At 58.6% G+C, this 131469-nt stretch overlaps 12 protein-coding genes and 1 long non-coding RNA gene across 18 annotated transcripts in view; 5 read left to right on the top strand and 8 right to left on the bottom strand.

The window, feature by feature from the left end:
- LOC116963058 (LIM homeobox transcription factor 1-alpha-like) overlaps positions 1-24715 on the bottom strand; it is a 27670-nt gene extending 2955 nt beyond the window's left edge. Inside the window, exons 1-7 of the mRNA XM_042802867.1 lie at positions 24641-24715; positions 24110-24187; positions 20360-20546; positions 1650-1882; positions 1028-1185; positions 865-942; positions 54-186 (exon numbers count right to left, since the gene is read on the bottom strand). Coding sequence (XP_042658801.1) covers positions 54-186; positions 865-942; positions 1028-1185; positions 1650-1882; positions 20360-20546; positions 24110-24167 — 847 coding nt within the window. The 5' untranslated portion in view covers positions 24168-24187; positions 24641-24715. The remainder of the gene's footprint in view (positions 1-53; positions 187-864; positions 943-1027; positions 1186-1649; positions 1883-20359; positions 20547-24109; positions 24188-24640) is intronic.
- A 1348-nt stretch (positions 24716-26063) lies between these two features.
- LOC104364152 (hepatic lectin-like) lies at positions 26064-28630 on the bottom strand. The gene is made up of 5 exons (XM_032998492.2): positions 28174-28630; positions 27767-27841; positions 27243-27394; positions 26753-26865; positions 26064-26425 (listed from the first exon to the last, which is right to left on the bottom strand). Exons 1-5 carry the CDS (start codon positions 28241-28243, stop codon positions 26290-26292), a joined length of 546 nt encoding a protein of 181 aa, XP_032854383.1. The 5' UTR covers positions 28244-28630; the 3' UTR covers positions 26064-26289.
- A 2735-nt stretch (positions 28631-31365) lies between these two features.
- Positions 31366-34667, bottom strand: FBXL12 (F-box and leucine rich repeat protein 12). The gene is made up of 3 exons (XM_042802843.1): positions 34487-34667; positions 34329-34401; positions 31366-33078 (listed from the first exon to the last, which is right to left on the bottom strand). The coding sequence occupies exons 1-3, from the start codon at positions 34588-34590 to the stop codon at positions 32305-32307; spliced, it is 951 nt and encodes a 316-aa protein (XP_042658777.1). The 5' UTR covers positions 34591-34667; the 3' UTR covers positions 31366-32304.
- Positions 34604-35563, top strand: UBL5 (ubiquitin like 5). Its single transcript, XM_032998805.2, has 5 exons — positions 34604-34682; positions 34858-34920; positions 35020-35103; positions 35200-35237; positions 35325-35563. Exons 2-5 carry the CDS (start codon positions 34865-34867, stop codon positions 35366-35368), a joined length of 222 nt encoding a protein of 73 aa, XP_032854696.1. The 5' UTR covers positions 34604-34682; positions 34858-34864; the 3' UTR covers positions 35369-35563.
- Positions 35564-35818: 255 nt separating this feature from the next.
- PIN1 (peptidylprolyl cis/trans isomerase, NIMA-interacting 1) lies at positions 35819-49183 on the top strand. Its single transcript, XM_042802844.1, has 4 exons — positions 35819-35925; positions 37565-37765; positions 44362-44472; positions 47793-49183. The coding sequence occupies exons 1-4, from the start codon at positions 35868-35870 to the stop codon at positions 47900-47902; spliced, it is 480 nt and encodes a 159-aa protein (XP_042658778.1). The 5' UTR covers positions 35819-35867; the 3' UTR covers positions 47903-49183.
- A 4282-nt stretch (positions 49184-53465) lies between these two features.
- LOC116963061 lies at positions 53466-58113 on the top strand. The gene is made up of 2 exons (XR_004407925.2): positions 53466-54902; positions 56809-58113. It is a non-coding gene; the product is annotated as an uncharacterized LOC116963061 (long non-coding RNA).
- A 10172-nt stretch (positions 58114-68285) lies between these two features.
- LOC116963068 (microtubule-associated proteins 1A/1B light chain 3C-like) lies at positions 68286-74718 on the bottom strand. Its single transcript, XM_042802856.1, has 5 exons — positions 74631-74718; positions 73243-73413; positions 69649-69704; positions 69376-69482; positions 68286-68651 (listed from the first exon to the last, which is right to left on the bottom strand). Exons 1-5 carry the CDS (start codon positions 74716-74718, stop codon positions 68462-68464), a joined length of 612 nt encoding a protein of 203 aa, XP_042658790.1. The 3' UTR covers positions 68286-68461.
- Positions 74719-77402: 2684 nt separating this feature from the next.
- OLFM2 (olfactomedin 2) lies at positions 77403-92774 on the bottom strand. 3 transcript variants are annotated; one of them, XM_042802866.1, is made up of 6 exons: positions 92580-92774; positions 83924-84073; positions 82856-83011; positions 80497-80716; positions 79808-79914; positions 77403-78372 (listed from the first exon to the last, which is right to left on the bottom strand). In XM_042802866.1, exons 1-6 carry the CDS (start codon positions 92634-92636, stop codon positions 77695-77697), a joined length of 1368 nt encoding a protein of 455 aa, XP_042658800.1. In that variant the 5' UTR covers positions 92637-92774; the 3' UTR covers positions 77403-77694. The 3 variants fall into 3 exon arrangements, with proteins under 3 accessions (XP_042658800.1, XP_042658799.1, XP_042658798.1); XM_042802865.1 differs by lacking the exon at positions 92580-92774 and adding an exon at positions 88863-89047; XM_042802864.1 differs by lacking the exon at positions 92580-92774 and adding an exon at positions 85930-87737.
- Positions 92775-93975: 1201 nt separating this feature from the next.
- On the bottom strand, positions 93976-112990 carry COL5A3 (collagen type V alpha 3 chain). Its single transcript, XM_042802800.1, is given in 68 exon segments — positions 93976-94817; positions 94909-95145; positions 95290-95358; positions 95537-95649; positions 95778-96021; positions 96146-96199; positions 96325-96360; positions 96565-96618; positions 96722-96829; positions 96933-96986; positions 97074-97127; positions 97314-97421; positions 97561-97614; positions 97758-97811; positions 97975-98028; positions 98290-98343; positions 98502-98609; positions 98743-98796; positions 98917-98970; positions 99065-99118; positions 99221-99274; positions 99398-99505; positions 99655-99708; positions 99854-99907; positions 100363-100470; positions 100589-100696; positions 100890-100943; positions 101026-101115; positions 101271-101332; positions 101335-101377; positions 101466-101519; positions 101607-101660; positions 101853-101906; positions 102082-102126; positions 102282-102335; positions 102843-102887; positions 103109-103162; positions 103255-103308; positions 103383-103490; positions 103672-103725; positions 103976-104020; positions 104142-104195; positions 104285-104329; positions 104437-104490; positions 104621-104665; positions 104773-104826; positions 105082-105126; positions 105278-105331; positions 105544-105588; positions 105674-105727; positions 105800-105853; positions 105970-106023; positions 106127-106180; positions 106270-106323; positions 106435-106491; positions 106571-106654; positions 106792-106866; positions 107074-107136; positions 107211-107252; positions 107374-107421; positions 107605-107766; positions 107865-107978; positions 109076-109222; positions 109393-109515; positions 110048-110210; positions 110297-110510; positions 110642-110809; positions 112576-112990. Coding segments are annotated over 68 exon segments (5325 nt in total). The 5' UTR covers positions 112655-112990; the 3' UTR covers positions 93976-94670.
- A 1016-nt stretch (positions 112991-114006) lies between these two features.
- Positions 114007-117799, top strand: RDH8 (retinol dehydrogenase 8). Of its 4 annotated transcripts, XM_042802803.1 has the most exons (7): positions 114022-114265; positions 114929-115090; positions 115188-115367; positions 115453-115546; positions 115630-115813; positions 115899-116129; positions 117690-117799. In XM_042802803.1, exons 1-6 carry the CDS (start codon positions 114160-114162, stop codon positions 116121-116123), a joined length of 951 nt encoding a protein of 316 aa, XP_042658737.1. In that variant the 5' UTR covers positions 114022-114159; the 3' UTR covers positions 116124-116129; positions 117690-117799. The 4 variants fall into 4 exon arrangements, with proteins under 4 accessions (XP_032851628.2, XP_042658737.1, XP_032851626.2 ...); XM_032995735.2 differs by lacking the exon at positions 117690-117799 and having other exon boundaries at positions 114023-114265; positions 115899-116379; XM_032995736.2 differs by lacking the exon at positions 117690-117799 and having other exon boundaries at positions 114152-114265; positions 114884-115090; positions 115899-116379.
- Positions 116758-121369, top strand: LOC116962338 (suppressor of SWI4 1 homolog). Its single transcript, XM_042802801.1, has 12 exons — positions 116758-117157; positions 117690-117860; positions 117955-118056; positions 118371-118421; positions 118536-118706; positions 119620-119696; positions 119790-119897; positions 119991-120114; positions 120217-120295; positions 120392-120521; positions 120614-120771; positions 120979-121369. The coding sequence occupies exons 1-12, from the start codon at positions 116909-116911 to the stop codon at positions 121317-121319; spliced, it is 1761 nt and encodes a 586-aa protein (XP_042658735.1). The 5' UTR covers positions 116758-116908; the 3' UTR covers positions 121320-121369.
- Positions 121370-122393: 1024 nt separating this feature from the next.
- EIF3G (eukaryotic translation initiation factor 3 subunit G) lies at positions 122394-126307 on the bottom strand. The gene is made up of 11 exons (XM_042802802.1): positions 126218-126307; positions 124803-124852; positions 124266-124358; positions 124091-124179; positions 123787-123846; positions 123493-123597; positions 123205-123394; positions 122995-123102; positions 122763-122899; positions 122576-122682; positions 122394-122480 (listed from the first exon to the last, which is right to left on the bottom strand). Exons 1-11 carry the CDS (start codon positions 126235-126237, stop codon positions 122465-122467), a joined length of 975 nt encoding a protein of 324 aa, XP_042658736.1. The 5' UTR covers positions 126238-126307; the 3' UTR covers positions 122394-122464.
- A 579-nt stretch (positions 126308-126886) lies between these two features.
- Positions 126887-131421, bottom strand: DNMT1 (DNA methyltransferase 1). The gene is made up of 12 exons (XM_042802870.1): positions 131077-131421; positions 130688-130778; positions 129960-130094; positions 129499-129781; positions 129259-129400; positions 128879-129045; positions 128627-128804; positions 128160-128355; positions 127923-128086; positions 127714-127830; positions 127206-127296; positions 126887-127045 (listed from the first exon to the last, which is right to left on the bottom strand). The coding sequence occupies exons 1-12, from the start codon at positions 131404-131406 to the stop codon at positions 126999-127001; spliced, it is 1941 nt and encodes a 646-aa protein (XP_042658804.1). The 5' UTR covers positions 131407-131421; the 3' UTR covers positions 126887-126998.
- Positions 131422-131469: the final 48 nt, after the last annotated feature.

The following is a 131469-nucleotide window of genomic DNA, read 5'->3' as shown; positions in this document are numbered from 1 at the left end:
AAACGCACCCGAGCCGATCGCCCGCGCTGCCACCGCCCGCCGCGGCTCCTCACCTTCGCTGTCGTCGTTGCTCTGCCGGCTGCTGCGACCGGTCCCTCGCCCAGCCCCTAAGCGGGGGTTGCCCAGCTGGTCTTGCTCCTGTTGTTGCTGCTGCTGCTGCTGTTGCCTGCGGGCGATCTTCTTCATCTGCAAGGAGACGGAGACCCCGGGGTTTGAGGTTCTGACTGAGAGGAGGGGAATTTGTGTTTAACACAGCAGCGGCCACGGCCGCCTGCCTTTCTCAGAGACCGGGCACTGCCCTGCTACAACCCTGCTCAGACTCCTCTGGGTGACTCCTCTGCAGTCAGCCCTGCGGGGGAAATAGGGCTGGCAGAAAAGGCTGTGTTATCTCTGCGGGAGGTGCCACTTGCAGTTTAAAATCCAAAGGGTTTGTTTTACCACAAAGTGAGGTTTTTTCCAAAGCCACGCATTTTCTCTTTGCACCCTTGAAATTCTGCAAAATTAGAAACGTTTCAACTTCTAGAAGAGAGAAGCGGGAAATCATTCCAGTCTTTCTAAAGTGAGGGGGAAAAAGCAAGGAGAAAGAGAGTAATAAAAAAAAAAAAACAACAAACCCAAGGTGAAAACTGTTAAGCCCTGCGAACGTCTATGAGGAATCAATTGTTGGATTTCTCTTTAAGCTTTTGCTACTGCTAGATAGCAGCCTGTAGGACTAGGTGGGCTTGTGGTTTGGTCCTGCAGAGCTGTTCTTCTAACCGTTTTTAATTTTCCTAAACTATTCTACGTTTCCTTTTAGCTGAACGAGCGTGTGTGATGTCCCACGGGTACGCAGAACCCAGCTGCGGCGCGGGAACCAACACTCACCTTGGCTCTTTGGTTCTGGAACCAGACCTGTACCACCCGCACAGTCAAGCCCGTCTCAGCTGCCAGGGTCTCTCTCACCTGTCCACAAAACCCGGAGAGCTGAATCAGAATTTCAGTTGCGCTTAAGAGGATCCGAGCCAAGGCGTGGTGGCCTCCCTTATACCTTTCTGCAAGGTTTTGAGGAAACCTCGAAGGAGGCCTTGAATGCCCGCCGCTGCTGGGTGGTCAGGATGGTGCGCGGGCGCTTGGAGCGCTTGTGGTCTTTGCTCTCCTCGCTGCCTTTGCCGTGCGGGTGGCTGCCGTCTTCATCCTCGCTTTTCACTGCAACGGGAGACGGGTAGCGGTGATTCAGCGGAGCGCAGCCTCGCTGGGCCACCTCCCAGGGCGAGGGTTCAGCGGGACTCCTCGGAGCTCGGCGCCTTCCGAGGCGCCGTTTGGAGCAGGGGAGCAGCGCGAAGCCGGGAGAGCTCAGGGGAGCGCTGCCAATTCAGAGGGCCAGCCTGGCCCCGCCTCGCGCCGTCGGTGATGCCTCGACCCATCCCAACCTCTCCAGATCGGCCGAGTAGATCTCAGCAGCCTGGTACCCCCTCGGCTGCCTATCGCCGGGGGGAAAAGATGCCAAAACCTCCACCTCCCTACCTCTCCTCCCTCTGCAGCCCGCCCCATCGTTAATTAGGGATGAAGCAGCACCCGCCCTCTTCCCCATCGCTAATTAGGGCACGTGCCCTCCACAAGGTTCACCCTGGCTCCCCACCCTCCGCGCGGCTCCAGCCCCGGCCCCTCACCGGACTCGGTGGGCGCAGGGCTGATGGCGCTCAGCATCTCCTTCTCCTTCTCGTAGTCGCTGCGGCACAGCAGCTGCCCCTCTTTGAGCACAAACTCGTCCCCCCGCTGCAGGCGCCGCTCGCACTCGCAGCAGTAGAAGCAGTGGACGTGGTAGACGTTCTCCAGCACCCTCATGATGAGCTCGGACGGGGCGATCGCCTTCAGGCAACTGCTGCACTTGGTCTGGAACAGCCTGCAAAGAGGGTGCCGGTGGTTAGACCCTCGGGCGGGGTTAGACACGGGGCTGGGGCTCAGACGCTCGGACGGGGAAGATCAGCCCCGGGTTGGGGCTCAGGAAGCCAAGGGAAGAAGGAAGGGGGTGGATGTTTGGAGCTGTGCCGGCACATCCCGGCAAGAAGTGTACATCCCGGTTGTATTTTGGGGCTTTTCTGACCCTCCGTGGTACCAGGGGGGAACACCAACTTGCCTGGCCCATCAGGACGGAGATCCGTGCCTCCTCTTCCTCTCTGGGGCTGTTCACTAGTGAGAGGACTTTTACTCCAGGACCGTCCCCAGGGCCCGGAGGAGCCTTACACCAGGATTCCCATGGGGGAGGCTGTTTGTGCCCCACGCCGTGTCCAGAGAGAGAAATAAACAACTGCTGAGCGCCCCGCGTACAGAGCAGATGGTTCTGATGAAGTAATTTGGGATCTAAACAAATGTGAGCGGTGGTGGCTGCCGGCTGACAGCTTCTATTTAGCCACTTGACAAGAGAAAGTAATAAAATAGGGATTAATTAGGCTGTTGTTTAAACACACAGGATCTTCCCCACCAGCAGGGAACTCATAAACTGGGATTGAGAACAAGACTGGGTTAATCCTCCTGGCAAACTCTGTGGAGCAGGATGAAGAGGCTTACAGGGGTGGGCTCATCCCTTCCAAATACCACCATGGATTTGTGCTGTGCGGTGGCTTTCGGCTGAAGTGTCTGGGACATTCCAACTGGAATGGTGTGGGATTTCTCTCTCCTTTGTGTGAGTGTGTTTGCATGCATGTTCCCCTCTCCCTCCCCGTCTCTCTCTCTCCCCTCTTCCTCTTTGTCTTTCTGTAATTCACACTTGAAAAATAATAGTTGAATTTGAGCTGAAAAAGCTGGGAGTGAAGAGCAGCCTTTTAACCACAACCTCTCACTGTCTTAACGAAGGAGCAAACTAGGAGCGTGTTCCAGGCGCAATCCCAGTCCAAATCTGGGCCGAGTCCAAATCTGTCCCTTTCCTAACGCCAACATCCTTCTGTTACAGCAGAAATTAAATAGTAAAAAGAATAAAAAAGACCCAACAGTAGAGCCAGTCCATGATCATGGCTATCTGGGATCAGTCAAGACCATATGACAGGCTACTAAGCATTAAGTTACTAATGTTCTTGGATTTTAAGCCCAGATGGAAGATCAGGGTGATCTAGTCCGACCCTGTGTTCACTGCAACCCAGAGACTCGCCCAGGGAGTCCCAGCTCTGGGGGGGTTCACTGGTGGTGGGCGTGCGGCGAAGGGCAGCCAGGGTCTGTCCACATCCCTTGGGAAGAGGCTCCAGAGGCTGGCTACCTCCTCATTCCTTATTTCCACTCTGAATCTTACTTTATTCCATGCCCAGCAACTGGACTTTGCTATCTCTTTATCTTCTGGGGAACAGCTTATAATTAGATATGCCAGTTGCGGGTAATCAGACTATTCCTCTTTCCAGGTTTCTGTCCCTTATCCTTCAAACAAGTGGTTTAAGAGGGAGTACTGACTTTCCTTTGCATCTCAGCTGGGAGAATTACTGTCCCCAAAGACAGATCCGCCTGGCTTCGCTATATGCTGTCATGTAGCTCAATCTAGTGACACAAATATCATTTGACTTTGAGATCAGTTAGACTTTGAGCTAGCCCCAAGCTCCCATCTGGTTTTACCGTATCTTTTAGAGACAGATTTCCTCCTGCAACACACCCAGGCCAAGCTGGTTCTGCCCCAAAGCCCCAAATCCAGGGACAGACACGTTAAGAACATAGACCTGACAAACAAAAGCTTTACTTCAATATCCCTACCTGACTCCAAGTAAGGAACTGGGTAGTTTAGGAAAACCCTGATGGAAAACTCCCCGTCTTGCTTCACACTTGTGGTTTCTTAATTATTTTTATCCGTATAGATACTGGACATTCCCTGGGTCCTTTTATATTTCTAGCCTCTGTGATATCACTGGCTGCTTGTGGAAAATGCCTAGATGATTTTTTTTTTTTTTTTTTTTTTTTTTTTTTGCTTAGCCAAGGCAGGTAGAGGGAAGCTTTGAGCGTGATGTGCCTCGAAGTGCGGGCGGGCTGATGGCGAGAGGGACAGAGCAGAACAAGGAAATGTGGAAAGAGATGTCCGAGGTGGGAAAGGAGCCCTATTGACCCGCAAGGCACCAAGCCGGTTCCTCCCGCTGCTGTTGGGACGAGGCAGTTAGCAAGCCTTATTTAAAGATGCTGTCGTGTGCCAGATTTCCATGAAAAGGGCTTTTTTTTTTGCAGCTCTCAGGTGAGGGAAGCGCCGTTACTGCAGCGTAACTCAATCACGCTTTTGGCATCGCAAGGCCCGCACCCTCCCATCTCCCAGCTAAGCCCTGAAAACAAATCCGCTCTGCTTTGTACTAATTGAAGAAAACATTCAGCAAGCAGCTCATAAACACGGTGTCAGCTCGCATTACACAAAATTAAAATTCTCAGCCCCTCCAACACCAGGAATTCCTAAAGAGGCTGGTTTTAATATTGCCTGAATCCGTTTAAGTCAAGGTAATATTGTTTGGGTTGCCATAGGAACAAAACACATCTCCGTTGCTGGCAGTGGGTTGCGAGGAGGCTCGGGAGGCTGCGCTGCGGCCGTGGCTACACGACGTCTGGAAGCGGCTGCCCGCAGAAACGATGCGGAGGGACAGTCCGAAAAAGAAGCAGGTTCCCAGGTTCGTCATGAAAAGTGCATTTGGGAGCAAGCGCGACGCGAGCGAGATCTCTGCGTGCTCCCGGAGAAGAGAAGAGCCTCGGCGGCGGCAGGACCGCTTCCGAGCGCCTGTAACTCGCGATAACTGTTTCCCACATCTTTTGGAAAGGCCCCGATGCTGCCTGAGCCTCACAGTCCCCGTGCCTCCACCTGTATTTTGACCAAGTCTCCCCATGTCCTTCCTTAACACCCTTGTTTCCTCAAAATTCCAACTGAGTTTGATTTCTGATCAAGATTTCCTTAGGGGAGATGCGCGAAGGCTATCAACTTTTATTCCTGGGAATATCCAGAAACCATCCAGCAAGCAGAGGCAGGTGCATGTCCCACGTCCTTCTTACCAGCTTGCCTCAAGTTAATTACCTTTGCAAATGATAGAATTTGATTTTCCTGCCGGGGAGGGCTCACCTTGATGGGAGAAGTGTCGGCAGCAGGAGGGCAGATGGGCTTATGAGCGGGAGCATCGCTGGGAATTGCAGAGGCTCTGGGGCAAGCGGGATGGTTACTCACGAGTCGCCTCACGAGAGAGGTTTGGGGCTACGGGGCCGGGTTTTGGCAGCCGGTTCTTCACCCTGATGGTCCCTCGAGGCGGGAGGACCGGCGCTGCGGGCGGACAAACAGCCTGGCAGCCGCCTGACAGCGGGCAAGCACCTCGGTACCGTTTGCCAACTCGGAGACAGCGCGTGTCACCCACGCAAGGAGGAAGATAACGCGGCCTCTTTGGAGAGCTTTGATGCTGGGCTGGAGGCCAGACCCGCTGCGTGCCCACACTCCTCCTGCCAGGAGGTGTTTGGGGCCGGCTCCGGGGCCACATGGCTGGCACATCTGCTGGAAAAGACCTGCAGGACACAGGCAGCAACGCCCCGAAAGTCCCAATGCTATTTCTCTTTTATGCCTGGCCGCTACGGCAAGTTCTTGAGGCGTGCTGAAATCTCGGTCCCAACCAAGATTTGGAACAAGGAGTTCCATACTCTTTGAAAACCAATTCCATTATGTGATACCCTCACCCTACCTACAGCTCCACTGTCTCTTTTTTACCATTAACAATTTACTTTAATAACAAAAGAGTTGGGGAGCGCCCAGCATGTAATTAATCCCTCCTCCGCCCCCCGGGAGAAGTTCAATAAAGTTTCAAAGCGTGGAGCAGCGGGAAGAGGAATCGCAGCAAAGCGACCACGTGCATCCGGCCGGCCGGCTTCTGCACGCGGCTGCGGAGCTCGGCGGTCTCCCTACATCTTTTCAGACATTTCATGGACTTCATTTATCACGCTTTAGTCCCGGCCAAACACCCCAGAGCCTAACTCTCCGTTAACCCTTGCAGATCACCCCTGGCACCGCTCGCTCTGCCGATGGCTCTGGAGGAGAAGAGGCAGCTCAGCTCCCAGCTCTGCAGATGGGGATGAGCTGAGCAGCAAGTTATTTGAGAACCTCTCTGACCTGCCATGGCACGGAGAAGATGCTGACCCAGGCCTGGGAAGGGTAATTCGGGGGCCATATGATTGTCTCGACGGGATTAAAAGGTGTTAATGAAGCAAGGAATAAGCTGGGAGGCCCGCGCTTCATGAAACTAGCTTATTTAGTTAGGGTTTAGTCAAAATGAAGCAGTCCTGGCTTAAGCAAGGTCTGTTTACTTAACATTGAGCTGCAAAATCCATTGTAGCCGTCTGAAATATTGAAGTGGAACTTGCAAAGCCTCTTTCCAGATTTCGGGCTGGGGGCTAGGGGCGTGATGGGGAAGGGGACACACAAGGGAAATGAGGAGGCGGCAGCAGCACAATATGCTCTTTCATTCCCTACCGCAACAGCCATTTCCCCCAATTCAGCGATACAGAGTGGCACCAGGGGATTAAGGGGAAAAAATTTCCTTCTGCTTAATTTCTGACTTCTTCCAGCAACGTTTGGGTCAAAGAGAGAAGGAGTAATTTGAGGGCAACATCTACCTTTGCTCTCCGTTCCTTCCAAAGCTCTTTGTGGGTTACATGAACAGCTTTACCCCCAGAAAGGCACTTTGCAATTGTGTAATTATGTGATTGTGCCTCTTGCCAGAAACGGCCAAGACTCAAACAGACTCGGACCTCCTCTAATGTGAGCGTGTACACCAGAAAAGAAGTCTTCAGAAGTCAAAGCTTACCAAAACCAAACTGCCTGCTGCGTGCAAAGCTCACCCCTGAGGAGCGGGAAAACAAATTTAAAACAACAGGTGTTAGTCATCTCGCTTAAATGTTTCACTAAAAGGCAGAAGGATGGGGTGGGAGTCCAAGAGCCACCGTGGCACGACTGCTGTTGCATCTTCGCAGTCGCACAGAGGGAGTGACCCGACCTGCTCTACCCATCCCTGGAAATACAAGAGGGCAGCACCACGGTCGGGGAGAATGGAAGGATTTTGGGACGGAGCGTGCAGCAAAGAGATCTCCCCAGAGTTTGGCATCTAGCACCGCGAGCAGCGTTTAATGTAATTGCACTTGATTAGAAAAAGTAGCCGAAAGAACTGCATCTCCCAAGTGTGGTCCTGCTTGACTGGACCCTGTAAATGCCCCTGGCATCCACCCAGAAGGTAAGAGGTGTTACACGCTCTGCTCCCTGGGCTTCATTCTGTGCATGTCAGCGATGAAAACGGAGGCTGAAAAAGAAAAAAAAAAAAAAAACAAAACCCCAACCACTACCGCTGCCGAAAACCTAAACCACAAGCAAAACAGAAAAGCAAAACAACACCAAAGAGGTTCCCAAAGCCAGAGAGATTCATAAATATTAAAGTGACACGAGTGAAATGCTACTGAAAGATTTAATACTGTGCTGCTGCTCTGTCCCTCAAGGGGTTAAACCCCCCACTGCGAGGATATTACTGCCAGCACGGTGGCACTGAGCCATCACCATATAATCTGATGAACTCTTTTATTAAATTTCACAGGCCTGTCTTCTTTATTAAAATCTCCCAGAATTCATAGGGCGCCTGTCATATCACTGCTGAACGCTAACAAAAAATGTGGGTTGGGTGGGTTTTTTCCCCCCCCCCCTTTTTCCCTGAGTAATGCCAGGGAGGGATTGTGTCGCGGCGAGTGTCTCTGTCAGGTGAAGGAGAGGTGGGAGGGCCGGTGCTGCTGGCTAAAAGACAGTGGGAAAAGGGGGGGCTGCGTGCTTTTGCAAGCACGTACCCCTCCCCAACCTGTCCCCCTCCGCACCCTGCAGCCGTTCCCTGCAGACAGAGCTCAGTGGTGGGGAAAACGGGTCCCAAAAATGAGTTTTACCTATTTCTGTGCCTGCAGGTGCTTTCTTTCCTTGGAGGGGCAGCTCGCAGCGTGCAAACCGTCCCAAAAATGAGTTTTACCTATTTCTGTGCCTGCAGGTGCTTTCTTTCCTTGGAGGGGCAGCTCGCAGCGTGCAAGCCTTCCCAAACCCCGCCGGCCCCCGGGGCTGGGGGCTTCTGTGGTGGGGGGGGAAGAGGGTGGCAGGACCACACTTGCCAGGTATCATGGCTTAACGGCTGCTTCGGAGGAGGAAGAGGAGCAGACTCCTTCCAAAACGCAGCCCGAACAGTGTGTGTACCTTGAGCGGTTCCCTCCCGCCCGTCGCTTCGAGCTGCTAACACCCCGTTTAACATCCCAGCTGCCGCCCCGCTCGCAGCCCTGCAAGAGCTCTCCTAAACTGGAAATGCTCTCTGTCCCTGGGGCAGTGCCGGGGCGGGGAAGTCAGGTCCTGCAAATCGCCCCGGCCTCTGCAAAAGCAGAGGGAAAAATGGTCCAGCACTGCTCGAATCCCACGCGAGGGCTGGCTCGGAGCTGTAGGAAGGTGGGATTGAGCTGTTGGATCTCTACGGACCTGCAATGGGCTGGAACTAGGCTGCACCTTTGGTTTTGTGCTCTTTAGAGTATACTCTAAATGCATTTTTTAATTTTTTTTAATATTTCCAACAGCAGACTGTGGGAGTCCTACCCTGAGCGGAGCGGGGCCGGGCACAGCAGACTGCGGGAGGCCCAGAGCTGCAGTGAGCAAGCGCAGCATTTATTTCTCTGTAGCCCATGCAAAGTTCTCGCCATAATTCAGAAGCCCTTGTGGGCTCCTGCACTTGGTGGTTTTTCAAGAATATTCTGCAAGCTGACAGGAACAAGAGAGCAAAGCCTCTTGCTAGTGCAGGGTAGAGGAGGTGGGTCCTGCCCCAAGCCAGCCACCCCTGGAACGGCATTGCCCTCTTCTTTTTGAAATTATTTTCTCTTCCAAGTGCAGAGAGTAGTGCCTTGGCGAGCTGCCCCACTTCCAGGCTGGCTCTTGCTCCACACCGAGCTCTTAGGAAGCTCCAAGCCCTGGTTCCAAAAAATGGGAATGGCTTCTCCATGGGGATTCCTCTTTGGGAAGAGACAAAGTTTCTGGTCCTCTACCACCGAGACAGCACCTTTCTGCCGTCCCCTGAGAAGGCAACCAGCAGCTCCTTTCTCTCTCCTCTTTTTTTTCCCTCTCCTCGCTCAACAAGACAGCAAAAACTCGCTGCAGGTCGGCGGGTTTAAAGTCGGGAGTTATCAATTCATATTGATTTTGTCCTGCCTTATTGCATGGCTCTGGGAAGCCTCCGCATCTCCATTAGTATGCCTGGCAGGAGAAGGGTTCCTTCGCTTAGTAGCTAGGGGTGATATTACCGATCCAGATAGTATCCAAACTCAATATCCTGTTTCTCCTTTTCTCATTTCCTGTTTGCAGGTCTGAATGCTGGCGTTGTCACAGCGAGACGGGGGAAGGCAGGGAAAAAGAGAGACAGCAGGACAGTGTGTGCACGGGAGAGGGAGGGCTGGCGGTGGGGGTATTAATGGGGGAAGCGAGGGGGAGGGAGGTAGAAGGGCTGCAGACACTTTTATTGCAGATTTAATAATGACAAAAGAACATCATTAAACATTCATTAGAATTATTTAATTAAATTTTACTTTGGAGGGGGAAAAAAAAAAAAAGAGATTAGATATGATGTAAAAAGCAATATTGATTGAGAAAAGAACAAGCTTGGGAGATGTGATTTAAATTAAACTCTGCGCTCTCTCCCTCTTCTGTTTTACCCGAGGAAGGGGGCGTGCGGGGGCACGGGGGACGGTTCGGCAGCAGGGACGGGGCACCACGGCCGGGCAGGGGCTGCTGCCCACCGCCAGGAATGGCACTGAGCTCCATCCCATCCCAGCGTGGCAACCGGAGCCAACTGCCCTGGCGAGATGCCTCCGGTACCTTCCGAAGGGTTTCAGAGCTCTGCACCCCGGGGCTGAGTGGGGCAGGTCGGCACTTGGCAACTAAAACCCTATTCCCTGTCCCTGCCCTGCTAGACTTTTCGGATAGCTCTGGGCACATCCTCTCGGTGCCGTGGTTCCCACTGGGGATTAGGAATAACGGAGCATCCTCACTGCAAGGGCTGAGAGTAAGTCCTTTAAAGTCCTTCAAAGCAGGACTCATTTTAGAAAGAATTAAAATGCTCATGCAAAACAGCCGTGGCCCAAGAGATGGCCAGGACAATATTTCAGCAAAAAAAATAAGCCTGCGTTAAGGATTGAGGAGAGAAAAGGTACACTTCTGTGACCTTAGGAAAAAAAAAATTAATGGAAAGTTGCCTTAATGACTGATCTACTCCAGAGAGCATGCCAAGCTAACGCAGTCAGCTTCTGAATCCCTCGGTGTAGATGCTCTTAAAGCAGATACCAGTTAAACATAATCCAGATTTTAAAAATCTGAAGAGATTTTTTTTAAACTGTGAAAGCTGTTAAACTGTCACTTAACAGGAACCCACTTGTTTAACTCAAGAAACTGGGTGATTTAGCAGTGAGGGAGATCTCCATGTACAGACCAGCCTGATTTGTGGTCAAGGGTGTAGGAATAAAGAGAAGGGAAATTAAAAGTTGTGGGAAGAGAAAGAAAAGAGAAATAAAAAAAAAAAAAAAGCAAGGCAAAACCTTAGGGACCAGGGCACAAACTGCAGCGTAGACTCTCCCAGTCCCCAAAGCCACAAGCAAGTTGTACGCAAGCGGACTGTGATCCAAAAGTACCGCGGTAGCTTTGCTGCGCTTCCAAAACTAACTGGGATTATTGGTTTAAACCCAAGTCTAGATTAATGAGGCAGCTTCCATTTGGGCAGCAGCCTAGCAAAGGCTGCTTGGTTGAGCACAAGCTCATTAAAGGGGTGCAGTGCTGGGTGGCTGCTCACTTCTCTGCTTAAACGGTGGCTCTAAATTTACCGAAAGCCCTAATTTCAAGAGCACTGAAAGTGAATCACACTGCTTTTGGGGATTAATGTAAGCAGTTTGAAAGCATATTGTTAATTAACTTGTACATCTTTATGTTTTAACAGCCCAAGCTTCTTTCTAGCTGCACCTTTCTCCTAGAACCAGCAAAACCACATCCAGGAATCAGGAAAGGGATTTGGGACACTGCTTCTCCACGCAAGGCTGACCGGCTCCAAAATTGCTGCAGCTGTATTGGTAACACCCCAATAATGGAAAAAACCTGGGTGAGCAGTCAAAGATGTGTGGAGCTGCCACCTAGATAGTTAGGATAAACTGTAATTAACCAAATTTAAGTTTAATTGCATTAAGGGGGAGGGGGAAACGAAAGCTGGAAGCAGATTATGGATCTGGCTTATAATTCAATTTGTGCAACAGCTGGGAAGGAAGGGGCCACATTCTCCAGCAGCGTGTTGGCAACGCGGGAGGTGTGGAGCTCCGGGGACTCTAGAGATGGTCGGTGAGCAGAAAGAGCAGAGGGAAAGAGAGGGGGATTGGGAAGCAGGGGGTAGGAAAATACCTCGGGAAAATCAAGGGAGAAGGGGCAATTTAACCCCTCGGGGGGGGGGGGGGGGGGAACAGGCTGGAGGGTCTCGTTTTTGGGGCACTGTCTGATGCCAGCAGTGCTCGTTCAATGTTGCTCTCACCCCGGGCTCTTCAGCATCTGGTTTCACAGAGACTTCTCGAAGAAGGAAACGGAGGATGAAGGAACCGGGTGACAGATGGTCCGTGCTGCACTTGCAGTGTTAGACAAGTTTAGAGATAAATGTGATAATACAGGGACGGCGGCACCTCTGTGTTTCATAAATCACCTTCCCTTAAATCCTTGCAATCAGTCCCACCCGCCATGGGCTCTCCACATTAGTGCAAACTCTTTGCTGAGAGCGAGTGCCCCTAAATACCTTCTAGTGGATCCTCTCTAAAGGATAGAGAAGGGAGAAAAACCAGGGCTGGGCTCCAGGAATCTCCCTAGTCTGGGAGAAAACCGGTTTCTTAAAGCATTAGCAGTTCAGGGCTCCCCTTTGCTGCCGGGATGCTTGTGCTGCACGGGAGCAGCTCCTGCCTGCCTGCTGCTTCCAGCGCTGCAGCCCCTGGCACTGCTGGAACCCGGCTCTCAGGAGTTTATTTCTGGCACCTTTGCCTTCGCGGCTGCCCTCTGGTGGTCCCTGGTCCTGGACTGGGAGAGATGCTGCGGCCAGAAGCAGGAGAGTGGGTACAGCCTCCCACCCTCCAGCGCCTTCCAAACCCATCAATCCGCGTCCCGGAGCCCTTCGCGGTCTGGCGCCGGGGGAATTCGCGGGAGCCGCGCGTCGGCTATCCTGCCAACGAGCCGCAGAACGCTCAGCGCCTGCGGGTAACGTCCCGGCTGCGAGGGGCGAGCGGTGCTCCCGGCGCTGGGAGGGGAACGGGGGTGCTGGGATGAGAAGAGCCTCGGCACCCGGGGGGCTCCAGCCCTGCTCCTCGCCTGCTAGCCCAGCCCGGCAGCGATCGCCGCTCCTCGCCCAGACACGAGGGCTCTCAGCGTAGGAGCCCACGAGCCCAGCTGGAGTTGTGCTGGGTCTAAACCGAATCGATCTGGGGGAATCAGCCACGCTGTCAGAGCCCAGCCAGGTCCTGTGGCCAGTGCAAACCCTCCCCCTCGCAGCCCCCCCGCCTGACCCGAGCAAAACTTCCCGCCGCCTTCCCCAGCCCAGCAAACGGCGGCCCGAGCCCGGAGCTGGCCTGCGGAGCTCCGCCGGCGTGGGGAGGTCGAGCTGCAGCCCGTCTCTCAGCGCCACGTTAATCAGCTCAGCCCTGACGAGCTGGCTGCCGAACCCTGGGCTGCTCTCAGGCGGCTGGACCGCGTCCACCGCCCCGGCCCCCGATGCCGGGTGGCGGCAGCATCCTTGATATCTGCTTCCTGCCCATAAAGTCACCTGCAGCCGGGAGGGGATAAGAAACGTCTTTCACTGGAAGTGCCAAGGATCCAAAACCTTTACAACCGCTCGATTGTTAAGGTACATCTGTGTCCTCTGGTTGGGGGGAGACCATACCTCGATTTACGGTTGTTTACTTTCATAGCTAAGTCTTTTTCGGTTCATATTTTCCTTTTTCTCATCAGAAGAGAAAGAAAATTATTTTTTCCAGGCAGGCATAGCTGATATTAAACTATGGTCACAGGGCTCCAGGAGCTGGGTGGTTAAGAAAACTCTGCCCAGTAATAGCATGGAAGTTGGTGCCGTGGGCGCCAGGAGAGGCTCAAAGCCATGGCACGCAAAACATGGAAGGAACAAAACCAGCCCAAAAGAGAAGGAGTATCTATCAAAGTAAATTACATTTAATTAAACTGGAAAAATAATGTGCCACACACACAAAAAGTTCTTCCTCCCCCATGTATTCCCCCCCATTAGAAAAACAATCCAACAGCGATGGGGAACAGACAGCACGTGGTGGCTGGTTTCTTAATCGCGCTCAAGGCGCATCTGCATATTTCTTTCATTTCGCAGTGATTATAGAGTTAGTGTTTAATTTCCTGGGCCCTGTGAACAAACCAATGCAAGGGAACAGTGAGAACTGGGGTAGGAATAGCTTTGTGTAATTAACGTCATTAATCATCAGACGGGCTTCGCTCTCAGTGGGAGATGGGGCTCAACCACCCACCCGACGAGGCAGGAGGAAATATTTGGGATGGGGAAAAAGACACGAGCTTTTGCGATTGGGTTGTTCGCCGAAGCTTGGGGGAAGTGGGCCTGCTCCAGGGCAGCGCTCGCGCCGTGTCCCAACAGACGCACGGCTGCAAACCCGCCGGGGCTGCCCCTAAAAACAGGACCCCAAGCTCCTCCCCAGGTTCAAGCTGCCCAATTTCTGCACTACCAAGGTCCTACTGGTCCTCACCGGTGGAGCAGGGATGGCTGCAGTGACCTCCCCGGTTTGGAAGAGCGAAGCATCTCAAGATATGGGCTGGGGATGAGGCTCGGAGGACCAGCGATGAGCACAACTCGTCCTTGCTGACGGGAGCTATCAAAGGGCGGCGGGACTCGGTCCCATCACCCAGCCCAGAGGAGCTGGAAGGACTCACAGGCTCTTTCCTCCCCACCTCCTTCGTCCCCTCGTCTCCCGTTGTGCTACTCGTGGAGGTACCCGCAGGGTCTGTTAGCCGGGCGCGCGGGCTCCATTCATCACCGCCTTGTCAAGGGTGCTCATTATCTCATTTATTTGCTCACTTCCCAGAGCACTGTCACTTTTCATTACCTCCCTCCAGCCCGACGGAGAGGGAGGGCCGGGAGAAGACATGACTTGGGGGGGACCCCGTTGCTCAGCAGATGGAGAAGCTGCTCGTGGCCGAGCAGGGACGGATCCTGCAATGGGCTTGGGATGCCCAGCACCCTCAGCAGCAGCAGCGCTTGGGAAAGCAAGGCCGGACGGGCAACCAGAAGCCCCTTTTTAAGAGTAGTAGCCATCATCAGCTCTTGCAATCTGTCACGTTTTGGCACTGTTTTGTCCTCAAGTCCCTGGTTTTTGGGTTATAAATACATCTCAAGCACCATTTTTAAACGTCCTCATGCCCAGGAAGCGCTCTGATGATTTCTGAGCTGACTATAACCAAATGTCCCAAATGCAGCAAAGGGGAAGGAGGATCTTTTATACTTAAAAGCCAAACAAATCCCACCACAAGAAGAAAGAAAACCACAACAAGTCCTTCTGGTTTCAACACCAATTTCATCATTTTTAGGGCCTGACTCCTGTTCCTGGAATGCAACGGGGTTTGCACAAAGCGCCTGGGCTCACTCTTGTCCAACTCCTGTCCCGGTTTCTCCAACCCGGGAGATCTTTGCTCGCAGGGGAGCCCTCCCACATGGTTTTAAACATTAACCAGCTTGCTCAGAAGAGTTGCCAAGGTGCTCGGTCTGGGTCAGTCCCCGATATTCGGGCAGGGAGGAGCAGGGCTGTTGCCTACTCCTTGGCTGCACCACGTTGCTTCCCTGGATGCACAAGAGCCTTTTGGTGCCCTCTCTCCTCCCTCCACACCCCAGCCGTCGCCCGAGCCCACATCTTTAACCTGCTTACTCCACCCGATGAAAAAAGTCATCTCCTGTTTCTTGTTTTTCAAGCAATTCCCCTTGTATCACAGCGCTTGGGATTTCCCTAACCTGAACATCACAGAAAAATTGGCCAAAGTGGTTAAAAGTCCCAAAAGGATGACGCTGGATGCCACTCCAGGGTACCAAAATACCAATTTGGCAGCCGTGCACCGAACACTCTGGTCCAGGAGCCCAAGTTTTCCCTCCCTGCTCTCTGAACATCCCTGCTCGCCAACGCAGGGGTTGCTGAGGTTATCTGTGGTGGGTTTCAAAAGGCAAATGAGCTGCTCTCGGTGCAGAAGGATCTCCCTAAACCTTGGCCACCCTTCTGCGGGCTTTCGAAACCCTCGTGGCTAGGAATATTATCTCCGCTTCAAATGCAGCGTTAAGTTCTGCACATCTCACCCGGCAAGGATGAGAATAGCCCCGGGAGGACCCCAAAATGGACGGAGGCAGAGCCGATGGCTGGGATGTGCTGGTCAACCCCTCCTCAACCCTCTCGCCTCTCCAACCAGATGGAGAAACCGCGGTGATTCAGGCAAAGACCGGGAAGGGCACTCGCGAGGACTCGGGCTGTGCTCAGCTGTGCCGGTCACGTGCCGGCAGCCGCTCGGCAATGGAGAAGCTGCAAGTCAGGTTCGAGCCGAGTTCACCCCGTATCTCTACAGAGGACGAGCAAATCATCTCCACATGGGCAAAAGGAGAGTGTGGAGGAGAGGGGGAAGGCTGCCAGCGCAAGGCTGCGGTTCAGATCCCTCTTGACAGCTCCCCGGCAGCCCCCACATCGCCTGTCATTCCACAAAACAAACTTCAAAGTAAACAAGGCGCCCAGGACCCGGCCGTTGCAGCCACTCTATCATCGTTCAGGAGTATTTTTCCTTCCTCCCCCCTCCTCCTCCTGAGCCATTGCATTTACACGAGCTGCCCGGAGCTGGATTTACAGGGCAGGTGCCTGAGCAAAGCGCAGGAGAGCTGGCTGGGCCCCAGGCAAAAGGGGAAGAGGAGAGTTTCACAAAAGCCTTCAGATTGTGGTTTTATATGATAGGGACTGCAGAACAACATCCATCTTCAGGCTTAACATTTCATCTCTAGATCAACAGTCCGTTCCTTCCCCCACGTTCAGCTGCAGCTGCTGGCTTATCTCTCCATTAAAGCATTTTCCTCTTATTGCGCAGTTTCACATGAGAAGGAATAAATGCCAGATGGGTCTCCCCTCCAGGTCACCGCGCTGCAAGCCCCGGTCTACGCCGCAGCCCAGGGCGACACTGGATTCTGCAGTCTGGGATTCATCACTGGCCAAAAACACGAACTTTGGAAAGTCAAGGCCAAGAATGAATACTCTGGGGGACAAGATTTCCAAACAGGAGGACTGAGAGTTTGCCTCCCTGGAAATTCCCATGCTGGAAGCACAAAGGTGCTGAGTGGAGACGCCTTCAAAAGTGCCTGAAGCACCAACTTTCAAAAGCATCGAAGGAGCTGGAGACCCTTCGGGGCGTTTTTGAAACTGGCCAAGAGACTTTGGAGCGCAGAAGCGGGATGGAACAGACCGTGCCAGGGGTTTGCAGCCCTGCAGCTGCAGCTGAATGCAGCACGGTGCTAGTTAAAAAACCAGCATGGCCACGCTATCCTGCCCCAAAATCAACAGCAAAAAAGCAATGTTGGAGGCTGAGGTCTCTCCACGTGGAACTGCCGTCACTGGCCTCGGGTCAGGCACCCAACTGCCTGGAGGAGGAGACGGTGCTCCTTGCAGACCCGTCTGGGGTCTGTTTTTATCTGGTTACTCTTAACCACAGTGGTCAAACCCGCTCCAGTGCCTGGCTCCTGTCTACCTGCACAGCAGCCAAAGCCAAGACCTCACAGGGTTCCACCCCCCTTGCTTTAAAGCATCCCGGGACCCTCACCCTTCGCCAGGCCGCTGTGGGTGCTGCTGTGCTCAGGCAGCCTGTCCTTCCTCTCCACGTCAAGCTGTGGCTGTGCCTGCCCAGCTCCTCATCCCTGCCTCTCCCAGCCACCCCGGGGAAGTGGGCAAGCTCCGATATTTTTATTACCATCCCCATCGCTGCCAAGCGCTTGCGTCAGTGGCTGGGAGGAGGCTGTGCTCTCCGTTATGAAGTGCAGGGAAGATAAGGTCGGACCGTTAAGTCTTTAGAGGATGCTGCCAAACTTCAGGGAATTGGTGGAGCATCTTCCCGGCAGCATCACTGGATGCCTGTGTGTCCCGTCACCAGCTCTTCCCAGCGGCACCAGCCACAGGAGGTCACAGCCAGACGTGAGCTTGGGGGGTCACAGACACAGGCTTTCCAGGCAGCACCACTCTCCCCCACTAATATTTCCGTGGAAGTCTCGACACGGGAGAGATGAACCGGGAGGGAGCGTGGGGGAGCAGTTTGTGTTGTGCCCACAGGAGATGCTCATCCGGCCTCCGAGGAAGCATCACCATCCACATGAGCCACCAACTGAGCCCGGGCCATCTTCTCGGTGCCCAGTGCCGTGGCACTAATGGCACTGCCAGCGGCTGCGGTGACAGGCAGCGACGTCAGGGAGCTGCTGAGCTCCGAGGAGCTCCCTAGACCAGGGAGGGAGACGCTCACAGCGTTTCCCGATGTAGCTGAAGTTTACTGGAGTGTCACTGGGGTTATTTAGCTCTCTTGCCAGAGGCAAAAGGAAAGGCAGCAGCCTTTGAGCCATCCTCTGCCTTCGAGCCATCCCCTGCCCTGCTGCAAGGTGCCTGGAGCCAGCAGCTGGTGTGAAAGCAGCTCCGTTTATTTACAGCCATGCCCAGGGTGCTCTGTGCCAAGAGAAAACCTCCGGCAGGATCGACCCTGCCCCGGCGGAGCGATGCCACTCGGTTGGTGCATCCAGGCAGGAGGCTGTGGCGCTGGCTCATCATTCAAAGTCCTGCTCGGGGCGGGGGGTGGGGGGGCAGATCCTGCACTCCCTTCAGTTCCTGAGATGCTGGAGGAAAAGGGGGTGGCCGGCGGACGGGCTCTCACTGCTCAGAGCTCAGGGATCAGCCTCAGGGGAAATGAGTGGCTTGTTGTGACACATCACCACCCCCACACCCCCCCCCCAAAAAAAATGCCATCAGGGGACTCGCGGTGACCGCCGGGGGAAGGCCAATTTGGGGACGTGAGGCTGTCCTTAGAAGGCAGCCCCTTTCCCTGTCCTCCCACACTCATTTCCAGCGGCTGCTCTGCTGCAAAATGCTTCCAGGCTGCAAAAAATGGGGGTGCACAAAGAGGCTCCCCAGGTTTCCCGATGCCCCTCGGAAAAGGACGTCACCAGCGTTTGAAGGAAAGCGAAGGGTGAAGGCTCCGGTTTCCAATCAAAGTGGGTCAGAGTGAAGGGGAAAGGATTTCCCTGTGGCCACAGAGCCAGACAGTGGCAGAGGGGGAAGATTTTTCCACCCCCCGTTCACCTCCCAGCAGTGTGAGAAAAGCAGCTTCGTTAATCAAAGTGCATTTATGATCACTAAAGGCAAAAAAACTTCCACAGCTTTAGTGCTGGGGCAGGGTGCAGCCGCGCCGCCAGCGCAGGTGCCGCCGGAATTCAGCGTCTCCAGCGCTGCGGGAGATGCTGCTCTTTGAGTTTTGCAGACAAGGCTGGGTGTGGGATAAATCTAAAAGCCTACTTTTTTTTTTTTTTTTTTTTTTCCCCGAGGATTTCACACACAGCAATGGTTCTCTTTTCCCAAACCACGCAGTGCAGAGCAGATCCCAGCGACACGCAGGGCGGCTGCTTCCCCAGCTGCCCCGCGGCCCCTCCAGGTACCTGCCACCCCTTCATTTTCGGGCTGCCTCCTTCCACATGCACCACCACAAACCAACATTCCACTTACAAAATGCCTTCAGCCCCTCCGGCTCCGCTTCCCTCCGTTCAGCTCTCTCTGGACTCACGAGCACTCAAACACCTCACTTGATATGCAATTAAAATTATACAACAAGCAGAGGAGCGCGACAGCCCTGTCTTCTCCTGGATGGTCATTGTAGGTCCCTTCCAACTGAAATTTCTATTCTATTCTATTCTATTCTATTCTATTCTATTCTATTCTATTCTATTCTATTCTATTCTATTCTATTCTATTCTATTCTATTCTATTCTATTCTATTCTATTCTATTCTATTCTATTCTATTCTATTCTATTCTATTCTATTCTATTCTATTCTATTCTATTCTATTCTATTCTTTTTCTGCTTCTTTTCCATTCTATTCTTTCTCTTCTCTTCTCTTCTCTTCTCTTCTCTTCTCTTCTCTTCTCTTCTCTTCTCTTCTCTTCTCTTCTCTTCTCTTCTCTTCTCTTCTCTTCTCTTCTCTTCTCTTCTCTTCTCTTCTCTTCTCTTCTCTTCTCTTCTCTTCTCTTCTCTTCTCTTCTCTTCTCTTCTCTTCTCTTCTCTTCTCTTCTCTTCTCTTCTCTTCTCTCTCTTCTCTTCTCTTTTCTCCTTTTCCTTTTCCTTTCCTTTCCTTTCCTTTCCTTTCCTTTCCTTTCCTTTCCTTTCCTTTCCTTTCCTTTCCTTTCCTTTCCTTTCCTTTCCTTTCCTTTCCTTTCCTTTCCTTTCCTTTCCTTTCCTTTCCTTTCCTTTCCTTTCCTTTCCTTTCCTTTCCTTTCCTTTCCTTTCCTTTCCTTTCCTTTCCTTTCCTTTCCTTTCCTTTCCTTTCCTTTCCTTTCCTTTCCTTTCCTTTCCTTTCCTTTCCTTTCCTTTCCTTTCCTTTCCTTTCCTTTCCTTTCCTTTCCTTTCCACTGACAGTGCTGACCCCCCTGAAGGGACAGGATTTCCCACCACAAGCCGAGCCAAGCCCAGCACCTGCCCACGGCCACGACGGGCAGAGCCACGCGGCATCACCACGGACGTGGGCTCCCTTGTGCCGAGGAGCGGGTGCCCTGCGGCAGGAAGGGGCCGGAATGGTGCAGGGACATCCCGCTCCTGTCCTCGTCCGAGCTGCTCTCACCCCACGAGCAGAACCGTCGCTGCAAAGAGAAGCTCCTCGGGTTAAACGTCCCGGCCCCTGTGTCCCAGAAGGACAAGGAGTGCCGTCATCTCCTGCGCAGCCTTGGACATCCTCATTTCTTGAAAAAGCATCCCACCAGCCAACAGCTCATCCTTTTTGCCTTTTCAGCCAACAGCTCGCTCCTTCCTCTTCCTCCCTGCCATGTCACCATGTTATATCAAAGCTAAACACATCTGTCTCTCTTTTTGGACAGCATCCCTTTGCAGGACACCTCTGTGGTCCTTGTCATCTCACCTGCTCCTCACCCGCCTACGTGACACCGACACCACGATGCCCTTTCCCAACCCACCCCTCCAGAACCCCACCTCCTCCTTGAACCCACCCTGCCTCCAACACAGCCAAAACAGAGCCGAGAGGGAAGATCAAAAAAAAAAATTAAAAAAAAAAATCAGAGAAAACCAGAGGGTACTTACTTCTCGTAGTCGTGTTTGCAGTAGAGCTGCCGGTTGCGACAGTAGCAGGTCCCGGAGAGGGGCTGCAGGCAGACGGCGCATTTCACGCACCCTTCGTGCCACGAGCGCTCGTTGACTCGCAGGAGGAACCGGTCGGAGATGGGGGTGTCGCAGCCAGCACACACCTCCCGCATCTTGGAGTCCGAACCTGGGCAGCAGGGAAAAGACGGCGTGAGAAGGAATTTTCCGTTGCTGGGGTGGGGGGGGATCATGTCCTGCAGTAATAGTCTCTGCCTCTTGGGAGGGGGTGATGCTGAGCCTCACATAACTCCTTGCAACCACCTACTGTTGTTTTTTTGCTTTGTTTTTTTTAAAGCCACGTGGCGTTACTGTAGGAGAGGGAGAAGGGAGGCTCAGCATGGAGGGGTTTGTGACAACCTTGGAAATAAAGGTCAAAGTTGGCTCTGCGAAAGCAGCAGGTTTGGGGTTTCTCTGCAGGTGGTAAATTCCTGGTGAACCCCAAGCCCACGGCTCTGGCGCTGTATAAATCACAGAGGACGTGGAGAACACACATTTGGGGATGGGAGAACAAATATATATGCGTCTCAGCAGGAGAGGGTGGGTGCTGAGCTTGTTGGAAACCTTGGTCCAGGTCAGAGGACAAACCCGCGTCTGAATTTTGTCCAGTTTCACCTCAGATTTGGTGCTAAGAGCTGCTCAAAAAGCCTCCAGAGCTTGGGCATTTTTTTTTTTTTTTTTTTTTCTCTCCTCAGCATTATCAACATGTAAATCTATGGCTGCTCTTCAAAGGCTTCGTCGGGATAACTTCAAGGTAAAGGAGTGAGCAATAAATGCGCTATCTGGCGCGCTGGATCTGGGTCGCAGGCTGAGCCAGGCAGCAGCACCCTCTCCAGTGTCCACAACCTCCACCCTGCCAAGCTCCTTGGCCTTTATGAGCACTTATCTCTGTCCTCTCCAGCTTCTCGACGCTTTTATCCTCCTTTTTATCAGCTTCCTGGGGTAGCACCCGCCCGAGCCCCCCTCGGAGGGTTGGGGGGATGCTGGCACCCCGTGGATGATGCTTACGGCTGTTTTAAAAGGCAGTGAGCTGCCAAGGGCAACCAAGGTCTCCTGCTGCACCTTGGAGGGACGTGGGGTTGAGGGGCAACACGAAGCCCGGCTCTCATTTGGGCACCGTCCCATGGCAAGGACGCAAAGCCGACAAGCAGCGGTGGCAAATGGCAGGAGACGCGTTCCAGGGGAGAGCTGGGCGCCTCTGCGCAAGGCTGGGAGACCCGGAGGAGCATCTCCAGCAAAAGGGGATTTTCTGCTTCTCCAGGAACACGCAGAGAACTTCCCAGCCCTGCAGATCTCTCCCAGGATCTGGGAAGCTGCCCTTGCACCTGACCACACTCCTCCTTTGACGAAGGACCCTGAATCAGCCCATCAGCGACTTGTTTTTTGGCTCTTTGGACTCAGCAGGTTCAAAGTGGTGATAGGAAAATGGATGAGCCACAGTCAAGGCACAGTCGGAAAGTTATCCACAAGCAGGAAGCTTCCTGAACACTTTTTCTGTCCAATTTTTGCTTTCCCAAAGCCCTGAAATCATTTGAAACCGCAGCGAATGCTCCCTGCCTCGAAGGGTGCTGCTGTCGTTACACCAGCGCCGGAGGGATTGCTTGCGGGGAGCAAATTTGGCTCATTTTGGGCTTTCTAGGCGCCCCAAAAATGGGGATGTCTTGTGGGGGAAGGCAGCTTCTGCCCCACTTCACTGCGGTGCCTGGCTTTGGGTCCTGCCTCTCCTGCATCCCAGCCGGCATTGCAAGCCAAGTCCTTTGCCGCTCCCAGGCTCGGCACAGCTCGTTAATTAAGTGCTGGGACCTGGAAATGGGGTGACAGCACCAGCTGGAGGGGACCAGATCCCGAGAGCCCTTCTCGAGGATCAGGATCCAGCAGACTGGGAGCGGAAAGGAGGATTTTAGCCCATGAAGAGGAAAAAATAATGTCTGCCATGCTGCTGGTGGTGCCAGAGCAGCAGCATGAGAATTATAATGGTGCTGGGAGGGCAGCGTGGGCGGGCAAGGCAACAAGCAGCCACGTCCCAGGGGCTGTGGGCACGTGCAGGGATTCTCCGTGGATATTTATGCCACATTGAGACTCTGCTTCTCACTTTTTCCTCCATTATTAACATCTGGAGTCAATACATTTTCACCCTTCTTGACTTTGACCCCATGGGCTGCGTGTCACCGTGGGATCAGCCAAACCTCCAGTGGGTTAGAGGCATCTGGGACTAAAAATCCCCAACTCCTCTTTAATTTAGGGGGAAAAAGCAGAGAATAATCTAATAGGAAATTATTCTGAGAGCAGATAGTTAAATTGCCAGGGTGCTGGGGGAATGTGGGATCAGGCTAAAAGGGAGAGACACAAAACTTCAGCCTGGGGATGTTTGTCCCTCCCTCTGGCCCCGTGAGCAGGCAGGAGGGTGGTGGGGATTCGGGGTGGTGGGAGGCAGCAAAATCCTGCCCGTGCCGTGGCTCGGGACACGCGGGCAGGGCCCGGAGCGGAGGTTTTGGCCCTGCAATAAGTCACAGCTGATTCTTGCTCGGCACAAGGCCACGAGAACGGTGATGCCGTAACACAATGGGGGATGAGCGAGCGGCCCCGAGCTCCGGAGGGGAGAGGGGGGCTGTGAAAAATTCTGGGAAAACTATCAGTTTGCCTGAACCACCCTCCACCACCACCCCCCCCCAGCCCGGGAGAAAGAGGCAAAACTGAAAGTAAAGGAGATTGTGCCTTACGCTGCCCTAAAGTCGTCAGGCTTAGGAAAAAATGCAACAGTTGGGATTCGCAAAGACGTTAACGAAGAGCAATCCCACCCCACCATGTTGTGGCTCTCGGAGAAAGGGAAAAGGGACAACAAGGGGGACACGACCTGGCACCCAGGCGAAGGGAGGCAGCTCCCGGGTGCCTCATCCCAGAATTATCCAGAATTAACCCCCCGCGTCCAGGCCCTCCCACGGCGCGTGAACTCCCCCACCGGGTCTCAGGGGGCGATTATCTTCGCTGTAATTTATAATTGGGGTCAGCAAAGCCAAGTGATCACCCCGGGGCTGGGCTGGTCCAGGGCCACGCCACTGCAGCCTGGCCCTGCATGGGATGCTCCCGAAAATCAGCGAAGGACCGGGATCAGCCGAGCCTCTGGGGGGGGGGTATCCGGGAGGTTGGGGTGGACAAGGGATGGGTGTTTGAGGTGTCCCCGTCCTTCCTGGGCTCTGCGCCTCGTGCCGATGCCGGCTGCAGTTCAGGGACAACCTCAGCCCACGGAGCCGCAGCTGCTTTGGGGTTGCAAGATGGCATTTTGCAGCGTGCCAACCTCTCGCCGTGGCTTCTGCTGCCTCCAAATTGGCAACCCACAAAGGCAGGCTGAGGGAGGGGAGGGGGGGGGTGCTCCCTCTCCCCCGGTCACCCCGACAATCCGGGGAGGGGAGGAAGGAATCTCCTTCCCGAGCGGGGAATAAACGCCGCAGAGGAGCGGGAAATGCCGTTGACGGCCGATGGGATCGTACGGTTGGGAAGAAAACGGGCAACGCGGGCAGGGCCGGCGGGTCCCGCTTCAACTTACGGCCACGCCGAGACCCCTGGAGCGACCCAGGGAGGATGAGGAGGGGGCAAGCAGTCACGGATGCTGCCTGAGCAGCCCGGGCTGGGGGGGCTGAGGGTGTCCCCGCTCCCCGGTGCGTGGCCCCCGTTCCCGGTCTCCCCGGCACTCACCGAAGCCCAGGACCGGCGTTGCCTGCTGCAGGCAGGACGGAGCCTCTTCCGTCTTCATGCCGGCGGCCAGCGCGGGGGCTGCGGGCGGAGAGGGGCGTTAAGGACCGGGACCGGTCACCCCCCCCGCGGTGCCTCTCGGTCGTTTGCCGCGTCCCGGAGCTCCGGTTAACGAACGGTAACGAAATCCCGGCGGCGGCGGCGGCCACCCGCCCCGCTCCTCCCGTTCCCGTTGGGGTTAAGACCGACCTTGCCCCCGGGAGTCCCGGAGCCCCCAGCGGGGGCTGCGGCGGGGGCTGCTGCCGCGGTGCTTCCCCCCGACCCGGTCCCGTCCTGTCGGGACACGGCGGCCCGACGGGTCCCTGCGCTGCCGGTGCCGCTGCCGGTGCCGGTACCGGTCGCGGACACTCCGCTCACGGACAGGGCTCACACCCGTGTCACCCCCCACCCCCCCGCCCCGTACGGGGCATCCCCGCCGGTCGGTTACCGGCGCATCACATCCCCCGCCCGCCCCGTCTACGCGCCGGCACTTACCGGGATAACGATCCCGGCAGCGGTACCGGCAGCGGTACCGGCAGGGAGAGGAGCGGAGCGGGGCGCGACCGTGCGCGGGGCAGAGCGCGCAGCCCCCGCCCGTGTCCGCGCCCGCGCCCGTGAGCGCCGCCGCCCCCCGCCTCCCCCGGGAGCGCGCCTGAGCCGGGAGCGCGTCGGGGGCCCCATCAAGGCGGGGACCCCCCCGTTCCGGACCCCCTCCCGCCCCCCCCTTCCCTGCTCCCCCCCGGGGGGTTGATGCCGGTAGAGCCCGGTGCGCCCAAGAGGCGATACCGACGGCGTCGCCGGTGTCGTGACAGAGACCACGCTCCCCACGACAGGGATTGTCACAGGCAACGGGGGAGGCTCCGTGGGGTTCGGAGGACCGTCGAGGCGGGGCGGTGGGGGGGGGGAGTGGGGGGGGTGTCCGCGCCGCCGAGTCTCGTTAATCCGCCGCCGCTCACCGCGGGGCTGGTGGGCTTTGTCGTGACAGCTCTGTCGCCGACAGGGCGGGGGGAGGCGCGTCTTCCTGCCGTCGGGGCTGGCGTGGAGAGGGGCGGGGGGCGGCGGGGGGGGGGTCGTGGCTCCGCCGGGTCGGTGTCCGTGACCCTCCCGCGGTTCCTCGAATGAATCCGCCGCCGGCATCCTCCGGGGAACCGGGCGGGGGGACGACAGGGACCGGGACCGGGCGGCGGGACCGGAGCTCCGGGATGGCCCCGGGGGGCTGCAGCCGCGTGGGTGTCCCGGGGGGCGGGGGCGCTGGGTGCTGCCCCCACCTCGGGAACCGGTCCCGAGCTGCCCTCGGGTGGGGGGGCTCGGCCGGGCACCCCCGGTACCGGGTGGCTGAGAGCGGCTCCCACCCGCTCCCTGAATTTTCCGGCCCCCCCCGCAGCGTGCACACACACGCGTGGGCACACCCCCACGCATCATACGCACACCTCGCAGCGCACAAGCGTGTGCAAGAACCGGGTGCTGTCAGTGGCTCTTCGCGGGGGGAGGGGGGAGAGGTGGGAGCAGCCTCCTGCCTGAAACCAGCGTGGGAGCTCAAGGTTTCCCAATCTGGCCCCAAATGAGCTATTTTGGGGGGGAAAAGGTGGGAGGGAGCCCAATCCCTGCGGGGTCCTGGAGCCCAAGACCCCGTCAGTGACCAAAGTGACGCAGAGCTGAACCACGATTGAATTTCACATTATAACAAACAAGTACCGGCCAATTTTGTCATGTAGAATCCAAATTGAAACAACAGAAAAGGAAAAGTTATGAAAATTATGTGGGTTTTTTCTTCCCTCGGGAGGAAAACCTGGGCAGCAAATCCCATATTCTGTCCCGTTTATCCCCAGCCTGATCCCGGCGTTGCTGCTGACCTGCACATTTGAAGCCCCAGCTCACCCCCACCCCTCCACACACTTGCCTAGAAACAGAAGCTTCGTTAACCAGAGCAATAATCGTCCTTTATTAAGCTGAGCTCACCACGGAGAACCTGGATTCCTGCGTATATTGCTTAGGACCGTCAAAAATCCATCCCTGCTCTTCCTCAGGACAGCGCGGTGGGGAGGAAGAGCAGGGAGCGGGCGTTTGGATAGTATAAATTAAGAAGAAAAAAGGAACATTTAGGGTGCCAGAGCATCGGACGTCGCCTCCGCGCGGGGCTTTGCTCAGTTGGGCAGAGCCTTTTCGCAGATGTAGTAGCACTCGTAGGTGCAGTAGACGTCGTTCCACTTCCCGGAGATCCAGACGTGGGCACAATCTTCGTTGCTGCCGCTGTTGTTGGGCTCTCCCTCCTTCCAAAATCTGGGCAGAGAAGGATCAACCTGAGAGAGGTCCAAAATCTGGGCAGAGAAGGATCAACCTGAGCGAGGGCAGCAGGGGCAGGCAGCTGAGCGGAGCAGCTTTCCCTGGGGCTGGGAGAAGGGCAGGGACTAGCTAAGCCTGCCTGATTTTAGATGGTTTTAGGTGCTAATTCTTGCCTCTGGTGCTGTGTCAGCCCTTGTGTGAGTGCCCGTCCCAGGGCAGGGTGAAGAAACTGGTCTGCTGGCTGAAAGAGGGGCATGTGGGCAGGGAAGCTGCCTGTTGTCTGGGGGTGATGGGCACAAAAAGGCAGGGCAGGCTGGCACTCACGTGAACGTGGTTCTATAGTCAGTCCCGTCGATCCATTCCCATTCCCCTTCCGAATTCTCGTCCGTGAGCCCGATCCAGAAACGCTCATTCCTTGTCCTGAACATGACAAAATTCTGCAGCGGGGAGAGGGATCAGGAGGGAAAAGCACCAGGAAACGGGCAACCTCAGCTCCGCGTTTGCACCGTGGAGGAGCTGGAGAGGTTCAGCTCTGCGTTTGGCTATTTATTTACAAAGTGGAGGTGCAGGATACGTGCCGGTGCTGGGCCTAAGCATCCCGCACACATCCAAAAGAAGCCCTGGCTGCGGGCAGAGCAGGTTCTGCCTGCTCTCTGCTGGCTGATGCAAAGGATAACAGCACCGGCTCTCGGCTGCCCGGTGAGATTGGGGTGCAGGGAGCCCGGGGGGTGCTGGGGGGGGTCTGCAGGAGCCCGGGGCTGCGGGCAGGATTTGGGCAAGCCCGGGTTTTCCTGCCTGGAGCTGGGGTCTGTACCTGCTTGGCATAGCTGTTAATGACAGCCAGCTGCGAGTGCATCTCCTCACACTGAGCCTTCGCCTTGTACCAGCTCACTCTGGTTAGGGAGAAGTAGTAACATTTTCCATCAAAGTATTCCCATTCCCTGGATCTGGGTCCGCAGGGAAACACTGGCGAGAGAAGGATGAGGAGGGGGAAGTCAAACTGGTCCTCGCCAGGCTCGTCCCAGCAAGCAGGTTTTCCCAGCAACACTCCCGTGCCAAGCTGGTACAGACACAACAGCACGGTCCTAAAGCTCAGGATTGGATTGTCACAAAGGCAGCAACTGATCCCCGAAACAGCCTCTCCCACAAGGAAAAATTGTGGGGTTTTTCTAAAATATAAAAGCGTTTGCTGCTGGCAAGAGCAGCAAACCTGGAAGGGGAAGGATGCCCTGCACCGCCTTAGCGATGCAATCCGGAGCAGGAATGCTTCGGGGACAATTTAGGGAAACTTCAGAGGGGAAGAAAAGCTTGTGGGTTTGGGCAGCAGCCAGAACTTACAGGGAAAATCCCTGCCAGAAACGTTCTGCTTCCGTTCCAGGTGCATCTCGTTGAGTTTGGAAGAAATGTCTGAAACTATTGGAAGAGAGGGAGAGATGTTGGGTTATCGGTTATGATGCTACCCCGTGCGCTGACTGTCTGCAAGCACCTCGCCCCATCAAGGCTAAAGACATTTGCTTTACTTTTCCAGCAGTCTATGGGGCAAAGAAATCCCAGAAAATTTAAAATACTGCCTTATAGCTTGGATTAGCCAGAGATGGTGGCATGGGTGGCAGCTGTCACTACACGGGACACTCTGTCCTGTGCAATTAGGATCTATAGAGTCCTCTCACACATGAGTGGGCACTCACCTCATCTATCTCTTGGTCCTACCTGCCTAATTAATTAGTTCAAAGATGTCCCAGTACCTCTGGAGAACGACACAGCAAACAGGCTGATGATCAGCAAGAAGGAGAGGGCCAGGAGCAAGTAGACCATGAAAAAGGATCTCAGCCTCTGTTGTAAGAAGTTTCCGTCTTTAAAACAAAACAAGAGATGTGAAAATATTCCCCTGGGATCACCGGGATTTTTTTCATAGCTCTTCTGGCTCCATTTATAGAAGGGTTAATAAATAACCCAGAAGAGTTAACTATTTGCTACAGAAGCCAAAATTTGGATGATAATTCCTGTTCAGACCCACCTGGGGGGCTGAAAGCACCCCAAACCAGACAGTTTCCAGGCAGCGCATTGTGGTAGCACTGGAGTGGCCTTGCCAAAGATGATTTCAGGTACCAGATAAGCAAAATAAAAAGAAATTATAAGCTTACATCATGTATTTTGAGCGGTGACATGTTTTTAAACCTTTCTGGCCATTTAGTAACCCTTTTCCAAAAGGGAATGGTTCCCCCAGCAACAGTCCGCGGTCTGGAGGGCTCTTTGCTGGCATCAGGTGCCCTTCCTGGAGGGGCTGAGCCTTGGAAGCACCCTTGGGTTCCCAGGTTCAGCCTTAGGGAGGTTTGCAAGGGCGCTGCGCCCCTCGGTTTGGGGAGCTGGACTTGGGAAAGCCCCACAAAGAGCCTAATTCTGCTCTGGGCCGGGACAGTCCCAAGGCTGAACGCTCTCAGGTGTTGCTGGTTGGGCACCACCGGATCTTCATCACAGCCCACACCTGCAGCAAAGTCCCTTTTCCCTCCCGTCTTCCATCCGAGCCTCCACCCCGGGGGAAAAGCTCGTCAGGGTGAGGTTCCCCCTCCCAACCAAACCCCGTTAGAGCTCATTAGCCAAGCTGCCTAAGCAGAGGAGGAAGGAGAGCACCGACCTTCCTCTCCCTCACAAACCAAGCGCTGTTTGGGGAGAAAGGCTGCGCTACAAGATACGTTCTCGTCACCCTCTCTGCTCCTGCCCGTCTCCTCGAGGTGGGGGGCGTTGAAGGGCTGGTGTGGCCAAAGTTTACCTCCAAAAACGTGCAGATCATTGTGAAGATGTTCCTCCTCCATCCTGGTAAACTGGGTGAAGCTTAGGGCTGAGTAAGCAGAAGCTTTTTTCACCAGGATTTCTGGGATAGAGCCCTCGCACTACCTCTAGGGATGTTCAGTCCAAAGGTTATAATTTAACCAGCAGTTTTTCAGGCTGTGTCCTATTGGTTTGCCCTCTCAAAATAGCAGCTTGGATTGTGTCCAGTTCCAATAATTGAGCTGTCTGGAGGTTCTTCCTCCAGCCAAGCTGGGTGCCCTTTTTCTTCATAATTCTCTCCAACCCTTTGGAGTTAAAAAAAAAAAAAGGGGGGGGCAAATTCTCAAGTTTCTGGAGGTGTTTCCTCTAAGGGTGGAAACGAGCGGGTCTGGAAAATAACAAACGGTCTTTGGTTTGGAAACCAAAGCTGAAGGCACAAGCAGCGCCCCAGCAGATGCGCTCACCCAAGAAAATAAAACTGGGTCTGAGAAAGCACCTGTAGGGATGTGCCGGATAAATCTATGTGTGATGGAGGCTTAGGAGCAGCTTGCTGATTACTAAGGGTTGCTCCCTGCAGTAACCGGTGACCCAGAAAGTTTTAGGCCCTCTCTGAGCTTTCTTTTTGCTTTTGCAGCCCTGGATTTCTGCTCCTCTCAGCTCTGATAGGACTCTGAGAGCTGCTTCGTGCCCTGGCTTTGCTGAGGGTTTAAGCTGGCTCGCTGTAAATCTTTTATTCTGTCTTTTTAAAAAAGCTGGGCTTAGATGGTGTGATGTGCATATAGACAGCTGTAAGGTGGGGTTGGGGAAAAAATGTTCAAGTTAAAGGGTGGTAAAAGCTGAAATGGAGATTAACAGAGTAGAAACGCCCCAAATTTGGAAATGAGAAGCAGTAAGGGTCTAGAAAGAGCCCTCCAAGAGCTTCAGTAGATGTGTGAGGAGGGTGAGCTGCTGTTCTACCGAGGCAGGAACAGAACTGAAGATTCAAGAAGACCCTTTCAGTCCTTTACTCCCGTAACTTGCCCGTGGTCAGCCCGTATTTGCAGCTCCCCTCCTGCTTCCGAACCTGAAAACCCCACTTTGCACCACATAACCCGGTAATTGCTGTTCCATGCTGTTCCATGTTTAGCAATTATGCGCTCTGTGGAGATGATGGAAAACTGGCAAGTTGGGACTCTCGGATATTAAATTACGTTGTTGGGAGCGCCGTGCCGTCAGGCTCGCAAACATCCCACTGCAAACATTGAGAGAACATTTAAGTTCTCGCCGCATCAAGCTGTGCCTTGACTGACTGACAGATTTTTACTGGTTTTAATTTTCCCTTTTGCTGTTTTACCTCCGCTCTCCGAGCCCAGAGAGTGCTGGGACAGGGAGTGCTTGAAGTTTTAATAACGCTAATTACTCTGGCGTAAATCTCTAGGCTTGTGATAAACACGTAGTGGTAGTTATTAAGCCAGCAGCCTTGGGGTGCTTTCCAAAACAGAGCTGGGGCATTTTACTGTTGTTTATTTGCCCCAAAGCTGCACTGAGATTGTGTATAGGAACAGAAAGGAGGCCAGGGCACAAAGACCGGCTGTTAACGAGATGTACAGCAACGAGGATTTCGTCACAGGGGGGGTCACTGCCATCCAGGTCTGAAACCGAATCCCTTATTGCACAAGCTGCAGCCGAACGGAGGGCAGGGGGGGTGTGGGCTGAAACCAGTGGGATCTCGAGGCAGAGCCCAGAAAAGGCTCCGCTGAGGCATTAATCCTCCTGCCGGGTTTCCTAAGGGAGGTTAAAAAAAAAAAGAACCCAAACCACGAGCGACTGTGGGAAACGTCAGTTCCCATCCCTGTCAGCCTGCATCGGGGAGGACCCTCTCGGGGAGGGGATCGGGGTGTTTAGAGGCTCCAGAACTTGGGTGTTTCGAGTTTGTTGTAATTCCACGCGTTTCCTTGCTGCAATGGAGAAGCTTTGCTAGGACTGAAGGGTTGGCTGAATCAGGAGACAAACCGATGGGTCTCCCCGAGGGACTGATGTGCCGAGCTCCGGCCCCACTCGTACCTTCATCCCAGGGCAGCAGCTCCGCAGCTGGCAACACCCGAGGACACTGCTCGGCCTCAAAAGCTGCCCAACTTCTTTATTTTAACAAATTTAGTTCGGTTAAAACCTTGCAGCACGAGAAAACATGAATCAAAGGTATTTTTTATTTACTAAATACAATATTTGATTAAAAAACATCTTTGGCTGACCCAACAACAGCGATGTCACAAGGCTCAGGGTCTGTTATCGGGCGTTACGACATGGTGGGGCGGAGGGGAATGAGGACAATAAAAGGTGACGAGGAAACGTGGCTGCTCCCAGCCAAACCCAGAGGTAACAGCAGCCCCCGGCGATGCCCAGGAGCACGTGCCAGCCCGGCGGCCGCGCAAACGGGCCCTGTGGCTCTTGGGACCGGGCGTTCAGGAAGCCCCGTGACCAAAACCTTTCTGAGAAGTAAACTTGACGAACTGAATTTGAAGGAAAGTAGAAGTAAAACGACATCCTGGGCTTGAAAACGCCCGCTGTCTGGGGGGTCACCTGAGGTCTTCCAAAAATCCAGCAGCTCCGGCACGTGTCGCTTGAGGTATTTTGTCCCTGGCGGAGTTTGGAGAGTACGTGCAGGGCGGTTAAGCAATCGGAGTTGGATATTAACTGGGAGTCTGGGAGTTTGGGCTGCCAGATTTTTTTTTTTTTTTTTTTTTTTGGGTGGCAGGAGGGTGCCTCACTTCGCTCCTCAAATTCTGCACTCGTTGAGCTGCTGCTGGATGTTTAGTGGAGGGGAAGAGGAGCGGACAGAGGTTAAACTCGTAACCTCAGCCAGTCTTTGGTCAGCTCAGCAGCAGGGGACTCAAAAGCTGCGTGCTCCCTGGCTTTCCTGTACCCCCAATCCACAGAAAAGGGGGGGATCCTACCAAACCCAAGCTCCTGACAAACCATTTTACATGCCACACTTGCCATTTTAGCCCCCGTGGAAATTCTGTCTCTAAAATACACACAGCAGCTCGCAGAAAAACAGGCTTTACCCAAAAAGGAGCACTTCAAGTGTAAAAATGAACAGCAAAAGCCACGCTGCTTCAGGCAGGGTGTCAAGGAGCAGGTGAACAGCTACAGCGAGGCAAACTCGCCTGAATTTCACCCATTACTTCATCTTCCAAGTGAGCCCCGCCTAATCTGAGGTTCCTCAGCTGGGGCAGCGCTCGGCACAAAGCGATAACAGCACCAGGGGAAATCTGATAGCCGAGATCAAGGCACAGCGACTCCAGGAGCTGCAGGGTTGCTAAAGAAGCCAGGCCGGCGTCCGTCAGGGAACAAGCGTCGCCGATCTCCAGGATCCGGAGCCGCTTCGCGTGGCGCCCGAGGAAATCTGCGGCGGAGTCACCGATGACGCAGTGGCGCAGCACGAGGTGCTCCAGGGCTTCCAGGTGGGGAGATGCTCTCTGGATCCCCGTATCTGTGACGCGGTAGGTGCCACAAAGGCTCAGCGTCTTCAGGGGGTTCAGGGAGGAGACGTTGAGCAAATGGCGATCGGAAAAGGCGGGGACGTTGCGGATAACGAGGTGCTGCAGCCGGGGCGGGGCCCTCGCGGAGGAGGCACGGAACCAAGCGGCAGGGATTTCGCAGCGAGTCAGCTCCAGGGCGGTGAGGGAAGCAGGGATGGTGTCGTAGGGGAGGGGGCGGAGGTCGGCGTCTGCCAGGGCCAGGCGGCCGAGGTGGGGACAGCGTTCCCCGAGAGCGGCCAGCAGCGGCGGGGAGAGGAGCCGTCGCTTGCCGCCGGAGCCCAGCGCGCCCCGCAGCCGCAGCGTCCGCAGGCTGTCGCGCAGCCGCCGCCGCACCAGGTGCCACAGGGTCTGGGAGGTGAGCTGGGGGGGTGGGGGGGGAAGGAAAGGGCATGGAGGGGGGGGGAGTGCAAAAAGGGGGGGACCCCCGTGCCTGTAGTGGGGTGATTCCCCCCTCAGCTTCTGCCCACAGTGGGGTGATCTTCCCTGCCCATAGTGGGGTGATCATCCCCCCCCCTCCAACACCCCCCCATCTCAGCACCCTGCTGACAGTAGGGTGACAGCCCCCCCCAGCCCACAGTGGGGTGATCATCCCCCCCCCAACACCCCATATCTCAGCCCCCCCCCCAGTAGGGTGATGTCTCCCCCCAGAAAGGTGACACTCCCGCCCTCAGCCCACAGTGGGGTGATCTTCCCCCATCTCAGCCCCCTGCCCGCAGTAGGGTGACACACCCCCACCCCCCTCCCACAGTGGGGTGATGTCTTCCCCCAGCCCCCCACCTGCCGTGGGGTGATCCCTAACCCCCTCCCCCTCCCCCACGTGGGGTGATCTTTCCCCATCTCAGCCCCCTGCCCATAGTGGGGTGATCAGCTCCCCCCCCCCAGCACCCCCCATCTCAGCCCCCTGCCCACAGTGGGGTGATTGTCTTCCCACCTCCGCCCCCCTCCCCCCATCTTAGCCCCCTGCCCGCAGTAGGGTCACACCCCCCCCCGACCCTGCCTACAGTGGGGTGATGTTCCCTCTGGACCCCCACCCACACTGGGGTAATCTCCCCCCCCTCAGTTCCCTGCTTGCAGTGGGGTGACACCCCACTGGCCCCCAGTGGGGTAATCATGCCCCCCCCCCCCCGCAACGTCCATCATATCGGCCCCCTGCCCATAGTGGGGTGATCCCCCCCCCCCCATCAGCCCCCTGCCTGTAGTGGGGTGAGGCCTCCCCCCCACCCCAGCCCATAGTGGGGTGATCCCCCCCCCCCATCAGCCCCCTGCCTGTAGTGGGGTGAGGCCTCCCCCCCCCCCCAGCCCATAGTGGGGTGATTTCCCCCCCCCAGCCCCCCATCTGCAGCGGGGTGATTGTGTCCCCCCCACCCCCGTCCATCTCAGCCCCCTGCTCATAGTGTACCCCCCCTCCAGCCCCCCCCCCCTTCCCCCATCTCACCCCCGTGCCCATAGTGGGGTGATCGCGTGTGTGTCCCCCCCCCACTAAATCAGCTCCTTGCTCGCTGTAGGGTGACACCCCCACCCGCACTGGGGTGATGTGTGTAGTGTGTGTGTGTCCCCTCTCCCCGCGCCGTGGGGCGATCGCCTTCCCGGTGCGCGGAGGGGGCCCGTACCCGGTGCGGACTCAGATCCACATCTCTCCAAACCGCCCGGTCCAGCGCCAGCCGCTGCCACCGCCGGCAGACCCTGGGGGGGGGGGGGGGGAAACAACGACCGATCGGTGCCGGGGCCCGGGCGGGAGGCGGCAGGGAAGTGTGTGGGGGGGTCTCACCTCGCCGCCCGCAGCCGATCCCGCAGCGGCAGCAGCTCCAAAACCCTCAGCAACACGGAATCGGGCAACACCGGCAGCTCTGTCACCTCCTCCACCGTCGCCATCTTGGCCGCTTCACGGAAACCGAGCGTCACTTCCGCTTCCGGCGCGGCTTCCGGTTCCGCGGGGCGGCAGTGGCGGAGTGACGCAGAGCTCGGTGAGACCGGGGAGGGGGGGCTCCGGTGGGACCGCGACCCCCTAATTAACCCTTTTCCTTACATAATTAACCCTTTTCCTTACCGATAACCCCTCCCGGATCCTTCCCCCCCCCCCCCGCCCCTCCCGGTGTCTCCTCGCTCCTCCGCGTTAATCACCGGCGCCTCGTCCCTCAGGTCAACGATGATCGAAGTCGTTTGCAACGACCGTCTGGGTAAAAAAGTGCGAGTAAAATGCAAGTATCCTCGCCAACGGGGGGCGTGGGGCGGGGGTGTGGGGTGATCCCGGGTCGGCGGGGTCTCCTCCCGGTTTCTCTTTTTCCTTAACGGCCCCGCCAGCACCGAGGACTCCATCCGCGACCTGAAGAAGCTGATCGCGGCGCAGACCGGGACCCGTTGGGATAAAATCGTGCTTAAAAAGTGGTGAGTGGAGCTGGGGGGGCGGGGTTGAAGGTGCCGTTGTCCCGGGCTGCGCCGTCGCCCCTGGACACCGGGTAGCTGTGTTTTCCGTCCCCGCAGGTACACCATCTTCAAGGATCACGTCACGCTGGGCGACTGTATCCTTCTCGGGCGGGTGTTTTAGGGTGCTGTGTGTGTGGGGGGGGAAGCTGCGAATCCATCTCCTCCTTAACTCCGTCCTCCAGATGAAATCCATGATGGCATGAACCTGGAGCTCTACTACCAGTAGCGGCTGCCCTCCCTTCCCGGTTCCTCCCGGTGCTTTCTCCGTGGGACCCACCGCCAATCCCCCCCCGTTCCACCCCCCTCCTTTCCTTTCCCCTCCCCTCTGCCGTATGGCCGAACCGGAGCCATGTTGAGGCTCTAAACCTGCTGTAAGCTGCCCTGGATTGTTTAAGTGGTTTCTAATAAATGTGTTTCTCGACTTTCTGGCTGCCGTCTGGTTCGGGAGCCGCGGGGGGGGTTGGGGGGCGTTACGCGTTGCCGTTTCCCTCCGCGTTCTTACTCCTTTTGCCCGCCCGCAGCCACCGTCCGCTCCTGCGTCACGTGCCCCGGGACCGCTCCCGGGCTCACTGCGGGCTGCCGCCAGAAAGGCGGGCGCCACCACCAATGGCAACGCGGGGTGGGGTGGGCGCCGTCTTCCCTCGGGCCAATGGGAGCAGGGGAGGGGCGGGTCCTCCCCGCGCCAATGGGGCCGGGCCGGGCGCGGGCGGTGCGGCCGAGGGAAGATGGCGGAGGAGGAGAAGCTGCCCGCGGGTTGGGAGAAGCGCATGAGCCGCAGCTCCGGTACGGGCAGCGACGCCGGGAGCGGAGGGGTTTAGGGGTGCCCGCTCCCGGGGCGGCGGGTTGGGCTTTGCGGGCTTTCGGGGATCCGGTTTGGGGGGATCCCCCCGGTGTGGGCGCGGCCCGGTGGGCCCGACCCTGGCCTCGGTGGGGTCTGAGGGGCCGTGAGCGGTGCTGGGGGCCGGGAGGTGCTGCGGTGGGGCGAGTTAGGGGGATCTGCGGGGTGCGGTGCCCCTGAGGAGGGGTTTGGCTTGCGGGGGGGGGGGGGGGGGCGGCGAAGCGGCTCCTGGGACCGTGGTTGGGGGGGGAGGGGGGATGCCCGAGGCCGCGTGGGGGGGGTTGCTCTGTCTGGGGTAATGGTGTGGAGGGGAGCGGGGCAGGGTGGCAGAGCAAGGAGAAGCCGCTTTATAAAAGGCCGGGCTAGAGCGTGGCAGGACGCTTTGCCCTCGGTGGGGCTGGGGGGGGGGAGTTGTGGGTCAGGACGGCGCTTTCAGCCTTTGCGGTAGGAGCTTTGCACACTTGGTGGCTCAAGAGCAGCTCCTAGGAGGTCGTGTTCTTCAACTCGGCTGCTCAGCTCGTTTGCCTGAGGCGTAGGGGAAAAGGGGCCCGCGTGAACCCTTCTTTGCCAAGAGCTACTGCGGTTGAAGTGTCCTGGAGAGAAGGAGTTTTGTGTTCACGGGTCTGCGCTGTCGGTTGTGATCGCAACCGGGAATCTGGGCCCTTTGCTACTCTGTAGCTTCCCGCCGTGCAGCTCTGCCCTTGCAGTCCCTCACCTTGGTTTGCTTGGCATTTTTCTTGAGGCTAGTCTGCTCCTAGCTTCAGCGGAGAGCTTTGGGATGAATGATTCGCTAGAAGAAAGCAGAAATCATCTTGATTGATGCTGCGAGTTATCGCAGGTAAACTCACGCCTGGCTCTGAGCGCTGGAAGGCCTTTGGGCAGCAGAACGACCTGGCTCTAATGCTGAATGTGTTGAGAGGTGACTTCACCAGAACTTCATTTTCTGCTGCCTGGGGAAACTCTGGATGTCATGTGTAGGAAAGTCTTCTTTTCTGGTAGGAAAAAAAAAAAAAGTTGATTTTCAGGAGGAAAGGTCTGTGCCAGTGCAGAGATGTGATCTTTGCTAACAAGTCGCTCACTGCATTTGCTGCAGGATGTGCTTAACAGAGAGATTTTACACCGATTGACTCTTTAAACAGGGCTAGCGTGGGACACAGTCTTATCCTCAGGCCAGAAATGTGGCACCGTCCGCCTTCCCGGCAGTGGCAGGGTGTTGCCTGGGGGTGTTTGTGGTTCTGACTGTGTCAGTGGGAGTTTTGCCGCTGATCTGGGCGAGCGTCGTGATTTGGAAAGGCAGCCGGAGCCCGTTTCTGCGCGGGGCTGTTGCTTTGACTAAAGGCGCTTCCCGATGGAAAGTCCTGCATGGGAAGTTACGTGGAGTTGTAAAGTCTTGCCTCCTACCTCATGTGTTTGAGCTGATGGCGTGGACGTGGCCGAGCACTTGCGGAAATCCAGTCTTCTGTGCCCAGGGGGCCAAGCAGATCATTCTTGGGGCCAGATGCCGATTCTTGGGGTCAAGAAGCTGATTCTCAGGGTCTGCCAGCAGCTTGTTTTTTAACCCCGGCCCCTTCTCTCTGTCCGCAGGCCGTGTTTATTACTTCAACCATATCACAAATGCCAGCCAGTGGGAACGGCCCAGCGGCAGCGGGAAGAACGGCCAAGGGGAGCCTAGCAAAGTGCGATGTTCACATCTCTTGGTGAAACACAACCAGTCCAGAAGACCCTCGTCGTGGAGGCAGGAAAAGATCACGCGGACCAAAGATGAGGCACTGGAGCTTATAAATGGCAAGTAAATGCAGGAGAGAGAGAGAGAGAATATGGTACTGTTGAAGGGGAAAAGTCATTTTAAGGCTAGAATTGGACCCCGAGATGAGTGGTTCAGTGTGAACTTACTAAAGCAGAGTTTTTTGAGCCAAGTGGTTTGAACATGGACTTTCGTGTGGCCCAGGCACTTGGAGAAACAATTTTGCTGTATGATGAAATGACTTAAAGATAGGCCCCAGCCCATGTGTCTTCCCCTTGGTGTTTTTTTTGTAATGTTATTTCAGAGGTTTGTTTGTATTTTCTTTGTAAATGTGTATTTTTATATTAAAAATAAAATTTATTTAAAGCTAAAACAAATGTTCTTTAAACATTTCTTTTTATTTAATGTCACTTGACTCCTTGCCCTAATAGCAACTTAGAGTAAGTTCTAATTAACCTCTGCTTGAAATCGAGTTGCTTATAGGAGGCCATCAGCCTTGCACGAGGTGTGCGGGTGGCCTGATCAGCTCGGGCTGTTCCCGGAGTGTTCTAGCTTGTGATCTGGTCTAGGAGTGAGGGCGCTGCGTGTCTTCTGCGCTTGGTGGTGTTAATCTTTGCAGCCTAGATTTTCCCTTGCAGCTCTGGCAGTAGAATTGAATTGATGTCGTGTTTCTTCAGCGTCGAGGTTTTTTTGATCTTAGGGAAGCAAGCTCAAAGTCCAGCTGTTACTACTGGCTTTTACTTCGTAGGATAAGGGATTTGTGGGCTTAAGGTGAGGTTTAAATCAGTCCCACTGATTAATTGATGGAACTGAGACTGTGCTCTTTATCTTTTCTGGCAGTGAGGGTGCAAGGCTAGCTGATGCGCTGCAGGCTGAGAGCACACAGATATGTACCACAGTACCAGGCTTGTCTTATCTTTTATGGCTTCAGCAATGAAGGAGGGAAGATAGGGAGGGTGTTTTGTCTATTGCCTTGGTCCTAACCAACAACAAATTTAAGGACTTTCTTCCCTGAAAGCCCTAGGAGGGGAAATTTCTTTGCGAAGTCATTTGAAGCAGCAAGGCAGTGACCAGCAGGTGGTATCTGCTCTCCGCCTTTTGGAAGGGAAAGTTAAATTAACTGGCACAGCTGGGAATTTTTTTAGGGAATTGTCCCCTTTGGGTTAGGGTGGCTGAGAAAGTGTGCCCGGAGGTGATAAAGCGAGATGCATGCCAAGTGTGGAGATCTGTGCCAAGGCAGTTGAGACTGTTGCAAAGATAACTAGGTTGAAATATTTCAGCTGAGCTGCAAATTCTCTCTGTCTCTCTTTTCTTTTTTTTTTTTTTTTTTTTTTTTTTAAGAATAAAACTACTCTAGAGCCATTTCTTGGAGTGATGTTTGTTAACAGGCCAGTGCAGAGCTCTCTACAGACCAGAGGTTGAATGATGTATGATGCTGGCGTGTTTTAAACAGGCATAGGTGAACTGGGATCTTTGTAAGAGGGAATGACTTATATTTTAGAAGGGAAATGTCTCGTTATTTCTAAAGAGGTATTTCAGGAGCTTCTGACCAGCTAGATGTTTTGATATGTAGATGTTCTATAAACTGGTTATCCTTAGAAGCCGTGGTAAGGTTACTTGGACTCAACAATTGTCATTATTCTTTGTTTGGGTGCTTTTCTTTGAGATGCCACAATTCTTTGCTATCTGGTAAAGTGATGGAAAGGAACAGCTTAAACTTTCCTTGGCTCGAAAGAATGAGATTAAGCTCGACAGCTTCAGAGCCTTCTCACTATCAAATGTCTTGTTTCATAATCTCTCTGTGGTGTCTGAAGAGGACAGAGTTGCGATTAAAACTTACTTCATGTACATACCCTGCTTGTCTCTTGGTAAAGGCCATTAGGGAATTAATTCCTATGATGGGAATACTACTGTCAAACCCCACCCCCAAAAAAACCCCTCAACCACCTTTCTGTCCACATTTATCCCCAATAAACACTATTCCTGGGAAGGTCATAGGCAGCATCAGCTTATTGTTGATTATTTTGCGGTGGCTTCTTGAAAATTACTGTAGGTCAAGTTTCTAGAACAGCTGAAACTTATTGGGAGGATGCACGGCTCGGCTCCGCAACAGCTCCTGACAGTCAGGCATCAAGGAACTTCTCTGAACAGATGTACTGTACCTGGTGAATGTAATTATAGCGTGGAATTGTCGAAGTAGGTCTCTGGGGAGGAATTTGTTTGACAGGCACGATACCACACATTTTCATGTTTTGTTTGGGGATCGGTTGTGTCTGAGAGATCTCTGTCTGAATCCAGCTCCGGTGTTAATGCTTTATGCAATAAAAATCTGAGAAAGAAATTTGATTAGGGAGCTCTTTGTCCCCACAGGAGAGGGGATGATGCTAAAGATAAATGTTTTTGATAGGTGAACTTGATTGATGTCAAATATTCCATTTGATGGCTTTTCTCTGGTAATAAGGGAGGAGAGCTGAGAGAGCCGGAGGAGCGCGTTGTCCGTGAATGATTTTTAATCCATTAAGAAAGTTGCAGCAGAGGCTCAAATGTAGGTTAGCTCTCCTGTTGGGCTACAGCAGGAGTTGGAGGACTTGGCTCACCGGGTGCTTTTCTGGTAGGTGATAACATCGCAGGGAATGTGGGACTAGAAAGAAATTTCAGATTTGAGCCGACCCTGATATTAAAGGTTGTGAAACCTCTTAGTTCCCTCTGCAAGCTTTATCAAGCACCGTTTAAGAGGCAGTTGGGGTTCTGGCTGGATTTGCCATGAAGGTATTTCAGACCATCCCTGCTCCGATGTGCAGAAACCCGGTTTCCAGCTAAATACTAGTTACGATCCGTTTCTCTCCGGTGTTTCTTGCATTAGTGTTGTTTAATTACTTAATTAAATTTAATTTCTTCCTGATGTTGACCTCTCAGTGGATTTAGAGCGCCCTGCTCTTTACCAGCCTGTTTTTGCACGCTGAGCCAACCAGGCTTTTAGTTTCTGGTAATGTAGGTCATCCCTTCTGCTGTTTCTACTCTTAGCCCTCCTTTGCACTTCAGTTTCGATTAATCTTTCTTGAGCGTGGGTTTGTCGCGGTATGCAATATTCCAGATAAGCTCTTGGCTGTGCCTTCTACTGTGGCATTTACTTACTTGCCCTTCTCTCTGCTGAGGGTACCATGACTTCAGCGCTGTGCTTCTCGCTTTTAAAGTCCTGCTACCTGCTTTGGAGTTATGTGTAATTCCGCATTTCCGTCCTCCTCCTGATCGAGCTCTCTGCGTAGAGCAGATCTTTTTTGTTGTTGTTGTGTCTATAAATGCGTGTGCGAGTTCACTTGGTGTCATTGGTTTTTGCTTGGTCATTCGGGTCATGTTTAATATTCTGATCCTTCTTTCTGCTGCAGTGATTCCCCACCCTCCAGCTCATTATTTGCATATTTTGTTAGATTACCCCTGTTTCTTGTTGCAGAAGCAGCTAGGATTCATCCCAAAGTTCAGTCCCCGAAAGCTTTTCTTCCCCAATACGCCCCCTTTCAGCACAATCCATTGTCGTTCTTCATCTTACTCTTTTTGCACTAATCTCCCATTATTCAATTTCACTGACGCCTGGAGATTTTTAGGCGTGGTTTATTAAAACCTAGACGGCACCTAAGCTGCAGAATTTGTTCTAAACGGCTGAGATCATTTGGGGAAAAACTCATTAATCCCACTTCACAGAGCCGAAGTTCAGACGCGAGGTGCAGGTGTTTGTTCTGGTAGAGGTGGCTTGAAACAACTACTTCAGCCAGAGGCTTTATCCAGGACAACCCTCAGCTCGCTGACAGGCAGATTTTGCCCTCAGGCTTGTCACTGCCATAAAATTCGGAGGTTTTAATAACTAAATTCTCTTTCAACATGTAGTTGACTGGTTTGCTCCACAGACTTAGGAAACTCCTTCCCACCAGGAACCTGCTGATGTGACCCGGGCAGACGGTTTAGGATATAAATGTAAACACTCTGATCCTTAATTTGGATGCTTTATTACTTTAACATCAGCGAGTATCTGGAAGCTGTAATTCCTGACACTTCTGGGTGTGATGTGTGACGGGTCCTTGCTGGGGATTGGCAGCTATATGCAATTAGATACGTATTTATGGTGGTGCAAATATGTCTTTTTAGGATAAACTCTTTTTCTGTCAGCAAGTAGACTGCTTATGCACAAGCAGCTTAGTTGAACGGTATGAACCAGTGTCAGTTTCTTTCCTAAAACTTGAATGTTGTGATCTGTCTTCCACCCAGATAAATAATCCTTTTTCTCTTTTTAATGCAGGAGAAAAAGCTGTTGTCTTAAGTTTTGTAGAGTTTCAGACTTTCGTGTTAGACTTTCTCCACCTGTACGTGTGCCCTCTAAGCAGCAGGTAGGATTAATGTGTACAATCTCATTTAGGTAACGAGCGCTGGTATTTCCTGTTAAAGCAGGTTATGCACTTTAGGAATTAAGATAACTTTTGATGGCTTTTGAATTATATTCAGGACACCTGTTTAATAAAAATCAAACTCTAGATCCAGAAGTCATCAATCTCCTATTCCCATTTTTTTTGGGGGGGGGGTGGTAGCTTTTCCTGTCCAGCTGGAAAAACAAACCTAGCTGTCCTGAACGCCTTGCTGAATTCCAGAGATTTTGGCTAGTGGCAGGTGATTTAACGAGATGACCAATGTGGGGAGGAAAAATGGGCTGTAGGGTGGAAGAGTAATGTGAAGACTTAAAATCCCTTAGTTTTGGTCTTGCTAGCATAAAACTGCAATAAAGGAGTTAATTCAAAAATTGATAGCGTGCTTTTTCTGTTCCCGCTGGATATGTCAACTCCTAAGAGACAATCTCTAGTCTCTCATTAAGGAATATTTTCTTACCTGCCCCCAGCCCTCACAGATACTTCCTCGGGTGTATAAAAGTATATAACATTAAAACAAGCTGGAAAATACTTATTTCCTCATCCTTTTGCATCATAAACTGCCCTCTTCCTTTCATGAGAGCATTCCTCAAAATAATAAAGCCTAGCTCTTGAAGTACGCGCGTGACCCTTTTTCAGGTAGGGTTCTTCTACTGCTTCTGGCTGGAAAAAACTGTGCTCAGCCCAATTTGGGGGTTTTTTAGTTTGTTTTTTTCTTTTTTTTAGAGGTTTATCTAGCAAAGCGCAGACTCTTTGTACATGTAGGCTACAGGGCTTACACGAGAGCAACCTAAACCAGGAAGTTTGGTTATCAAAACCAGGAGACTTAATTGCTTCGAGAGAGGGAAGCAACATTTCTTTTCTCTTGATTTTTCTGTTACAGAAGATCAGTTGCTTCTCAGTATTTCTTTTTGAAGGTGGAAGACCGCGTAGGTCTAAAATGGAAGACAGTCAGGCTTTGGCGATTCTTTCAAAAGCTTGACAGGAGGCTTCTGGAAAGAGGGATTTAAAAATTAAACACATTTCTAGTGAGAAGTAAGTTTATCTGGATTTCATCAGGTACGGAGAGTCACTTTGGGTTGGAAGCTGCAGCAGCGGTTTGGGGCTGTTCTCTGTGCGCTGGGGCGTGCGTAGCTGAATTCCTCTGGGAGATGCTCCTTTGCTTGAAATACATGGATGGATGATTTTTTGCAATGTAATTTAGTCTTAATGTATCCCTCCTGGCGCAAAATGCGGAAGGCAAGCCCCTCTGGCAGGAGCAGGCTGCTTTGGGAAGGTGGAGGGTTAACCAGCAGCCAGATCCAGCTGCGGTTCCCCGACTCGGGAGTCCAGCTTACGCCACTGTCCTCTTACAGAAGCAATTCTTGCAACTGGTACTAACTGGTGTTTTGGTGGCGGATGGCTGCAAGTGGGACCAGGGATACCTTGGGATTTTGATTAGTGGTTACGCTCCTTTTAATGAAGGTGGCTGGCTGCGTTGCATGAAACTGCGCAGGGTTTTCTTGTTGTCTGGAGAATCCATGAAAAGCTGCCTCACGCTGCGTTAAGGGATGTGTCCGTGGCACTTGTGCTTTGCTCGTCGCCGAGAGCAGTCAGTATCTATAATTAGTGGCTCCACAACCATGTTATCAAGCTATTGACTGGAAAATATGATTTATCTCTTAGGCTTTCTTGTTATGAGTTAGCAGGGGAGTTTTCCGCTGGGCCGGAAAGATTCAGAACAGTGAGGCAGAGCTCTCGGTTAAGACCACGAATATTTCTTGACTGACCTTTTAAAAAGCTGTCTTGACAAATAATTCACTCCTCGGGGATTCTATGTGCTCGGTCTTCTACCGAGGTGAGCCCTTCTGAAATCAAAAGCTCATCTATTTTCGAGCCTAATAATAAATTCCTGTGCTTCAGGGGTAGTAGTAGGCGGAACCAACTTTTTTATTTAATAGAAGCTTAAGTAGAAGTGAACCACGGTGCAAAGAAGGAAATGTGCTTGGGGGTAAAAAAAAAAAAAAAAAGAGACAAGTGCTTTTGGGGTGTTAGGAAAGTTTAGCTCTGGCTGTGTCTTCGTTGAGGGGGCTTGAAAGCCTCGCTTTGTGTGCGTGGTGCGCGTACGTGGGTGTTTGTGCTCTTCCTGCTGTGGGGTGTAAAGCTTAAGGTGAGGTTTGGGGTTTGGGTTTTTTCCCCCTTCCCATTTTTCCTTCCCCTGACTGAATTATGCCCTGTATTTACAGGCTACATCCAGAAGATAAAATCGGGAGAAGAGGATTTTGAATCTCTCGCTTCCCAGTTTAGCGACTGCAGCTCGGCAAAAGCGGGCGGTGATCTGGGCGCGTTTGGAAGAGGTGAGTGGAGCTCAGCCTGGCAGCGTGAGTGCCAGATCAAGATTACAGACTTGATGCTGATCTTGGCAGGGAGGTGGGGTTTAATAATGTGCCCCGCTGCTGGGGGAATGAACATGAAAATGGATTTATATCCTAGGTGGCCTGCTGTGCAGGAAATGTAGCTTGATGCCTAGAAGTTAAACCAATTAGGAATGCAACCATAATATTATTCTAGGCAGAGAGGAGATGTGCAAACGCCCTTCCTGAAAATGGCTTTTCCCTCTGGAGAAGGGTTTTCCGGCTACACTGAATGGAAATCCAGTTGCACAGCATAATGGGCCATGAATAAGGAAGAAGCAGATAAGTCTTGCTAATGGCACGCCAGATAAATGATTTGGCATTCTAATCTTCAATGAGAAAGCTATTAACAAATTGTGGAAATAAGAACAATTCACAGCCCACCGAAATAATGTCGCTGGTGAGAGATTTTGTTACAGGATTATTGATCAGTGCAGTGAGGGAGCGACAACAAAAAGCTCGTGGATGCTTCCTCGTTAATGAGATTTGCTGGTGTGGGAGGCAGAATCTTTGGGATGGGAAAGTGTAACGTTGAAACCTCTTTTGCTTTAATTTACGAATGCTTTTTGCAGTAATTTCCACTAGGAGGAAAATAAAAAGCAACGATGTCACGAGTACAGCTCCAATATTCAAAGAACAAACCTTTTTATAGCGAGGGTGTCCGTGCATATTTTATTTGAAGAGGATCAAGAAGGGTTCTTGCCAGGGAGAGAGAATGCTGTCTTTATTGTTAGAATCTGTGCCCCAAAGTCACAGGGACTCGCAGCGATCCCAGAGGAAGGTCTGTAGTAAGAGCTGCCCACGTCTGAAATGGCGAACAGCCGTCCAGTGTGGCATTTTAATGGAAGTGTTTTTCCTAAGCTCCTGCTCGGGGTTCGTGGACTGAAGCATTCAGAAGCTCGTCTCGGGCTCGTACCCTGCAGCAAGTACCCAGATTTTGCAGGTTTCGCACAGCTGCCTCGCCGTGCTGCGCTCTTACCCCACTTAGGGTGTCTTGGGAATATTTAAAACACTAGTGGGCTCGCTGCTGCTGCAGACGTAACCGTGGAGAGGGCTCCCGGGTCACTCTTTCAGCCCCTGTTAGCTGAAGCCCACCCGCCTTTCACAGGTGAAACTGGTCAGGAATGTAGTTTGGTTTGGTTTATTGTTTTGTTTTTTTTTTTTTTTTTCCGGCCAAAATACCCTTGGTAATCACAGTTCCTCATTAGGATGCAGCATTGCTACAGTTTAGCAACAGTTGCTTCCTCAAAGAGATTCATTCAGACAGAGCTAAAAAGTGTTATTTTATGGCTTCATATATAATGAAACATTAATCCTAGGCTGCCGTGTCTGCTATTTTGCTTTCAATAGAAACTCAGCTCGTTGTGCTCTTTCGAGACATACAGAAAGAGATTTTTTTTTTTTTTTTTTTTTTTTCTTCTGGCTGCACCAAAATGTAAAGAAATGTTGCAAGAGCCAGTTTCCACTAGATGGCATTGGAACCATGCGTGGTTGTGGTGGCCAAGCCCCTGAGCTGTCACTCCATCCACATTTGGTTTTTGTTTTGTTTTGGTTTTTTTTCCTGAGCTGAAAATCTAATTTGTTAGAACTTGGAGCACTGGTTACTTCGGAGGTGAAGTTATTAAAACATTTCAATTTGTCTTCTTGAAACCTTTCAAATAAGCCATGTTTCTGCTCGAAGAAGACCACTGAGGTGTAGCAGGGGAGGCTGTTACCTCATCTGAAGTAAAGATTTCGTGTCCTAGTGGAAAATAACCAAAAAATTCAGGTGATGAGGCAGGCCTGCCTGACAGTGAATGACACTGGCGTCGTAACTGGAGCTTGTGAGCCAGGCAAGCTGCTTGCCTCTCCTAGCAATTAATCTAAATGCTGAAATGAGAGAAGCCAAACTCTGGAAAGCTGCATGCATCAGGTCACTTCAGTAATAAACCACTTTTTTTTGGAAGTGGAAAGTGCCAAGCTGAAGCTATTGCTAGTCCTGAAAAGGGGGGAATTGAGCATCTTTTGTGGCATCTAACTGCCTCGCTAGAGAAAGGGCTACAGATGGATGGAGGCCCGAAAGTAAAACATAAATTCTGGAGCTGCTGCTGGGCTAGATGCGCTGCATCTGGGATGTGTGCTCTTGGAAGGGGTTGGGAAGCTTTAGTTTTTCAAAGAGATGAGTATATCGCTGGGATGTCTGCTGATGCTTTCTGCAGCCCTCTCCTAATGTGCTGCAGAGTCCAGAGCTACGGCACCGCCTCAAAGCTTGGAGACAAGGGTCATAAACTTGCAGGAGATTGATGTTGCGTCTTTGGCAAGACGCTGGTCTGTACATGTCCTCGGGCATCTCGAGGCAAGCTCTGCAAGCGTGGTCAGTGCTAAGAGCAGAGAGTAAAGGTTCCCTCTGCGCCCCGGGGGACTGTCACCTCCTGGCCTTCCCTCGCAGACATCTTGTCCTTCTGCTGAAGCTTTTGCTGAGAGCCCCCCCACTGAGACTTCGACCTGTTGGTAACAGTAAAACCTCATTATTTTGGCTGGGGCGGGCAGTTTCCCTGCTCTAACTTCTGTCACAGGAAATTGGGCAAAAATACTGTTCCCCCCTTTCCCCCCCCTGCCTTGAAGCAGGCTGGTGTGTCTCCTCTCGGCTTGAATTGTTCTGGCTGAGCCCTTGTGCTTCTCATTCCTCCTCTCCCTGCAGAGCTGCGGTAGTTGTGCTCATGAACCCCCGTGCAGGGTCCCTCCTCTGAGCACCTCTGGCTTTCCTGAGCCTGGATTACTGAACCTCCTGAAACTCAGTGACTCGGAGCCCGGAGCCTTAAGAGCAGTTATTTTCTAGGTCATGACATTATCCACGTGTGCCTTGTAAATTATTTAGCACAGCTTGTAATGCACACCGCATCTATTCCCCCTGTGTACCTGGAGGGCACATGAGACTGGAAGACGAACGAACATCCGCTTGTGCCAGTGAGTCTGCAGAACAGATTTCCTCTGCCTTTCAGGTCCGCAGCTCTCTGAATATCTTTCCTTGCTGCAGTGATATCTGTAGGATCTGAACAAACCCCCTGTTTTTAAAAAAGGAAAAGTCTGTGTACGTGCATGTGTGAATGAGTTGTTTTGCATCATCTTCTGGGAGCAGATGAAAACAAACACCCCCTGCAAGTTATTAATTGGTGACTTTGTTGTTTGCCTGGAAGCTGTCTTCATTTGAGGCTTGCTTGCTCAGAAAGATCTTCCATTCGTTGCTGAGCTTAATTGAACTTTCTGGTGTCTGCTCTCTGCAGGTCAGATGCAGAAACCTTTTGAAGATGCCTCATTTGCGCTGAGGGCTGGCGAGATGAGCGGACCAGTTTTCACAGAATCAGGGATCCACATCATCCTACGCACAGAGTGAAGTGCCTTGGTGACATGTAGAAAGGAAAGGGCGAGGGGAAGAAAGGAAAAAAACAAAACAAAACAAAACACAAAAAAAACACACACACAAAAAAAAAAAAAAAAAAACAACAAAAAAATAACAACCAAAACCTACTCCAACCCTGCACTCTCCCAAATGAACTTCATATCCAGTTTAAAAAAAAAAAAAAGCTCATTTCATATCTCAATATCTTCTGTGGCACCTGACACAATGTTTTTCACCTGCAGAGATGCATGGTTAGCCAAGGGTGAGAACACAATCAAAATAAGACAGTAGCATCTTTCATAAGCAAAGAGAATGTTATAAACAACATTTCTGGCATGCCACAGCTGCTTGAGTTATATTGACATGTCTCCTAAGCTGAGGAATTGTCAATGCTAAAGGTCACACTTCAGTGCTTCCCACATCCACCCTGCTCGAGACGCAGAGTATTTATTGCAGCGCAGCACCGATGATGGCGACGCTGACTTGTGAACCCTGGTGCTATGACAGAACGAACTCCCCCACCCTCTGCATGTTTGTTTAAACGCATTTTAACCGGAATGAACGGCGTTGGCTCTGCAGTCCAGCCTGTTGGCTTGTAGAACTGATTCACTAAAGCCATTCATAAATTTGACCGTAAGATAGCAGACGAGGAGCCAGCTTAGCCCAGGGCTCCCGGCCCGCGGTGCCCGGCCGTAGCTTCCCTTAACGCAGCTGTCTGTCTCGGCGAGGATCGTCCCTCTGTCCTGTCACGCAGTGGCACCGGGAGCTCTCTCCGCTCCTGCCACTGCTTTGACTCTAAAACTTGAAGATGCCTTTTGGTCCTGAATGCAAACACGAGAGGCTAACGGCCAGTAGTTGCCACTGCAGGAAGATCAGTAGCCAGCCTGAGCTGTGTAGCGGTACGTAGGATGCTGTGTGCTTCCCATTCCAGCCTGAGGTCACTCCATTATTTAGAGACGGCAGTGCCATTCTGTAGGGCGGACTGTGTTGTGGATTTTCAGTTTTAGCTAGAAGGCTGGTTTGGTTTTTTTTGTTTGTTTGGGGTTTTTTTGGGTTTTTTTGTTTTTTTTTTTTTTTTTCTCTCAAGCTCCTCTCGATCCACTTGTGGTTTGAACACTGTAAGTCATTGTTTTCCAGTTACACTGCATTGCTTATGTTTAGTGAAATAAAAACGGAAAAAGAAAAAAAAAAATCCCAGCTTTGGTCCAATGCAAACCAGCTGTATAGTTCCAGTTCTCTTAAGCAGAAAATAAAGCCCTCTCCAATTAAACAGTTCAAGAGCTCTGGTATTGATTATTTCTGCTCCTTTGCCTGTAGAGATCTTGTTGCTTCTATTGGAACAAAGAGAAACCTCTGCAAGCTGTGCTGAGTTGGCTCTCGTTGTTTTGGTCCTGTTAAAATTAGCCCACAGTGGAAGTGTGGCTTGCATGGTATTAAGAAAAACTTCTCCAACTTTGTCTTAAGCTATAAGCTAATATTCTATTTTCTCTTTTGTGGTTGAGTTGTTCTGCTTTGCGTCGAATCGATGTCTTATTTCGTAAGAACTGTTTCGATCCTGGTACAAGGTGTTACTTCAGATAAGGTAAACCCAGTACTTCTAGTGCAATTTAATAACTACTCCCCACCTCTCCTCAGTTCTGAGAATTTGGGTGTTCCATTCGTGGTATGAAATCAGCCATTATGGAGAGTGGCTCCTCGGTGTGTTGGTTGTTTTTGTTTTTTTTTTTTTTCTAAAAACTCCCATCTTAGAGCTGGGGGAAGAGGCACCATCTCCTACGTGCTCTCTCCGATTACCGTGGTCGCCAAAACCAAACATCTGAATATTGCTTGCCACCATTCTGCTTTTTTGCTGGGGAGATGGAAGGCTCTGGCGCATCAGATGGAAGTTGGTTTCCATAGCTACACATCGATTTTCTTTTTTTTAAAAGAAGAAAAAAAAAAAAAAAAGAAAAAAGGAAAAATATCCAGCTCAGGGTGACAAGCAGGTGAGAACTTCCAAAAGAAAAATTACCTCAAATAACTGTGGTATCATGAAAGCAAGATCAAAGGTAAATACAAGCAAGCAGAGATGTCATCTCTGTCTGGAGATGTGGTAATACAGTAAAAGCAGCGGCAGCCAAGCGTCTTTCTGTGGCTGCAGTGGTTTTGCTTCCCAGCTGCGATTCCTGCCGCGGCGGGGGGGATCCCGGTTCCGGGTTCAGATCCCTGTCAGAAGGGGGGAGGCAGGGCGGGGATCGCCTCCGCCCCCAAGTAAAAGGTTGCTGAGATGGCTGTGGTCCTGGGGAAAACAAAAAGAGAAGGTGGAGAATTTTGGGGTGGGGATTAAGATGCTACCGGCAGCTTTCTGCTCTTGTCAGAGGCAGGGGGGTTTGTAAGGGGTGAGAACCTCACGGCAGCGAGCTGGGGGGCTGCGTGAGAAGGTGCTGGCTTCTGGAAAGTGCTTGCTGATGGCCGGGGACGGTGTTTAGGATGTTTACTACGGCTGAAAGTGCCCTAAAGCACAAATAACCCTGCTGGGGCTCTGTGCTGTACGTTGGGGTCCAAGCAACCCCTCACGTTGGTTGACACCACAGGTTTTGGTGTCGGTCGCCCCAGGATTTGGGTTCAGCTCCGCTCAGGAACCGGTCCTGGCTCCGGTTTATCTCATTGCAGAGGTCCTAAACCATGAGCTGCTTTGGTCTCTCGCCCTTTCCCCGGGGAACAAGGCGCTTGTTGCCGCGCTCAGCGAGCATCTGCGGTGCGGTAAGCTGATTTGGCGTGCCGTCGTGGCCTGGATTCGCGTCCCTTCGCGGTCCCGTTCCGGGGTGAGTCACGGAGCAGCACGGCTCCGTCTAGCCCCGTTCCTGGCTCGGTACTCCAAGCAGCAGCCCTTGGATTCCGTCGCTGGAGCGGTGACACTAACAGTAACCGCTTCTGACTGGATCGCGTTTGAAGCCTTCGCTTCTCCAGAAGGATCATTTAAGGGATTTCTTCTGGTTTCTCCCCAGGGCCTGAGGAAGAGGCTGTGGCATCCCAGGAGATCAGGAGCGGCGCTGGAGGCAGGTCTGAGGCTGTCAGAGGCCGATGCTTTTCTCCAGCTCGCTCGGCCCCGAGTCGTGCGGTATCGAGGAGGCCGAAGGCAAGAGGCAGGCAGGGAAGGGATAGCCCCCCCCGCCCTTTTTGCCCGTGCTCCTACCCCAAACCCCAGGCTCAAGACCGATTTTCCCGCCTGCCAAATCTGCGGTGCGTTACGCCCGCCCGCGGAGAGGGCAGCCTGTGCTGGCTGGCGAGGGCCGTGCTGCAGGAGGTCGCATCCATCTCTGTCAAGTGCCGTTATTAAAGCGGGGGCTGCGAGACTCCCGACGCCTGTCCTCGGGCTGGTGACGCAGCAGCTCCCCGCTTCTCAGCCCTGGAAAGGAGCTGGGGGAGGGAATTGAGGTTAAAATTGCACCTCTTTCACCTACGGAGAGGTATGTGCTGGTGCGCGTGGATGGAGGGAAGCCCCTATGCACAACCTGCTCTTTAGGGGCTGCGGTGAAGCGGCTGGGGCCCCACGTGGAAAGATGAGCAGCTCTTGTGCTCACGAGGACACAGAGGATGCTCGTATTTGGCATTTCTGCCCCAGAAAAAATAATAAAGATTATTTGGGGGGGGGGGGGAAGCTTCTTGGGTGCAGTGTGGAGCTGTGAGCAATGTTCTGGTTAACAGACCAAAGTCTTGACGGGATTAAACGGCATGGTCACGCTGGGGCGAGGTTCTGGTGGTGGTTGTGTGAAGGGAGAGGAGGTTGAAGTGGGGTTTGTTGGGTGTGTTACCGAGCGGCTCGATCCCGACGTGTTAGTTTTTACAGAGGCCCTGCAGAAATTGTGTTTTCTGGAAGATGCAAGTGAAATGACCCACGGTCTGCTCAAGGAAGTCTCTTTATGAGGCGCAGAGCCGGGGCCGGTGGAGAAGCAGCAGTTGCCTGGCTGAGGGTCCGTCCCTTCTCCTGGAAAGAGTGGGGTCCCCACGGACCGAAGCACCAGCACCCAAAGCCCAAAGCAGCACCCAAGTCAGGACCCCGGGTCCCATCCATGCCTCAGGAGCTTTGTGCTGAGCCCTCTCCCTTCGCTCCGGATGAATCGCAGCCGACCCATGGATGCTCTCTGGGGCTTGCTCCGGTGTCTCCATGCCAGCCAGCACCATCCTGGGAGCATCCCTGAGTTTTCCCTTCCACAGCCAGGCCGCGCTGCCGTTTGCTTGCAGTGACAGTTCCCCAGGAATTAGGAATTGCCATCCAGAAGGGCACATGGACGCACCGGAGCGGGTTTATTTAATGCTGCCATTTAAACCTGTCAGGAAGCAAGGGAGCGCTCAGTGGAATGCAATTATTTTGGGGGGCTCCATCTAATCCCTGTTACTGAATTTCTTGATCCCTCAGATCCCTCTTGCCAGGGAAGTGACAACTGCAGCAAAATCCCATTTGCGCAGCCCGATCTTTGCCTCCGCCCCGCCCCTCCATCACGCCACCCCGATGGCACTTTGCGTTCAATTAACATTCATGCAAAGTTTCCGAACTAATCCCTTGTTTTAAGGTTCCTGCTTACTCTCTGCTGGCATCAAGCGCTTTTGTCGCTTACCCTGAGCGGGGTGAGGGCACAGAGGATTTTGGGGGGGAGGCAAAGGTCGGCTCGAGAGCCCAGCTGAGGCTGGAGCCCGCACCGCCGGGACCTGCTCGTAGCCGAGACGATCGCTGGTGGGACAGACGCCGGCATCAAAAGGCATTATCTCTGCTTTTCCGTGAGCCGTAGCTGTCACGGGTGAAGGAACCCGTTGCTCAGATTGCAAATATTCCAGGAAGGAGAGATATCATCCCTCGTTCCATTGTCGGCTCGGAGGGTGCCTGCACCTCTAGATGTAGCTCTTGAGCTGTTGCACGAAGATGAAACTCGACGCAACTCCCCAACCCGCCCCCCCTACGCGTTCCCTGCAGGGCCATTTTGTGCGAGCTGCCTCTCAGCGTGGCATCTGCCCAGGGACTGGCTTTTGCGTCCAATAGTTCTGCAAACATAACCTTAATTGGATCATCAACTGGATCTAATTTGCTGAGTTTCCCCCCCCCCCCCACCTTTGCGTTTCATTACGGGTCTGGGCAAGCGAGCAGCGTGCACGCCCCTGCCAGCTGCGGGAGAGCTGCTGGCAGCTTCCAAGGACGACGTTGGAGCCTTTAGCTCTGCTGTAATGAACTTTCCTGCTAATTATTTTTAGGCGCTCCCAGCTTAAATAAGAGCCATCCTTCCCTGCCGTGGCCTGGTGGGAAGGGGCTGGGCTGCTGCGTCTCTGCGGTGCAGGACTGAGCTCGCCTGGGTGCAGCCTGGAGGGTTTGGGGAGGGAAGCGATGGTTTGTGCGAGGTTCCCCCTCGGGGAGGGGAGGGAGAGAATGAGGCTGGATTATTTTTTATTTTTTATATATATATATATTTTTTTTTTCCCCTTCTATTTTAGCACAAAGCGCTTTTACTGGGCTTGGAGGGTGCTGGTGTGTTCGCAAACTCCTGCTGCAGGGTCAGGAGCCGTGCTTGCAAGGCAAGGGTGCTGCTGGAAAGCCCCGCTCCCAGCAAGAGGCACTGGGGTGCTGGAGAACCCGACGTTTGTGAGCCGCTGGGTTTGCTGTGAACCCACCCAGGCTCTTTGTGGGTGCTGCACCCACGGGGGCACGAGCCCAGCAGCACCTTGGAGCTGCAGCACCCAGCAGCGTGGCAACCCCAGGGGGCTTTCCATCCACAGGGCAAGCTCAGGAGGAATTGGACCGGTTCATTTTCCTGCCATGGCTCTGAAATGCAGATTGACCTCGTGGTCGGGGGGGGGCCCAGGCCACCAGGGGTCCCTTCCCAGCTGGGCTTGTGATTTTTGCTTCTCTTTTTTTTCCCCCAAATCTCCGCTGCTTTCAGTGAGATACCTTAGCAAGCTGCCCCGTGTCTCCCGGACGTTTATCTCTATGCTGCAGCTTTACCCCCAGAACAAAACGTCCTTGGTGAGGCCGGGCTGTGCTGGGTGCTTTCTGTTCTTTGACGGTGAATTAGTAGAGAGCAAGTTGTAGGAGCTCCCATGTGCTTGGAGACCAAGGAAAAGAGATTTGGGCTTGGCAATAGAGCTGAGGCTGAATTCCTCCGGGCAGCTGCCACCTCTGATCTTTGCCCACCTGAGCAGGGACCCTGGGGTGCTGTGTGCCTCCCGGCTGCTCTATAATAGATGGGGGAGCATGATTTATTCATGTTCACCAGCACCAGCTAGTATTTAGGTCGTTATTTCCATTAAAGGTCTCAAAGAACATTTCAATGTGACAAAGACTCTGATGGCCTTTGCCTCAGCTGTGCGAGGTCTCCTTGTCCCCCCCATCGCTGCTCCTGCCTTTCCCTCCTCATCTGGAAACTCAGGCATGTCCAGCTCGTGGGTTGACAGTCCTTGTCCTGACAGCAGCCCCCACGGGTGATTATAAAGTGCCTTTTGTTCTTGCTAGGTCACAAAACTTGCCAGCTTTGCTTTTAAATTTTTCTTTTTTTTTTTTTTTTTTTTTATGACAATTATTATTTTAAAGCAGCCGTTTTTCTATCCCGAATGCATCACAGCCACTTTCCTGTATGTAGTTCTGCTTCCAACGGGACGTGAGTGAGGAAATGCTGCTGGGTGATCGTTAGCCTAATTCTTCTCCTCCAGCCTCCTACCTCCACCCCCGGTTGCTTTAATGCTGGAAAAAGGAAGAGCAGCGGCCAGATGCCTGCCCCGGGCTCTGTGCTGCTCCCAGCCCAGCGTGAACCTCCCCGGAGGGGGATGGCTCCCTCCTCCAGCCCCTCTCCTGCCATCACGCCCCAACCCCGCGCTGGTGCGGGCTGTTTCTGAAGTGGAGAGGTGCTGGGACAGGCCTGGCCAGCAGCAGGGTTGGTAAATCCCATGGCCATGCTGAGGTGCCACCGGGAAGCTCTGGCTGCAAATCGCGGGGAGTTTCCTTTCCTGGTGTTGGAAACTAGGCTGCCAGGTATGGCAGGGCCTGGTGCCTGTGCTGGGGTGGAGTGGGGAGGCACTGGGATGGAGTGGGGTGGCACTGGGGTGGAGTGGGGTGGCACTGGGGTGGAGTGGGGAGGCACTGGGGTGGAGTGGGGAGGCACTGGGATGGAGTGGGGAGGCACTGGGGTGGAGTGGGGAGGCACTGGGGTGGAGGGGAGGCACTGGGGTGGAGCGGGGAGGCACTGGGATGGAGCGGGGAGGCACTGGGATGGAGCGGGGAGGCACTGGGATGGAGGGGAGGCACTGGGGTGGAGTGGGGAGGCACTGGGGTGGAGTGGGGAGGCACTGGGGTGGAGTGGGGAGGCACTGGGGTGGAGCGGGGAGGCACTGGGATGGAGCGGGGAGGCACTGGGATGGAGGGGAGGCACTGGGGTGGAGTGGGGAGGCACTGGGGTGGAGTGGGGAGGCACTGGGGTGGAGGGGAGGCACTGGGATGGAGTGGAGAGGCACTGGGGTGGAGTGGGGAGGCACTGGGATGGAGGGGGGAGGCACTGGAGTGGAGTGGGGAGGCACTGGGGTGGAGGGGAGGCACTGGGGTGGAGTGGGGAGGCACTGGGATGGAGGGGAGGCACTGGGGTGCAGTGGAGAGGCACTGGGGTGCAGTGGGGAGGCACTGGGGTGGAGTGGGGAGGCACTGGGGTGGAGTGGGGAGGCACTGGGGTGGAGTGGGGAGGCACTGGGATGGAGGGGAGGCACTGGGGTGGAGTGGGGAGGCACTGGGATGGAGTGGGGAGGCACTGGGATGGAGTGGGGTGGCACTGGGATGGAGTGGGGAGGCACTGGGGTGGAGTGGGGTGGCACTGGGGTGGAGTGGGGAGGCACTGGGATGGAGTGGGGAGGCACTGGGGTGGAGTGGGGAGGCACTGGGATGGAGTGGGGTGGCACTGGGGTGGAGTGGGGAGGCACTGGGGTGGAGGGGAGGCACTGGGATGGAGTGGGGAGGCACTGGGTTGGAGGGGAGGCACTGGGGTGGAGGGGAGGCACTGGGGTGGAGTGGGCAGGCACTGGGATGGAGTGAGGAGGCACTGGGGTGGAGTGGGGTGGCACTGGGATGGAGTGGGGAGGCACTGAGGTGGAGTGGGGTGGCACTGGGATGGAGTGGGGAGGCACTGGGGTGGAGTGGGGAGGCACTGGGGTGGAGCGGGGAGGCACTGGGGTGGAGTGGGGAGGCACTGGGATGGAGTGAGGAGGCACTGGGGTGGAGTGGGGAGGCACTGGGATGGAGTGGGGAGGCACTGGGGTGGAGTGGGGAGGCACTGGGGTGGAGGGGAGGCACTGGGATGGAGTGGGGAGGCACTGGGGTGGAGGGGAGGCACTGGGGTGGAGTGGGGAGGCACTGGGATGGAGTGAGGAGGCACTGGGTTGGAGGGGAGGCACTGGGATGGAGGGGAGGCACTGGGATGGAGTGGGGAGGCACTGGGATGGAGTGAGGAGGCACTGGGATGGAGGGGAGGCACTGGGATGGAGGGGAGGCACTGAGGTGGAGCGGGGAGGCACTGGGGTGGAGGGGAGGCACTGGGGTGGAGTGGGGAGGCACTGGGGTGGAGGGGAGGCACTGGGGTGGAGTGGGGAGGCACTGGGGTGGAGGGGAGGCACTGGGGTGGAGTGGGGAGGCACTGGGGTGGAGGGGAGGCACTGGGGTGGAGTGGGGAGGCACTGGGGTGGAGGGGAGGCACTGGGGTGGAGGGGAGGCACTGGGGTGGAGTGGGAAGGCAATGGGATGGAGTGGGGGGGCACTGGGACGTCGGTTCAGTGTGGAAGGGCGAGAGCTGCCCAGCTCCTGCGCTCGGAGCCGGCGGATCAGCCCCCGCCGCCCGGCTGCCCGTGCCCCGGCGGGGGAAGTGCCCGGATACCTGAGCTCAACCTCCTTGCCGAAGGGTGTTTGGACTCTCAGGCCCAGCACCCGCTGGGCTCTGCTGGTCCCTGGCCCCGTGTCCTGTCCCTGCTTCGAGTTCCCTCCTGGAAGCGTCAGCGGGACCAGCTCGGAGGTGTCCGGGCAAGGGGCTGCCCGCTGCTCTTCCCCTCTGCAGTACGGAACGATACCATCCGCTTCACGACCGATAAGTTATAAATTTTCCCAGCTTCCAGCAGATTTTTCCTGGTGGGTTGTTTGCTTATTTTTCCTTACTCTTAAAGCACCAACTGTAATGATTAATCACCACTTGGGCTGCACATTACGCTTCCTCATCAGCCCCAGCGAGTTGACAAGAGCGATGGGAGCTGCAGAACGGCCAGAGTCGGAGCTCAGCCCGTTTCGCTTTTCACTGAGCCAATTAGTGCCTGGTTTTATGGTTTTCAGTTGGCCCATTAAACCTGCTACCTTCAAACAAGTATTTCAAAACCTACAGCAGTGAAAAAACACGCTGGGAAGGATCTTTCTCTTTTTTGAGGGAGTTGGAGACTTCTCCTGCCTCCCCGCCTGGTGTGAAACCCTCCTGGGAGGGGTCCCCACATCTCTGAGTCCAGTAGAGAAAAGCCAGGGAGAGATGCCAGGGCTGGAAGCTTAAGCAAGAGAAATGTGATGTCGAAATGGTTTGCGTGGGGTGCTGGACCAGTTAATAAGGGATGTGCCCCAGTTTGGTGTTAGACAAACTGAGACCAGAAGGAAAGGGTGAGTATCCTTCAGGTTTTAATTATTATTTTTTTTTTAATCATAGGAGTAATGAATCATAGAAACAGCTGGCCAAAAGGCAAGGGGGGGGTCTTCCATGCCTTAGCAGCTGCGTGTTTCCAGCTCAGGCAGTGGCTGTTGATGAGACTGGCTGGATCATTGTGCTAGGACTGTGCCGGAGCAGGGAGATGTGTCGGCATCCGCTGGCTTTGAAGTCCCTGAAACCTCCCGGAGGTTTGCACCCTGCTGACCCTCAGGGGCCGCTCTGCAAGGAGCTGTTTAAACCCTCTGCTTCTCATCCCTTTGAGACGAGCACCAGGAACTTGCCCTCAGCTGCTTTTGCTCCAGAAAAACTCCAGTGTGGTGGGCTGGCTTTTTCCTTGCTTAAATTAATAGCGCGGGGATGATGAACGGGGCGGTTGGCGCAGAGCTCTCTGCCTAGATGCGCTTCGTGGCTCTCGGATGCAGGCGTCATCCGGGGTTGTTTGCATCCACTGCTGCTCCTCTGGTTGCAAATCCATTTCTCCCCTGGTTTTGTCCCCAAAATGAACCGCAAGTGCTGCTTTAGATAGCTCGGAGTTGCGTCAGTCGTTGGGTTGATACGCTGGGTGCACCTGATACGTGGGAGCTGCTCAGCCTCGGGGTCGCGTTGCCGGGCCCCGGTGCCAGCCCCACGCCACCCCACGTCTCCGTGGATGTGCAGCCTTGCTCCCTCAGCTCCTTCCCTCCTGTCCTGACAGCAGAGCCGTCTCGCCAGAATTTACTTACGTGCTTCAGTCCCCGAGACCTCGTTTGCCTCCACTCAGCCAGCAGAGCTTGTAAATCCTTCCTGCATCCGCGTGTCCTTGTCCCCCCCGGCCATGCCCCGCTCTGCATTTCTGCCCTGTGGGTGCCCTCCCAGGGTTCCTAATCCACTCTGGTACCATCAGCATTTTTGTGGTGTCCTGGCACAGCTTCCCAGGGACGCGGTGACATCATTAATACGCAAATCCCGCAAAATGAATGCGGAGCCTTTCAGCCCCCTTAATGAGCAAGGAGTAAATGATGGGTGAGGGTGGGCGAGGAGGGTGCAAAGTGCCCGGCTCCCTCTTGAACAGGGGGGGACACGGCCCTCCGAGCCCCGTTACCACCCAGCCCAGCCTGGCAGAGAGCTACCTACACCTTCCTGCACCGTCCCGCCCCGGCTGTAGCCCTCGGTGATGCTCAGCTGCATCCCAAGGCTCTGAGGTTTCCATGGCAACTCCCTGAGCATCCACGCTGCTGCTGCCGCCACCACCGCGAGCTAGGGGGCCCCGCGCAGCGTTGCCTCCTCTGCCTGCCCTGCCTGTGCTCAGGGAGGGCTCAGCAGCTTGCCAACATACCCGAACGTTGGGGCATTATTCATATTTTTATTCCATTTTTATATATATATTTATATTTTGAAAAATATGTTCTTTATATGTATTATTTATATATTCTGTGCAACTCAGGAGAGCGCTCTAGGAAGGGGATTTTGGTTGCAGTGCCTGGGCATCCTGAGGATGTGATGCTCAAGGATCACCAAAGGTCCACAGCCGGTGGCTTCGGGGACCAGGGCTTCGGCGTGGCGGGGTGCCGTGCCTTTCTTCATTAGTTGGCCCAGGTGCTTGTGCATATTCGAGCGTGCGAGGACGCGTGCATGGCTCCGGCAAACCGTGCGCGGGGGCGATTCTGTGCACGTCTCATTCCTTCCCGCAACTCAGCTCTCTCGACCCACCGGCCCCCTTAGGATGCTCGGCCCATTTCTGCTTCCCACCGGCTCTCCTGTCCCTCATTGGAGATGAGGAATAAGAAAAAGCTGGCAGTGAGCTCGCCTGCAGCGAGGTGCCCGAGCCCTTTATTCGGAGCTGCGTGTGCGAACAAGATTCTGGCGCAAAAACTTGAAACCAGCCACCTGGCTTCGCAGGCAGAGCCGAGCCCCTCTCCTGCTGAATGGCACTCAAAGGCAGATGATGACCATTATCCCAATCCACAGCAGCAAATGATGCATTTCCAGCCCTCCAAGTGCAGCCGCAATTAATCAGAGTCTATTTATGGCAGGCTATTCATCAAAAGGGAAGAAATCATCAACATTGTAATGGGAGGCTTTAATGTCCACGCATTCAGAAGCAAATCTCAGCAAGCTGCTTCCAATCTGCGCAAACATCTCGCTGCCGTGGAGCGGGAATACATTTCCATATTAATGGCCTGAGGGGCTTTTATTACTTCCAGGGAATGTGCTGCTAATGCAGAATGAGCGTGCTCGCTCCATCAGGATGAGGCCCTGGGTGGGCAAAAGCAGCGTGGCTTTGAATTTGGGCGAGGTGGCTTTGCCTGTCCCCTCGTCCCTTGCTGTTGCGTGAATTAAGTGGCTTTTCAGCAATGCCGGCGGCGTGTTTTCGACTCGGACCCTTGGTCTGGTTCGTGGTCGGATTATACCGACAACCGCGAGCGCGTAGGCGGGGTGAAAATGGTCACGATCTTCCTTCCCTGTGAATCCAGGGTCTGTCTCAGTTGAGTTGCTGGATGGATTTACCCGTTTGCTGGGTTTGGGCAGGAGCAACGTTGCTGACGAGGCTTCTGCTTCCTCGCATCTCCTCTTGGGAGGGCGAGCTGCTGCGCAAGGGGGTGTTTTATCTTGAAATCATAAAATCGCAGGACAGTTTGGGTCGGAAGGGACCTTTAAAGGTCATCTAGTCCAACCCCCCGCCCTGCAAGGAGCCTCTTCAATGAGATCAAGTTGCTCTTGCTTGTAGATACTGAAGTTCGGCGTGGGGGTGGAGAGCCGCGTTGCTTTTGGAGGAGAAGGCAGCAGAATTGGTGATCCCCCAGGCTGTTTTGGGAGCAACGGTCCTTTCCTCCCTTCTGGGCAGCTGTGGTGGGTTATTTGGGAGGGAATCTCCTTCCCCCCCTTGCTTTGTGCTGTGCAGTGGAGGCATCCGAGTCTCAGTAGTTTTCAGCTGGATGAAGGGGGTAAAAAGCCTTTGCTTCTTTCTGCTTATTTATTATGCAGAATGCAGAAGGAAGGGACTCCTCGTGCACGGATAACAAAATTACCCAGACATCAAGGCTCCCCACTGGGAACACTTGCCGGCAAAAAAGCTCTTTTTTTATATCCTTCTCCAGCAGTTGTAAATTTGCAAAGCAGGAGCCAGGTTGTGGCCCTCGGGGAAATCTTAATTTGAACAAAGCAGCTCTGATGATTTCTGGGGATGGACAGGGGAACCTGGGAATTACTTGAAAGCTTCAGGGCCGGGTGGGGCTTTCATCTTCTGTGACACACAAGGCTAAAAACCGAATGTGCAGTGCTAGTGTCGTGACCGTTGGGATGAACTAGTTCCCTCCTCTTCCTCTCCAACTTTGTCTCTTCTGTGCTGCCTCGGAACTGGCTCTCCCAGCCCCTTCTGCATCAGTGGAGAGAAACCAGCACTTCCAGGCGATCCACCGAGCTTACAGGAGTGTCCTCAAGAGCTCCTGGCACCTTACTCCTTCCTTCCACGAGCCCATGGTCACCTTTTCGACGGGCTACAACCTCGAGCAGGTCCCTGTGCAGTCCTGGTGTAGCAGGGCTTGATGCAGAACCTACCAGACGATTCACAGTCAGTGATCCCACCCGCCCTCTGCAGAGACCTTGCGTGGTGCGTGCTTCAAATTTTGCATCGACGCCCGGGTTTGCGGTGAGGGGACCCCCCGAGGTCCCCACTGAAGGCTCCAGGAGGGTGTGAAGGACACTGAGGGGTGAGACCGGGGGGGTCCGCAGGGCTGAGAGGTTCGGGCAAAGCGAGGGATAAACCCAACGGAGGTTTGAAGCCAGAGAAGCATCCTCCCCCTCTGCTCCCAGCTTTGTCCTCCTCATATCGCCCGGCCAGGCAACGTATTGCCCGGCTCAGCACAAGCCCAGCCTCTTCACATTCCTTCTCCCTGCCCGTGCTGTCCCGGTCTACCCTTCTCCACAGTCATCGTTTTCAGCTGTCCTTACTTCCAGCCCACTTCCCGCTGCTCCTTTCCACGCTCTTCTGCCGGGTTTGCTCCGTGCCCCCCGTCCCAGGTTCGATGATACCGCGCTGGCTTCGGCTTTGGCACTCTCTGAATCCTCCTTAATCAGCTGCGGTTCGCTGCCTGGGATTGCAGATTGAAATAGCAAATTTGGTTTTTCTTTTTTTTTTTTTTTTTTTTTTCTTTTTGGCTGCTGTTGCGTCGAACAGCAGGAACGCAATTAGCAGCAGCGTTAATGGAGCAATTTGAAGCTGGCCCCCCTCTGCTGTGCCCTCCTGTGCTGTGGCTTTTTTTCTCAACTTGCTCATTTCTCCCTTTCAGCAGCAAAATAACCCAGTGAGTTGAGAGGGTGTATCCCCCCCCTCCCCGCACCCCCAAATCACATCTAAAGTCTTTATTTTGAAAGGCAGCCTGCTGTTAATCATTAATAAACCGGCCGGAGACGACGCTGGATTCCTAGAAGGTTTCTATTCACGACGAGCATCGATTAGAAAAGTTCGTCGCATGAACTGGGATGAAGGCATTGCACTGGCACCTCGCGGACACCATCTCCCTGCCGATCGGCAGAGCTCGGCGTGGGCACTCAGATGCTTTTGGAGGAGCTGGGATCTCCAGCTGGATCCCTCCTCTGCTCCTCCCCGGGGCCGAGGGATGACGGTGGGAGCGTGTGTGGGTCCTGCTGGCCCCTGGGCACCCAGCTCCCTTCATCCCAGCACTGCCCACCTGGATAATTAAGCTGTGTTTTAAAAATAGCCTGCGATGGGGCCAGGCGGGGTGGGGGTTAGTGTTTTATTTTCATGATCTCTTTAAATATGTATCTTACCTCTGCCCGGTGAGAGACAGGGACAACTCATTAGCTGCAGATCTGGTGCTAATTGCCTGATGGGGAAGGTGAGTCATTCCCAAGCTGTTCCTTACTCATTCAACCGGGGAACAAGCGCCAGTCAAAACAAAAGCCTGCTTTTTTTTCAGTGCTGCCGGGATGCGGTTGCGGGGTGGGTGAGCCTGTGGGGGGTCCTGGGGATACGTGGGTGCACGCAAGCGGGTGTGCTTGCCCCAAGACCCTCACGACGTAAAGGTAAATCCCTTCCCAGCCATGATGCTCACCTGGCTGGGCTCAACAGGGGGGATGCTCTGGGGCGTGATGCCCCCAGACCCACCTGGGCAGAGGCAGAGCCTCCAAATACCAGCTCTGCTGTAAAATATTCCCTCTCGTGGGTTATAAATAGTGCGAGATGTGACTGCAAGTGAAATCGCTTTTAATATAAAGTAATGAGAAGAGGAGGAATGCAGGCAGGAAGTATCGCTGCTGCTGGGTCAACATGGCTTTAGCTCTGAAATTAAACAGCCTTGGGGGATCCCAGGATAAATAAAGGTGAACAAATGGCTCCGAAGAGGCGATGACATCAAGGCTGGGCTCACAGCAAGGCAAAGGTGCTGTTCTGTAAATAGCCGGACCCTTTGAAGGGCAGCAGCTGAGTGCCTGCCCCTCAGCAGGTTAAAAATACGCCGTTATTAGCTGTGTCATGCTGCAAGGCGGCACGTGGGCTTGACCTGCCTGCCTTCCTCTGCCTCGCTGGCCGTCAGGCCGATGCTCGCGGCGTCCGCCTGGGCTCGTGGAGGGGCAGCGTGGGCTGTGTCCTGCCTGGGGAGGCTGCGGGTTAAGGTCGGGTTTTTGCATCCGATGCCACCCAGACCGGGAGCACAGGGAAGTCGTAAAGGTCCTGCGATCCTCTTGGGCTAAATTCAGGTGAAACGACACCAAACGATCGGTTAAAATGTTTTACTCGCGCTAGAAACAACTGAAACTTGGAAAAGGAGAGTAAGCAATGGGGTCTCTTACTGATAAATCTGTAAGAAAGAAAAGAAAGGAAACAAAAAGAAAGGACAGAGAGTCCGGTTCACCACTCCAAGTTCCAGTGTTGTCTCAGACCTGGAAATCTTGGGTGCTGGGTGCACCCCCAGCAAAGTTTTCTGTCACCTTTTAAGTTCACCTCTATCAGCTGAAGAGCATCCTAGACCAAGAGAGGCAGGTACTCCAGGATCCCGTTTCCATGAGAGACGAGGGAAAGCTGGAGCACGGGTTCTGCGCATGCGCTGAGAGGGAAAGGGGTGCACCACCCCCCTTGCCAGTTGAGTCAGTGGTTGTGCTCAGCTCCCACGCCCTTATTTTTTTCCTCAGTTTTCGCTCAGGTCCATCTGGTGCTGGTTATTTATCTCTCTTATGAGTCTTTTTCCCTGAACATAGAGTTTCACTTGGGCTATGTTTCCTTCTTTTGGGGCTTATCCGAGGAATTTAGCACTACAGCAGCAGGCGGTGGAGCTGTGCGCCCCTCGATCCCCCCCACGCTGGCCTGGGCAGCTTCCTCCAACTAATCACAAAGGCCACAACGTGTCCTTGGGGCTTTCTGTGTCCAGGAATGTCTGAGGCATCAGTTCCTTCAGTTCCTTACAGCACTGACGGGGCTCCAGTGACTTCCAAGAGCTTGCAGGCTCAGGAAGGACCTTGAGCAAGCCCAATGGCTTGTTTTCCCTTTTGGGTTATTTCAGTGCACCAACGGGGACACCCCCACCCACCCCCCCAACTCCAACTGGAGCAAGAAAGTGCAGAACAAACCTTGCAGTGGGAGGGGAAGGTTTTGGGGGAGAGGGATGGCATAAAAGCATCTCACGAAGGACCCGGCGCCTGGAAGCAACCACTCGGGTACCTTCTTCATCACACAGGAGCCAAGTGACAGTCATGAAGCCTCCAGCTGCAGGAGGAGCAAAACCGGAATAAAAGAAAAGCCGGACGCTCCATGTGACAAACCACAAAATTTGGGATGGGGACAAAAAGCAGCCAGAGGAAGCGAGGGCTTAATCACCTCAATTTGGAGATGGCTTCATTATTATGGCTCTCATGGAAAACATCTATTCAAGGGCTAGACAAAAGGAATTGAGTATAATCAGGAGCCAGTGTGCTGAGCTGTGTTTCCCACACAAACACCATCTTCAGAGATGAAAGAACAATTTACAAAACAAAGGCATGGCAATTCTTCCAACTGATAAAGAGTCCAACAATAGATATTTACCCGCTAATGAACACACAAAACGGCTCTGAAGGGAATCTTAATGAGGAGCGAGGAGGTGAAATCCTGTCCAGCGGTGCATGTCAGGAAATCTCAGGGCTCGGCAGCATCTGGAAAGAAGATTTCTTCTGCGCCTGCCACACGTTGGCCGGTCTCCTTCAGTGCCTCCAGAGAGTAACGGAGCAGCATTGCATAATGTGTTAAAGAAAGGGGGAGAAAAGTGCTCGGAATTACAGCTGTCTCCTTTACACCCAAATATTGCGAGCCCCTGCTGAGAAAATTAGTTGCCGTATAATTAACTCAGAATTATATTGGCAATAAATATGTAATTATATTTGTACTAGTACGGGCAGCTTGCGATTACAAATGGCATTTAGCAAAATAAATGAACCGGCAAAATGTCCATCGGCATCCCGTGAAATGCTGGTTTGGCCTTTTTTTTTTTTTTTTTTTAACTGATTTGCCAGAAGAAATTAAAAAACGTGAAGACCGTCCTTCAGCACCCGCACGTCTGGACGGGGGAGAGCTGTTCCCAGTGTGACCAGCCCAGGGTGTGCGTGGTTCTGTGGCGCGTCGTGCGGAAATTCGGGGTCTGGGCATGATCCTCGTGTCGGTCGGACAAGGCAGGACTGTTTGCTGTCTCTGACAAAAAATGGGATCCTGAGGGAGACGGAGCCAAGTTCTCCAGCGATCCGCACTGCTGTGCCCTGCCAGCACCCCCAACCCACGGGGCAGCTTGGATGCCGTCTCTCACTGTCCCTAAAAGTACCTTTTTCCTGGGAAAACCAGCCCAGGGGAGCGGGGCTCTGAGGGCACCTTCCCCCAGCCGCCTCTGCGGGGGGATTCAGGGGGGGACAAAGCCGCGTCTTGGACTCCCTAAGCTCACCTCATCCCTCCTGGGCGGCTTCTGCATTTTTTTCGCTTTTGCCCAGCTTTGCTGAAGGCTGCAAGGCTTCGGAGTTGGTCTAGCGACGACTCTGGGAGGCAGCAGGTTCCCTTGAAGCAAAGCCTGACGAAAGCCCTGCCGCCTTCCAGAGCGTTCGCCGGGCTTTGCCGATGTCCCCAAGGGTCCTTTGTCCCATTAGGCTGGGCTGGGCGGTGGGAGACCCTTGAGCTTCGCGCCCCATCACAGCCTTCCCCATCAGATTCATCTTGACGGAGGAGGAAGCCCCGACATCTGCAAGGAAACAGCGTTTTGGGCTTCCCCTCCCTTCCCGTGTTGAGGGCAAATGGGAAAAGGGCAGGAAAGCAGATCAGGTGTGTGAGAAAAGTCCTTTACCACCGGAGATTAGTGCTTGCCTGGGCTGCCCTCCCCCTTCTTTAACCCCTCTCTGCTCCAGACCCTTTTCTTTCACAGATTATTCCTCACTGCCAACTAATTAAGGAGTTGAACCCGCTCTGAACCCATAAGGTGCCGCATGTTACAGCTCTGGGAGCCTTCAGCATTAATTCAACCTATAATTGAGACTTTTTTTTTTTACTGGCAGGGCAAGCCACCCCATCCTTCTCCAGGTGGCACACGCCTGGGGTGGAGGTGATGCTCCGAGCAGTGAAAGCTTTCGGGGGGGAGCACAGCTGCAAGCCCAGCCGGGGCTCTCCTTGCTTTCAACCCCTCCTTTTGAATGCAGAAGCTTTCTGGGAAGCAATTCTCTAGTGAAAAATACACTTTCATCTAACAAATGCCAGCCCCATCCATCCTGCTCTGACACGAGCCTGGGACAGGAGAGGATGGATTGAGAGAGGCCTCCCCCAGCTCCCCCCTCCTGCAATGCACATTGCTTCTCCGTTTTGCTTGCAGCCTGGGGGCTTCCAGGTAGTTTTCAGGTATCTGAGGGATGCTCATGGAAAAATAATGCATGCGCACACGTATGCATAAAGGCAGTTCTGCAGGGAAGGAGGTGGAACGTCCAGGCTGCTCTGAACCAGCCCTATGGGCTGCAGGGAGCCTAATAAATAATATATACACATACAACAGAGAGTCTTCACCCTAAAGAGCTCATGCTTTTAATTACAGGATGCCTAGAGGTAATAGGAGCACGGAAGCTGTGTGTGTGTGTAAACACTGAGGCATGCCAGCCCCTTCCCTATTCAACAGGGAGAGAGATGAGGTTAGGTATAAGCAGATCAGCTGCAAGCTGACAAGTTAAATATACGTTTGTTAAAAAAAAAAAAAAAAAGAAAAAATACCCAAAAAAAAAAACCCTGAGCAGGAAGGTGTCTGTGCAGGCAGCAAGTGCTGCCTCCGAACATCTGCCTGGGAAGCAGCTCCGGCACTTGCAGAGGGAAGCGCTGGGGTTGGGATAACAGATGGGAAAAAGGCTGGGGGTGCTGGAGCCCGGGTGAAGGGGGTGGGGCAGACACTGAGCTAACAAGGCCCCCAGCTCAGTGAGACTGGAATTTTTTTTTTTTTTTTTTTTTTTATTTATTTATTTTGAGCTCCTTTCCTTGGGAAAATCAGGTCTGTGGTTCCTCTGTACTCTGTCCCGGCCCTGCTCTTCGCTTTAAAGGTTGCAGCTCCGTGCCGGTTCGGGAGCAGGCAGCCATGAGCATTTCCAGCTGCCCCCCGTGCTCCTCCCTGGCAGCAACCCGGGAGCCACATCAGCACCCCAAGATGCCAAGCCAGGCTCCCCCCATCACCAGGGCTCCCCCCTTCCCTCCAGTGACCAAGGAGCCGGCGTCCCCCACAAAAATACTTTCGGTGCCCCAGCTCAGCCTTGAGCCCACCCGAAGCCTCAGGGAAAAAACAAAAACTGCTGCTGCAGTTTTGGGGGGGCTGCAGCCAGGTTGGGGGGGTGGGGGGGGGACACAGTACAGACCCCAGCTCCCGCTCTCCATCCCTGCATGGGAGGGGGAACTTGTCTCAGCTCCCCCCAGCTCATCAGGGACTCGGCTCCTGCTGTTGTGGCAGCTAATTTTAGAGCTTATTTATTAACATTTTAACACGAAACGTGCATGAAATATTCACCCAGGGTGACAATGCATTTTATGGCGAGGGAAGCCTTAAATATTTAAGAGGCATTTTGCAGTATCAGTGGCAGGAAGCATTTATGTCTGACTCACAGCACAACACGACAGTTTGAGCTCGGCTAATCTCTGCTGCAGGTTTTAGCTCTGTACCCCATCCTTGGGGTGCTGGGGGGCGGCACCCCCAATTCTACAGAGGGGAATGAGATGGGGAGCTGCTCTTTTGCTGGAGGATCCCTCCCAGGCTGCTTTTGCAGTGGTGGGAGCAAAGTCCTTTCCCCTCTCTGTGCTCTTGCTCCCCCGACCCCCCCCCCAAACTCATCTGCTGGCAGCCCAGCAAAGCCAGGGACAAAGCCCCCAGGTTAAAACCGGCTTCACACCCAAGGGACGAGCTGCATTAAGCTGACCAGAGGCACCAGCCCCATTTTCTTTATTCCACCTCTCAAGAGCACAGATTCTTTAGCAGCAGCTAGAAGGGACACGGAGCTTAACAGAAACCTGCACAAACCATGAAACCCCTCCTCCCCAATCCTATTTAGAAAGAGCCTAAGTTTTCTGAGCAGGGATGACAGGCTGTAAAGCCCTTTAGAAGAGCCTGTTAGAAGAATAACCTTCCCCTGGATCAGAGTAAACCAGCCCCATCTTCCGCTGTGTTGGGAGAATAATTTGTAACTAAAGCCCCAAGATTAAGGAGGAGGCATCGAGCGGAGTTTTTAAGGCCGTTACAAAGCTGAGCCTGTCAAACTGCAGCCGGAGGGAAGGCGAGGTTTGGTCCAGCCACAGTTTGGGCCTCCCCACAGATTTTAAGCGAAGTTTGGAGGCGAACGTCCCCGATCTCAGCGGCGTTGGGAGCCCTGAGCCGAGAAGCCGCGGCGCGGGCAGGAGGTTTGAGGGTCAAGCAGCCACCGGCTCGCCGGAGGACGAGCAGCCGAACATCTCCTGCGAGGCGTAGGTCAGGTAGAGGAAGCCATCCTCATCCCTGTTGTCCCGATAGAGCTCCTGCATGGTGATGGCCATGTTCGGCAGCCCTTGGTTGTTCACCAGCAGGTAGAAGGTCTGGGAGGAGGCCAGGCAGAGCCGCGTCCTGCGAGAGGAAGGTGAAGGCAGCGCTGGGATGAAGATCACCCAGCGCCAGGCAGCGGGGGAGGCTCCCTAGTAGGGGACCCATCCGTGGGGGCACAGTGCTGGCACAGGCATTTAGTAGTTCCTCCCAAAGGGCTTGAGCTTCAGCATCACACCCCACCCCCCCCCAGGTGCCAGCCACCCCCTAGCACCCACAGGCATGAAGGTGGGTGCTAGGGCACGGCCACTGCTCCCCAAAACAGCCCCAAGCTCTCACCTCCATCGGGGTCCTGAGCTGCGCTGCCAGATGTTGGTCCGCAGGAGGGACCTCGAGCAGAACCCGAAGGCTTCAAGCCAGCAGCAACAGTGCTGCTGGTTTGCAGGGCTGCTAATCACCTACCCCCAATTAGCAGTTTGCCTTGTGCTGCGAGTTCCCAGGTGATGAGCTGATTGTCACCTTTTATCCCAGCGAGGGTGGAGGAATTCTGCCATAGGGCACCCCATGCCTTGGCAAGCAAATGCTCTTTGCTAATTGAAAAGGCTAATTGCATTAGGCTAAGTTGAAGCACTTGCCCACTAAACACTTGCCCAGTGGAACAAGTGTCTAAAGGAGCTGAAGGGGCTTCCAAGCCAAGTTGTTTCACAGGACCAGCTGCATCCAGACTGGGCTTTTGCCCTGGGCTGGGTCTGGAGCCCTCGCCTTACCCCAAGCAAGCCTTGGCCCCTCTGTGCCATTAACCACTCACCGCAGGGTGACAGCGAACTGGGACAGGGGCAGGTCCTGGGACACCAAAAACTTGCTCCTGGTCAGGGGGGGCAAGGTCCTCTCCTTCTGGTAGCGCTCCACAATCACCTGCAGCGGGGAGACGGGGATGGGGGTTTGGGGACCACACTTGCAGGGGGCCCCAGAGGGGCAGAGCCGCGCTTTTTGGAATCGAGCCACCCAAGTCTTTGCTGAAGACCCTCACAGCTTGATTTCAGCATCGGTGGTCACGAAGAGAGCGGTGCGCCGCCCTTACCGGGATCTTGTTGGGATATTTAAGCCGGATCTGTGTCACTTCGTGCATCCTGGTGGCTGTGGAAGAGAAAAGGAGCAGCAATAAGCGCAGCCCGTCACCGCGCCTCTGTTCCCCTCGTCCCCAGTAACGTACCAAGGCTTTTCATTTGTTTGAACGGGAGAGAGCTGCTCTCACCCGGCTGCATCTTCTGGGAGGGCGAGCAGGCGGCTCAGGGCAGGATCTGTCTCCTGAGCCCTGCCAAGGGCTCCTCATATAGGCTCCTCCTGCCCCACCTGGGCTGGGGATAGGAGGGGCTGGGCCCCTCAGCAGGGTGCTGAGCTCTGCTGGGACGGGGTTTGCTCCTTACAGAGCTTTTGGGGAGCAGCCAGCTGCGCCCCAACACCCGTGGGTGCCCTTGGGTGACCAGCACCAGAGGGAGGTCATGCTGAAGCCTGGTCCCCTTGGAAAGGGATTTAAAAGGATTTAAAGTAATTTTAAAATCCTTCATTTTCCCACCGGGCCGGTGCCGTGCTTAACGAGGCGGCTTCAGCTTCTCTGGGACAGGACTTGGCGCGAGCACGGCGGCACCGGTGCCAGCCCAGTGTCCCCTCCTCGTGCCCCGGCAGGCTGCAACGCCACTTTTCTCCGTGAGCTGGCTGGGCTGGTGTGCTGGGATTTATTGCCTTTTTTTTTTTTTTTTTTTTTTTTTTTTTTTAAGCCTCTTCTATCCCCTGGTTCAACTGAAGGTCCCTGGCCCCACGCAGATGATTCCAGCGATGAAACTACGCTGGGGATTAGAGAGTAATTGATGGTCCGAGGCGGTGAGCGCAGCCAGCAATAACTCTCCGCTCAGCAAGTGGCTGAGGATGGAGAGAAGGGAGTCCGGGGGCATTTCCCCCCCCCTGCCCCATCCCAGCCCTGTCCCCCTTTGCCCCGGGAGGGTGGGAGGTGGGGGGATAACCCCCTGCCCTGGCACATCCATCCCTCCCGGAGCGGGACGGGGCTGCGGGCGCTGCCGCCACCCAGCAAACACCGGCATGCGTTATCCTGACAGTTTAATTCTTGCGCTATCTCTGGTTTGATTTAACGAGGGGCTCGTGTCAGGTGGGATCCATAAAGCTGCCGAGGAGCCGGCTCATTCGCATGCTGCGGGTATTTTTCATGCAATGCCAATTCCCTGGGTCAGGAGAGAGGCGGCTTTCGAAAACAAATTAGACCCCATTATGCCAATTAGACCCCATTTGTCTTTTTATATATATTTTTTTTTTATCTTCCCTTCATTTTTCTTCCCGAGCCGCTCACGCATTCTCCACAGGCTCCCACCCCTCCGCCGCCACTGAAAAGGGAGGAGGCAAAAGCAGCCCAGCTCATTTAGACATGCCGGAGACTTAAATTAACCTCGTTTAAATAAGCTCTTTGGCATAACGGGTCCTTTTGGGCCGCAGCTGCTGGAGGAGGGAGATGGCTCAGGAGGAGATGCTGCCTCTGGGGGGGCCGGGGGGCTGCACCTTGCTCGGCATCCCGGCATCATCCTCGGAACAAGGCGAAATCCCGGCCGGGTTTGTCCCCACCTCCCACCGAGCATCCCAGCCCCTGCCCTGGGGCGTAACACAGCACAGGCCTAATCACCACCTTATTTTGTTTCTGATGTTTCATGTACATATTTAATATATTTTGCCATTGTGTGATATATTAGTCTGTATTACTTAGCCATAAAAAAAATAAATCTCTCAGACACGCTCATCACTGGTTTGGAAAATTACATTAGCAATATATATTCCATCTGTGTAGCAAGTTAAGCCATTATAAATTTATACCCCTAATAAATTTAATTCTGGAAAGTTTGCATGGGATTTGAAGTGGAGTTTCACGGGGAAGGGAGGGGGCACTTTCCTCCCAGGTGATTTCTTAACAATAAACTGATAAATATTAAAGCACATCTCGATTTGCTAATAAAAGGAATCGATTACTGTTCACTGACTTGGTTCTGCTTCCAAGCAAATGCTAATGGCTTTGCTGTGAGCAGAAAGAGTTGTGAATTTTTTTAAAAAAAAAAAAAAAAAAAAAAATCTCCATTTTAAATTAGTTCATTAACGGTGAGCATCTATTATTTATCACTTTAATTTCCAACTATTGCTGCAGCACTGGGCTGGGCTCTGGAATCCCGGGTCGTCATGGAAATGTGATGCTTTCATTAACATCAGCTAATTAATTAAAGATGAAGGGAAATAGTTTTTTGAGGAAGGGGGGAGGTTTTTTACATCCATGGCATCGCCCCCTCTGCTGAAATGGGGTTTGTATTTGCCAAATCTGAGCCAGGAGTCTCACGCGGAGCCTGAGCATACGTACGGAGCCCCCGAGATTAATTTCCTCGGAGAGTAAATATTGCCAGAATAATCCAAATAAGATAAAATAAATAATAAATAAATAAATAGGAATGCAGGCGCAGAGCTGGGATATGGGAGGTAAAATTTATACCTCCAGCTTCCCCAGCTGCCGGCTTCGCCTGCGGGAAGCAGGATCTCATCTGTATTCCTGCCTGCCTGCTCCGGGCCCTCGCGGAGCAAATTTCAGCTGAAACTCATAAATAAATCCTCTTCTGCACAAGTTAAGTTTTATTCATAGCTCATTTTTGCGATACACTGGAATAAAATAAAATTAAAAAAAAAAAAAAAAAAAGAAAAAAAGAAAAAAAATCCCCCCCTAGATTTATCTTTAATCTCCCATTAAATATTAAAGTGGGAATCTCAGCCCCAGCCCACGGCCAGGCTGCCCCAGCGCTGGGGGGGTGAGGAGCCCCACTGGTGGGGGGTTTTGGGGGGCTCTTGCCCCCTAGGATCTCAGAGGTCCCCGTTAGCTCTTCTGCGCAGCTGGGGGGGATGCTCAGCCGTTCCCCCCCCAGCACCCCTCGAACCCACCCCGGGGTTTCTGCGCTTTGCTGTGTGGGTATGGCCATAAGATCTAAAGCTTATCTTCATGTATTACAGATATATATCTAAAATAGCTGATATGTATATATTATAGCTAGGTTTTCTATATACTATAGCTAGTGTATATATATTATAGCTGACTTCGATATATTATAGCTAATATGTATGTATTATAGCTGACTTCTATATATTATAGCTAATACATATATATAACAGCTGGTTTCTATATATTGTAGCTAATATGTATATATTACAGCTGACTTCTGTATGTTACAGCTAATACGTATATATTGTAGCTGACTTCTCAATATTATAGCTAATACAAATATATTATAGCTGACTTCTCTATATTATAGCTAATACAGACATGTTATAGCTAATACAGACATATTATAGCTGCTTTCTATATATTGTAGCTAATATGGATATATAATAGCTGTTTTCTGTATGTTCGAGATAATATGGGTATGTAATAGCTGTTTTCTGTATGTTATAGCTAGTATGGAGACATTATAGCTCTTTTCTATATATTGTAGCTAATATGGATGTATTATAGCTCTTTTCTATATATTCTAGCTAATATGGATATGATAGCCCTTTTCTATAATTATAGCTAATAGGTATATATTATAGCTCAGCTTTCTCTATACATTATAGATACATACATATATCATAGAGCAAGTACCTCTCTGCGGGGTCGTGCCCCACTCCCTGTTGCCAGCTGCCCCCCAGGCAGGAACCGGGGATGCTACGAGCAATTTAACCAGACCAGTTCCCTCCCCCAGCACCAGCCTGGCCCCGGGGAAGACCCCAACCCTCCGGTTCTCCACGGCGGGGGGCCCGGCCAGGGCAGCAGCTCAATTTTTTCTTTTTCCAGGGCCTATTTTAGCGGCGACGGCTCTGCTCTCCCATAAATAAGCCGCAATTATCGAGCTCCCGCTGGTTTTTCGTTCGGGGGGAAGGTCCCCAACGGGCCGTCAGCCGCGACCGCAACCCCCCGGCTCTGCGGTAAACAGGATTAGTGCCGGAGCCCCGGCTCGGGCAGGCGCGGGGGTGGATTTGCTGATGCTTAATGACGAAGCAAGTAATTAACGGGAGGGTTGGGGCTCGGCGAGGCGGCAGACGCTTCCCCGGGCTCGGAGGGGGGAGGGGGGGGGGAGGTCCCCACTGAGCCGGGGACCCAGCGCAGGGGCCGCCGTAGCCCCTTTTGGGGGGGGTTTCTCAGGGCCTGGGCGTTGGGCACATGCGAAATAATTTGGAATTCCTTTTTTAACGCCAGCCAAAGGAGCGGCAGCCACCACCCCCCTCCAGCTCGGAGCGGGGGGGGGTGAGGGGGGCCCTACTCCAGCTCCATCCCCAGCCAGGATCGGTGCTGAATAACCAATTCGCTGCCCGTTAGGGCTGAGCCTTCACGAGAATTACAATAAGCTGGAAAAACCCAGCCTGCAGGATGAGTGATTCTGGGCAGGGAGGCAGGCTGTTTTCCAGAAGAGTTTCTACATGTGTAAGGTTATTAAGTGCCCTGGGTTATTTTCGCCCCCCCTCCCCCCCCCCCCCCCATTTCTTTTGTAGCCTAATAAATAGCAGCACAAAGGAAAAGCGTGTTGGGTTTTTCGCTGTTTTTTTTTTCTTTCCCCCAGCTGTAGGCACCGACCGAACGTGCCTCGAGCAGCCGCTGCACTGCAGCACTTGCTGCGTTGCCTCGGCGGGGACGGGGCTCCGGTCCCATCCCTGTCCCCATGCAGGGTCCCCCTCTAAGGACACCCAAAGTGTAGGGAAGGTGACCAAGGTCCCTGCGTGGCTGTCGGTGGCATCGTCCTTGTCCCGGTGCTCCCCTCCCAGTGAGCCTTTTCCCAAAGCTTCCGCTCGGCCCCATCAATCTTTGTCACCAAGGCCACTGGCTCGAGCGCTGCGGTGGCGTTTTGGGAGATGAAGCCAACCTGGGTTTGAAGGCGGGGGACAATCGGTGGGAAGGCTTTTGGGGAGAAGCTGTGGGGCAAGGAATGAGGAGGGAGGGTTTGGCTACGGGGGGGCCACCCCTGCAGCTCCGTGTTGGCACCAGGAATGACTAACCGTGGCACGGGCCCCTCCTGCGTGGGCCACCACCGAGGCCCAGGGACCCTCTGAGGTGCCCGTTGCTGAGCCCCGGGCACAGCTCCATGCCCAGGGCTCACTGCGCCGGTGGGACACTTGGGTGGGGTGGGGATGGAATTGGGATTGGGATGGGATGGGGATGGGATTTGGATGGGGATGGGAATTGGATGAGGTTGAGGATGAGGGTGGGAATTGAAGGGGATGGGAATTGAATGGGATGGGGATGGGGTTGAGGATGGGGATGGAGATGGGGATGGGGATGGGAGCTGAATGGAATGGGGACGGGGATGGGAATTGGATGGGATGGGAATGGGGATGGGAATTGGATGGGATGGGAATGGGAATTAAATGGGATGGGGATGAGGATGGGGTTGGGAATTGGATGGAATGGGAATGGGATTTGGATGGGATGGGGATGGGAATTGGATGGGGATGGGATGGGGATGGGTATGGGGATGGGATGGGGATGGGGCTGGGATGGGGATGAGGATGAGGATGGGATTGGATGGGATAGGATTGGATAATAGGGGATGTGGTTGGGATTATCTGGGGATGAGGCTGGGACTGGGTGGGGATGGGCTGGGGGTGAGAAGGAGACATGCCTCCCCCTCCCAGTCCCTTGCTGGTCCCTGCTCGCTTTGCACCGCAGCAGCCAGCACCCCCCTGTGTCCCTCCTGCCATGGTCACCTACTTTCAGGGATAAGGAAAAAAAAAAAAATCCCAAACAAACAAACAAACAAAAAAAAACCCCTCTCACTTTGCTGGAAGCCACAGGGTGAGACACGCGCGCTCCTCACAGGCGAGCAGCAGCCGTGCTGTGGGCTAAGCCCGGCTTAATAGCTTGGTCCAAGGTCGCTTGGATACAGGCTCTGCCGAGATGGGGAGCCTTGCTCGGGCACAAATTGCTAAATAATCACTGCAGGGATGGTCGCCAGCTGCTGCCCGGAGCTGGCAGGCGTGTGGCTGCGCATTGCACACCCCTCGGGCAGGGTAAAGGCCTCCATCCTCCTCCTCCTCCTCACCTGGCTTTGCTCACTAACCACCCTGGCCACGCCAAGCCGGGCTCCGGAGCCGTGCCGGCTCTTGGCCGCCGGCCCGCGCGTGCTGCCGACAGCAAATTAACTTCCCTGCATGAGCGAGCCTCGAGCCACGGTGGGAAAAGTGGCCGGCGGGGGCTTGGCTGAGCTGCCCTTCGCGGGGGATTCATCGCCTTCCGCGGTCACAGCCCGGCTGGGATGCGGGAATGATGCTGGAAAAACAGGGATGTGCTTCGGCAGCTGCTGCCTGTGCAGGGAAAGGGGGGGGGGGGAGCTCCCAGCACCCAAACCCAGCAGCACCCCAACGTGCCGCCAGCACCCAGATGGTGCTGGGGCCAAGGTGCTTCCCTGAGTGCCTGGACTCCGCAGAAGGGGCACACGAGGGTCTTCTCCTCCCCCAGGACCTATTGATGCCCCCCTCAGCGAACCCATCGGCATGGTTGGGGTGAGTTGAACTTCCCAGCACCCCAAAACACGCCACCATGGGGGGGGGGGTGGCGGGTGTCAGCCCTCCAAACCTGCTCCTCTTGCACCCAAGCAGTTGATGGGATTAACAGGGATGAGCCCCTTGTCTCCCACTCCTCTTCCGAGAGGAGAATACATGTGACAAGATGCTTCCAGCTTTGATTTTATGCTCTCAGCCCAGGCACCAGCGCCATGATATCATCCGGGGCTGGACCAGCCCCCCTCCTTTTCCCTTCCCAAAGGTCCCGGGGCTGCAGTGGGGAAGCAGAAGGGTTGATGTGACCTCCACGGGCTTTAACACGCCCTGTCCCTGTCCCTGTCCTTGTCCCCATCCTCTCAGCATCCCCACGCAGCTCTCCCCCTGGGTTTGGGGGTGTGTGGGGGGGTCTCTGCTTGCAGGGTCCTGTATCCCTGGGAAGCACAGCTCTGCAACTTGATTTTTCAGGCCAAATTTAAGATTTATTAGGCCTGATCATGCCCACAGAAGGTTTGCCCGAGGGGCGAGGCTGCTCCAGGAAGCACTGTTCCCTCTGCCTCCTTCAGCCCTGCGTCCCCTCCCACCCCATCTCCTCTACATCTCCTCCATCCCCTCCTCAATCCCCTCCTCATCCCTTCCATCCCCTCCTCATCCCCTCCATCCTTCACACCTTTTCCACTTCTCCTCCATCCATCTCCTCCTCATCTCCTCCATCCTTTCCATCTTCTTCCTTTCCTCCATCCCTTTCATCTTGTCTGCTTCTCCTCCATCCCCTCCTCATCTCCTCCATCCCCCCCTCATCTCCTCCTCGTCTCCTCCATCCCTTCTGTCTTCTCCACCCCTTCTTCATCTCCTCCATCCCTCCTCATCTCTGGGCAGCAGGTTCCTGCTCTCCCCCAGGGTCAGGATCCCGCTGCCCCGGCCTCGCCGGGTGCTCATTTTGGGCCGAGCCACCCACGCAGGGTCTGATCCCCCCCAGCTCACCGCAGCTGCTCTCTAATTTCCCTTCCCTTCCTCCTCGCCTTGCCCAGCGCCGCTGTAATTTCCCCAGCGCCGCACCCGCATGCATTAAACATGCCCATAAAGAACAGCGTGGGCTGCCGGCACACATCTGGAGGAGAGGGCTGGAGATTACAGCCGGTTCCTGGCATCCGCCGGCTGAGAGGATACAGGAAAAGGGGGGAAACCAAGCCATCAAGTGACAAAGAGTAATAATAATTTTGTAAAAAATCAGGGGGAGGGGGGGGGGGGGAAATCAGCACAAGCCCCATCAAACGTCAAAGAGACCGTTTTTATTTGCTGCCAAAATAAAGATGTAAATTGAAAACAAAACCAAAACTAACCAAAACCGAAATAAAAATAAACCAAGGAAACAACCAGGGTCAGCTCGAATGAAGGCAAAAGAGATCCATGCGCCATGAACCGCGGGAAGAAACCGAAGAAATATGAAAAAATAAAGATCAAAGAGGACGAGGAAGGCTCCGTCCCCTAGAGAGAATGGCCGAGGCTGAAGTGTAGAAAAATAAAGAGCTGGGGAGGGAGAGCAGAGGAGTCCGGCGCGGGGTCACAGCTCTCCCGACGTCTTTATGACGTGGAAGAGCGTGACGTTGTAGATGACCTGGTGGCCGTTGTTCCAGGTGTAGAGCACCCTCTCCCGCGGGTTGTAGTCCAGCATGGATATGTGGGAATACTGGTTGTGGAAGGGAATATCCGTGTATTCGTAGCTGGAAGTGTTTGTGTAGTAGGCAAAATAGATCTTGGCGCCAGCAAGGTGAGAGTTGGTGACGTAGAGCGTGCCGCAGATCATGAAGGACTCTCCGGCGCTTCGTTTGGGGTAACCCGTGTCCCAGCTACGCAGGACCTCCAGCGTCTGGGGGTCCACCCGGCTCACCACGATGTTGCCGGCGTTTTGGTTGGTGGTGTAGACGGCCCACAGCCCGCTCTCGTCCACCATGAAGTCGATGTCGGAGAAACCGCCCCAAGAATAAGGGAAGGTGTTGTTGTAGCCGGCGCCGGCGAGGCTGCGCTGCACCAGCACGCTGCGGGAGCGAAAGTGGTACTTCACCGCGATGTTACTCTGGTATTTGTTGTAGTAGAGGGATCCGTTGAAAACCACGTGGCCGGTGCCGGCCCAGGGATGCGGCAGAAGATGCTGCACGAAGTTCTGGCCCGTCACGAAGTCGTTCAAGGTCCGGAACTCCAAGACGCGGCGGCCCTTGTAGTAACCGTCCATGTACCACACCTGCAGCGGGCTCGGGTTAGGGATGCCTGGCCAAAAGGGGGTCCCCCCCCACCCCCCCCCCATCAAGATGGGCCACCAGGACAGACGGACACAGCCCATGCCCTGCGCAGCCCCCTGCATCCCCGGCTCATGCAGCTGTTTATGCTGCCGCCACGCGCCGGGACGAGCTATTTTTCTGGCTCCTCGCTTTCGCCGCGTTTTCTGCGGATCCGATTTTTAAGGAGAGGGCCGTGCTCCGTCAGGAACACCCGGCCTGACTGAGTTCCCAGCCGGCAGAGGAAGATCCTGCCCGGTCTCCCAGTACAGCAGCCCGGTTGCCTTCGTTAGCGCTTGGCAGCGCTCCGCAGAGGCGACACGCGTCCCACGGGCAGAGGGTTTGCACCCCCCCCGGCGAGCGTGCACCCCGGGAAACGTGCACCCCAGGGACTGTGCACCCCAGGGACCATGCACCCCAGGAAGTGTGCACCCCAGGGACCGTGCACCCCAGGAAATGTGCACCCCAGGGACCGTGCACCCCGGGAAATGTGCACCCCAGGGACCGTGCACCCCAGGGACCATGCACCCCAGGAAATGTGCACCCCAGGGACCGTGCACCCCAGGAAATGTGCACCCCAGGGACCGTGCACCCCAGGAAGTGTGCACCCCAGGGACCGTGCACCCCGGGAAATGTGCACCCCAGGGACCATGCACCCCAGGAAATGTGCATCCCAGGGACCGTGCACCCCGGGAAATGTGCACCCCATGGACTGTGCACCTCAAAGAGTGTGCAACCCAGGGAATGTGCACCCCAGGGAGCATGCACCCCAGGAAATGTGCACCCCAGGGACTGTGCACCCCAGGGACTGTGCACCCCAGGGACCGTGCACCCCGGGAAATGTGCACCCCAGGGACCGTGCAGCCCAGGGACCGTGCACCCCAGGCAGCGTGCACCCCATGGACTGTGCACCCCAGGGACTGTGCACCTCAAAGAGTGTGCACCCCATGGAATGTGCACCCCACAGACTGTGCAACCCAGGGAATGTGCACCCCAGGGAGCATGCACCCCATGGACTGTGCACCCCAAGGAGCCTGCACCCCACAGAATGTGTACTCCACAGAATGTGCACACCACAGACTGTGTACCCCAGGCAGCGTGCACCCCACTGAGTGTGCACCCCAGGGACACATCCCCACTGAGGCACAGCCGGGAGGGCCACGGCAGCACAAGGCAGGCAGGTTGCAGGGGACACGGTGCCCGAGGAGCACTGAGGTTTTGCAAAAATCCAGAGCCAGAGTGCCAGAAAAGGATCTGCCCGCCTGCAAAATTCCCCTCTGCTTGGGCCTGGGAGGGTTTGGGGGGAAAAACATCCAGAAAAGAGCCACGCAGGAGCCACGGGAAGCCCAGGCAGGGCTGTGTCCCCCCCGCCCCCTCCCCACGGGTGCCCGTGCCACTCACCCGGCTGTCGGCGCTGGGTGTCATCGTGTCGGTCATCCACGACCCGAAGCGGGAGCCCGACGCTCGGATGGTGATGGGATTGCTGACGCCTGTCAGCTTCCCGCAGCCTGGGGAGGGTTTGGGGGGGGACGGGACACACACACAGGGTTTGGGGTTAGGGGTGGGCATCCCGGACCACGATGTTGCCCAGCTCCCTCCGGTCCCGTGGGCATCATGCACCCGGTGGGGAGGAACCGGGGCTCCCCCTCATCCCAGGGAACCCCCTTGGCCCCAGGGAATCCCCGGGCGGGGGGGGGGGACAGGGCAGCAGGATGGGGAAAAGCACCACTGGGCTCCGGCAGCGATTCCTGAGCGAGGAAAAGCAGCTCCTGCACAGATCCCAGGGCCCAGCTGCACCAGCAAACGGCCCATCCGTGCATACTGGAGGATGCTGGGCTGCTGGTATTATCATCATCATCATCATCATCATTATTCAGTTTATTCTGATTGTTATTGTTGTTGTTATGATTATCATTGTCATTATTATTTATTTTATTTTTATTTTTATGTTATTATTGTTGATTATTGTTATTATTATTTTTATTATTATTAATGTTATTGTTATTGTTGTTATTATTATTATTATTATCATCTCAGCAGTGCAGCCAAACGGGAGGCCCAGCCCGTGGGCAGAGTGGGGGGGATCGTACCCAGTTTTTGCATGCAGGCGTGCAGCCGTGCCTCCAGCATCAGCACCCGCTGCTGCAGCTCCTCGTAGTCGTAGGCACCCATCTCCTCCTGGATGGCCAGCAAGTTCCCGGAGAGGTTCCTCACCTCCTCCTTCAGGTGCACGATCAGCCTCGTGTCCGACTTGTACTGATCCAGGACGGGCATCAGAGGCAGCAGCTCCGTCATCTTGTCCTTGAGCTCCTGTTTAAGGGGTGCGAGGGGAAAAAAATAAAAAATAAAAAATAAAACCAAAACAAAACAACCCCCCAATTTTAAATGAAGCCCCTGCCTGGAGCCTGGAGGTGCTTGCCCCCACGCCTGCCGTCCATCTGTCCATCCCTCTGGGGGTAGCAAGCCTCCATCGCGGGGCGCGGCTTCGTTAACGCACCAGAGACGAGCCCTGTTCCCGGGGTCGCTAATTAATAACACTGACAAGGCTTTGCCTCTTCTGAGCACTTGGGGAGCAGGGGCAGGATGCGGCCAAAATGTGGGAGCGGGGGGTGAAATCCCCCCCCTCCCCAACCAGCCCGGAGCGATGCTCTCCGCCGGAGGGATGAAGGAATGGTGCCGGGGGGGGAATGAGAACGACAGTCGGAATTATAAACCAAGACCAGGATTTAAAAAGCTCCACTTCTTTTAGCACAAGGAGGTGCTTAAGAGGCGTTTTGGCCTTGAGCTGGAAGCACCCAAATAAAGACCTCAGCACCCTGCATGCCAGAGGGACGCTCAGCTCCGGGATCACCGCAGGGATGCCCGGGCGGATCCTGCCGGGATCGTGCCAGCCACGGCACCGGCGCGGCGGGGAAACCCGGCAGCGAGCTGGCCCCTGGCTCCGAGCCGCTCCGCCGAGTCTCCTTCGCTCAAGGACGCCCGTAAATCCACGTCCAGCACCTCGCCGGCCCACGGCTCGCTGGGTTTTCCCAGGGAACGAGCTCGGCTCGCCAGCACCTTTCCTCCCTCCTCGCCTTTCATTTCGAGGCGGCATTACCGGGCCGGCATTCCGGTGTCTCGGCAGGACTGCACCCCAACTCGCGGGGCTCAGCAGCTCCTGCTGTGATTAAACCAGCCGAGACATTTGCTGCAGCTCAGACGTTTAATCAATGTCTCGTCCCTGCAACTGTCAGCGCCCAGCGTCCACCCGAGCATCCTCTGGCCCGTTTCAGTGCCAAGAACCAGCCGCTCCCGCGACAGAAACTCTTCAGCTGTCAGGATGAAGCCTTAAGGCTCCCAAAATAAACCAGTGCCTCAGCGGGGGGGGGTGGGGGTGGGGGGTGGTAATGAGATTTTTTGGGGGGTGCAAAGGCGCTGCAGCACAGGCAGCGGCATCGATCAGCCCGCAGCGCTGACGGCTGCCACCCGTCAGGTGGAAATCGGGGCTCTGCCAGGGAAGAGCCGCCTTTTGTTTAATTAAAGGTGTCGCTTCGCAGCCAGATGGGCTGGGAACTGGCACCGGCACAGCCCCCCCCGGCGGCAGGATGCGGCCCCCGGGTCGGTTTGCCCCACGTCTTGTCTGGGCGCTCACAGGGGCTGGGGCACCCCGGCCCATTCCTGCACCGCGCACCCATCCTGCACGCTCAGGTGCTACAGGGACGCTCAGCTCGGGGAAGCCCCCCCCAGGGATGCTCAGCCCTGGGACCCTTCCAGTGATGCTCTGTTCTAAGACCCCCCCAGGGATGCTCGGATCTCGGACCCCCCAGGATGTTCTGTTCTAGGACCCCCCCAGGGATGCTCAGATCTCGGACCCCCCCAGGGATGCTCAGGCCTTGGACCCCCCTAGGGATGCTCAGATCTTGGCCCCCCCCAGGGATGCTCAGATCTCAGACCCCCCCAGGAACGCTCAGATCTCGGACCCCCCCAGGGACGCTCAGATCTCGGACCCCCCCAGGGATGCTCAGATCTCGGACCCCCCCAGGGATGCTCGGATCTCAGACCCCCCCAGGAACGCTCAGATCTCGGACCCCCCCAGGGATGCTCAGATCTCAGTCTACCGCCAGGGACGCTCAGATCTCGGACCCCCCCAGGAACGCTCAGATCTTGGCCCCCCCCAGGGATGCTCAGATCTCAGACCCCCCCAGGAACGCTCAGATCTTGGCCCCCCCCAGGGATACTCAGATCTCGGACCCCCCCAGGGACGCTCAGATCTCGGACCCCACCAGGGACGCTCAGATCTCAGACCCCCCCCCAAAGACGCTTGGCCACCCAGACCCCCAAAACCAGGACCCTTCCCAAGGTGCCCACCCACACCGGAGCATCACGCAGCACCGTGTGCTCGGGGAGGGCTGCCCGTGGGGCGCAGGAGGCATCGGGGGGGGGGGGGTCACAGTGTGAGGGGGGGCTCACCTGGAAGCTCTTGGCATTGAGGCTCTTCTGGCTCTCAGCAGCCACCTTCAGCCGGGAGTCCAGGCCCTTCATGAGGGACTCGGTGTTGCGCACGTACTGGAGGTCCCGGTAGGTCCGGAGGTCCAGCACCTCCATCGACTGGGAGATGTTCTGCACCTGCGTGGTGGGACGGGGAGGGGGGGGGCGGTGATAAAGCCCTCGGTCTAATTAACGCAGCTCCCTGTTAACGAGGAGGCCTGAGCTGGGGAAATTTGGCATGCCAGGGAAATTTGGGTGAGCACCCCCCAGGACCAGCTTGGGGTCACTGAGTGCTGGTGGGGACACGGCCCCAGGAGTCCCCCCCCCCCATCCGGGTGTCCCCATCCCCAGGGAGCGGGAGGACGAGCTGCTCCCCGCTCCACCACGCCGGCACTTATGCAAACACTTGCCAGAAAACTCTTCCCCCTGCAGTTTTAATGTATAAAATAATGCATTTCACTCATCCTGCTTCAGCTGTTATTTGTTTGTTTGTTTTTTTTTTTTTTAAACCACCCGAGCACACATTTCCCAGCCTGCTCTAAGAGCTTTCATTCTTTAATTTCATCCGCCGCAGCCGGCAAAGTTATTTTATTTTCCACGCTTTCAAATGATGCGAACGTGACCATGTTCCTCAAACCGTTATTTATTTATTAGCGCCGGCCCCGCTGGTATTTACGGTGCGGCCGCCACCTCGGAAGGGAGCTGCTTAAGAGGTGTTTTTGCAGCACGTTCCAATAAATGTTTAATGGGGTTTGCAGTGTGCCCGCCCGTGCGGATGTGGAAAAAACAGGGAGAAATTAAATGAGCTCTGCTCACGGCTCCGTGGGGAGGGGGAAGGCTAAAGGATTCTGCCAGCATCGCTGCGGAGCCCATGGGAAAGGAGTTGGGAGCGTGAAAACCCCCGTGGGAAACCTCCCGTCCCCCTATTCTGCATGGGGAACCCCCTCCGGGCTCCGCTAAATATTATTTAGGTCCTGGAGTTGCAGGTTAAAGCACCCCCCGGGATTTATCTCCCGGTTTGGGATGGTGCAGCATCGCCCCGGGGCTCACCTTCTCCATGAGCTGGCGGAGCTGGTGGCTGCGCAGGTCGCGGGAGCACGTGCCCTGGACGGGGATGACGGCCGTGCAGAGGCATTTGCCGTCGGGGGCTTGCGCCGAGGTGTAAACCTGCCAGCCCTCGTCGGGGCTCTGGAAGAGGGTCTGCGGGAGAGAGGAGGGGAGATGTCAGGGCCCCGAAGGGCGCTGGAGCCCCTTGCCAGGCACACCCACACCCACACCCCCCACCCACCCTGCCGCGCGCTCCCCAAAGACGCAGCGGCCGGGGCAGGGCTGGCAGCGTGGCATCGCTTTGGCAAGAGGCCAGAGCATCCTTCCCGGTGAGGGAACAGCACCCTGGCGCCAGGATGGACCCACCAAACCCTTCCTGAACCGTCACCGTCGTCACACGGTGCCGGCAAAGCCCGGGGCTGAGCACACCCTGCCACGGCTCAGCCCACGTAGCTCCTCCAAAACCCGTCCTCATCCCGCCGGGTCTGAGCCACTTGGCATTTTTCCCTCCTTTCGGGTTTTTATCCGGGTGATTTTAATATTTTTTTTTTCCCCCCCTCTCCAAGAGTCATTTCGCCGCAGTGATCTGCTCCAAACACGGGGGTTTCAGCTTCCCGGCGGGGCCCACGCCGGCTGCAAAATGACAGCAGGATGGGAGGGAATGACAAGGAAATCTCCATCATCTCCCCTCAGCCAGCTCCGCATCCCTCCTCTTCCTCCCCCCAGCCCAGCCCAGCATTATTTCCCACTAATAGAGTTGACGAGACAGGAATTTCCTCCACTGTGGCCATCACGTCCCCGGAGGGGAGCAGAGCTACAAATACAAACAGTTAATTCCTTCCCCTGGAATTTTGGGTCCCTTCGACAGCGGCAGGGAAACACCAGCACATCCCCCTGCCTGGGTGGGCACCCGGCCATCCCCCCCCAACTGAGCATCCCACCAGCCCCATCACCCTCAAAAAGCCAATTTTTGCATCCGGCTGCAGCTTTTCCAGGCAGATCCCGGCTCAGGGTTTTTCTTTCCATCTCCCAACGCAGCCGAGGATGGGGGTGACTGCTGTGGGCTCCCAATTCCCTCCCCCCCCACCTCCCATTTTCAGCTCACCCCGAAAAAACGAGCAGGGAAACACCCACCCCGCTCTCCCTTCCCTTTGCCTGATTTATTCATGCCATAAGCTGGTGTTTTTGTGCTGGGCCATTTAGCATTTCATGGGTAATTCATAATTATTAATTATGAAAATCAAGAGCAAACTCATCGCTCTCCAAGCGCCTTCTGCACCGAGCCAGGCAAAGATAAATGACCCGTTCCCTGTAACAAGCCAGGGACGATACTTTACTTTACACGCAGCGGTTTTAACTTCATGTTTCACATCAGAAGGGATTTATTGGACACGGCGGTGGCTAAACACCGTTCTCCAACCTCCAGCACAATGAGAATAAATTAACCGGTAGCGGTGTAAAACTCGCCCTTAACTGAGTAAATTCCTGAGTTATCACAGGGGGGAGGTAAATAGAGGATTTATTCAGCCCAGCTCCAACGCAGAGGAGATAGAGCCCAGCCAGGGTGGGGGCCGGGAGCCTTCGGCAACCCCGGCTGGTGACGAGCCACTTTGTGGGATAACGAGCCCTTAGGAAGTTGCTGGCGGACGGCGTCGTGCCCGTCGCTCGCTGCTACGGCAGGTGAATTAATAAGATGCACGATTATCACATGTACATGTTGGGAAAGTCTTCTAGCACGGCGCTGTGCAGTCCCAACCACCCAAAATTGGGGTCCCCAGGGCAGGAGGTGGGGGGGGGTGGGGTGTCCCCCAGCTGCTCCAGGCATGGCACAGCACCGGCACCCCCAGCACAAGCACCCGCAGCCAGCACAGGCACCACCCGCTCTCCCACCCCCAGGATCCTGGGAGCATCTTGTGCACCAGAAGCTTCATTTCTTCCCCACCACCCGCCAAAAAAAAAAAAAAAAAAGCAATTGAAATGAAAGAGCCCAAAGCAAACCCAGCAGCAACCTGGGCAGAGCATCCGCAGTCACCGAGGAACCATTTCGCTTTAGCCGGGACCCTTCTGGCTGTGGCTGAGCGGCAGGCGGACATAAATACTTTATAGAGGGCTAATGCATAATTAATGCCAGGCAGGAGGCTTGTGGCAGGCAGGATGCGTGCCGGCGGCGCTCCCAGCCACCGATTTGGAGGCTGGCAGAGCTCCTCTGCCTGCCACGCTGGGCTCCACACGGCGCGGAAACCCTGGGGTCCATCCTGCGCAGCCCCGGGATGCGGGCGAGCATCCGCGGGCCGGAGCCGGATCCCTTGGAAGCTGCTTTTCCCGCTGCAGCTCGGCGGCCGCATCCAGCCCCCGCCCTGCAGATAAACCCCCCCCACCCCCCCCCCCAAGGAGGGAGGTGGGGGGCAGCCCTGCCCGCGCCTGCCCACTGCGGCTCGGGGGCCTGGCGGCGGCTGCTCCTGGCGATATTTTTCGGTGAAACGCAGCCAGTGCAATCTGTCACGGGGTTATTAATTCGAGCTCCCTGGGAAAGCTGCCTGCGAGCAGCTTGGGAGAGCAGAAACTGCTGACACCCTTGGCTGCGGTGCAGTGGGATGCCAGAGAGCTGGGGGGGGGGCGGGGAATGTCAGAGCACCCCAAAGCCTCTCCTGGGGGACACCGGGGGGGTCCCCGAGCATCCAGGAATCCCCACGCAGCCCTTTGCCTCAGCAAAGCAGCCATGGCTGGGGGGGTACGGGGGCGCTGAGCAAGCGCCCTTCAAAGCCAGGAGACCCTGAATCAGCCCTGGCGGTAAAGGGAAGAGCTGCTCCATGTCTCTACCCCCCTCTTTTTGGAGAGGGGCGGCTCCAGGACAAGCGATGGAGCTGCTGCAGAGGATGCTCCGGGCTCTCTCCATCGCCGGAGCACGGCCCTGCTCCTCCGTGGCAAGTCAGGGTCCACAGCGTCCCCGGGGGCTGAGCCGATGGGACCACCAAAGCCAGGACTGGGCGACTCCAGTTCCAGACCTCAGAGCAGAAAAGGAACCGCTGTTTTCTAGAAATCGGCTCCGAGAACCCCCCCAAAAAAACGTGAAAGGCCGTAGCGGGCACCAAAGCCAGAGTGGCGAGTGCCAGTTTTTGGGTAAGCCCAGCTCGTTTCCGCAGCAAAGCGTCGCTTCGCTAAACCCGGGCGGGAGATCACACCCCACACGGTCCCCCACGCTCCCACCCGGCGTGTCGTGGCGGTGACTCCCGTGGGCGGTTGCGCCGGCCCGTTCCAGCCGCATTAGCAGCGCTCCTTCCCGGTGATTAATGATTTTACAACCAACACCAAAGAGTGACTAATGATTAGCCAATTATTGTAGAGCAGCGCCCGCTTTGCCCCCAGCGCCGCTAATTGCCCTGCGAGGAGATTTCTGCTTTGGGGGGGGGGGGGGGGGGCCACCCGACGAGACCCCCACCGCCACGCGCAGGGCTGCAGAGGCGAAGGCCACCGCGCTCATCCTCTGCAGAAGCCCGGCTGGGAATAATATCCTGAAAAAGATCCCAAGGGATCCCAGGGATTCCTTACAGAATGGGTCTGAGGGCAGCGGGGAAAGACCCCTCGTGGCATCAGCCCAAGGTGGGGGGAGCAGCCCCGTGAGTTCGGGTTGGGGAGGGGGGACACACACACAAAACCAGCCCAGCTGACACTGGGGTGCAAATGGGCTGCGCGCCAGCTTCTTCATCCCCAAAAATCATTTATCGCCCCCCCCCCTCGCTTGCACCCGAGATCGGCGTGAAGCACCCACGTTGGCAGGATTCCCCACCACAGCCCCCAGTCCCGCGAGGGAAGGCTCCAGCCTCCAGAGGGGTTTTCTCACCGCAAAGGACTGTGCCCCCCCCCCTCCACTAACATCATGGCCCCCGGCAACACCAGCTACAGTTGGGCACCCCACGGCCCTGACGGCGCAGCCCAGCCCTTCCCGGGGGGCTCGTTCCTGCCTGCAGCATCACCCAGCCCTGTCGCTGCCATTGCAGCCCCCCCAAACCTGCCCTCCAACCCCCCACCCCCCCGCAAGCGTCTATGTGTCCCCCCCCTTCTTTGCTCCCAACTTATTTTCACGTCACACACCCGGCCCGGCTCCCACGGGGGTTTGTGCCGAAGGGCTGACACCAGTCAGAGCCCAGAAAACCCCAGGGGAAATTTGGGGTGCCCCTGCCTGGGGAGAGCCAACAGCTCCCCAGGGTCCTGCAAATGAGGGGGATCACCCCCCTCCCCTGGCCAAGAGGCCCCCCCCCCCCGCCTGCCAGAATCCCCCTGGCTGGGGGGAGCAGCAGAACCTCCCCTATGGGGGTTCAGCCCCCCCCAGCCCCAGTCCTGTCCCAGTCCCGGGGAATGGCCCAGTTTGGGTCTACCAGGGGAAAGAAGGGGGTCAGGGGCCCCCCGACCCCCCGAGGGGGTCTCCTCCATTGGATGATCCCAGTTCCGAGGGGAGACCAGCTCCTGTCGGGGGGGTCCCCAGTGCACCCTGCTTGGGGGGGGGGGGGGGGGGGCGGGGAGGAAGGCAGGGAGGGGGGATCCCCGTGCCGCGGGGGGGTCCCCTGTGCCCTGCCTGGGGAGGGTGTCCCCGCACCCGGGGAATCCCCAGCGGAGAAGGGGGGTCCCATGTCAGGGGGACCCCGCTGTGCCCTGCCCGGGAGGAAGGGAGGACTGGGGGGGTACCCATGAGCGGGGGGGATGCTCAGGGGAAGGCGGAGGGGGCGTCCCCATGCCCGGGGGGGGGTGGAAAGAAGCGGGGGGGGGGGGATCTTGCTGCGCCGCATCTCAAAGCTGCCCAAACCCAGTACCGGGTGGCGCAGCTCCGCGCCGCAGCCCGGGCATCCCTCCCCCCCCACACCTCCTCCCCTCTCCCCAAATCCTCCCCCCCCCCCCCGCCATCTCCCTTCCCCGCGCTCCCCTCCCCAGTACCGGGCCGACTCACGATCTTCTCGGAGGTCCCGGCCCGTGACACGGCGGTACCGTTGAGCCCCACCAGCGAGGGCAACGTCTGGGACATCCAGTTGGTGACCATGGCCATGGTGCTCAGCACGGCCCCGATCTTCAGCAGCGGCACCGTCATGTCGCCGTCGCCGCCGCCGCATGCCCATCACACCCCCCACCCCTTCCTTCCTTCCACCGCGCCCCGCGCCCCCCCCCCCCCTCCCGGTACCGGTGCCCGTCGGGGCGAACCGCGCACCGGCCGCGCCGCCCCCGCCGCCTGCGGAGCCCCCGCGCCGCGCTCGCCCTTATAACGGAGCCGGCGCCGCTCCGGAGTGACGTCGGCGTCGCTGGCTCCGGTCCAGCCCGGTACGGCCCCGGTTTAGGGCGGGTCTGCCCAAAGCCCGGTCCGGGATGGTCCCATTCAACCCAGTTGCCTTTGGAGCAGAACCAGCGTGGGCTGGGCTGCGGGACCCCAGAGACCAGTTTGGGGGAGCAGGACCCCTAAAGACCCCCGGGTTGCGGGAAGAGGAACCCCAGAGACCCGCGGGTTGGGGGAGCAGGACCCCTAAAGACCCCCGGCTTGGGGGAGGAAGACCCCAGAGACCCCGGTTTGGAGGAGGAGGATCCCTGGAGACCTCAGGTTTGGGGGAGCAGGACCCAGGGTGATCCCTGGTTTAGGGGAGCAGGACCCCCAGAGAAACTCGGTCTGGGGGAGCAGCACCCCTGGAAACTCCCCCCCCCCGCCTTACCCTGGTACTGGTATCGGGGACCTCCACACCCCCAGTCCGGTTTGGAGGCTGCAGCCACCCCCGAGCATCCATCACCCCCCACACCGCGTCCAGCCCCCCTCCCAGACCCACTGAAGCCCCACAAGCCCCCCCCGGGCCCCCTACATCCTCATCTTCATCCTCGCCACAACCCACGGCAGTGGGGACCCGGGAGGATGCAAACCGCCCCCCCCACGCCACGGCCCCCCACCTCCTGCCACCCCCCCAGTGCACCCCATCCCCACAGCAGCGAGCTCCCTGGGGTCCCCCCGGATACCCCAAACCCCCTCAGCAGCTCTGCCCGTGGGTGCCCACCCTGAGCCCCCCACGGGTCCCGACCCAGTGGGTGCAGCGGGACCCCCGAAGCTTTGAGCATCCTCGCCCTGTTTTCGCCTCCGCCTCCCGTGGCACGGTCACACAGTGCCACCGCGTGGGGACAGGCACGCACAGCACAGGCTCCCACGCGGGGCAACCACAGGGAAAGCCCACCCCCCACGCACCCCACGGTGCCCCCACGCCGCGGGGTTTGGGGTGCTCCTGAGCTCTACGCCGCAGACACCGGTCTGGTTGTCACCGTGGAGGGGACAGGGCAGCACCCACAGGGACAATTGTCCCCGTGTCCCCCAGGACAAGGCCCCAGTAGGGACTGGGGGGTGGGTGCTCACCTCTGATCCCCCCCCTCAAATGCCCAGGGATCCCCAAAAGTGAGGATCTGCCCCCACTAGGGTTCCACAACCGGGTGCACCCACCATTCGAGATGTGGGTGTCCCCACGCTGGGACCCCCAGTGATGCAGCTGCAACATTAAGAACCTATTTTTGGGGGGGGGCGGGACACAGGGGGACAGGACACCCCACAGCTGTGGGTCAGGGCTTCCAAACTCCCCAAATCTCTCACCAGCCACGTGGGGACACTTGTGGGAACAGCATGTCATCGGCACGCCGGGTGGGCAGCTTCACCCGAGGGGCTTCGCACAGCCAGGGCAGCACGGGGGGACAGGGGAGACCCCCCCCTTGCGACCCCCAAAACCCCCTCCCCAAAACCCCCTCCCATTGCAGCGTTCCCTTCCAGCCCAGCCCAGAAACCTGCCTGCAAATAGCTCATTAACTCCAGCTCGTTAGATGGGGCTGAGCACGAGGTGCAGATGCAGCGGGGCCTCAGTGGACCCCCCCCTCCCACCCCCTAAACCCAACCCCGTTGGGGGGTGGGGTGGGGGGGCAGAGCAGCCATTTTGGGGGGGTAAGAGGGAGATGGGGATGCAGCTGTGAACCCCCCAAAGCTCTCTGGGCCCCGGCCATCTCCAGCTGGATCCCCGCATCCCAAATCCCTGCCCTGTCACCCCGCCGGACGACCCCCCCCACCCGGCTGAGTCACGCCCAAAAAAGGGGGGTTGGTTTGGGGTCCCACACCAGCCCCACCCACCTGCAGCTTGGGGACACGGGGAGGGTGGTGGCAGGGCCACCATCCCTGCCCAAAATTGGCCCCGGTTCAGCCCCAGCATCACCCCAGCACCCCACAAAAACACACACCCCCCCCGCGCCCCCCCTCTTCGGGAAGCGGCTGCAGGGAAGACCCAGCCAGGCCGGCGCAGCCCCCAGCCTGGCAACCCCAGCTCATGCATATTCAACAGGCTGCACAACCACCACTGAATATTCAGCAGGGCCAGCTGCTAATAACGAACCGCTTAATTACAAGTAACGCCAAGCCCGCCCCACGGCTCTGGCCGCTGACCCACGGGTGGTGCAGAAGCCGGGGTGTGGGGAGGGGACGGGGCCACCGTGGGGGGTGGGTCCCCAAATTGGCCTTGTCCCCGCGGCGGGGTTGCGGCAGCCGCTGCGGGTTGACCTCCCGCGGCCCCGGTGATGGGCTGAGGACGGAGGCAGCCCCGGGGTGCAGGGGGGGACACGCAGGGACACGGAGCTACGTCCTCGCGGTCTCACCCCCCGTGGGACCTTCCCGCCTCGTCACCTCCGCCCCGGCACGCGGGGCGCTGGGACAGTGCCATCGCCGGTGGCACTGGGTGGAGATGGGGGGGGTTGGCAGAGCCACGTTGCCCCCAGCCCCGCTGAGACAAGGTGCACAAGCCTGTGACACCCTTTGGCGGGGACCCACGCAGCTGCCACCGCCCGGGGCACAGCTGGAGCACAGCTGGCTCGGAGGGGGCTGGTCCCTCCCCGTGCCACCCTGGTGGCTGCCCTCAGGGGACCTGAGTCACCTGTCTGTGTCGTCCCCCCCCACACACATGTGCAGCTCATGCCGGCCCCAAGCCCTGCTGGGGTGCACCCATGGGTGCCTGCTCCCTCCTGGACCCATCCACAACCCCACTGTGTCCCCCAGGGTGGGGACAGCTGTCACCCCGCGTCCACGCCAGTGGAGCACGGCCCAGGTGAGGCGGGAGGGAGCCAGGCTGGTGCTTTCCCTCGTCCTCAGTGGCCACGTGTGAAGGTGCACCCACGCCAGAGCCATCTGTCACCCACGTGTCCCCACCACCGCGCCGGCACAGGGCGAGGACCCCCCCAGATTCCCCCTGCTCAGGGCGGGCACCCCCTTTCCTCCGTGGTCCCCGCACCCAGGTGGGTCACGGGCAGCCCCGGGCCCCCCCGAGACCGGGAGGGTGGTGGGACACCAGAACAAAGCCCAACACTCCCCCCCCGGGCTTGGGAAGGACCCCAGCACCCAAGTGCGACCCACAAACACCCAGACCCACCCCCCCTCCTCAACTCATCCCTCGGTGGGTGCCTCGGGGTGCTCAGGGTCCCCCCCCGGGGTGTCCCTGGCCTGGGGACACACCCAGGGCAGGTCCTGCCCCCACCCCCCCGCCCCCCCGCAGCGCTCCCGGTGCTAAACGGGTATCCCCCGGGGGAAGCTGAGGGCACCGCCCGGCCCCCCCCCAAAACCGAACACCCCACCCCACCCCCCCCCCCGCTCCGCGGCGCCCCCGCCCGCCCTTACCTGCATCGCGGGGGAACCGGCGGAGAGGAGGAGGAGGAGGCCGGGAAAGAAGCGCATCCTGAAGACACCGACCCCACCGGGGCCGCTTTTAACGTTCCCGGTAGCGGAGCCTTCACCGGGGTCGGGTCGTTTTCCCCGGGTCGTTCCCGGAACCGGTCCCGGAGCTGCAGCCGCTCAGCGCCGCCGCAGCCGCATCCCCCGGCCGGGCCCCGCCGCCGCCGCCGCCGCCGCCGCCGCCGCCGCCGCCTTTGTCCGCGCCGCCCCCCGCCCCGACCGGGCCCCGGCTGCGTTACCGAGCGGGGACCCGCCGCCGGCTGCAGCCGCGGCACCGGCCCGGGTTGGGCGGAACCGAACCGGGCTGGACCGAGCCGAGCCCGGAGGGAGAGAGGGAGGCGACCGAGCATCCCCCCCCCCCCCCGCCTTCTCCGGGGTACCCGCAGCCCGGGCGCAGCGATGCTTGGGGGGTGCAGCGAGCCCCCCCACCGGGGTAGCCCCCGGTCCCCTCGCCGGTTCCTTACCGGGGTCCCCGGAAATGGAGGGTTAAGGGGGCGGATTGAGGGGGGCAGCCCCGGGTCCCCTCTCCTGCCCCGGGTCTCCTCGTTGTGGGGTGGAGATTTGGGGGGGGGAGGATTTGGGGGACAGATCCCGGGTCCCCTCTTCAGACCCAGGTCCCTTCTGGAGGGTCTCTGAGGATGGAAGTTTAGGGGGGGAAGATTTGGGGGACAGTCCCATGTCCCCCTCCTGCCCCACATCCCCTCTCTGGGGTCCCTGGGGATGAAGATTTGGGGGGGGGAGGATTTGGGGCATGGTCCCATGTCCCCTCTCCAGGGTTCCTGGGGATGGAAGTTGGGGAGGGGGATCCGGGGGGGGGGGGGGGGACGGACAGCCCTGTGTCCCCTCTCCTACCCAGGGTCCCCTCTGGAGGGTCTCTGGGGATGGAAGTTTAGGGGGGAGGATTTGGGGGACAGTTCCCCAGTCCCCTCGCTGGCCCCGGGTCGCCTCTTTGGGGGCCCCCAGGGATGGAGGTTTGGGGAGCGGGGGGGCAGGCGCCATGCCCAGCTTCTGCGGGGCCCAGGTCCCAACCCTGCCCTCGCAGCCCCCCCAGGGGGAAAGAACCTTCGGGATGTCCCCCCCAAAGTGTCCCACGGGGACACGGCGGTGGGTGCCCGGGGGGGGGGGGCGGGGGCAGGAGGGGCCGGCAGCGGGCGCCTGCCCGAGCCAAACCCCCACGCACAACGGCCTCACCCACCCTCGGGTAAATGGGGACACGAGGGTGGCAGCCTCAGGATGCCACGGCCCTCAATTTGGGGGTGCTCGGCCCCCCCCCCCCCCCCACACACACACAAAAGCCGCCCGTTTCCATGGAAATCGGCAAGGATGCAGGGCAGGAGGCGGCTTCGATACATTCGGTTTATCGTACAGTAACTGCAACGGCACCGGGAGCGGGGCTGAGCCTCCTGTGGGGTCCCAGCCCCATCCCAACCTCCCCACGGCCCCTCTGCCATGGGCTGGGGCGACACCCCCCCCCCCCAAAAAGAAAAAAAGGGCGGGGGGGCTCCCCCTGCTGCCCCCAAGGAGGGGGGCAGAGCATTAAGGGGGCAAAGGAGGTGGTTTAACACCCATCACCCGGTGTGTGTGTCCCCCCCATCACCGCGGCGTGGCACGGGGACACCGGGGGGGGGGGGGGGTGGTGGGGGGGTGGTGGGGGGAGCTGAATCCAGGCCCCTCTGGTCCCCGCGGGCGTGGGGAGGGGGCTCACGGTGCTGCCGTGCCAAGGGCACGTCCAGTGCTTCACTAAGGGGGCTCGCGGGGAGCGTTGTAGCACCACGGGGAGGGGGCTGGCTTGAAGCCCCCCTCCCTAAAATCTGGGGCGCCCTGCCCCAGCTTTCCCCCCCCCCCCCCTCCCCACCCCGGGGAGCCGGTTGTATAAATAAGGGGGGTGGGGGGGGTGGGGCTGTATGGGCAGGAGGGGATGGCACCGCGGTGGCTCCGAGTCCTGAGTATGCCCTGGGTCACTGTCCCTGGCGCGGGGGGCGGCGGAGGAAGCAGACACCCCCCCCCCCACCCCCCCCTTAAAAAAAACCTGTCCCCTCAGCCCACAAAGCAGACGGGGCCCAACTCGAAGCCGAATTTTTGGTTGGCGTCTCCGAAGTCGACGACGGCCACGTCTGTCAGGGGCAGGCGCTCGACGCGGGACGAGGTCACCTCCAGCACCGTCCGCTCCTGGCCGTGGCGTGCCTGTGGCAAGGCGGCAAACGTGCCGTAAGGGGGGGGCGGACAGGGGCACGGGGGGACGGGGCTGGGGGGTCCTCGGGGGTTGGGGCCTCACCTGGCAGCCGTCGTGGAGGGCACGGACGGGGGTGGCGGGGTGGTCGTGCCCCAGCTCCTCGTCGTTGGCGCCGCGGAAGCGGAGGGCGCGGGCAAAAGTGCCGGCGCGGGCGTCGTACCAGGCGGCTGCGTGTTGGCAGTTGAGCGTGAAGTTCTGGCGGGCGCTGGCGCTCAGGAGGCGCAGGAAGGTGAGCTGGGGCACGGGCACGGCGTTCCCGTCCGCGTCCACGTAGGAAAACTGGAGGGGGAACACACACACACACACACACACAGAAGAGGGGCTGAGACACAGACACCCCCCCCCCCGAGCCTGCCGAGGGGCTGGGGTTGCCGCCTCGCCCCCCTCCCCAGGCCGCAGCACGAGGAGCTGCCTCGCTCCCACCTTCCTGCCCCTCCTGAAGGTGCTGTACCACGTCCCCGGCTTCTCCCTGTTCCAAGCGGCCAGTCGGACCTGGGGGTGACAGAGACGGTGTCGGGGGGTGACGCTTCTCCAACCCCCCCCGGCCCCGCAGAGCACGGGGAAAAGGGAGCCCCAAACTTCCCCCCCCCCCATCATATCCCCCCCACTGGGGGGGTGGGGGGTGGTGGTTTTAGACACCCCCATCCCCTCCACCCTCGCTCAAACTCACAGCTTCAAACTTCTTCTCGGGGAAAAGACAGGTCTCGCCGCCGGCTGTGAAGTTACAGAAAACGCGGAAGGCGTCTCGGGAGCAGCCCTGGTTGGGATCAATCCAGTACTCACCTGGGCAGGAAGGACAGACAGATGGTCTGGCTCCCTTCTGGCTCTGGTTTTGGTGTCCCCTCTCCCTCAAACTGAGCCCCCCCACCCCCCCCCCCAAAAAAAAAAAAAAACAAAACAAACCCCCTCACCGTCCTGGAGGTGCGGGTGGCAAAGCTGCAGCTCCCTGCAGACGCGCGCGGGGCTCTCGGGGGTGCCCAGTGGCCGTCTCAGCTGCTCCACCTCGGTGCGCAGGGAGCTGAGCGATGCGTACACCTCCTCCAGACCCTCGTAATCCGGGGGGGTCCCCTGCTCCCCCGGGACCCCTTCGGTTGCCCGTCGGTGCCTCCTGCTCCGGCTCAAGGGCAGCGGCTCTGGCAGCTCGGCTGGGCGGCCCTGGGGCAGAGAGGGATGAAGGAGTGAGAGCAGAGGATGGGGGGGGGGGGGTCTGGGGACACCCGAGCCCTCCCAGGAGGGGACAGACGTGAAGCGGTGTCTGTCCAGAGCATCCCTTACTCACCGGTGGTCCCGGGGGGCCGGGGGGGCCCGTGTCACCTCGGGGACCCAGAGCACCCTGCAGAAGAAGAAAATGGCACCGCGGCACTGCGGCTGGGTCTGCGTTGTCCCCTTCGGAGCTGCCGTGTCCCCCACCGTGTCCCCCTCACCCCAGCCCTGTCCCCAGCCCTCCCCAGCACTCACCGGTGAGCCTTTGGAGCCCTTCTGACCCAAGGGTCCCTGTGGGGAAGAGCGGAGAGGGGCACTGGCCGGGCACGCCGTGATCCCATGGCAGCCCCCCCCACCTTGCCCCCTCCCTGGGGCTCAGGCTCCCCCCCTGCCCCTCTCACCCTCCTGGGGGCAAAGCCCCCAGGGGTCTGCAGGGGGAGTTAGGGGCGAGCAGGAGACCCTTGGGGAACCCACCCAACGCAGGTAGGTACTCACCGAGAGCCCGGGGGGGCCGGGGGGCCCAGTGGGGCCAGTGGGTCCAGCCAGACCCTGGGGGTAGAGAGAGCGTCAGCCCCGTGCTCGGGGGGGGCTGCGCCCCACCAGCCCCTGTACCTTGTCTTCACCCAGCCCTGGAGACCCCCCAAATACTCACAGGGTCTCCTTTGGGTCCCGGGGGGCCCTGGATGCCGGGGAGCCCCTGGTCTCCTTTCTCCCCCATCTCTCCGGGTGGTCCGATGAGCCCAATGAGCCCAGCGTGGCCCTGGGGGCAAAGGGCAGCATCAGGCAGCCCCCTGCCCATCATCCGGGGTGGGGGGGGGGCTTGGAGACAAGTTTGGGGTGAGGGACCCCAGTTATCACCTCACCTTATCTCCCTTGTGGCCAGGGTCTCCCTTGAGGCCAGGTAAACCCACAGGACCCTGCAAGAGGCCAAGGGGGTGTCACGCACCCCGAAACCATCCCAGCTCAGATCACCCACCCCGGGGGGCTTGCTCCCCCTCTCTTACCAGGGGGCCGGGTGGTCCCGCTTGGCCCGGAGCCCCCAGCAGACCTTGTTCACCCTGGAAGAGACTTGGTGTAGGAAAGGGACCCCAAGCTGAGCCCCTCTCCCCAAAACACCCCTCCAAGCTGCAACCCGAGGGGACGTCCCCCCAGCTGCAGCCGGCCCCAGGGTTTTGGGGACACAGGTGGCCCCGCAACGGCACGGGAAAGTCCCCCCCACAGCTCCGCCCCCCCCCCCAACTCACAGCAGGGCCGGGGATCCCACGTAGCCCTTCCGAGCCCGGCCGGCCTGGCGGCCCCTGTGCCCCCATGGGGCCCATCTTCCCGGGGGGCCCCTCCGTGCCAGGCTGGCCCTGGGGGGGCAGGACAGACAGAGCTGAGGCTGGCACCCCCTCAAGACCCACCTCTCTGGAAGTTTGGGGGGGGGGGGGGGTTGTGGGTGGAGGGGGAATAGGTTTGGGGGGTCCCGGGGGCGTAGCGGCCACCGCTCACCTTGGTACCCTTCTCGCCCTGACGGCCCTCGCGCCCCATCGGTCCCACGGGGCCCTGGACGAGGGGACAAAGGCACCTGGAGCTGGGTGCTGGTTCGGGCCAGCCCCACTCGTGGTCCCACTTCCCCCCCCCCCCCCCCCACCGTGCTGTCCCCCCCGCCTCCTTTCCCATCTCAGCCTCGCTCTTCCCCTACTCACCCTCCGTCCGGGGGGACCCGGGGGTCCCGGCTCCCCTGATGCGCCTGGCGGACCCTGAAACAAACCCAGTGGGAATTTGGGGAGGGAGGGTGTTTGGGGGGGTGGGGGGAGTCCACAGCCGGCAGCGTGGAGGGCGGGGGATGCGTAAGAGCCCTGGGAAACTGGGAATGCGACCCCCCCCCCCGCTCCCTTTTCCAGCTGTGACACCCCCACTCACCGGCAGACCGGGGTCCCCGCTGTCACCTTTCTCTCCAGCAGCTCCATCCAGACCCTGCGACACAGGGGAGGGGTGAGCACTCATCGAGCTGATCCCCCCCCCCCCGCCCAGAACACCAACCAGCACCAGCGAGGCAGAGGTGGGGGGGGGGAGAACCATCATTTCCCTGGCACCTCCCATGGTGACAGCAGTGGGTGACACCGGGGTGCCGTGGGGGACACGGGTGCCAGTTCCAGGCCTGGAACTGGGCTGGGCTTCTGCTCTGCCACCCCTCTAAGTTGGGGGGGGGGGGGGGGGGGAGCAGGGGCTACTCACCGGCACGCCGGGGTCTCCGGGGGGGCCGGGGTCACCGGGGAAGCCGATGGGACCCTGCAGAGAGAAGGGGACACCAGTGTGGGACTGGGAGGGAGCCCCAGATCTTCTGCGTGCTGGGAAAGCAGAGGCAGGGACAGGGATTAGGGCCGGTGGGGCTACTGGGGGGGAAGTGGGGGCACCCGCTGCCTCTCTGGGCTCGCTCCTCCTCTCACCAGGTTGCCTTTGGCTCCATCCTCTCCGGGGGGGCCCTTCTTGCCGGGGGGTCCGGCTGCTCCCGACTGCCCCGCGTCTCCCTTCTCCCCGACATCTCCCTTCACGCCCTGCGGAGGGACGGGGTGGGGCGGGGGGGTCACGTTGGAGCAGGGAAGGGGCAGTTGAGAGCAGGATCTGGCCACCACTCTCCTTGTCTTGCCTCTGAAAGACCCCCCCGCCGTTGCCCTCTGCGATACTCACGGGGGGTCCGGGCTCCCCCGGGGCTCCGGGATCTCCCGCTTCACCCGGCTCACCCTGGGCGAGAGGAAAACAGACGGGGCAGATGCTGTTGGGTGCTGGGTGGTGCTGGTAGCTCTGCCCAGCCCCAGCACCCAGCCCGACCCCCCCACGCCACCCTCCCAACCGTGGGCTTACCTTTTCTCCCACGGCACCCGGCTGCCCCACGCCGCCTGGCATTCCCTGGGGACCCTAAAGGCAAGAGGATGGGGGGTACCCCACATTGAGGGGCAGCTCCCCCCCCTCTTCCAGCAGCTCCCCCCCCCCCACTTAGGGCTGGACTCACCTCGGCACCGCTGGGTCCCTGCGGCCCACGGGGTCCTGGCGCGCCGGGGGGGCCCTGTGGGGAGCACAGAGAGGGGGGGTCAGACTGCGAAGGGCGGCTGAGCTGGGGGGGCTCCCCGGGGGAGCTCCAAAAGGGACGGCCCCGGGGTTTCCTCACCATGGGGCCGACGTCTCCGTTCTCACCCTTCTCGCCCGGCGGGCCCGGCATGCCCTGTGGGAATCACGGATTAGCCCCGGGGAGGGGGGTCTGGAAGCCCCTCGGGTAAGGTAGAAGGCAGAGCCCGGAGCCACGTGTCCCCTCCAGCCCCAATCCCACCCCCTCCCCGCTCCTCACCTGCAGGCCAGGGGGGCCGCTTAGGCCGAGGTGACCCCGCGAGCCCTCGTCTCCTTTCTGCCCAAACAGCCCCTGCTGCCCGCGGCGCCCCGGCTCCCCGTCCGCTCCCTGCAAAGGGCGAGGCTGGGCTCAGCGCCGCCCGCCCCATAAAAACCCCGACGTGTGGGGCGGGAGGGCAGGGAAAGGAACCAAGGGGGAAAGGTGGAGTGCACCCGAGGGAATAAACGGGGTGAGAAGGGTGCTCAGCACCTACTCACCGCAGGGCCGGGGTGCCCGATGGGTCCCTGGATTCCTGTCGGTCCTGGGGGGCCCTGTGAGGACAGGAGCACCCGTGGAATGTTAGGGCAGCCCCCCAAACATCTCCCACCTCCCCCCGCTCCCGGAGCCTCTCTGCCCCATGGAGAATCCCCCCACACACACACCCCCCCAAAAACAGAGCAGCCCCTCGGCACTCACCGCCTCGCCCTTGTCGCCTTTGCTGCCCTTCTGTCCGGGAAGCCCCATCTCACCCTGTTGGAAAGGGAAGATGGTGAGAGGGGGTGAGGAGGGAATGCTGGTGGCCAGGAGGGAATGCCAGTGGCCAGGAGGGAATGCCGGTGGCCAGGAGGGAATGCCGGCGAGGAGGGAATGCCGGTGGCCAGGAGGGAATGCTGGCGAGGAGGGAAAGCTGCCATGGCTGGGGAGCCACGGCCAAGGAAATCCCGGCACCGGGGAAACCTGCCACCACCTGGGAAGCAATACCAAGGCAGGCTGCCAGGACCAGCAGCCCGCTGCCGCCCGGGAATCCCCGCTCCCGGGAAGCTGTAGGGAAAATCTGCCCCATCCCGGAGGGCCCCGAGCCCTGGGATGTGTCGTCTGCGAGGGGACTTGTCCCCAGCACCCAGCCCGGGGCACGTTCCCTGTGCTTTCGGCAGGACAAGGAGCTGTTGCTGGAGGTGTTGACTTGTGTACCCCCCCTGATTTACCTTGTCCCCATCTTCCCCGGCAGGGCCGGGGGGGCCGCCTGGACCTGGCAGCCCCACGGGACCCGGGATTCCATCATGCCCGGCCGGACCCACGGGACCTCGGTCACCCTGCGGGCAGGAAAGGGAAGGGCTGAGAGCAGGGCTGGCCGGGACCCACGGGAGACACAGCCTGTCCCAGTGTCCCCCCACACCGCCCGCCTCACCCCACACACCCTCTCGCACCTACCGGGGAGCCCTTCTCGCCAACGGGGCCGGGGGGACCCTGTGCACCCCCCCGGCCCGGCAGTCCAATGCCTCCAGCAGCCCCCGTGGGGCCTCGCTCGCCGGGGGAACCCTGGGGAGAAGACAGAGGTGGGGTGGAAGGAGGAAGGCCCCCGCAGTCTTCCTCCTCTCCAAAGAAACCTTCCTCTTCATCAACTAGGGTTGTAGGCAGGGTGGCAAAATTGCTCCCCAAAGAGTGCATATATTTCAAGGGAAACCCCAAAACTCCAGATAACCCCTCAAATGTCACGATGCTTTGTACTCACCGTGGGCCCGGGGGGCCCAGGGGGCCCTTCCCCACCCTTCAAGCCAGGTGGACCCTGTAGGAAGGCAGGGAAATGGTGAGGGAGGACCCTCCTCCCCTTTCCCCAGGACCGTAACAGGACGTGCCCAAGCACTGACCGTCTCGCCGGGTGCCCCCCGTGTGCCGGGAAAGCCGGGGATGCCCGGGGGGCCGCTCTTCCCGGGGATGCCAGCGGGGCCGGGGTCACCCTGCAAGGTGGAGAGGAGCAGCAGAGACTTTCGCGCCGTCCCCACCGAGCCGGGGAGAGCCCCCGAGCTCAGAGGGGCCCCAGCCCCACTTGGCTCAGGCTTGCGGTGGTCCGGGCGAGCGGTCGGACCCCCCCCCCTCCCCGGGCGGCTCCTACCTTGGCTCCTTCTCGACCAGCAGCTCCAGGCAGGCCCTGCTCCCCAGGGGGGCCGGGGGGCCTGGGTGCCCCCTCTCTCCCACGGGCCCCGTTTCGCCTAATTTACCCTGCAGGGAGAGAGCAGGGTGAGCTTCTGGGGGTCCCACCGGGCAGGTTTGAACACAAGCCCCTTCTGGCTCCATCCCCAGTGCTCACCTGGGGTCCCACCACCCCTGTGGGGCCGGGGGGGCCGGTTTTGCCATGAAACCCCTGTGGAAGAAAAGAGAGAGAGGGGTTAATGTTGGGTATGGTCAGGCATCCCCCCCAAGCTCCAAGCAAAGGAGGCAGGGGACCCACCGGCTCGCCACGCTGTCCCGGGTGTCCTGGCAAGCCGTCCTTCCCGGGGGGACCCTGGGCAGGAGCAGAGGTAACGGGGTGGGGGACAGGGGCTGCGTAGCTGGGCTCCCCCCTCCTCGGTCTGCACCCCCCCAGGGCGCAGTGGGAGGAGGAGGAAGAGGAAGAGGAGGAGGAGATGCCAGCCCGACGCTGTCCCCCACATCACCCCAAGCACAGGCAGGACCTTGCGCAGACATCACCACTTACGGGGGGACCTTTCGTGCCCGGGAAGCCGTTGGGTCCCTGTGGACCTTGGGGACCCTGTGGGAGGGAGAGAAAACCCACGGTGAGCAGCAGAGGGGCTTCCCCCCCACGGCCCCACAGCGCCCAGACCCTCTCCCCACGCCCGGCCTCTCATTTTCCCCAGGCTTGGTCCCTTCCCGGGGTGCTTTTGCAGGACACCCCTCCGCTGTGCATCGACCACCCCCCCATTTACCTTCTCTCCCACCGCGCCGGGGGCTCCGTCATGGCCAGGATCTCCCTGGGGAGACAGAAACAGGCTGAGGGCAGCAGCGGAGACCCCCACCCACCCACGTCAGACCCGCTGCCAGCACCCACGGCCAAGGAGACCTGAGGAGAGCGAGGAGACGGGGACGTGGGGGACAGTGGGGACCCCGTGGCCAGGTTCCCACCTACCTTGGGGCCGGGTTTCCCCGTGGGACCGGGCAGACCTCGCTCCCCTGGGAGGCCCTGCGCAGGCAGGAGGCAAAAAGTGGGGTGAGAAGGTGTGGGGCAGGGAGTGAGGGGTGAGGAGAGAGGAGGTAGGCGTGGAATTGGGGGGTGCAGGGCAGAGAACGGGGCTGGGAGTGGGGTGAGGAGCTGGGGGACCGGGATGGGAGTGGGGCAGGGAGCCAGGAGGGACACGGGTGGCCCCAGGGTGGGTCCCATGGGATACAGGCAGAAGTTTGGGAACTGGCCGCCCCGGGGTTACGGTGGTCCCCAGGGTCTGGTTGCCGTGGGAAACGACTGGTTCCAGCCTAATTTGGGGGCTGCGTGTTGCCATGGGATACAGCAGCCCCCAAGCTCTGTTGCCACGGGTTACAGCCAGCCCTAGGACAGTTGCCGTGGGCTACAATCCACCCGGGAACAGTCATGGTGGGATGGCCACGGTGGGATACAGCCGGCCCTGCGGTAGCCACCGGCCACAGCACACGGGGTGATTCCTGTCACCCCCAGATCGGGGCTGTGGCTACTCACCGGGGGCCCTCGCTGGCCCGTCTGCCCAGCCTGGCCGGCCTTGCCCTGCGGGGAAAGAGGAGGTGGTGGGGAGAGCAGTGCAGGGGGAAGCCCCCCCACTCGCCCACGCTCCCCCCGCCACGTGCCCCCAGAGTGGGAACCGTGGCACTGGGTCCCTTCCCTGGCTTTGAGCTCAGCCCTGGGTGGGGGGCAGAGCAGGATGTGGGGGGCAGGGAACGACCCGGAGGGGTGGGACAGGGTGACACAGTGGGCCGGGACTGACTCACCCTCTTGCCTTTCTCTCCTGCCAACCCCATGGGACCCTGGAAGCCACTGGAGCCCTAAGGAGAAGAAAGAGGACAAGTGACAACCCAGGGCTGATGAGGCACTTGGGGTCCTGGGGACACCCCAAAGGCCCCCCCTCCACGCTCACCTTGGGGCCCTGGCGCCCCGGATAGCCCGGGAGACCCGGTACTCCCAGCTTGCCCTGCAAGGGAAAGAGCAGAGCTGAGGCGGGAGGGACGCGGGGACGTGGGGACGCGGGGACGCACGGCCCCTCACCTTCTCGCCTGCGGGGCCAGCAGCACCCGGTTCTCCCACGGGACCCGTCTGCCCCTTCAGCCCCTCGGGGCCGTCCTCACCGCGGGGGCCCAGCAAGCCCTGGTCACCCTGGAATGGTAAGGCAGAGGTGCGGGGAGCAGGCTGCCAGGGGGGGCCGGGGCTGCTCCCCCGGGTCCCCACAGACAGAGCTGTGTCCCCCCACCCCAATCCTGGTTCCATCCCCTCCAAATCCTGCAGCCAGCCAGCAAACCCGCCCCCCCCAGAGCCCTGACAAAGAGACCCCACTTACCCTGTCACCCTTGGGGCCCATGTCCCCCTTAAAGCCGGGGAATCCATCTTCTCCCTGAACAACAGGCACATTTTTGGGGGGGGGGGAGGGGGCTGAGGCTGCATTCGTTGTGGTGCAAATCCCACACGGGGACACAGTGCGGGGCTGTGCCCCAAATCCCAACGCAGAGGAGCTGAGCCCAGGTGTCCCCCCACCCACGGCCATCTGAGGGCAAGGATGAGTGCCCCCCCACACCAGGGAGCCACAGATGTCACCGAACGGGGACCCCCATCCCCTGCTGTCCCCGCTCCCCGACCCCTCTTACCTTCTCCCCTTTGCTGCCCTTCAGGCCCCGCACGCCAAAAGCTCCCTGCAGAGACACCGAAGGGTTGGAGGGGAGACCCCAGCCCCGGGGAGGGGGGGGGTGTCACGGCCTGACCCCCCCACCTCGTGCCTCGGCAGAGCCTGGTGGAGTGGGAGGCTGTGCTTACCTTCACCCCACGGGGTCCTGGATAACCGACGGGACCAGGGGCACCCACGGGGCCCTGGGGACAGAGAGTCAACCAAAACGGGGACCCTCCCCTTGGAAAGAAGACCCTACCCTCCTCCCCCCGGGGGGGGTCAGCCCCTTTACCTGGAGGCCCTTCTCTCCAGCTGGCCCTTCTCGGCCGGGGTGACCCTGCAGGGACGCACCAGACGTGAGCCCCGAGCTGGGAGGGTGACCCCACCCCGTGGTCCCCGCTGCTGGGGACCGGAGTGACCCCACAGCCCCTCGCCGGTACTCACCGGGGGCCCGTCGGCCCCAGCCACACCCTGTATTCCCGGCTTCCCTGGCAGGCCCTGGGCGAGAGGAGGATGTTTTGGGGGGTGCAGAGGGACTGGGGTCACCCCCTGAGGCTCCCCACTACCTGCTCAGAGCTGGGACAGCCCTGGACCCGTCCCCCCAAATCCATGCTGGGGCCGGACTCACCTTCTCTCCCGGCAGCCCGACGGGGCCCTGGGGGCCGGGCAGACCCTGCGAGAGAACAGATTGGGGTGCTGGGAAGGGACTGAGGGAGCACCCGAGCTCCCCCCCGCCTCCCCCCCAGCCCCGTGGGGACACCCCCCGTCACCTCCACGTACCTGCGGCCCGGGGTTCCCTTGCTGTCCCGGGGGTCCTGGCTCCCCATGGATTCCCTGGAGGGGGGCAGAGAAAGTCCGTTAAGTGCAGCAAAAAAAAACCTCCTCAGAGCCCAGGATGTGTCACTCTGACCCTCACTGCCCCCCCCCCCAGCCCCCCCGGGGCACCCTCCCAGCCCACACACCCCACGAGGGCACGTGGCAGCTCTCACCCCAGCCCTGCTTCCCCCTCCCCAGAGCATCCCCGTCTCTCGGTGGGTAATTCGGGCTGGGGGCTCCTGGGGAGGGGGGGGGGGGGCCACTGACACCCACCACGTTGCCTTTGGGCCCCGGCGCTCCGTCGATGCCGCTGGCACCCTGCGGAGGAAGGAGGGAGGGTCAGGGCGATGCTGCACCCCAAGGTGACGCCGTGCCCAGGCTGATGGGTGACAGAGAAAAAAAAATCCCCTCGGCCCGGGGTGGGGACAGACGGAGGGACAGACAGACAGGCAGGAGCGGTGTCTCATACCGGTGGTCCGGGGGGTCCGGGGGGGCCACGTGAGCCCATCAGGCCTCGCATACCCTAAGGCCAAGCACAGAGGGGTCAGTGGGGGGCTCAGACGGCAGCACTGACCCCAGCACCCCGTATTCCCCGGGGGTGGGGGAGTCCAGTGCCCAAATCTCTCCTCCAAAAAGCCACGGGGAGAAAATCAGGGGCCAAGCTTGCCCCCCCCCGACTCCTGGGGCTGGGGGAGAAGCCAAGCCCAGCTCCCGGTGCTGGCAGCAGGTACTTACGGGTTCCCCGGGCTGTCCCCGCGGCCCCGGGAGGCCGTCGGAGCCCTAGAGAGGACAGAGCGGAGCTGAGCACCACCCCGCCGCCGTCAGCGGGGTCCGATCCTTCCCCATCCCTCCCCACGCTTCTCACCTTGGTGCCTTTCTCCCCGGGGGGCCCCGCTGGTCCTGGCTTCCCCACGTCACCCTGCAGAAGAGAGAGGGTGAAGCGGCGTGGCGAGGGCGGTGGCGGGAGGGGCCGCGGCGCGGTCCCACTTACCCTGTGGCCCTTCTCGCCCGGCAGCCCCGGCAGCCCGTCGAAGCCCCTGTCACCCTGCGGGGTGGGACAGGGGTGAGGCTGAGCTCACGTCACCCCCTGCCACGCCAGGAGTGGGGTGGCCTGGCCCCCCCACCGTGCTGCCAGCACCAATACCACCCCACGCACGAGACCTTGGGTCCGGTTTCCCCCGGGAGACCCCTGGCACCGTCCGCTCCGGCACGACCCTGCAAAATGAGGGAGTGGGGGAAGGGGCCCACTCGGGACACGGATGGGAAAGGGGCACCCATGGCGGGGGGGGGAGGCAAAACCCGAACTCCCAGTGCTCACCCGTCTGCCCAGTTTCCCCGGTGGCCCCGGTGGTCCCTGCATTCCCCGGGGACCCTGATGGAGAAGAAGGGAAGGCGTCAGGGCTGCCAGAGGCATAACCCCGCACGCCCTCCCCTCACCCAGCCCAGCCGACCGAGGCTCACCCGTGGCCCCATGTCCCCCGCGTCCCCTTTCAGGCCCGGGTGTCCAGGTAGACCCTACAAAAACAGAAGAGCATGGCGACCCCACCGCCACGAGGGTTTCTTCGATGCCGAGATGCCCCCGGTAAGGTGCATCTTAGTGGGGTGGGCACCCCACAGCGTACTCACCAGCGGCCCCGGGCGACCGGTCAGCCCCATGGGACCTGGGGGACCCTTCATGGCAAGCTGGGGGGAGAAGGGAGGCGAGGGGTGAGGGGGAGCAGGGTGGCTGGGCAGGGGGGCCGGTCCTGGGGGGGGTCCTTACCTTCGCCTGCTGCAGGATGGCTTGGGCTTGGGCTTCTTGGAAAGAGACGGTGGGACCTTTGAGGGAATCTCCGCCAAACTGGAACTGGGGGGAAGGAGCAGGGTGAGGGACGAGGGGAGCCACCGGACCCCAGCCCTGGGGGCAGCTGGCTCTGCGTCACCTAAAGAGCCTTCCCCCACGGGGAGCAGGCAGGAGGGTCCCGTCCTGTCCCAGCACTTTACCGGCAACATGATCATGGTCCCCGCCGGGCCGCGGATCCCGTCAGCTCCTGGCAGCCCCGGCCGTCCCGCGGGACCCTAGCAGAGGGGAAGGGGTGAGGGGGGGGCCGGGATAAGCCGTCACCGAGCCGGCAGAAGCCAGGCTGTCAGGTCAGGGCTTGCAGCTCCATCGCCCCGCGCGCACGCCGGCATGCACCGGCAGGATCGCCGGGACGCCTGCGGCCCCAGCCGTGCCGCGGGGCAGCTCTGGCCCCATCCCAGCCCCTCCCCGGCTGCTCTCCATACCTGATCTCCGGGGTCCCCGGGCAGCCCTGGGAGCCCCGGTGGTCCCAGGGGACCCGTTTCCCCCTGTGGAAAACACAGAAGCGCGTTAACGCTTTGGCAGCTCCGCTCCCTCCCCACAGCAGCCCCTCGCTCCTCACCGCAGGGCCTGGGGGTCCTGGCGGCCCCTCGAATCGCCAACCCTAAAGGAGAAGAGAGGGAGCCCCGTCCTGCAAACCGTCTCAGATGGGTGGCCCCGGGGTGCCGCAGAGGGCTGGGGGGGCCCACATGTCCCCAGGGCGGGGCTGAACCCCCCCCACTCACCGGTTCCACGATGGCTGGCTCGCCCTTCTCCCCCTTCAAGCTGGGCTCCTGCAAAACGCCAGGGCGTGGAGAAACGGCCAAGAGCTGGGCTGGGGTGAAGGACCCCGAACCGCCTGCGTGGCCCCCGGACCCCCTGCCGCAGCCCCAGAGAGGCCGGTCTGGTCCCAGTCCCCATCCCCAGCTCCTGGTGCCCTCGGGGTGGGGGGTCCCAGTCCCCATCCCCAGCGTTACCTGGCGAGCCTGGATCACCCTCTCCTCCCGCTCAGCAGGGCCGAACCGCTCCTGGCTCGCAGGGTCCCTGTCGTAGTAGTCCTCGTAGCCCAGCAGCTCCGTGCTGCCAGCCCCAGCGACTCCATCCTCCTCAAGTTCCAGCGCAAGCTCCTCACCGGCGTCCTGAGGAATGGGGAGATGCTGGGGGGGGGGCGGGGGTGAAGGAGGGGACACACACCCCCCCCCCAACCCCCTGCTAGCCCCCCAGCCCTTGGCGCTACCTCGAAGGGGTCGGTGCCATTCAGGGTGACGCTCACGGTGGTGACAAGGCTGGAGGGGACCGGTGGCAGGGAGCTCTCCTCCGCGGCCGCCGTCGTCGGTGCGGGCACGCTGGCCTTGGGCGATGCGGAAAGGGCGCAGGGTGAGGAAGGGAGCGCTGCGGCAGAGGGAGGTGCTGGCCCATGACCCCTTGTGGATGCCTTGGTTTTTTTGGGGGGGGGGGGGAGCCCCCCCCAGACAGATTTGGGGGGTAGGGGGTGGGAGGGCGGTCCTGGCTTTGGGATACCGGAGCCGTTCCCCTTTTGGGACAAGGCACCGGGCGTCCTGCTCCTTGGGGACAGAGAGAGGAAGGCGAGCCAGGGCTCGGCAGCTGCTGCTCCCAGGCGCGGGGGCGGCCGTTCTTCCCGCACCCCCCCCCAAAAATTCCGGGGCTGCACAGCCCCTGGCTCCAAGCAGCACCTGGAGCACGGCCACCCCTCGCCGGGTCTCTCCGGCCCAGCTCAGCCAAGGTTGACTCATCGGCAGGAGGGGCCACCGTCCCTGGGCCACCCTTGGCCAGCGCCGCCGTCCCCAGCTGCAGCCGTGACCCATTTTCAGAGCCAAAGGGGCCAAAGGCAGAGGCGGGGGGGGGTGAGGAGGGACGGGGGGGGGCGCTGCCTCCTGCCCTGCCCCAGCGTCTCCGCCCAGGGGATCCCCACCAGCTCCCGGGACTCGCTCCGCAAGGCCAGGAGCCGTGGGGATGGCTCAGCCCCGGGTGTCAGCGGGATCGGGATCCTTCAGAGGGATGCGCCAGCTGCTCGGGCACTCCCGAATCTTGAGGAGGAGCCGTTCTAGCCAGAGCCCTGCAGTCACGTCCAACAGACCCAAAGGTCCGGCTCCACGGGGACCAGAGCGGCTGGAACCGGCTTGTGTTGTCCCAAACCGTGTCAAGACAAAGCTGGGAGTCACTTTGGGCGCAAGAGGCTGCGGTGGCACGGCACGAGCTTCGCCCAGCGGCACCGGCAGCTCCCCGGGGTGTACCTGGGTCCACCTCAGGCCAGGCACACCCGGAGCTGCTCTGGGTTTAAGCCAGATTCAGGTCCCGGCTGCCCCGTCTCTGCACGAGGAGCCACGCCGCGGCACGGCGTTGGCCGGCGGGCACAGGCGAGCTGCAGAGCGGGGTTAACCGGGGTGGGTTAACCAGCTGTAGGAGGGGGTTAGTCACACTCTCTACCTGGTTGGCCACGACGGATGGCACGGAGGCCTCGTGCTGCTCCAGCAGCTCCTTGTTCCTCTTTTTCTTGCCCTTGCCCTTGCGCTTGCCTTTCCCCTTGCCCTTCCTGCCCTTCCTACGCGGGGCGGCGGTGGGCTCCGTGTCGCTCTGCAAGGGGCAGCGCAGAGACCGGTGGGGAGAGAAACGTGGGTGTCAGGGCCCCTGGCAGCTCCCCCCGTGGTTAAATCAAGCCTGGCAGCATCCCCGCGGGCTGCCCAGCAGGGTGGGGGGTCCCAAGGGTCCCCCCAGTTCTTCTCCTTCCCAGCTTGGGTGCTTACGTCCTCCGGGAAGGGGGCTAGGAGCGGGTAGAGCAGGGGCTGGTCGCAGTCTGGCATGTAGAGCTGGCAGTAGGAACGGGCGGCCTCGGGGTCGGCCACGATCAGCAGCTGCTGGACGTCACCCTGCAGCAAAGGAGAAGCGGGGAGCCCGGGGGAGTGGGTTTTCTGCCCCCCTATATCCGCATCCCGGGGCCTGTCAGGTGCCCACGCACACCCCGGACACACGTGTAAGAACCAGTGTTCACGGGCAGCCCCGTCCCTGCGGCAGCCGGTTGGTCCGTGGGTGGTTTGGGGCAGCCCAGCGTGGACACCCCCTCGCCCGGGTGGAGGGTGCAGGGGGTGGGGAGCGAACAAAGGGACCTTTGTCTGCCCACTGGGGACAAAATGAGCACGGGGTGGGGGGGGTCCAGCCCCACTCGTCTCGCTGCCTCAATGCCGCCTCTTTGCCCGTGGCCCCTGACATTTGCAGAGGACAGGGATGCAGGGAGGGGCACCAGATCACCCCACAGGGATGGGGACACACTGTGGGGACAGAAAGCAGCCCCCCCCCGATGGCGACTGGGTCCCCCTCTTTTCCCCAGACCCCTCACTACCAGGGCAAGGGTGCTACGGGCCGGCCAGGGGCGCGGGCAGAAGGATTTGGGGAGGGACCCACCTCGAACACCTCCTCATCCAGGAGGCGGGCCCCAAAAATCGTCACCCCCTCGGTGCTAACGAGGGGCTGGGGTCCCCGTTCCAGCGGCAGCGTGGCGAGGAGGTGACAGTCCACCAGCAAGGAGACGTTGGTGCCTTCCACGGCCAACGCCACGCGGTGCCACCTACGGAGACGGGACTCGGTGGCAGCGAGAGGGACCGGAGAGGGACACCCCTCCCCGTTCTCTGTGTCCCCCTCCCCGGCACTCACTTGCCATCGGCCAGGTTGACCCGGCGGAAAACGGGGTACAGCTCGGGGGCCGGCCGCCCCTCTTGGTCCTCGTAGAGAAAAACGGGCGAGAGGCCGATCTCCACGCCCAGCTGCTGCACACCGCGCTCATCGTAGATGGAGAGCAGGAAGGCTTGTCCCCCGCGCCGGGCACGCACCGTGGCCAGGATGGAGAAATCCTCGGGGAAAAAGCCACCTGCAGCAGGGAGGAAGGGGGTGAGCCAGCAGGCTAAGCACCCCCCCACCCCAAAAACATCTCCCCCCCCCCCCCCCCCGAAAGGGGATGCTGGCCCTTGGAAGGGTTCGGTTTGCCGCCCGGCGCCGTACCGGGGAAGAGGTGACGGGTGGGAGCGCTGAGCTGGGTGCTGTTGTCCACGCGGAAAGCGAAATCGGGGGGTTGGGTGCTGGGGCGCTGAGGGCAGATCCCGGCGGTGACGGTGACGCCATCTCGACCATCCTGCATGCCCAGCGTCTGCAGCACGTCCACGGGCACGGCTGGGGGGGGGGGGGGGGGGGGGAGTGGGGGTTTTTCAGGGGGTGGGGACCCACTGGAGACACCTCGGCCGTGTTCAGAGCTTCACAGCCGTATCCCCATCCCCCTGCCTGCCGCCCGCCAAGCCGGGCCGGCCCGGTGCCAGGCAGCTGTGTGGGCCCAAGGTCCGGTCCCGCGGCCGCCAGATTCCTTCACCGCATTCCTCCGCCCCCGGCCCTGCTCTGCACCCCACGGCATGGATGGGTGCACACCCCCCCCACCCCCCCAACCCCCCCGAGGGGCGGGAGGGCTCGCCCCCCGCCACCCCGGCACCCCGAAGCGTTAACCCAGCTGGAGGCGTGGGGAGAGGGTTTGAGGGGTGCTGCCCGCTCCCCGCAGGGAGCTGAACCCCAATTGTCAGCTGCACTCGGGCGCGTGGAGGGTTAATCCAGGTGTGCACGAGGGGGTGCGGGTTGGGGGGCCCCCCCTGCCTGGGGCAGCACCCACCCTCCCTGCCGGAGTGGCTTGTCTGGGCAGGCCAAGGGGATTGGGGGCGAGGGGAGGGGGGGGAGGCAATTCCTCCTGGGGGTCCCCAAGCTGCCCCCAGCCCCACCAGCCTGGCTGGGATACCCCAAGTTTGAGGGGGGGGGGGCACGGCAGGACAGGGCCAGGCTGGGAACAGGCTGACCCCCGCTCCGGCCGAGCCGTCTCTCAGGCCCTCCTGACCCCGGCACATGGGTCCGGCTTCCTGCCGGCGTTCCCGCGGGACACGGCGTGCCGGGGTTGGGGGGACACACACACACAGACAGACACCCCCCACCCCACCCCGCCCCCCCTCTCTTCCCCAAGCTGGGAACCCCCAGTACAAGCCAAGCCCCTCCAGTTGCCAGCCCCCCCCCCCCCAGTGTGTGTGTGTGCGGTATGGGGGGGCTCAGGGAGCTGAGGGGGGGCGGGACACACACGGGGGTGCTGGTGGCTCGGCACCGCTCCCCGTAAAGCCAAGGGGTGGGGTGCAGCAAAGCTGGAGGAATCGGGGTGAGGGGGGCACCCCCACGGCCCCCCCCCCCCCCAGCCCCGGGAGCCCGTGCCAGCGCTTAACCCCATTATTCACGCTTCAGGCGCTCCCCCTAGACACACACACCCCCCCAAGCCAGCGAGAGGACCCCAGGCATTGGGGCTTCCCACCCTGCCTGCTCCCCCACCCCGGGGGCAGCACCCCCCCCAGAGGATCTGGGGGTGCACCCCTGTCCTGGGGGGGAGCACCCCCTCCTCAGAAGGAGCACTCCCACCAAGGGACCCGGGGGGAACACCCCTAGCTGGGGGGGGAGCACCCTTGCCTAGGGGGGGGGGTGCACCCCTATCTGGGGTGGGAGCACCCCAATCCCACGAGGGACACCCCCACCCCAGAGCAGGGGGTCCCTGTCACCGGGGTCCACGAGGGACCCCCCAGAGCCCCGTGCCCGTGGGTCCCCCCCCAGGGGTCCCCCCCCACGCCCCCTCAGGCCCTGTCCGTGGTGCTGAAGGCGGCGGGCCCCCCTCTCCCCCCCCCCCCCCCCACGCGTGACAGCAGCGAAAATCCCGCGGGGACATTCGCGGGTGTGGGCGTGTTTCCCTCCCGATCCCCACCGCCGAGGCCGCGGGGCTCAGCCCGCCGCCGACCCGCCCCCCCGCCAACCTCCCCGCGGAACCGGGAGACGGAGGGGGTGAACGGAGACACGCGTGGGCGTGGGGGCCGTCGTGTCCCCCCCTCTTCTCCCTCCCTCCCCGCCTGCCACCCGGTGCGCGTTACCTGCCCTGGCCGGGGGCAGCCCCTGCAAGACGGCGAGGAGCGCGGCGAGGAGCGCGGCGGGGACCGGGGGACCCTCCATGCCCGGTAGCCGGTAGCCGGTCCCCGGTAGCCGGTGCCCGGTACCCGGTCCCGGAGCTCTTAACCCGCCCTGCCCGCTCCAGGCTCGCCGGGGCTGCGGGGAGGGAAAGGGAGGGGAAAAAGGGGAGGGAGGGGAGGACCGACCCGCCGGGAGCCCCCGCCTCCCGCCCGCCCCGGCCCACGGGCGGGCCCCGGCCCCGACCCCGGGGGGTCCCGGTGCGAGCTCCGGTCACCCGGAACGGGGCCGGGGGCTGACGAGAGGCCCCGGCCCCACACTGAGGTTTAGGGGTGCAGGGGGTGTCCATCCCCGTCCCCGTCCCCGTCCCCCCCCCCCGCACTGCTCCCAGACCCACAGCAAGGTTTAGGGGTGCAGAGCCCCCCACCTCAATCCTAGCCCCACAGCACAGACGGCGGGTTTTGGGGGTGCAGGGCCCCCCACCCTGCTCCCAGCCCCACAGCAAGGCCAATGGGTTTTGGGGTGCAGAGCCCCCCACCCTGCTCCCAGTCACCCAGAAAGGTTTAGGGGTGCAGAGCCCCCACACACACTCCCAGCCTCACAGCACAGACAGCGGGTTTTGGGGTGCAGAGCCCCCCACCTCAACCCCAGCCACACAGCACAGACAGCAGGTTTTGGGGTGCAGAGGCCCCAACCCTGCTCCCAGTCCCCCAGCAAGGTTTAGGGGTGTAGAGCCCCCCACCCTGCTCCAAGTGCCACAGCAAAGACAGTGGGTTTTGGGGTGCAGGGCCCCCCACCCTGTTCCCAGTTCCCCAACGAGGTTTAGGGGTGCAGAGTGTCCCCCTCACTCCCAGCCTCACAGCACAGACAGTGGGTTTAGGGGTGCAGAGCCCCCCCCCCCTTCTCCCAGTCCCCCAGCGAGGTTTAGGGGTGCACACCCCTTGCCCCGCAGCAACGACAGTGGCTTTTGGGGGTGCAAAGCCCCCTCCACCCCCATCCCTCCCCCAAGGCTGGGCATTTCAGAGCTCCCAGCCCCACAGTAAGGCCACGGGTTTTTGGGGCACCCCCCCCAACCCCCCCAGTGCAGCCGCCTCTCGGCAGGGCCGGCCCCGGGGACCCTCCTGGCTGGCGTCACCCCATTGCCTCATCGCCTGACTCACGGTTCCTCTCCCCCCCGGTTTCCCATTTCCCAGCAAATATTTATTAGCGTCTCTGCAGTAACGAGCCCCTGTGGACGCCCCCCGACCCCCCCAAAAAACGAGCCCTTCCCCCCCTCGAAGCTCTGGGGGTAACGCAGCCCCCCTCAGCTCCCCTAAGAGCTTGGGGGGGGGTGTCCCTGATGGGTCCAACCTCTCTACGGGGTGGCAGCCACGTGCGCCATCGCCTGTCCCCGTCCCACGTGTCCCCCTGAAGAGGGGGGGTCCCCCCCCCCAAGGGATGTCCCCGGGGGGTGAGGGGGGGTGGGGGGAGGATTGATCCTGCTCCCACGTGACGCCGGGTCCTGATCTCCTAAGGGACTTTGGGACTTTGGACCAGAGGCCAGCACAGCCATGGCCACCCCCGCGCCCCGCGTCGTCCTTGTCACCGGCTGCTCCTCCGGCATCGGCTTGGCCGTCGCCGTGAGGTTGGCGCAGGACCCCCAGCAACGCTTCCAGGGTGAGGAAACAGGGTGGGGGAACACCCCACCCCCCTTTCACATCCACCCAGGAGGGGACCCACAGCCCCACATTGCGGGGGGGAGGGTGCAGAGTTTGGGGTCCCCAGCCAGCCAGCCCCCCACAGCCCCCCGCCAGGACTTGAATTCCCGTGCCCCCGAGCTCACAGACCACCCACCCCACCCCACCCCCCCCCCAGAAAGGTTTTGGGGTGCAGAGCCCCCCCACCCGCCAGGTGAAACGGAGCTGGGGATGTAGGGCAGCCCCACGGGGACACAGATGGCACGAGCAGTACACGCGTGTAAGTGGGGCCGGCAGCACATTCCCACCCAGGGTGGACGCATACGCGTGTGGACGCCAGCACGCCGTCCTCATTCCCACTTCCCACGCCACCCCCACCCCCCATACACACACACACACAGACACACACATACACACACATGTGGGGTCCCCAACACGCCGTCCTCGTTCCCAATGTCACCCCTAAACACACAGACACGCGTGTGCCCCACCACGGATCCCACACCAGTGCTGGGGATTAAGCCAGGGAGGGGGATTAAGGGCCACGTTACCAAATCAGCTTAGGGAAAATCATCCTGGCTTGACCCTCCAACCTCAGCGGGCAACTGGGGGTCCCCTTGACTGGATTTGGGGCTCCCCGCAGTCATCGCCACCATGCGGGACCTGCGGAAAAAGGAGAAATTGGAGGAGGCGGCGGGATCGGCGCTGGGGAAAACGTTGAGCATCCAATGTCTGGATGTCTGCAGCGACAGCTCGGTGGCAGAGTGCATGGGGAGCATCCCCGGGGGACGGGTGGACGTGTTGGGTGAGCGGAGAGGCTGGGTGGGGGGTCCCCTAGGGTGGCTGGGGGGGGGGGGTCTCTGAGCCGCCCCCCCCCCCCCCCCCGGTGAATAATGCCGCAGTGAATAACGCCGGCGTGGGCCACATCGGTCCCGTGGAAAGTATCAGCGTGGAGGAGATGAAACGCGTCTTCGAGACCAACTTCTTCGGGGCTGTGAGGATGATCAAGGCCGTTCTCCCCGACATGAAGCGGAGGCAGAGCGGACACATCGTGGTCATCAGCAGCGTCATGGGGCTGCAAGGTGAGGCGGGGGGGGGGGTCTTAAGGCGGGGGGAGTCTTGCTACAGGGAGGGGTCTCGCCAAACTCAGCCCCTCTCCACCCACAGGGATCGTCTTCAACGACGTCTACGCTGCCTCCAAGTTCGCCGTGGAGGGATTCTGCGAGAGCTTGGCCGTGCAGCTCCTGCAGTTCAATGTCTTGTGAGTGTGAGGGGACGCGAGGGGAGAGGGGGACGGACCCCAGAGGGCTCAAGGGTGGCTCTGGAACCCCCCCCACCCCACAGCGTCTCCATGGTGGAACCGGGCCCCGTGAACACGGAGTTCGAGGTGAAGCTGCTGGAGGAGGTTTCACGCTCCGAGTTTCCCGGCACCGACGCGGCTACGGTGCGGTACTTCAAGGACGTGTACCTGCCGGCTTCCCAGGAGATTTTCGCCACGCTGGGGCAGAGCCCCACCGCCGTGGCCGAGGTGTGGGGCTGCGAGGGGGGAAGCTCTGGGGAGCCGTTTCCAGCCCCACGGCGGCCCTGAAACCCCCGCTGCTCTCCGCCCGCAGGCCGTCGCCGACGTGATCGGAGCCAGGCGGCCGGCTTTCCGCACGCAAACCAACCACCTCTACACGCCTTTGGTGGCCCTCAAGTACGCGGATCCCTCGGGGGATCTGTCCGTGAGGTCCTACCACCGCCTGCTCTTCGACTACGGCACCCTCTTCCACCTCAGCATGGGCGTCCTGCGGTGCCTCACCTGCGGCTGCTTCCGACGTAGGATCACCCCGCTTTGAGAAGGGGCACCCCAAAGCGGGGGAGCTCAGGCTCTTGATGGTGGGGAAGAAGATGGGGGGGGGGGGGGGGGAGGGTGTCACGCTTGCGGCCCCGCACCCCCCTGGCATCGCTCACGGCAGGACGGACGGACGGCGCTGGCGGTCGAACACATCCCCCCCTTTTTGGGGTGTCAGAGCTGGAGAAAAAGAAAAAGCGGGGTTCTCCCATCAGGATGGGGTCCCAGTGGGGCTGAATGGGGAGTCGGGGGGGGGAGGGAGGGAGGGCTGGGGGCAGTTGGGGGAACCTTGGGGGGTGAGGCGCTGGGGTAGGGGGAACCTGAGGGGGGTGCTTTGGGGAACATCAAGGGCTGGAGATCCTGAGGGGCTTTGGGGAGCCTGGAGGGGTGGGGAGGCTGAGGGGGGGCTCTTGAGGTGTTGGGGTGGTCTCAGGAGGAGTTTGGGGGGTCACAGGGAGAGCGGGGGGAAGGGGGGGGTCTGGGCGCATTGGGGAGCCTGGGGGTGTTGAGGGGGGCTCTGGGGGGAGTTTGGGGGGGCCTGGGCGGGTTGGGGAGCCTGGGGGTGTTGAGGGGGGCTCTGGGGGGAGTTTGGGGGGGCCTGGGCGGGTTGGGGAGCCTGGGGGTGTTGAGGGGGGCTCTGGGGGTCTCCAGTAGAGTCTGTCACTTCACACCCCCCCACAGCCACCCCCCTCGCACTGACCTTCGCGCCGGCAGCGATCCGGGACGGGATGGGGGGGGGGGGGGGAGGGGTGTGAGGCGGCCCCGGCCCCTCAGGCCTCGCACCCCGACATGGCGGGGGGGAAAAAAAAAAAAAAAACCCTAAAAAAAAAAAAAAAACCACACAAAAAAAAACAAACAAAAAAAAAAAACAACAAAAAAAACCCCCACGCGTCACCATGGCAACCGCGGGCGGAACGCGGGGCTGTGGCACCGGGCGGAAGTGACGAACCGGAAGTAGCCGGACGATTCCGGGGGTGGGGCGGGAAGTGGCCGAGGCCGCATGGTGGGAGCCGCGGCGAGATGGGTCGGCCGAGCAAAGTACGGGCCGGGGGGAGCGGGGAGGGGGAAAGGAAGGAGGGGAACAACGGCTGTCGCGGGGATCGGGCCCTTTGGGGGGGGCGGTTGTCCTGGGAAAAGGGGATCGGGCCCTTCAAGGGGGGGGCTGAGGGAATGGGGGATCAGGCCCTTCGGAGGGGGTTTAGAGGGGACGGGGGGGTCCGGTTGTCCCAGGAAAAGGGGGATCGGGCCCTTCGGGGGCGGGGTTAGAGGGGATGGGGGGGTCCGGTATTTCAGGGAAAAAGAGAATTGGGCTTTTCGGGGGGGATAGAGGGAATGGGGGGCGGTCCGGTATTTCTGGGAAAAAGGGGGATCGGGTGCTTCTGGGGGGTTAGAGGAGATGGGGGGGCGGGAGGGTGCGGTATTTCTGGGAGAAAGGGGATCGGGCCCTTCGGGGGGGGTTAGAGAAGGGGGGCGGGGTCCGGTTGTCCTGGGAAAAGGGGGATCAGGAATTTTCAGGGAAGCAGGAAGGGCTACCCCCCCCGAGCCCTGACCATGTGTGTCCCCCCCCCAGAGCAAGAACCAGAAGAAGGAGCGGGCGGCGGCGCGCCAACATGCCCAGGAGGAATTCGGCACCGTCCCCCACTCCTTTGTCTTCCACCGCGGCCGCGGTGGCAAGAGCCTGCGGCGCCTCGTCACCGACGTGAGGAAGGTGATGGAGCCCTACACGGCCAGAGCCCTCCAGGTGAGCACTGGCGGGGGGGGCAAAACAAATCCTGCCCAGCCCCAGGAGCTGCTGGGGGGGCGCAGCTCGAGGATCCGGTCGCTTTGTGCCGCAGGTGCGGAAGAAAAACTCCCTGAAGGATTTTGTGGCCGTGGCTGGGCCCCTGGGGGTGACGCATTTCTTGGTTTTCAGTAAATCAGCCGCCAGCATCAATTTTGTGAGTAGCCCCAACCCCTCCCCCACACCCCCCCCTCACCCTCTGGGGGTCCCTCTGCCTCACACAGGGCGCCAACCCCCTTTTTGGGGGGGGGGCACTTACCCTCCCCTCGCCGACGCAGATGATGATAAAACCTCCTTGAGTTCATGCTGTGATTTTATCCAAAGTAAACGCACTGATGCGTCTGCACTGGGTTGTTTTTTTGGGTGCTTTTTTTTTTTTTTTTGGGGGGGGGGGGGGGGGAGTTGATCTCGTTTCCCCCCCACACACCTCTTCCCCCTCAGCATTGAGCGCCGCCTCTCTCCCCCTTCCAGAAAGTGTTCCGGCTGCCCGGCGGCCCGACGCTGACCTTCAAGGTGATGCAGGTGGGTGCTGGTAGGAGCCCACCCTCCTAAAATTTCCTCACCGGTGCGAAGGGCAGCATCTCACCCCCTCCTCATCCTCTGTGTCCCTGTCCTCCCCCCCCCCCCCCACCTCAGTACTCGCTGATCAAGGACGTGGTCTCGTCCCTCAAGCGGCACCGCATGCATGAGCAGCAGTTCACCCACCACCCACTCCTGGTCCTCAGCAATTTGGGGCTCCAACAAATCCACATCAAGTTGATGGCCACCATGTTCCAAAACATGTTCCCCTCCATCAACGTCCACAGGGTAAGCGAGCTGGGGGCGGGGGGTGGGGTGGGGGGGGTGCTCAGCCCCCATCCCACTTTCCTCAGGGTTTAATTTTAGGGCTGGTTCTAGTCAATATATCAACAGCGCAGCTACGGGCGTTAAATACCAAACTGGGAGATGGAGGGACCCGCATAGATTGGAGCGTTGGGTGATGATTAATGGGATGAAATTCAATTAAGTCCATGCCCGTTTCTGCACTGGGGATGGAGTAAAGTCGGGTAGAGGCGTCAACTGGGAGAGGGGGAGCTGGAGAACAGCCCTGCAGAAGGGATTGGGGGGGGGCAGCAGGCTCAGAGGAGGTGCTGAGCTCTTCTCACAGAAGGGGTAGAAGGGACCCAACCCCGCTGCCTGGGCAGGGCCACATTCCCCCAGTTCACCCCAGTATCCAGTGACAGGACCCTGGGGGGGGTTGGATTGGACATTTCTTTCCCGAGAGGGTGCTCTAACGCTGGGACAGGCTCCTGCCTCTCAGCCCCGGGGCGCTCAGGCAGGTGGATGAGGGGAGTGTTGGGGGGGCCCTCCCAGCTGAAATCTCCTTTCTCCTTTTCCCTTCCTTCTCTCCCTCCTTCTCTGCTTCTTCCTTCTCCTTCTTCCCTCTTTTTCCTCCTTCTCCTTTTCTATTTTCCTTTTCCTTCTCTTCTTCCTTCTCTCCTCTTCTATTTTCCTCCTCTTCCCTCTCCTTTTCCTCCTCCTTTTCTTCCTCCGTTTCTCTCTTCTTTCTCTCCTTTTTTTCTTTCTTTTCTATTTTCCTTCTCTTTCCTTCCTCTCTCCCTCCTTCTCTTCCTTCTCTTCCTCCTTCCCCTCTTTTTCCTTCTCTCCTTTTCCTCCTTTCCCATTTTCCTTCTCTTCCTCCTTCCCTCCTCCTCCTTTTCTCCTCTCCCTCCTTTCACAGATCAACCTCAACAACATCAAGAGGTGTTTGCTCATCAGCTACAACGCAGAGACGCAGCTCCTCGATTTCAGGCATTAGTAAGTGTTGCACCCTTGATTTTGGCGGGGGGGGGGGGCCCTGCACCCCATGTCCCACCGCCAACCTCTTCCTCCTCCTCTTCCTCCTCGCAGCAGCGTGAAGATCGTGCCTGTGGGCGTGAGCAAAGGCCTGAAGAAGCTGCTGCAGGAGAAATTCCCCAACATGAGCCGCCTGGAAGACATCAGTGAGCTGCTGGTGAAGTGCGTGGGACACACACACACACCCTGAGGGGGATAAGGGTCCCAGAGGTGCTTTTCCAGCCTGTCCCCAACTACTTTCGTGTCCCCCGACAGGGACATAAACCTGTCAGAGAGCGAGGCCGAGCAGGATGGGACCCACAACATCCTGGAGCTGCCGCAGGCGTACTCCGGCCGAGGCAACATGAAAGCGCAGCAGAGCGCTGTGCGCCTCACCGAGGTAAAGTGACAGCAGTGCTGGCGCCCCGGGAGGGTGGGTGTGCGAGCGAGAATGATCGACGGGGTCTCCACATCCCCCCTCCGCCCCCCCAAATTCCTGCAGATCGGACCCCGCATGACTCTGCAGCTCATCAAGGTGGAGGAAGGCCTGGCACAGGGCAACGTGCTCTACCACAGCTTCAGTAAGTGCCACAAAACGCCGCGGTAAGCTGCCGGCACAGGGGCTCAAGTCGGGGTGCCTCACCCCCCCCCCCCAAACTCTCACTGTGTGTTTTAAGTCCACAAGATGGAGGCGGAGGTGCAGGAGATCTTGGCGCGGAAGGAGGCGAAGCTGCGGCTGAAGGCGGAGCGGCGGCAGAAGCAGGAGGCGGACGTGGAGCGGAAGCGGCAGCAGCGGGAAGCTCACAGGTGAGGGTGGCGTGGCAAGAGGAGAGGGGGGGGGGGACCCGGCAGCAGCCCCAGTGCTGGCTGACACCCCTCCACCCCCGATGGCACCGCAGGGAGAAGAGCCTGGCAGGGATCCGGAGGAAACGGCAGCAGGACGGCGACAGCGACGCCGAGGATCCCGGCGCGCCAGAGCAGCAGGATACGGCCGAGCAGTCGGAAGAGAGCGACGCCGAGTATTACCGGCAGGAGGTTGGCGAGGAGCCAGACAAGGGTGAGTTCGGAGGGGCTGCAACCGAGCCCCCCCACCCCTCAATCCTCTCCTGGTAGTGGCTGATGACGCGAAAAACCTTGAACTCCCCATGATCTCGGTTCAAAGTAAACGCACTGACACCTCCGTCAGCCCCGATTCTGCGTCCCCGTGCCCCCTTTTTTGCTGATTTTTTTTTTTTTTTTTTTCTCTCCCTACCCCCCCCCAAAGATCTGTTTCCTGACCGCACCAAGAGGAAGCGAAGCTCCTCGGGCACTGCCCCGTCACGGAAACGCCGCCGCTGGCACAAGGGGCCGGAGCATCCTGCCCCCCCCAGCCCTCGCCCCACGGCGCCGGGGAAGCGGCGGAAGGGAGACGCGGCACCGAAGGACTCGCGGCACTGTGGCGGAGCCAGGCAGGGGGAGACTGGCCAAAAACTGCACCGAAGAACCGAGGGGGCACCGAGGAACCACCGGGCCACCTCGAGGCTGAAGGGACGAGGGAAGCTGCTGCCGAAGGGGAAGATGATTTTCCGGCGGCCGGGATACGCCAGGAAGGGGAAGAGGAAATAGGAAACACACGCCCCCCACCTCGTTTCTGTGCAATACACTGCTTGGAACAACTTCCTGTGGCTGTGCTGGGGTTGGGGGGGGGGGTGGAAAATGGGGGGACCCCCTGGGCTGTAACGGTGTCCCCCCTGCCACCCAGGGTGCCTGGTTTTGGTGTGGTCAGGCAGAGCTGGCCTCTTGTACCCAAAATGGGGCAGGATGCTGCCTGGTGGCTGCCACCGAGGAGGGAGGGGGGACAGGAGAGGATGGGGGGGGGAGGCAGGACTGCAGGTGGAAAAATGGGGTCCTGCCTGCACCCTGGGAGCCAGGCAAAGGGGGAAGGACAGACAGAGGGGCCACATCCTGTCCCCAACAGGACCACGAGGTCTCCTCAGTCCCAGCACAAGGCTCACCCGCCCTCCTCCCTCGCTGCTTCCCTCCAGCAGCCACCAAAAAGGGGGGGCAGGGGGAGGGAAACGGGACAGGACAGCAACAGCAGGAGGAACCCCCAAACTAGCCACCCACCTCAGCCACTGCCGTGGCCACTGCTGGCACCCCCTTTGGGTTTTTTCAGAGCTTCAAGAAGCAGAAGGTGTGATGGAATATTTGAGGACTGCAGCTGCGGGGTTTTTATCCCAACAGGCACCCGCCCTTTGGCTACACCACCATTATCCACACCCCCTTCCCTAATCCTCACCCGCTTGGAAAAGGGGAAAATGGGGGTGGAAGTGGCGCTTTCTGCCTTTCCCTACCACGTTTTCTGTAACCTCAACATCTGCTGTGGCACCAGAAGGAGCGGGTTGAGCACGGTGAGCTCCGGCCGGCAACCTAGGAGCCTTCCAAGGCGGCTGGCACTGGGCTTGGCTCCCATTTCTCTCCCAGAAAGAGAGGTGGGAGAAGCAGGATTAAAGCTGAAATCAAGCACGGCCTCACGTCACACCTATTTTTGGTAAAAATCCCACTTTTTCCTACTTGGAAAGCTTAAAAAAGGGAGGAATGACGGCACCGTGCCCTTCACCGTGTCGCGAGTGAGTTGGGGATGAGGAGGGGGCTGCTCCCCACCCTGAACCACCCCGACCCCTCCAATCCACACCTTGATGCATACCAGACCGTGCGTCTTTATTTAGAAGCGCCAACTGCTCTCGCCGGGAGCCGGCGCCGCACTGGATTCAGTTGGTGGAGGGTCTGCAGAGGAGGAAGAGGGCGGTGAGAAGAGGGGCGGCTGCACATGTACCCCTGGGACCCCCCCAAATCCTCCGAGCCAAACCCCTCATACTTACTTGGCCCATTCCACGTTGAGGATGAGGTGGTCGTAGCCAAATCCAGAGACGCCGGCAATAGCCCGGGCCGCATCCTCCCGGCGGTGGAAGCTGATGAAGGCAAAACCCTGGGGTGGGGGAAAGCGAGAGGGTGAGGGGAAGTGGAGGGGTCCCCCTCCTCAGCCCCCCCAAAGGGGAAAAATCCCACCTTGGACTGCCCAGTGGTCTTGTCCTTGGCTAAATAGATCCTAGAGATGGAACCAAAGGGCCGGAACAGCTCCTGGAGATCAGTCTCACGGGTGTCCTCGGACAGGTTGGTGACCCGGATGGTGGCGTTGTCATCGGCTGGGGGAAGGATGAGGAAGGTGGAGGTCACGAGCAGGACTGTGGGCAGAGCTGGCACGCATGGTGCACGGCCCGGGCACCAGGCTTTGGCTTACCCCGGCGGTTGGGCTGCATGGACTCGCCGCGGCGGCTGGCTCCGTCGCGCAGGCTGGGGGGAACGTACTTGCCCGTCTTGCTCTGCTGAGCCTGCACCGGCTCCGGCTCTGAGGGCAGGAAAGGCGACAGGCAGGAGGTGAGGCTGCCCGCAGGCAGAGAGCAGCCTTCCCCTTGCCCCCCAAAATTTAAGAGGGGGGCGGGGTTTGTACCTCCAGGCAGCTTCTCCTTCTCGCCTGTGGACAGCCCCAACTGCTCAGCCAATTCCTTCTGCATCGGCCCCAGGGTGTCCTTGTAGGGACAGCGGGTCGTCCAGTGGTCGCCCTTGCAGATACGGCACGAGACGATCTTCTGCCCCTTCAGCTTGTTCATGGGATCCTCCTCCTCCTGGCAGTTCAGGTCCTGGGGGACAGGGAGATTCCTGAATCCCCCAGGACCCACCCCGGCCTCATCAAGGGGCACCCCAGCAGCCCTGGGGGCTCCCCGCGAGCCCAACCCACCTCCTTGCTGGTGATGAAGGTCATGAAAACGTCATCGCTCACGGTGGTGGTGGCCACATTCGGTCCAGGGGCATCAAACTCTGAGTTGCCAAATTTTTTCCAGTTCTGGGGAGAAAATGTTGGGGGGGGAGGGGGCCCAATTCGTACAACAAGTCCCCAAACAATCACAGAGCAGGAAGGGAAACGCTCGCCACCGTGGGGAGATTAAGGAGGGGACAGAAGCAGAGGGCTGGGAGATGAAGTGGTTCCTGCCAGAGCGCAGATGTCCCTCTCTCCCTCTCCCTTCCCGCTCACCTTCCGACGGGCCACAGCCTTGGAGGCCTTCCTGGTTTCAATGCGGAAAGTGCGGATGATCTGTAAAGGTGAGAGGAAAAAAATAAATAAATAAAATTGATGCAAGCGGAGGGATGGCAGATGGGCTGAGTTTGGGGCTGCTTGAGGCAGCAGAGTTGAAACGGGGCTGCCATGGGACGTCCCTGCCTGAGCGGGCCGGTGGGGATCAGCCCCTGAACCGGAGCAGAACCAAGGGTTCTCCGAGGGGAGAAGGGGAGCTCAGCAGCAGGGAGAAGCCAAAATAGCAGCCTGAGACCACCCTGACCTTCACTTTGCGCCCATCCTCTTCCTCGCGGTACTCCGTGATGGTTTTGATGTTCCCATTGATGAGTTCTTTTGGGGAGGGGAGCGGGCCTGCGGCGAGAGGGGACAGTGGGACAGTGTGTGATGAGGGGGAGGTGACAGGAAAACAGCCCCTTGGCCTCTCACCCAGCTCTCACCTCCCTTCAGCAGCTCGGCTTCAGCGCTCAGGCTGCCCCCCAGCACCCCGGGCAGGGGGATGTCCTTCAGCAGCTCGCTGGTGATGCATTTGTCTGCGGGAAGAGAAGGGGGAGAGTCACCCTCCTCGCTTGGGGTGAGCCCAGCAGAGGAGGGAAAAACCCCACACCCCGGCACAGCCTCTCCCTGCAGGGAGGTGGGGCCCTGCTCTCTTCCCCAAGTAGAGAAAAAAGCCAGAGGCAAGAAATCGCAGCTGCACCAAGCCCTTGGGCTTCCTCAGCCACGGAACTAGGGGGAGCAAGGAGGGTGAGAACGGTCCCGCTCCTCATCCCAAGTCAGGGACGTTCCACTCGCAAGGATTGGCCTCTGAGAAGAGCCTGGGAGGCTGTTTTGAGCCCTGAACCAGAAGCAGGCAGGTCTCTGGGCGGGTTTAGGAACAGCAGCTGCTCTTTTTTTCTCCACAAAAATTCCCCAGTTACCAGCAGGAGGAGCAGCAGGAGAAAGGGGGAGGGAATTGGCCTGCAGCAGGACACACTCACCGTCCTCTCCACCTTCCTCTTCCACCTGGTCGGCCCAGCTGGGCTTTGAGCTGTGGAGAGCAGTGCCTTAGCGCGCCGTGCCTCGCCTGTCCCCTCACTCACAGACCCTGTTGTCCCTCAGCTCTAGGCCCCAGCCAAGCCACTTGTCCCCCCCTTCCCCCTGGCTGCTCCCCCTCACCGCTCCTGCCACACTTGGGCTGTCACCCTCTTTCCCTCACAACTCCTCCTGAAGCCCCTTCCCCCTACCGCTCTTCCTGAAGCCCTTCATCCCTCAGTGCTCCTCCCAAAGTCCCTTCCCCTCACCACCCACAGCCCAGCCCAAAGCCCCTTCCCCTCACTTCTCACTGCTCCTCCCAAAGCCCCTCACTACCACAGCTCTGCCTGAAGACCCTCACCCTCACAGCTCCCCACAAAGCCCCTTCCCATCGCCGCCACTGCTCCTCCTGAAGCCCCTTCCTTTCACCGCCACAGCTCCACCCAAAGCCCCTCACCCTCACGGCTCTGCCTGAAGCCCCTTCCCCTCACTCTCACAGCTCCCCACAAAGCCCCTTCCCCTCACCCCTCACTGCCACAGCTCTGCCCGAAGCCCCTCACCCTCACAGCTCTGCCCAAAGCCCCTTGCCCTCACCCCCCAGCCACAGCTCCTCCCAAGGCCCCTACCCCTCACCACCACCGCTCTGCCCAAAGCCCCTTCCCCTCACATTCACAGCTTCCCTCAAAGCCCCTTCCCCTCATCCCTCACAGCCACAGCTCCTCCCGAAGCCCCTTCTCCTCACCTCTCTTCCCAAAGCCCTTCACAGCTCCCCTCGAAAACCCTCACTCCCGCCAGCTCCTCCTAAAGCCCCTTCTCCTCACCCCCAGAGCCACAGCTCCTCCCGAAGCCCCTCATCCCCCAGAACCACAGCTCCTCCCGAGGACCCTCACCCCCTAGAACCACAGCTCCTCCCGAGGACCCTCACTGCTCCCCTGAAGCCCTTTCCCCTCACCCCCCTAAGTCACAGCTCCTCCCGAAGCCCCTCATCCCCCAGAACCACAGCTCCTCCCGAGGACCCTCACCCCCTAGAACCACAGCTCCTCCCGAGGACCCTCACTGCTCCCCCGAAGCCCTTTCCCCTCACCCCCCAGAGTCACAGCTCCTCCCGAAGCCCCTTCCCCTCCTACGCCACAGCTCCTCCTGAAGCCCTTTCCCCTCACCCCTCATCGCTCCCCCCGAAGCCCCCTCCCCTCACCCCTTACCGCCACAGCTCCACACGAAGCCCCTCACAGCTCCCCCCGAAGGCCCCATCGGGGCCCTCCCGGCCCCAGCCCCGCTCCTCCCCCGCGGTCCCGCTCGCTGCCCCCAGGCCCCGTCTCCGTCGGGCCCCGTCCCCCCACCGATGCCCCAGCCCCCGGTCCCGGTTCCCGGTTCCCCTCACTCGTAGTCGCCCGTCGGCATCGCGCTCCCTCCACCCTCACGCGCAGCGACCGGAAGGAGGCGCCACCACTTCCGGCGCCGCCGCGCCACTTCCGGCTGAGGGGAGGGGCAGGCGGGAAGGGGCGGGGCGAGGCGGGCCGCGCTGCACGCCGGGAGACGGTTGCTAAGCAACGCCGCCCTGACACACACCACCCCCCCACACCGGGCTGAGGCCTACGTTAGGCCCAACGAAAAAGCGGGAAAGCAGGGGAGGTTATAATTTATAGGAGAGATTTATTTGAAGAAATATTACAACATATAAAAACTACATAAAGTATCAATTCCCACTTATACAAAGCGGCCGATTATTTTCAATACAATGCGGCGTAAAAACAGGGAGCGGGGCCCCAACGCTGGGCTGGGACTGGGGGTCCCAGTGGGCGCTGCTGGGGCCTGGGGCCGGGGGGTTTGGGGGGGTTGTGGAGTTTGACCATCACAGACAGTGGCGGAGGGCGGTGAGGAGGGGGAGACGAGCTGGGGTAAGGGGACGGGCAGGGAATTTAAAAAAAAAAAAAAAAAAAAAAATTAAAAAAAAACCAAACCAAAAAACAAAGCAACAACAGAAAAAAATTAAACAAAAAACCCCAAACAAACAAACAAACAAAAAAACCCAAAAAACAACAACAAAAAAACACACACAAAAAAATGAAACAAAATAAAAAAAAAAAAAAAAAAAAAAAAGGGGGATTTAAAATAAATCAGTGCATGTTTGGGAGTCCTGGTGCTCGAGGAGACGCCGCGCGTCAGCCGGCAGTTTCCATGGTCTCCATCTTCTCTGGGGCGCTGGGCTCTGGGGAGGGAGAGGTGGGGGTGACACCGCCGTCCCCCAACCCCGAGGGGGGCAGGAGGGACCCCCAGCCCTAAAACAGACCCCCCGAGGGAGGGCTGAGGGCGAGGAGGGTGCGTCCCCCCTGCTTTTTTTTGGCAGCAGCTCCTGGGATGGCACCTACCCGCCGTGTCTTCCCTCAGCTTGGCCAACACACACGATTTGATCTCCAGCCCGATGGCTTTGGCTAGAGGAGGAGGCACCGCGTTACCGACCTGCAACAGAGGGAAGGTTACGCTGGGCGCCGGCTCCGCCACGCCGCCGGCGAGCGAGGGGATGCCAAGGGCTCCGCCACGCCGCCGGCGAGCGAGGGGATGCCAAGGGCTCCGCCACGCCGCCGGCGAGCGAGGGGATGCCAAGGGCTCCGCCACGCCGCCGGCGAGCGAGGGGATGCCAAGGGCTCCGCCACGCCGCCGGCGAGCGAGGGGATGCCAAGGGCTCCGCCACGCCGCCGGCGAGCGAGGGGATGCCAAGGGCTCCGCCACGCCGCCGGCGAGCGAGGGGATGCCAAGGGCTCCGCCACGCCGCCGGCGAGCGAGGGGATGCCAAGGGCTCCGCCACGCCGCCGGCGAGCGAGGGGATGCCAAGGGCTCCGCCACGCCGCCGGTTCCACCGCGGCAGCCAGCACTCACCTGTCTGTGCTTATCGAGGATGTTCCCGAAGAGGCGATAGGTATCGGGGAAGCCCTGGGAACGGGCGCACTCCCTCACGCTCACCACCCGGTGCTGCTCCGGGTGCAGCACCCGCCCCTACGGCAAGCTGACGGTTAGGGACCCAGGCGGCCATTCCACCAAACGCCTCGCCTTTCCCGGCGCCGAGGAGGGATCCGGCGGGCACCCACCTGCTTGCCCATAGGCTCGGGGTTGGTGACGGTGGTGCTGAAGAAGCCGTCCCACTCCAAGCGCCCGTAGAGCCCGGCCCAGTGGTTGTGCCGGTTGCCGGTGTGCGGCAAGCACCAAGGGATGAGGGTGTTGAATTGCCGGTCCGCGGGGTCGCAAGGCTTGCCTGGAAAGATGGGAGAGGGTGAAGAGGGGCACGGGCGGGCATCCACGGGTGTTTTTGGCGAGCCCACACCTACCTTCAGCGCAGGAACAGACCCCCCGCAGCGCCCCGGAGCTGCTGCGACCGTTTTTCTTCTCGTGGTGCGTGTACCGCAGCTTGCGCGTGGTCGTGCCGTCCGACAGCCGCACCTCGATGTTGGGCAGGTCGCGCCAATCGGAACCGGGGGCCAAAGGGATGTGTCTCATCCGGGCCGCGACCAGGGCGCTCATGTCCTGCCAACGACGAGCCCACCGTCACCGTCAGCAGGGCAGGGGACGTGGAGGGACACCGGCCACCCCGCCCCTCTCTCTGGGGCAGAGGGACAGGTCCCAGCAGCTCCGCCAGCCTCATCTTTGAGGAATTTAACCACAGAGGGCTTGGGGATGGTCCCTCTCATCCAAACCGCCCTTGACCCCCATCTAAATTTGGGTCTGGGGGGGGGGGGTGTCTAAGTGCAGCCTGGCCCGCTCCCCCCCACTCCCCTCAAGACCCCAGCATCTGCACCTTGCAGATATGATCCCTGAGGATGGGCTGATACTGGGAGCCCCGGATCTGCCGCTGGAACCAGGACTGGGGCTCGCCGTTGTAGGAGATCTCCAAGGCAGAGGCACCGTTCCTGACCTCCGGCAGGTCAGACATGGTGTCCCGCACGGTGATGGTGCGGAAGGGGCCGGAATACGTCCTGGGAGGAAGAAGGGAGCCGTGAGCAGGTGAGACTTCACCCTCGCCAGCCCCGGCGCGGCTCCGAAGGCTCACCGGGTGATATTGCTGACGAACTTCTTGTCGTCCACCACGACGCTCAGCTGACAGGCCCGGGGCGCAAACACATGCAAAGGCTCGGGGAACATGGGCAGCTTCTCGCCGGGAGCTGCGGCAAGGATGATGGCTCTCCGCCGCGTCTGGGCCACGCCGTACTGGCCAGCCTGGGAAGGAAGAGACAACTCCTAAAAGGGCTGGAGCTTCCCCATCCGGTTTGTACCCTCAAAGAGCTGGGAACGTCCCCCAAAACCACCCGGGGAAGCCAAGGAGCAATGCAGCCAACGGCTCCTTCCAAGAGGACGGAGCACGGCAGAGCCAGGTGGGAGGAGATGGGTTTTCACACCAGTTAACCATCTCGGGGTCCCCCAACACCCTACCTGTAGGACCCCGAAGGTGCACTGGTAACCCATGCGGACGAGGCAGCGCAAGGTGAGCTTCAGCACCATGGAACGCTTGAAGGACACAAAGTTCCTGACGTTCTCCAGAAGGAAGAACCGCGGTCTGTAGTAGTCGCAGTAGCTGCGAGGAGGGAGAGAGACACGAGAGCAAGGACAGAGCAACATTTGAGGTGGGGGTCCGCACCCCGACACACCTCCTCACCCCCCTCCCCTGCTCACCTGAGGAAGGAGACCACCAGGGAGTTCTTGAACTTGGAGTAGGTGCGGGAGTTGAAGCGGTTCATGCCGCTGAAGCCCTGGCAGGGGGGGCCGCCGCAGAGCATTTCCACGTCCCCCTTCTGCGGCAGCTTCTGCCCCAGCGAGTTGGTCTTCTCGCCCGACATGACCAGCTTCAGCAGGACGTTGCAATCCTCCGTGAAGACTGTAGTGCCGGGATTATTCAGCCGGAAAGCCTGGGCGGCCGGTTCCCACATCTCAATGGCCCAGAGCGTCTCCGATACGCCTGGGGAGACAAAGCAGAGGACCTTGAGCCTGTGCGGTGGAGCAGAGCGCCGGCTCGCACCCCCACCCCCCTTCAGATCCAGCACGTGCTGAACCACTTCGGAGGAACCGAGCGGCCGGCGCCGATGCCCCAGGGGCTCTGCCTGCCACCCCGCCGCTGGCCCCGCTCTGCTGCTCACCTGCCTGGTGGAAGCCCTCGGACAACCCTCCGCAGCCAGAGAAGACATCCAGGGTCCGCAGCTTGGGGACCTTCAGCTCGGCCGGCTCCTGCTCGCTCTGCTCGCAGCTTACCGATGACTTCCCTTTGCCTTTGCCTGCGAACAGAGCCCCGCTCACATCAAAAGGCAAAGTCATTTCCTCCTTTTAGTGCTTACAAGGCAAATTCTTCTCCCCGTCCTCCGCAGCAGCTAAAAAAATATCAGCTCCAAGCACCTTTCTGCCCCTTAATTGCTTCCTTGTCACTGCCAGGTTACGCCCTGGCATTTGGAAGGGAAGCCTCTCGTCCTTTCCCCCCCTCTCCACGCAACCCCCTTCCATCCGACAGCCCGTGGGCGCAAGCAGGGGGTTTGAGGGGCAGCCGGGCACCGCGATATCTCACAGGGCAGCTCCCCGTGGTGGCAGCAGGGCACAAACCCTACGCTACGGAGCAGCCAGCCCCTGGCAGAAGGTTGGCTTTGAGATCTCTGAAAGACCAGGTGCTGTCGCTGCAAGATATTTTCAAATTTTTTTTATTTTTTTTTTTTTCCCCAAAGGGATTAGGTGCCTTAAAACCACAACGCTGCATCCTGCCAGAGCAAGGAGAGCACAGAAGCATCTGGTCAACAGCCGATTTTTGCTCAGTTGTGTGTAACAGCACTCACGAACCGGTTCACCCACCCGAGATCTCTCCCCCCCCGAGCAGATTTACCTTTCCCTTTCCCCTTTCCCTTCCCTTTATTGCCAGAGCTCCGAGCGTGGTTGGGAGGATCTTCAAAGCTCTTGGTTTTTGCATTGTAAGCCTGGGGAAGAGAAAGGCTTCAGGATGCTTGAATACAAAGAGCTTCTCTAGCTCAGGAACGGCCGAGGCATTGGAAACCAAAGGGCAGGACACGGGCGCAGCGCTGGGGGCTGCAGAGGGTCCTTCACCTCCCTCGCCATTGCCTCGGGGAGCTGGGGCGGCCGCCCGAGGGTCCAAATTTGGCCCCTTAGCTCCAAAGAGAGCAACTGCTCCAGCCGGCTCCTGGTGACTCTCAGATCTCTGCACCCCAAACTCCCTCCCCGGGGGCTCAACACAGCCTTGAAGCCCGGCTCCCTCACCTCCAAGAAGTAAAAGCGGTCGAGCCCACCGGCGGAGTAGTCCTGGATGCTCTCCGTCAGATCCTCCCCATACACCACCGTGCAACGGCCCTGCACGGCGCGGAAGTCGACCGTTGTCTCCTCGTCGCTCCAGTACAGGAGGTTGATGTCTGCGTGGTAACTGGCTTTCATGGACTTGTGCGTGTTTTCGGGCCTGCAGGGAGAAAAAAAAAAACACCTGGATTGGGGAAATGGTTTTGGTGGCAAGATCCTCACCCCGGTCTGGCCTCCAGAGCTCACACTGCTCCGTCTCCCCAGAGAGAGGAGGGTTTGTTTCCCCCAGCTGTGCATGTTCGCTGGTGTGGCCTGGGCACAGCACCAAGGGGATGATTTGTTTCATAGCAAAGGGTTTTC

This window comes from Tyto alba, unplaced genomic scaffold, assembly GCF_018691265.1.
Source record: "Tyto alba isolate M040663 unplaced genomic scaffold, T.alba_DEE_v4.0 Super-Scaffold_4, whole genome shotgun sequence".
Lineage (NCBI taxonomy): Eukaryota > Metazoa > Chordata > Aves > Strigiformes > Tytonidae > Tyto > Tyto alba.
Note: the sequence above shows the minus strand (reverse complement) of the source record. Positions and strands in the feature narration are given on the sequence as shown.

Excerpts from the sequence above, each read along its gene's own strand:
- LOC104364152 (XM_032998492.2), bottom strand. The coding sequence starts at position 28,243 with ATGGTCTACTTGCTCCTGGCCCTCTCCTTCTTGCTGATCATCAGCCTG. Across the intron at positions 27,842-28,173 it reads TGCTGTGTCGTTCTCCAGAG|TTTCAGACATTTCTTCCAAA; the intron begins GTACTGGGACAT and ends CTCTTCCAATAG. Across the intron at positions 27,395-27,766 it reads TTCTGGCAGGGATTTTCCCT|TGTTTCCCTGCGGACCCAGA; the intron begins GTAAGTTCTGGC and ends TTCTCTCGCCAG.
- FBXL12 (XM_042802843.1), bottom strand. The coding sequence starts at position 34,590 with ATGGCGACGGTGGAGGAGGTGACAGAGCTGCCGGTGTTGCCCGATTCC. Across the intron at positions 34,402-34,486 it reads GATCGGCTGCGGGCGGCGAG|GGTCTGCCGGCGGTGGCAGC; the intron begins GTGAGACCCCCC and ends CCCCCCCCCCAG. Across the intron at positions 33,079-34,328 it reads TGGATCTGAGTCCGCACCGG|CTCACCTCCCAGACCCTGTG; the intron begins GTACGGGCCCCC and ends CCACCCCCCCAG.
- UBL5 (XM_032998805.2), top strand. The coding sequence starts at position 34,865 with ATGATCGAAGTCGTTTGCAACGACCGTCTGGGTAAAAAAGTGCGAGTA. Across the intron at positions 34,921-35,019 it reads AAAGTGCGAGTAAAATGCAA|CACCGAGGACTCCATCCGCG; the intron begins GTATCCTCGCCA and ends CGGCCCCGCCAG. Across the intron at positions 35,238-35,324 it reads TCACGTCACGCTGGGCGACT|ATGAAATCCATGATGGCATG; the intron begins GTATCCTTCTCG and ends TCCGTCCTCCAG.
- PIN1 (XM_042802844.1), top strand. The coding sequence starts at position 35,868 with ATGGCGGAGGAGGAGAAGCTGCCCGCGGGTTGGGAGAAGCGCATGAGC. Across the intron at positions 35,926-37,564 it reads GCGCATGAGCCGCAGCTCCG|GCCGTGTTTATTACTTCAAC; the intron begins GTACGGGCAGCG and ends CTCTGTCCGCAG. Across the intron at positions 44,473-47,792 it reads TCTGGGCGCGTTTGGAAGAG|GTCAGATGCAGAAACCTTTT; the intron begins GTGAGTGGAGCT and ends TGCTCTCTGCAG.
- LOC116963068 (XM_042802856.1), bottom strand. The coding sequence starts at position 74,718 with ATGGAGCTGTGCCCGGGGCTCAGCAACGGGCACCTCAGAGGGTCCCTG. Across the intron at positions 73,414-74,630 it reads CAGGAGGGGCCCGTGCCACG|CTGCTGCCCTGGCCGGGCCC; the intron begins GTTAGTCATTCC and ends GAAAAAATTGAG. Across the intron at positions 68,652-69,375 it reads CAGTTCGCTGTCACCCTGCG|GACGCGGCTCTGCCTGGCCT; the intron begins GTGAGTGGTTAA and ends TTCCTCTCGCAG.
- OLFM2 (XM_042802864.1), bottom strand. The coding sequence starts at position 86,265 with ATGCGGCCGCCGAGCTGCAGCGGGAAAAGCAGCTTCCAAGGGATCCGG. Across the intron at positions 79,915-80,496 it reads CGCCTGCATGCAAAAACTGG|GCTGCGGGAAGCTGACAGGC; the intron begins GTACGATCCCCC and ends AACCCTCCCCAG. Across the intron at positions 78,373-79,807 it reads CACCCAGCGCCGACAGCCGG|GTGTGGTACATGGACGGTTA; the intron begins GTGAGTGGCACG and ends AGCCCGCTGCAG.
- RDH8 (XM_042802803.1), top strand. The coding sequence starts at position 114,160 with ATGGCCACCCCCGCGCCCCGCGTCGTCCTTGTCACCGGCTGCTCCTCC. Across the intron at positions 115,368-115,452 it reads CAGCGTCATGGGGCTGCAAG|GGATCGTCTTCAACGACGTC; the intron begins GTGAGGCGGGGG and ends CTCCACCCACAG. Across the intron at positions 115,547-115,629 it reads CTCCTGCAGTTCAATGTCTT|CGTCTCCATGGTGGAACCGG; the intron begins GTGAGTGTGAGG and ends CCCACCCCACAG.
- LOC116962338 (XM_042802801.1), top strand. The coding sequence starts at position 116,909 with ATGGCGGGGGGGAAAAAAAAAAAAAAAACCCTAAAAAAAAAAAAAAAA. Across the intron at positions 118,422-118,535 it reads TGACCTTCAAGGTGATGCAG|TACTCGCTGATCAAGGACGT; the intron begins GTGGGTGCTGGT and ends CCCCCACCTCAG. Across the intron at positions 119,898-119,990 it reads ATCAGTGAGCTGCTGGTGAA|GGACATAAACCTGTCAGAGA; the intron begins GTGCGTGGGACA and ends GTCCCCCGACAG.
- EIF3G (XM_042802802.1), bottom strand. The coding sequence starts at position 126,237 with ATGCCGACGGGCGACTACGA. Across the intron at positions 123,598-123,786 it reads AGGCTGTGGCCCGTCGGAAG|AACTGGAAAAAATTTGGCAA; the intron begins GTGAGCGGGAAG and ends TTTTCTCCCCAG. Across the intron at positions 123,103-123,204 it reads GAAGGAGAAGCTGCCTGGAG|AGCCGGAGCCGGTGCAGGCT; the intron begins GTACAAACCCCG and ends TCCTGCCCTCAG.
- DNMT1 (XM_042802870.1), bottom strand. The coding sequence starts at position 131,406 with ATGCACAGCTGGGGGAAACAAACCCTCCTCTCTCTGGGGAGACGGAGC. Across the intron at positions 128,356-128,626 it reads TCAGGGATCATATCTGCAAG|GACATGAGCGCCCTGGTCGC; the intron begins GTGCAGATGCTG and ends CGTCGTTGGCAG. Across the intron at positions 127,297-127,713 it reads TCCTCGATAAGCACAGACAG|GTCGGTAACGCGGTGCCTCC; the intron begins GTGAGTGCTGGC and ends CCTCTGTTGCAG.